The sequence below is a fragment of the Phaseolus vulgaris genome, chromosome 8 (assembly GCF_051622355.1).
Source record: "Phaseolus vulgaris cultivar YP4 chromosome 8, ASM5162235v1, whole genome shotgun sequence".
NCBI lineage: Eukaryota > Viridiplantae > Streptophyta > Magnoliopsida > Fabales > Fabaceae > Phaseolus > Phaseolus vulgaris.
In genome coordinates this window covers 56,600,690-56,723,899 of record NC_143505.1, presented here as the reverse complement: position 1 = coordinate 56,723,899, position 123,210 = coordinate 56,600,690, and the positions used below count along the sequence as shown (strand labels likewise).

The 123,210-nt window shown below is 30.9% G+C and overlaps 12 protein-coding genes across 22 annotated transcripts; 9 read left to right on the top strand and 3 right to left on the bottom strand.

Moving 5' to 3' along the window:
• Positions 1 to 12,407: 12,407 nt before the first annotated feature.
• On the top strand, positions 12,408 to 17,418 carry LOC137827134 (auxin transporter-like protein 1). The gene is made up of 9 exons (XM_068633353.1): positions 12,408 to 13,287; positions 13,453 to 13,658; positions 13,764 to 13,949; positions 14,044 to 14,156; positions 14,371 to 14,554; positions 14,657 to 14,754; positions 15,564 to 15,771; positions 16,004 to 16,261; positions 16,893 to 17,418. The coding sequence occupies exons 2-9, from the start codon at positions 13,488 to 13,490 to the stop codon at positions 17,112 to 17,114; spliced, it is 1,440 nt and encodes a 479-aa protein (XP_068489454.1). The 5' UTR covers positions 12,408 to 13,287; positions 13,453 to 13,487; the 3' UTR covers positions 17,115 to 17,418.
• A 13,505-nt stretch (positions 17,419 to 30,923) lies between these two features.
• Positions 30,924 to 33,010, top strand: LOC137824361 (uncharacterized). Its single transcript, XM_068629990.2, has 5 exons — positions 30,924 to 31,305; positions 31,486 to 31,587; positions 31,693 to 31,797; positions 31,905 to 32,052; positions 32,444 to 33,010. The coding sequence occupies exons 1-5, from the start codon at positions 31,276 to 31,278 to the stop codon at positions 32,818 to 32,820; spliced, it is 762 nt and encodes a 253-aa protein (XP_068486091.1). The 5' UTR covers positions 30,924 to 31,275; the 3' UTR covers positions 32,821 to 33,010.
• A 680-nt stretch (positions 33,011 to 33,690) lies between these two features.
• Positions 33,691 to 39,992, top strand: EGY2 (ethylene-dependent gravitropism-deficient and yellow-green-like 2). Of its 5 annotated transcripts, none has more exons than XR_016514487.1 (13): positions 33,691 to 34,021; positions 34,120 to 34,183; positions 35,133 to 35,264; positions 35,763 to 35,813; positions 36,256 to 36,306; positions 36,399 to 36,509; positions 36,593 to 36,667; positions 36,766 to 36,871; positions 36,963 to 37,056; positions 37,962 to 38,115; positions 38,869 to 39,076; positions 39,195 to 39,441; positions 39,595 to 39,992. XR_016514487.1 is itself a non-coding variant. In XM_068628511.2 (13 exons), exons 1-13 carry the CDS (start codon positions 33,858 to 33,860, stop codon positions 39,841 to 39,843), a joined length of 1,620 nt encoding a protein of 539 aa, XP_068484612.1. In that variant the 5' UTR covers positions 33,691 to 33,857; the 3' UTR covers positions 39,844 to 39,992. The 5 variants fall into 5 exon arrangements, 2 of the variants coding, with proteins under 2 accessions (XP_068484612.1, XP_090149501.1); XR_016514489.1 differs by having other exon boundaries at positions 36,963 to 37,230; positions 39,281 to 39,441; XM_068628511.2 differs by having other exon boundaries at positions 39,281 to 39,441.
• Positions 39,993 to 43,220: 3,228 nt separating this feature from the next.
• Positions 43,221 to 46,627, top strand: LOC137826143 (uncharacterized). Its single transcript, XM_068632009.2, has 2 exons — positions 43,221 to 45,932; positions 46,133 to 46,627. The coding sequence occupies exons 1-2, from the start codon at positions 43,244 to 43,246 to the stop codon at positions 46,486 to 46,488; spliced, it is 3,045 nt and encodes a 1,014-aa protein (XP_068488110.2). The 5' UTR covers positions 43,221 to 43,243; the 3' UTR covers positions 46,489 to 46,627.
• Positions 46,628 to 53,895: 7,268 nt separating this feature from the next.
• On the top strand, positions 53,896 to 57,556 carry LOC137826145 (uncharacterized). The gene is made up of 2 exons (XM_068632010.2): positions 53,896 to 56,616; positions 57,087 to 57,556. The coding sequence occupies exons 1-2, from the start codon at positions 53,928 to 53,930 to the stop codon at positions 57,425 to 57,427; spliced, it is 3,030 nt and encodes a 1,009-aa protein (XP_068488111.1). The 5' UTR covers positions 53,896 to 53,927; the 3' UTR covers positions 57,428 to 57,556.
• A 4,008-nt stretch (positions 57,557 to 61,564) lies between these two features.
• On the bottom strand, positions 61,565 to 67,032 carry LOC137826142 (uncharacterized). The gene is made up of 5 exons (XM_068632008.1): positions 66,241 to 67,032; positions 65,970 to 66,087; positions 64,625 to 64,739; positions 62,394 to 63,575; positions 61,565 to 62,118 (listed from the first exon to the last, which is right to left on the bottom strand). Exons 1-5 carry the CDS (start codon positions 66,446 to 66,448, stop codon positions 61,858 to 61,860), a joined length of 1,884 nt encoding a protein of 627 aa, XP_068488109.1. The 5' UTR covers positions 66,449 to 67,032; the 3' UTR covers positions 61,565 to 61,857.
• Positions 67,033 to 67,554: 522 nt separating this feature from the next.
• LOC137826141 (Yippee family putative zinc-binding protein) lies at positions 67,555 to 70,335 on the bottom strand. Of its 4 annotated transcripts, none has more exons than XM_068632004.1 (6): positions 70,202 to 70,335; positions 69,882 to 70,097; positions 68,699 to 68,742; positions 68,063 to 68,171; positions 67,925 to 67,980; positions 67,555 to 67,840 (listed from the first exon to the last, which is right to left on the bottom strand). In XM_068632004.1, the coding sequence occupies exons 2-6, from the start codon at positions 69,975 to 69,977 to the stop codon at positions 67,759 to 67,761; spliced, it is 387 nt and encodes a 128-aa protein (XP_068488105.1). In that variant the 5' UTR covers positions 69,978 to 70,097; positions 70,202 to 70,335; the 3' UTR covers positions 67,555 to 67,758. The 4 variants fall into 4 exon arrangements, with proteins under 4 accessions (XP_068488105.1, XP_068488107.1, XP_068488108.1 ...); XM_068632006.1 differs by having other exon boundaries at positions 69,882 to 70,036; XM_068632007.1 differs by having other exon boundaries at positions 69,882 to 70,000.
• Positions 70,336 to 85,119: 14,784 nt separating this feature from the next.
• CPD (Cytochrome P450 superfamily protein) lies at positions 85,120 to 89,894 on the top strand. Its single transcript, XM_068631705.2, has 8 exons — positions 85,120 to 85,952; positions 86,799 to 86,948; positions 87,043 to 87,288; positions 88,585 to 88,674; positions 88,793 to 88,871; positions 88,956 to 89,062; positions 89,158 to 89,288; positions 89,529 to 89,894. The coding sequence occupies exons 1-8, from the start codon at positions 85,374 to 85,376 to the stop codon at positions 89,641 to 89,643; spliced, it is 1,497 nt and encodes a 498-aa protein (XP_068487806.1). The 5' UTR covers positions 85,120 to 85,373; the 3' UTR covers positions 89,644 to 89,894.
• Positions 89,895 to 92,781: 2,887 nt separating this feature from the next.
• On the top strand, positions 92,782 to 96,534 carry LOC137824311 (large ribosomal subunit protein uL10). Of its 2 annotated transcripts, none has more exons than XM_068629890.1 (4): positions 92,782 to 93,032; positions 94,531 to 94,794; positions 94,918 to 94,986; positions 96,050 to 96,534. In XM_068629890.1, exons 2-4 carry the CDS (start codon positions 94,549 to 94,551, stop codon positions 96,299 to 96,301), a joined length of 567 nt encoding a protein of 188 aa, XP_068485991.1. In that variant the 5' UTR covers positions 92,782 to 93,032; positions 94,531 to 94,548; the 3' UTR covers positions 96,302 to 96,534. The 2 variants fall into 2 exon arrangements, with proteins under 2 accessions (XP_068485991.1, XP_068485992.1); XM_068629891.1 differs by having other exon boundaries at positions 92,811 to 93,032; positions 94,537 to 94,794.
• Positions 96,535 to 97,438: 904 nt separating this feature from the next.
• Positions 97,439 to 98,718, bottom strand: LOC137824310 (uncharacterized). The gene is made up of 2 exons (XM_068629889.2): positions 98,232 to 98,718; positions 97,439 to 97,974 (listed from the first exon to the last, which is right to left on the bottom strand). Exons 1-2 carry the CDS (start codon positions 98,491 to 98,493, stop codon positions 97,622 to 97,624), a joined length of 615 nt encoding a protein of 204 aa, XP_068485990.1. The 5' UTR covers positions 98,494 to 98,718; the 3' UTR covers positions 97,439 to 97,621.
• A 6,160-nt stretch (positions 98,719 to 104,878) lies between these two features.
• On the top strand, positions 104,879 to 109,521 carry LOC137826198 (phosphoinositide phospholipase C 6). Of its 2 annotated transcripts, none has more exons than XM_068632084.1 (9): positions 104,879 to 105,991; positions 106,265 to 106,461; positions 106,573 to 106,708; positions 106,792 to 107,043; positions 107,191 to 107,417; positions 107,680 to 107,797; positions 108,197 to 108,352; positions 108,436 to 108,522; positions 109,048 to 109,521. In XM_068632084.1, exons 1-9 carry the CDS (start codon positions 105,638 to 105,640, stop codon positions 109,336 to 109,338), a joined length of 1,818 nt encoding a protein of 605 aa, XP_068488185.1. In that variant the 5' UTR covers positions 104,879 to 105,637; the 3' UTR covers positions 109,339 to 109,521. The 2 variants fall into 2 exon arrangements, with proteins under 2 accessions (XP_068488185.1, XP_068488186.1); XM_068632085.1 differs by having other exon boundaries at positions 105,224 to 105,991; positions 107,194 to 107,417.
• A 4,768-nt stretch (positions 109,522 to 114,289) lies between these two features.
• Positions 114,290 to 119,746, top strand: LOC137826601 (phosphoinositide phospholipase C 6). Of its 2 annotated transcripts, none has more exons than XM_068632624.1 (9): positions 114,290 to 114,800; positions 116,958 to 117,105; positions 117,188 to 117,323; positions 117,424 to 117,651; positions 117,741 to 117,961; positions 118,060 to 118,177; positions 118,567 to 118,719; positions 118,793 to 118,879; positions 119,271 to 119,746. In XM_068632624.1, the coding sequence occupies exons 1-9, from the start codon at positions 114,398 to 114,400 to the stop codon at positions 119,562 to 119,564; spliced, it is 1,788 nt and encodes a 595-aa protein (XP_068488725.1). In that variant the 5' UTR covers positions 114,290 to 114,397; the 3' UTR covers positions 119,565 to 119,746. The 2 variants fall into 2 exon arrangements, with proteins under 2 accessions (XP_068488725.1, XP_068488724.1); XM_068632623.1 differs by having other exon boundaries at positions 116,909 to 117,105.
• Positions 119,747 to 123,210: the final 3,464 nt, after the last annotated feature.

The window sequence follows — 123,210 nt, the reverse complement described above, 5'->3', positions numbered from 1 at the left end:
GCAGCACATTATTTACTAATTTAGTTGAGGACAAGGACGCTACATGCTTTGCATAACTACCTATAATAGATTATGTGATCTCTGAATAGTCAACAGATGTGTGCTTTAGTGTATGGTCCAATTTCCAGGTGAAAAAAAAAGTGCAGTGTCTGGTCCAATTTCCGGGTGAAGAAAAAAAGGTGCAGTTAGGCCCTCCTTGATCATACACTCACAACAAAGGAGCTAACAATATTTCAAGGGGAGAGTTAGTTTTTGATTGATCTTCTTTGAAATCAAGAAAAACATTTAGTTAAGTTCCCTTCAATCCTTCTAAAACTGCTGTTAGTCTCAGTGTCAAATAAAGAACCCTAGAAACCACTTTTACTTTGGCAATTTGAACGGGGTTTCTGTTTTGAGTTATTCTGTCTGTCCATAATAACAAATAACTAGCTTCACATCAGAGTGATTATTGTAATTTTGATTTACCACTAGTACTTAAATTTCCGCTCACATCTTTTAAGCAAAGATAAATGTGAACTTTTTAGAATGATTTGATTTTTCACAACTCTTTATTGTCCCCTCAATCAATTCTGGCCTGAGTTGAGTGGCATGATGGCAACCAGCAGTGGCTAAAAATTCATGCCTTTGTTCCAATGATAGGATTAATATCTGGTGATGGGTGTCCATCAATTAGGCTTAGGAGTCTAACTCAGCGGAATCTTCCTTGAAAACCTAGAGAGCCATAGCCTTGGGCAGTGCTTGAAAGTGATGCTTGTTAGATCCCCCACTATAAAGCAGAGTAGAAGACACATGAGAAAATGAATTCAGAAGATAAAAGGCCAACCCCTCACATATTATTGTGGACAAAGTACCAAAAAGTTGCCATAATTCATATGAATTGCAGTGCAGGGGAAGCATGCATGGAGTAAAAGTGTGAAACAACTGATTGTGGTGGGATTTCAAGTGGGAAATTGACCCAGAACTTGCTGTGTTATGACTCTTTATTATTTGATGGAATTTGCCTACTTTGTGTTTCACATGCATGTCAAATTTGACGTAAACGTTCCTTGATTTTGGTGCTACCATACAATTATAATAATAATGCTGCACCAAGAAAAAAATGGCTTCATGATGTTCCCCTGTATAGCGATTAGAAAGACTAGCTTTTGTTTAATGGTTTAGACCTAATCACGTAACTAAAAAGTTACTCACTCTACTCTAGTAGTATCATGAATCATTATGACAATCATTTTCTTAAGAGACGTGAAACTCTACCTGAAGCAATTTTATTAACTTCCCTCATCGCCCGATCCGACCTGCATGATCCACATTTTAGTGTATCAGAAGTATTTGTTTATGTATTAAATCACAGTGTAAAGGATCTTCACAGTGTAAATGCATTTTAATTGAATCCTTAAAATTGATACAATCAATGAATTTGTTCTCTAACATGATGAAATCGATCGATTTGGTCATAAATTTCATAATGGTAAGCATTAAACTGACTGCTAATTATCAAAGTCAATTGTTAAATCAACTTATTATTGCCAAAGTGGTGAAAAACTAAGTTACTTCTCTATGACTTCATACAAAATTACTTTTTTTTAATGTGAAGGACTGATATGACACGGAGATACGTATAATCTTTAAAATGTAGGATATGGGAACACAAATTTATATATTATATAAATTGACAATAAAGGTTTATGTGTATAAGTATGTTACAAATTATTTTTTAACAGAAAGATGTTTTTCATTAATGATTCAAAAGGATTTACTTTTTATTTTTATAATTATAATAAAAATTTATACAATAAGTTTGAGTTTTTAGAAAATTAATGTATTTTTCCTTTTTAAAATTATGTTAGAACCGTATTAGAATTATCATAAATCCAACAAATATTTTTTGAATTAGACACTTCACGGATACGTGTTTTACAAGTGTCATACGAGTGTCGATGTCTGATACGAGTATCCGACACCGACACGCTTCTTACCGACACGCTTCATATTTAGCAACTCTAATAATTTGTACTGATGAAGGTTATAGTAGTTTGGTTTGGTACTGCTATTTTATGAAAGGAATAAAAAAACTATATAAAAAAAGACCAAGATTTCAAACATTTAAACAGTGACATTATTCTTATTCTCCTTCCAATAGTGTATTAGGTTATCTCCTTCACCGCTTCAGTTTGAATGCAGGTAATGCTAAGATTCTCCATCACATTGGCAACAAAATCTGCTCTCGGAATAATAATTCCTTAAACAAATCATCTATCCTTGAGATGGGGCAATAGTTTCAAAGCAACAAAAAAAAAAAGAAAAATTAACCAGAACCTCCTATATCTATCAGATTATGTGATACTAATTCTACAATTTTGATTCACAAATCTGCACAGTTAAACGTATGGTTGCAAATTGAGTTCCACTAACCCTACCTATAAAATTCTATTCCATTCTCAAGTTCAGTCCCATACATATAACTGTGTAGATATGCACACTCAAAAAGTGTTGCAACTGATACTTTTGTTTAATTGAATAGGACAATAGGTAAAAGTGACAATGGTAAAGGGTTTTGATCTTTATTCTTTACGCATTCATATACTATTTTAGCAAATTAATTTTCAGCACTATTTTGTGATATAAGTAAACTGTACTGTAAATAATATATACATTTCACTCTCAACATTCCCACTTTTCCTTTTGTGATATCAAATAAATATAAAATGGTTCTTACTATTTTGGATTGGTACTCTATCAACTCTTCTGCATTCAAGAAGATCTCTCTCTTCTCTCTCTGTCATATGCATCTTCCCTTTTTTTATGCATTAAACAGCTCCTAATAATCAAACCAATTATGGCAATGATGAATGGGCCCAAACCCCATAATCTTTGGGATCCCACATCGTAGGACCCATCGAATTCAAATCAGTAAAGCAGTGATTACACGACAGCCATGCTGCTGCAACAAAAATGATGCAGTCAATCCACATTAAACATTATTATGAAAGAGATTTCCACCCTCTCCCTTCCAAGAACAAAAAGGATTCAATGACATTAAAAATCTGCATACTCAGTACCATGTTCCTTTTTTATCAACAAAAATTCCAGACTCAAAATTTCTATAGAAATATATAAATTTATCTCACTTAAAAAAACAAAATGAAAGTTGTTTTTCATGAATCTGAACTGAACTGCATCCAGCAGAAGAGAAGAAGCAATAATATTGTTGGGCAAGCATTCTTAATGATGGGATTCAGCACTTAGAAGAATGTTAAGTGGCTTTGGATTTGGAATTGAGATACACAATATACAAAGTTCCATGCTTAGCATTTATAATTCTTGGTCCTACATTCATTATTATCCCACTACAAGTTTTCAAGTCTAACCATAAAAGGAATTTAACAGCATATTTAGACGAATTCAAAACGTATATATTCTATTCACCATGATTGTTTACATTACACAAAATATTAATAGAATGCATGATTGAGCCCTTAATTTAACTTAATTGTGGGGACTAAGACCATAAACCTAGGATCCTTGTTTCTGATCTTAATAAAGTCGATGCTGAAGACGGAAAGTGAGAGAAAATTGTGGTTTAGCCCCCCAAAAAGTAAAGGAAGCTTGCACGTATAATTGTTGTTTAAGGGATGAAATTCAAAAAGAGCCTTTCACTGAAAAAGCCAAATAAATCCAATATTTTCCTTTTGGTTGCTATTTCAATTAACATCATTTTCCCCCTTTGTGGGGTACCCTAAAAAATTCCTTCCAATCATAATTTTCCTGCTTGAACCCTCTAGTTAGGGGTGACTAACTAGTAACTAGTAACTAGTAAGTAGTAACTAGGCTATGCAAACACCCTAAGTATAAAAAATTGTGATATTGATTCTAACCATAGAATACTTGTCTCTTTGCATGGAGAGTGTGATAATGGACAAAAAGATAGAATTAAACAGAGAGTAAACTTGCGTGTTGATTTGAATCGACGCAATGTTTACCAAACATACATGTAGTTATAGTCTTTAGCTTGGAACTTTACGGAAAATAAAGATAAGGTTGAAGCTTCTTTTAATGCGTTCTTACCTAACATACTTTCATTATTGTCACTCCTAACTCATCTATTTTTGGAACCTTATACACTTCCTCATAATTTATCACGCGTCTCCTATACGGTTAACGTACGCTTTCTTAGTACGGTACTTTCCTATCTTCTAACTAACCAAACAACAGAATATGGTAAAAGATACAACACTTTCTTTTCAGCATTCCCTCTATGTGGAATGTTACAAACTTCTTTTATTATATCAAGTTTATTTAAATTTTTATTTGAGTTTATAAAAAGTGAACTTTGTAACTTAATAAAGTAAAACATATGATATTTACATTCACTTATATATTATAACTTTTTTATCTTTAATTAATATGAGATTACTATAAGAAAATAAAAACAAATTTTAGAGACAACAAATAATTAATTGTTACAGTGACTATTTTAGAGACTAAAAAAATTATTGATTTTTAAATTAATTTTTATTATTGATAAATAGTTTTTAAATTGGTATCTAATTAACCATCAATGTTTTAACTACCAATTATTTAGATTCTAAATTTGGTAGCAAAAACATTGGTAGCTAATTAGATATCAATTTAGAAACTATTATTACTAATAGAAACTAATTTAGAAACTAATAATTTTTTTAGTCTCTAAAATGTTCTCTAATTTAATCACTGTAGCAACTAATTATTTTTTTTCTCTAAAATTAGTTTCTAGTTAATGTTTTTCTTGTAGTGGATTACCAAAAGAGTTCCATTTTAGAACATTAAATATTAATGTGAGATTATGAGTCTAGCTCATTATGTGGCGAAATGGTCTTAATCTTTGCAAATCAATGATTACGAACTTATTAGTCTCATTGATTTATGTCTGAGTTAGAGGGTTGTGAGGTCATAGACTGAACCCATTTGTGTAGCGAAAACGTCCAATTTACTTTTCATAAAGAAGGAAGGACGTTAATCACAAAAATGAATTAGATATGTTGGATAGAGATTAATTATGGAATGGAACTGGAGACCGACCCTCGAGAAGATAGAACATTTTGACTGAAAACTACTATTTATGACTAAACTGAATGTTCTAGTTTAAGATACATCTTCCTTTATTAGAACAATTACATGTATTTAAACTATTTTATATATAATTTTTAATAAGATTAGATTCTTTAATAAAAAAAATGATATATTTCATACGGATAAGATTATGATAAAATATATATAAAAAAATGTTGATAGGTTAGTTATATTCCTTGATTTGAGGTGTTAGTAGCTAGAAAAGATGATAGTTACAGAGGATGCATATGGGTGTATAGGAAAAGGAGAAGGGAAGGGGAGGGATGAGTTAAGTGGGGAATTAGCTAATGATCTGAGATTCTGTTAAGTCCTCCACTGATATGAGATGGGATGGGATTTGATAGGGTGAACAGAAAATGGAAATGGAAGAGGATAATGCTAATAAATTTTGTTATAAAAAAGAACAAGTTAATTAGATTGGAGGAATGGAGGAAATTATGAGTGATGAGTAAGAGGAAAAGGGAGACAAGGAGCATATTATGGAAAAGTTACTAACCGAGTGAACCACTCACCATGGTCCCTCCAACCACTCACCATCTTAATTTACTTCATTCTTTCTTTTCTTTTCTCTTCATTTTTCTTTCTTCTTTCCTTTTTCTTCAATATTATCCTAAACTAATTCCTAACAAACTTAGATCTATTAATTAAGAATCAATTCTTCTTTTATGGTATACTCATTTAGAGTTTATATTAGTGATAGTTGTTAGATCTACTAAATTATCTGTTATCATGCCTGTTAATATACATGCCTACTTTTAAACACGAATTTATAATCTTATCGTAATATATATAAATAAATACATATTTTATTTATTAATGAAATTATATTTAAAAATTTAAATAAAAACATAAATATGCTTATGTTTTATATTGTCTTTTAAAATTCAAATATATATATATATATAATTTAAAACATTTTACAATTTATTCATTAAAATAACGAAATATATTCATTCTTTAATCCGTTTTTTATTATTTTTTAAATAATTTTCTTTATATTAAGCATCATTATGCAATTTAAGAACAGGTAGACTTACCTATCAAGTAACAACAATCATTTATTATCCTATAAAAAAATATTATTAAAGAAAAATACAAATAATTATTTAGTTATAATGTTTGATCTATATTTTATCTATAAACTATAAAACTTAACCGAGACTTAAACTTTGCTGTTATGATTATGTTCTTCAAATGATTATACGTAAACAAATGCATACCAAATCGTTCTCTCATTAATATGAAACGAGAGACTATATGAGTATATTAACAGTAAAAAAATTATTGCTTCAACGTTCATTTTAAAAACAAACAAAAAAAACACCCATTAATTTGAGTTTTTGTGAGAAAGTACATAATGTTAATGTGATTTAATTCTGTAATCAGAAATAAATCCTAATTCAACACCAAAAGATGAAAATAAGAAAAGAAAAAAAAAATAGAGTTGGGACAAGACCGTTTTGGTCTGTTTCACCATTAACCCACCAAAAAAGAGAACCAAGTAAGTTGATCTGTCAACTCGAAGTTAACTAAAAAATTATAACTCTCACTTTAAAAAGGTTTGGTAGCTTACGAAATGAACAGAAAATCCAAATATTTATTTCATAAAATTAATATAAATTGATAAATGTAAAATAATTGATTTTTTTTATATCGTAAATAGATATTTTATCTCTAAAAACAAAAAAATATAATATGTTTATAATTTCAGAATTCTTAATTAGAATATACTAAAACTATATGTAATATAAAAAATAGTTATTAATTCTATTTCTATCTTACAAATTTAAAATACCAAATACTTATAACTAATGGTAACGAGTGAAAAATAACACTAACAAAATACCAAATACTTTATGTAACAACAAAATTTAAAGCGAATAAAACAAGACAGGTTGCAATCACTTGAAATATATCCGAGCTAATTATCTTACTTTAAGTTTAAATGGTGTAAAATCACAAAAAGAAATATTAATAATTTTTTTATATCACGTGATTTTAATTTATTATAAGTTTAAAAAATTAAAAAAACATGTTTATTATTTATTTTGTAACCTTATTTTTTTATGAAATATTTGGTGTTTGAATTATCATAGGAAAATCCCTTAATTTTTTTGTCATAATTCATCCATATAACACTTAAGATATATAAAAATAACTCCGGCACAAGCACCTCAAATAAGTAACAAAATTCTTCTCAATCAACTTTCCATCACTTTGATACCAACATTTATATAATTCAAACTATCAGTAAATCTTGAATATTCTATCTATAAAACTTCGTAACTTTATGCTTATTCTATGAATGCACAAAATAACATTATCTTTTCAATAATTATTATCTTATACATAACATATTATTAATATTTATCTCACTTCTAAAACAACACATATGTTCTTAACACCTCACACTATACACTTTAAATGAATAAACATAACAATAATTATTGTCAAATTCCAACTAAATATTTATTCATCTCATGTACTAGCCCTTTTTCATAATTTTATTATCTTTTATTTTCTTATATATATATATATATAAACACATTTAATTGTGTAAATATTTTTTAGATATTTAATTAAATAATTAATGTTTAAATAAAAAAAATATTATCTTTGTATGTTAAATTATTTTTATATCATTAATAATTAGAACTTAATTTATAAATATTAATTATTTAAGTTACAATACTAATACTATTATATGTGTGTTAAATAATACACTACACAAAGTTAACTTTTAAATTTTGTTTATTTTTATTTTAAAAATTATATCCGGTTAATCTGTCCGTTCGTCAATCTATTCTATCTGTTTCAAGTTTGTTGGGTTGACGGATCGATTCTCTTTGTAACTCCTATTATGAATTGTTATTTGTTTTCATATGTTAATGATTGTGAGTTATACATTAATTTTATATTTTTTTAAAACATTTTAAAAATTATTTTAGAAAAAAATATTCTATTGTACTAAAACACAATCAATTATCTTGTGATACACCATATGTCATAACACAAAGTTAAAAAATAATTTATAAATATTAATTATTTAAGTTACAATACCAATACTATTATATATGTGTTAAATAATACGCTACACAAAGTTAACTTTTAAATTTTGTTTATTTTTATTTAAAAAATTATATCCGGTTAATCTGCCCGTTCGTCAATCTATTCTATCTGTTTCAAGTTTGTTGGGTTGACTGATCGATTCTCTTTGTAACTCCTATTATGAATTGTTATTTGTTTTCATATGTTAATGATTGTGAGTTATATATTAATTTTATATATTTTTAAAACATTTTAAAAATTATTTTAGAAAAAAATATTCTATTGTACTAAAACACAATCAATTATCTTGTGATACACCATATGTCATAACACAAAGTTAAAAAATAATTTATAAATATTAATTATTTAAGTTACAATACCAATACTATTATATATGTGTTAAATAATACGCTACACAAAGTTAACTTTTAAATTTTGTTTATTTTTATTTAAAAAATTATATCCGGTTAATCTGCCCGTTCGTCAATCTATTCTATCTGTTTCAAGTTTGTTGGGTTGACGGATCGATTCTCTTTGTAACTCCTATTATGAATTGTTATTTGTTTTCATATGTTAATGATTGTGAGTTATACATTAATTTTATATATTTTTAAAACATTTTAAAAATTATTTTAGAAAAAAATATTCTATTGTACTAAAACACAATCAATTATCTTGTGATACACCATATGTCATAACACAAAGTTAAAAAATAATTTATAAATATTAATTATTTATGTTACAATAACAATACTACTATATATGTGTTAAATAATACGCTACACAAAGTTAACTTTTAAATTTTGTTTATTTTTATTTAAAAAATTATATCCGGTCAATCTGCCCGTTCGTCAATCTATTCTATCTGTTTCAAGTTTGTTGGGTTGACGGATCGATTCTCTTTGTAACTCCTATTATGAATTGTTATTTGTTTTCATATGTTAATGATTGTGAGTTATACATTAATTTTATATTTTTTTAAAACATTTTAAAAATTATTTTAGAAAAAAATATTCTATTGTACTAAAACACAATCAATTATCATGTGATACACCATATGTCATAACACAAAGTTAAATAATAATTTATAAATATTAATTATTTTAGTTACAATACTAATACTATTATATATGTGTTAAATAATACGCTACACAAAGTTAACTTTTAAATTTTGTTTATTTTGATTTAAAAAATTATATTCGGTCAATCTCTCCGTTCGTCAATCTATTCTATCTGTTTCAACTTTGTTGGGTTGACGGATCGATTCTCTTTGTAACTCCTATTATGAATTGTTATTTGTTTTCATATGTTAATGATTGTGAGTTATACATTAATTTTATATTTTTTTAAAACATTTTAAAAATTATTTTAGAAAAAAATATTCTATTGTACTAAAACACAATCAATTATCTTGTGATACACCATATGTCATAACACAAAGTTAAAAAATAATTTATAAATATTAATTATTTAAGTTACAATACCAATACTATTATATATGTGTTAAATAATACGCTACACAAAGTTAACTTTTAAATTTTGTTTATTTTTATTTAAAAAATTATATCCGGTTAATCTGCCCGTTCGTCAATCTATTCTATCTGTTTCAAGTTTGTTGGGTTGACTGATCGATTCTCTTTGTAACTCCTATTATGAATTGTTATTTGTTTTCATATGTTAATGATTGTGAGTTATATATTAATTTTATATATTTTTAAAACATTTTAAAAATTATTTTAGAATAAAATATTCTATTGTACTAAAACACAATCAATTATCTTGTGATACACCATATGTCATAAGAGTACTAGAAAATTATTAGATAAAGATTAATTTTAGAAATAAAAAAGAATTAGTCACTATATTAACTAATTAGATATTATTTTAGATACTAAAATATTTATTTGTATCTAATATATTTTTTTATTAATAAATAGTTTATAAGTTGATATATAATTAATTATCAAAATTTTAGTTATCAACTTTAAAATTTATTAGTTATTAGTTAAAACTGAAATTTGATTGTTCATTGTGAAACAAGAAATTAAATAGAAAAATACTAAAAATTTATTGAAAAAAGAATAGAACATACATAGCATAAAAAAACAAAATTCCTTTAGGAACTTAAAGTAAAAATAATAAAAATAAAACATTACAAGAAAATCATGAAATAGAAATCAATCTTAAAAACAAAAAATAATTAGTTGCTATAGTGACTAAATTATAGAACATTTTAGGAACTAAATAAATTTTTAGTTTCTAAATTAGTTTCTATTATTGTTACATGGTTTCTAAATTGGTATATAATTAACAACAAAAGTTTTTGTTACCAAATTTATAATCTATATAATTAGTAGTTAAAACCTTTGTTACTAATTAGATATCAATCTATAAACTATCTAACAATAATATAAACTAATTTAGAAATCAATTTTTTTTAGTTTTTAAAATATTGTAATTAATTATTTTGGTATCTAAAAATTGGTTTTTATTTAATGTTTTTATTGTAGGGAAAACTTGTGTTGTAATCTTATGGTTGATTTTGAGTTCCTCAAGTAATAATGTCAGTAATTTTGACTTTGAAATTGATTCAAACTATAATTAATTACTTATACATTTAATAAATTAACATAATAAAGTCAAGAGACTAATTGTTTTTAAACGATAGATTAAAAAAAATGCTTGAAATTAGACTAGCTCAACAACAAAAGGAGAATAACAATTTAAAAACTAATCATAATGCTTTAACAATTATCTATAGAAGCTCCCTCTAATTGTGCATCTGACATCTTAATTTAATTCTCCGAATTATGAAATTTTCCATATATCAAAACAAAATTAAATTTACCCATTAAATTTAACATGTTGATGTTACTTAGATGATATGCCATCTTATTTACATTAATAAAGTTGTTAAATTATTAATGTTGATGGTATGGTAAGTTGTCATATAAATATATAGTGTAATCAGATATTAAAGTAAAAAAGAGTAATATATTTATAAAAAAGTAACATATACATTTTGCAACTAAAAACAAAAAAAGTAATATATTTGAAGAGGTCAAAATAAAAAAAGCATTTATAAAGATTAAAAGTAAAACAAAACACTTATAGATTAAGAAAGAAGTAACATATTTAAAGATTTGTTAAAAAGCCACATATTAAAAATAATATTAAATTATTTTTCTATAACGAATATCGAACAAACTAATGACAAATAATTTAAAATTATAATAGTGAGTCAAATTCACTATATCACTCTGTCTAACATAAATAAATACATAAATTAAGACAACTTATTTTTTTATTTAAAAAAGCACATATTAATATATACATTTAAATTAAATATTATTATATTGATATTGATGGATATAAAGTGGTGATGGTTCATATCACTTAATAAAATTATATATAATTCAAATCAAGACGATGCTAGATTAATTTATCTTATTTTGTTTAAAAGAAAAAACTGACCATTAATATATTGTACTAATTGAGTTATCTGAAGTTATAAAAAAAATGTGCTAAAAGCTTTAAAAACAGAAACAACAAATATTTTTATATTCATTCTGAACTAGTAAACATTTTTTTAATTAGGAACTCAGTTTGATTGTGTGGGTTGTCATCTTCATGAAAGTGTGGCACTTTGTTGAATAAATAAATAAATAATAAATAAAGCTTCTCTACACAGACATGGTATACTACATTCAGTAACACAAAGTGTTATATATGGTGTTTCAATTTTGAATTAATAATTACAAAATAAAACAGTTAATTAAATTAGTCGTGTTTACATGAGGACAATAATGAAAATGATATTCATTTAATATGTTCATTATGATAATATTAATTTTGCTTTTATTAAATACATTAATGAAAAACGAAGTTTTTCATCGTTACTATATATTGAGTATTTTGACCGTTAGTGTTTTATGATTAAGAGAAAAACGTATTAGTGTTTATAATTTTTTTAATTTTTAAGAAAGTAATCAATTATTTATCTTTTTAATCCATGGTTATTCATCTGTTTTATATCAGTACATTAATCTTTTTTACAGGGAATTATTTTATATTTTCTCTTCTCTAAAAAAAAGTATCATTTTAGTTTTTTGTAAATTATACAACGGCAAAAAAACAAAAATCTTAAACAGCCAACAACATTATTAACATGTTTTCTGAAAAACTATCGACATGATTCGTTTTAAAAATAGCCAAATAAATATATATATTTTTCTCAGGACAGTGTATTTGTTTTCATTTTCCGCAAACACATTTATTCAAATACACGAAAAATATGAAGTAAAAGAAAATGATTTGTAATTTTTGTTTTTACCATGAGAGACAGTGATCCTCGTACAGAAACATGAGGCACCAACCAATCTTAATAGAGTGGAGACAGAAAGATACAGAGAAGAGAGAGAGATGAAGTAGAGACTATAAGAGAAGCGAAACCAACGTCTATGTATGTGATTGTGAAGAATAAACGAAAGAGTTATCATAGCAGTTCTTCCTTTCCTTTCCCTTCCCATTGCTCTCTTTTCATTTTTTTATTGTTTCTTTTAATCGAGTTCCAAGCAAGCACGCCTCCATCTTCCAAGTTTACTCTCTCAGGTGTACTTCCTTTTTGTCAGATCTCGATCCTCCAAACTCAACCCTCTTCATCACCAACCACTCATTCTTCCTCACTTGTTTCTTACCATCCCAACACAACCTTTACCCTTCTTGTCTCCATTTCTTGCTTGCTGGGTTAGTAATAGTATCTTCTGCATTGAAAATTGCCACCTTCTGCCAATTCCTTGTTCAGAACCCGCATTTAAGAGGTTGACTGACTCACCACCTTAACGCCACCAGGTAGTGCACAAACCCATATTTAAGGCCTGCCACTCTTGTAATTGGAGCCTTTTGTACAGAGTTTAAAGAGTTCAAAAATCAAAATCCTCTCAAATTATCAGCAAAACACCAACACCAACCCAATCAACACCTGTTACCGTCTCCTCTTTTCAACTAAAAAAAGTAAACTTCCCTGCCACTCACACACACACACTCATCTATATTACCAAAAACCCTCTGTTTCCTCTGTTTCCGTGCTATAAGAGAATACTCTCACCTTTCAACATTGACCAATATTAGGTGAGTATTGTTCTTTTCTTTTTCTTTTTCTATATGGTTTAGTTTCTTTCTATGGAGCAAAATCTCACTTTGTTTTCCATTGTCAATTTGTCTGACTTTCTTCCCTGGGTTTGGTAAATGTCTAGCTAACTCAGTGTTTGATTCACTGTATGTGATTGTTTTCAGGACTTTCTTTGTATTATTATAATAATCTTGGAACAATGTTACCCCAGAAGCAAGGTGAAGAAACCATGATGTCAAGCCTCAATGAAACTGTTGAGCGTGAAGAGAGAGAGGATGAGAAGGTGGGTGGTTCACATTCCAGTCTGAGAAGCTTTCTGTGGCATGGTGGATCTGTTTATGATGCATGGTTCAGCTGTGCTTCAAATCAGGTAACATAAAATATGAGTCCAAAGAGTGTCACTCTCTCATCATTGAAACTTGGACTCCTGCAAGAGAATCTGGCTTGATTATGTTTTTGGTTTTGTGCTTTGCAGGTTGCGCAGGTTCTGCTAACACTGCCATACTCTTTCGCTCAGCTGGGAATGCTTTCTGGCATCATATTCCAAGTCTTCTACGGAATAATGGGAAGTTGGACTGCTTATTTGATTAGCATTCTGTACATCGAGTACAGGAGCAGAAAAGAGAAAGAGAATGTCAGCTTCAAAAACCATGTCATTCAGGTTAGACCAAAAACTAAAATGAAAACAAACAAAAAAACTCACTACTTTTTTTTTTACTGTGGAAAACTTTGGCCTAATTTCATTTTTTTTGCAGTGGTTTGAAGTGCTGGAAGGTTTACTAGGTCCATACTGGAAAGCCATTGGCTTGGCCTTTAATTGCACTTTTCTCCTCTTTGGATCTGTCATCCAGCTTATAGCTTGTGCAAGGTATGAATTTCCTTTAGTAAAAGTAAACCAAAAAAACGGCCACAATTGTGGTGACAGAAAACTCAAAAAGCTTTGAAGTTGTAGCCAAAATAACAATGGAACTGATTTTGAAAACCTTGGTTATGGTCTTGATTTGATTAGATAATTGAAACTTTTGTGATTTTTTAAGAGGGTGTTTTGTGATTTGGGGTATGGTATATGAATATGTATGCAGTAACATATACTACATAAATGACCACTTGGACAAGAGGACCTGGACTTACATATTCGGAGCATGCTGCGCGACAACAGTGTTTGTACCTTCATTTCACAACTACAGGATTTGGTCTTTCCTTGGTCTTGGCATGACCACGTACACAGCCTGGTACTTAACCATAGCAGCCATCGTTCATGGCCAGGTAGGCAATACCAAGTACAACGGTGTTGATTTCTTCAGTGGGGCCTCTCTTATTAGAAGTCGTTTGATCATAATAACGGTCTCTTCCTCTTTAATATTGCAGGTTGAAAATGTGACTCACACGGGCCCCAAAAAAATGGTTTTGTATTTCACGGGAGCCACCAACATTCTCTACACTTTCGGCGGGCACGCCGTCACAGTGTAAGACCCCATGTTTTTTAATATTTTGCTTGCTGAGTTAGACAAAACAATGATGGTAGTTTTCTTTATTGTCTTAAGACAATGAAACATCAAGGAGAGTAGAAGTTTATTGCACGACCACTTTCTTCAATTGCAGCTTTTGCCTCCATTCTAATGGGGCCTTAGAAAATAAGACAAAACAGTAAATCTGGCACTTTTGAGCAACCATTAAACTCGTGTCTTGGTCTCCACTTCCAACTCCCTCTCAACTTTATCCATTCAATTCATCTATCCATCCTTACATTTTGCCATTCCTACAACTCCAATACCCAAGTACAATGAATAACCCCAGTAGTGACATTTTACCAAATCACATGTACCATGTAGAAGGACTGGACAATTATTTTACCAGCATTCAAAATATGCAATACAATAATCATGTATGTTTTTGTGTTATTATGCATATTGAATTTTATTCTTTTTCCATCATTCAAGATGAATTTCGAACAATGGAGCCATGAAAACAAGTGATCAGTACGGAAATGCACAGTTCTTTATATGTTTTTTATTTAAATATGCTCTCATGTACAACTTGTTTCCTTTTCTAATATAATTTCAATATTTTTGGGGTAGAAAACAATTCTGGTAAGGCATTTGGACATATCCCAGGACTGACAAACCGAATTTGATTTTGGACTTGGAGCATATTTTTAGAAATGGAAGGAATTTATTTGATATTGAGATGAGAGGATCTGGGTGATTTGGTTGGATGGATTTAAGTTGGTGTTGTTGCATTATGCACTAACGTGTGGACCCTATGACTATTACAGGGAAATCATGCATGCAATGTGGAAACCTCAAAAGTTCAAATATATCTATCTTTATGCGACTCTTTTTGTATTCACACTCACCCTACCATCTGCCATTGCCGTTTACTGGGCCTTTGGTGACCAACTCCTGGACCACTCCAATGCCTTCTCTCTTCTCCCCCGCTCTGGTTGGCGTGACACAGGTGTCATCTTAATGCTGATTCACCAGGTCCATGCACAATTTTTCCCTTCCCTCAAAATATCCAATGTTTAATTTAAAGACTTATGTTATTCATGCAAAAATTTATGTAACAATATTGGTTGTGTCTACAAACAACTTTTTTTTTTATAAAATTAAGATAAAAATACTTGTTCAATGTAAACAGCAGGAGAGAGAGTGAACAGAAGTAAAAGAAGTTTTATAAACTGATGAGTGTTTATTTATTACATGTGGATGGCAGTTTATCACTTTTGGATTTGCTTGCACACCATTGTATTTTGTGTGGGAGAAAGTGATAGGAATGCATGACACAAAGAGCATATGTTTGAGGGCACTTGCAAGGTTGCCTGTGGTGATACCAATATGGTTTTTGGCTATTATTTTCCCTTTCTTTGGCCCTATTAACTCTGCTGTGGGAGCTCTTTTGGTTACCTTCACCGTCTATATCATCCCTGCTTCTGCCCATATGCTCACTTACAGGTCTGCTTCTGCAAGACAGGTAAATAGTTCAATCTATTCATCTCATCTTTGTTTTCTACCTAATCCCTGTCTCTTCAAACTGGTTTTACTCAGCATATATTAAATTTCTATAAGTACACTCTCTGCACAACTTATACCTAACCTTTGTACCTAACTTATATAACAGTACGAAATATTTAATTAGCCATTCTGTTTTTCTTCCATATTGAAAGGCTAAACCTTTTTAAAGAAAGCTTAAAACATTGTATAATATAGTGTTTGAAGAGGATATGATTTCAGCTCCATGATTGAACTTGGAAGAAGAGACTTCCCAAGTCACTGGAAGTATTAACTCCACTTATTCTATTAATTATTCGAATTGAAAATTTATTAGACACTATGGGCTTGGTTCCATTTCTTTGTCATTAAGTTATATGCTAGAGTCATACTATACTACCAGCTGATACTATGCTAACCATTGTCCACATTTCAGCAACTTATTACAGTCAACTAACAGTAAGACTACTTTTTTGTCTTATTATAATGCTAGGAAACTCATTGAGAGTAGATTAATCATGACAAACTTGTATAACTATTAGTTTCGGGAAATTATGTCTGTGAAATCAAACACCAAGATACCATTGAACAATCTATTTGTGCTATGTTTTCAGAATGCTGCTGAGAAATTGCCCTTCTTCGTCCCAAGCTGGACGTTAATGTATGTGATCAATGCATTTGTGGTGGTGTGGGTTCTAGTGGTGGGATTTGGATTTGGAGGGTGGGCTAGCATGACAAACTTCATCAAACAGGTTGACACATTTGGACTCTTCGCCAAGTGCTACCAGTGTCCCCCGCACAAAACAGCAGCTTCCAACCAAACACTGCATCACTGAAAACTATATATGTTCTTTTGCATGATACATAGAGGGACACATCAGCATCTTCCCCCTTGTGTATTTTCCCTATATCTTGGTTTAATCTCCATATATATTATGCTAATGCTGATGTTTCCCTTGTGTAGCAAGGCAACACTGTTATATTTCTTGGTTTTTGAATCATTTTGGTTAATCGTAATCATGAACTATATTTAGCTTATCTAGGTACTTCTGTTTGGAAATTGGATTATAGCAACCTCAACTAAGCTTGCATGTTTCCAACTATATCTTCGGTTTCCAATATAATAATTTTTTCCTCCCATTTTTTTCATGTATGTTTAATTAATGATGGTCTTGTTCGCTTAAAGCCGTTATCATTATGGTTTTTCTTGGGGAGTTAAGTTGAGTTCCATGCGTGTTTGACTAGTCAAATTTGGAATTTGACGAGCAGAAAAGAAGGGAATCGTGAGGTGTATGTATGACTTGGAAAGTTTTATATTTCTGGTGGGCAATAATTGAGGGTTTTATAAAGGCTTATTTGAGTTTGGTGTTTGTACCTTTCACCTTTAGCTATATTCCTCGCATCTCAGCCATTGCTCATCTCCACCCCTCAAGTTCAACATTTTTTTTTAAAGTCTCAAGAGTCTTGTTTAGAAATATAGAATCTTCAATTGAGGAGGAACAGTAAAATTCTCCTCCAATTCTGTGGCAATGACATGAATTTGTTTCCATTGTTTTCATATTATTGGATAGAACTATCAAATGTCCTCACACTCATCAAATGCTATATATAACACTGTGCAGTTAAAATAAAAGTATAAATTTCATATGAACTAAATAAAAATATACTTTAAAATAAATATCCCAAAGTTAGATTTTTTCAATATATAACATATAATTGGAGTTATAACTTTCGTGTACAATGCAAATTTGTTAGAAAAATAATATTTTGATACTTCTTAAAAAAATTACAATTCACTTTAATAATATAATAATATAAATATATATATAAATATATATAAATATATATATATATATATATTAAAATTTTAAATTAAAAAATAAAATAAATATTATTAAAATATTATTCTTTTGAATTATAAAATGAGTGACTTTTATTTGATGTATCACCACTCGAAACTTGTTTGATTGTAAAAGAAAATATCTCAACTTATCCATTTTCTGTAAACTTTCATTTAACAACTTCATATATTAATAAAAAATAAAATAAAATTATTTAATTAAAACATAAATTAAATTATTGAATAAAATATTAATAAAAGTGATGGTAAGATGAAAATATAAAGTTCTATATATGTATAATATCATGTCTTTTTTGTGAGAGTTTTGGAGAGTGTATTGGAGTGATGGGACAATGCAAAGAGTTATGTGAGTGTCTTGGAGTGGCTTAAACATGCAACTAAAAGTGCCCAAATCAATGTTTAAAACCTGATCCAAATAATCATTATAATAATTAAATAATACAGGAAATAGCTTAAAAAACACAGTTTTTGTAATATTAAAAACCAAAACCAAAATAACACAACGTATTTTAGTATTTTAGGTTATAATTTGTAAAAAAAGTTAAATTAGTATTGCATTAGATTATTTGTAATGATTGTGTTCAAACTGATTTAAACCAATTTTGTTTATTCTATTACTTACTAGTTTTTTCCATATTGATGATATAATTATACCAACATCTAAGTTTTTCTTTTTTAAAAAAAATTAAAAAAATTCAAATAAACTTAACTTTTTGTATGATTTAAAATTAGTTTATTGAAGTTGAAAATAAAATATTAGATAAGTTGTGAGAGAGCTTTTACAAGTTTACATATAAACTAATTTTATTTTATTAAAAAACTAACTTTAATTTTGTTTATAAGTTATTTTTTTGAAAAAATTAAGAAAAACTCATCCAATTATATTCTTGATTAATGATTTATTTGAACAGCAATCCAAAACAACCCAAAACGTAGGCAGCAGCACTTTCATGGGAGTCAATTTACTTAGATAATAATACTTATTTTCTGCACTTTTTTCATTATTTTGCCTTTTGTTTCGTTATTTGTTGTAAACAAAATATATATTCAATTAAGTTTTATGATAAAAAATAATTAAGATGAGAACGAAATCTAAAAGAAGCTATTTTTGAATAATTAATATTTTATAGTAATTGTTGTATGTGTTATCCTTATCAACGTATCTTCGTTTATAAAATAAAAATAACAATTTTCTGCATAAAAGAAAATTATACATATTACATTAGAATACATTTCATGCAAAGAGTGTGTTGGTGCTGTGGAAATATATGAAAATAGAAAGTATGATTTTTTGTGAAGTGTGATTTAAAATTAAACTAAAACGCAGCAAATCAATAATATAGTCAATAACTCCTAAAGCCAAAATGGAAAATTAAATAAATGTGAACAAGATGTGGGGAGAGACGAAAATGCACTATATATCATTGGACCCAATTTCAATTCAAAGGAGGAAAATGTTTTTAATGTATTATTTTTTATATTACAGATTTTTTTGGGCTTTTGATTTTTGTTTTCGGATTTTTATATCCAGAACACAAAAAAATCTTCTAGATATATTTTTTCGAAATGTATTATTTTCTATTTTGGATTTTTATTTTTGGAATAAAGATTATTTTTAGAATTTTTTAAATTATATTGGGTGCAGGTTAAAAATTGTTGGGTGTAGGAAGAATTTTTCAAACAAAAACTAAAGTAAAATAAATAAAGCCTAGACAGATGTGGGCTCACGAAGATTGGACCAAGTCTCACTAATGTATACTTGAAAGAAATATTATTAATAGTTATAAACAATCTATACATAATACAAATGGAGAGAACTCTCAGGATAAGTTTAAACACGTGTCCTCTCTAGAAAATTTTGAAAAAAAAACCAAAAAGATTTAATACCAAAAGTAGTAAAACTTCAACCAATCAACACAAGACACCTCCTGGGCAAACCAAAATGTGACACGTGCCACGTTTTAAAACTCACTTTCCCGTTTGGTTTCCCATTCTTCCTCATTTTGCTTTCTTTTTGTTCTCTTTCTTTAACACTCTTTTTCTCTTTCATCCTATTTTTCTCTAAAACCCTAAACTCCTCTTCATCTTTTGCCCCCTTCTCTCCTTTTTTTCTTTACTCTTTTCACCATTTCGGCAACTATAAAGTTGCTCTATTGGAAAGTAGTTTTGCCTAAAAACACCATTACCCATCTTCAGAAATGGCGCCTTCTTTTGAAATTTGAAATGGTAATGGCGATTTCTTTTTCACTATATATTGGGTTGTATCCAACGCTTTTTCTTTTCTGTTTCATTTTCTTCTCTTCATTCTCCATGGACCAGATAATGCTTTCTATATTTTTGTTCGTCTCATTATCACGTATATGTTCTGTTTTTAGGGTTTTGTGATTAAAAGATATTTCCTTTTTACGATTAATTTTTATTTTGCTGCAAATCCACCATATATTCATTCACCGATTGAAGGTTTTTTTTCCTTTTTTGCATTCTAGGATTTTCGATGGTTTAATCGTTAATGGCGTTGTTGTTTTTTCAGTATGTGGTTTTATGGTTGAAAACCTCAAGATTAACAAAGCACGTAAAAGGTAATGTTTTTGACCTCCTCTTTGGGTTTTTTGTTGCGTCCTCTTCTGATTCCATGGTTCATCAAAGGATATCTCCTTTTTACGGTTATTCAGTCACTGATTGAAGATTTGTCCTTTTTTCGATGTTAGGGTTTTCGAGGGTTTAATCTTAAAAGGTACTCAGTTTTTACCTCCTCTTTCAATGCTATTTTCATTTTTATTTTGTCCTCTTTCATATTGATGTTCATAAACATTTATTGGTAAACTCTAATATTTATGCCAAGACATTTTTTGTTTATTTGTTTCTAGGTTTCTCGGTTCAAAATTTCTACATTTGTTTCCTGCCATTCTGATTGCATTGTTAATTTAATTTATATTGATGTTCATTCTGATTTTCTTCTCTTTCATATTGATGTTGATATTGATTATGGTAAGAATGTTATATGCTTATGGGATGTGAATTTCTTTTTGCCTTCTCGATGCATTTAACTACTTTCACAGTCTTTGTTATCTGTTTCTTATTATTTTTTGAGTTTTGTTTATATGAAGGTTTCTTAGATAGGAGTTTTTCTTAGACATCTACAACATCGGCAGTTCTTCTTCTGTTTCACATTTCCCAGATATACACTGCCTTCAACATATTAATTTATTTTTTCAATGCTGTTTTTTAAAATATTTCTTGCAATAAGTAATCATTATGCGAACATTAAAGTAAAGAGATTCTGATAAATTTAATTTTTTTATATATTATTTAATACTAACACCGTTTGTATTCTTTCTTCTTTGTCAAGTAATCATTATCATATAGTATTATTATTATTAATTATATTCTGGATGCTTATCTTTTCTTTATAGTAATTTTTAATATATACTGTGCCCGTTTTGGTTTTCCCATATATTGTGACAGTACTGTGCTTTATACACTACTTTCAAGATCATAATATTTTCTTTCCAGATTTACTGCAGCAAGTAATCATGATATGTTATATTATATTATATATTGTAGCCTTTTTGTATTCTTTAAACCCTGATTAAAGCCATTCATTTATTATTCAGAGTCTTATTTTCTTTCCCACTTTCTTACTTTTGTTGTTCTATTATTCACTGCCATGGCGTCCACTGCTGAAGAAATTGTTAAACTTGACACACGAGGTCTTTTTTGTTCAATGAACATCCGCAGTGAAGTATGTATTTTTTGTCGGTATTTTCTTAACTTTTTACTTTTATACATTTTCTACAGTTGCTTAATTTATTTCTTTTTTTCAAAATTTCTAGCTTGGGTATGTTGATCGTGCATTTGCTATTGAGTTTCAAAAAGAACTTGGTGAAGAGTGGACCCTTGCAGATAGCGCAGGGAATGTACATATAGTATAATATAACCAAGATTTGTTATCGCCAGAAATCATGACAGGGTGGTGGACTTTGGTTGATTTTTATGGGTTTGAAGGGGATCACACTATCTTATTCCGTTATGTAGGCCAAAACGCTTTCCATATAACCGTTTATATGGAAGATGTCCCTGAAATTTATTTCAATAGTTATTTGGAAGAAGTTGAAGGGAGGAAACCGTTGACCATTGGTCCATTTCACCATTTTTCCATTAATTTGACTCTGGTAGACTTAAATGCAAGTTCTCTGGTGAGTTTATCATTGATTTTTTTTTTCAAATGACTGCTATATAGTATTCTTTTTGTTTACTTACTATTTTGATTTTATTGAAGGGTATACTTCCTGGATTTTCTGAATATCTTCGCCAAGGTAGATTCAAAACAATTACGCTGCATGGACTATTGAAGGATGTTGAATGCAAGGTTTTAAAAGGAAGGTTTCCTTATAGAACCATCAAAATTGGTAACGGCTGGAAGAATTTTTGTCGTCGTCATTCTTTTCGTTCAGGCCAGAAAATTATCTCTGAATGCGATAGCAGGAACCCATCTTCTCATATTAGGGTTTTGCTGTTGATGACAAGTTTTGAGGACAATTTTTTATGTTAACAAGTCTTTTAAGTTTTTTGTTATGCTTTTAGGCTAAACCTTTCCAGTCGTTGTTTTTAAACGAAGACAAATATTTAATTTTATTTGTTAGTTGTTAAGTATTTAATAATTATTACTTAATTTTTGTTAATTTACTTTATTTTTCGTTGTATTCGTTCACTACAGGATGCATGTCTTAGATTGTTCATTCATTATCCCAAATTAATTATTTAACAAAGTTGAAAATAACAATATTCCATTTTTTAAATTAATGAAAATATTAAACTTGAAAATGAATTCAAATACAAAAGATATTTTTGTACTTTATTTAAAAAAATACAAATTGAAAAATGTTGAAAAGCATGAAATATTAATTTATCAATTTTGAAAATCGCAATATTCCATTTTTTTAATATTTAAAATAATGAAAAATGGAGTATAATAATATAATATTAATAATATATGAATAATATCAAATAATATCAACATAAAGAATATTAAACTTAAAAATGAATTCAAATTGAAAATTGTTTAATAGTATTAAATAATTAAATAATTATTTAACAAAGTTAAAAATAGCAATATTCCATTTTTTAAATTAATGAAAATATTAAACTTGAAAATCAATTCAAATAAAAAAACTAATATAATAATATTAATAATATATGAATAATATCAAATAATATCAACATAAAGAATATTAAACTTGAAAATGAATTCAAATAGAAAATATTGTAAAATAAGACAAATTGAAAATTGTTTAATAGTATTAAATAATTATTTAACAAAGTTAAAAATATCAATATTCCATTTTAATAATTAATGAAAATATTAAACTTGAAAATGAATTCAAATACAAAAATTAATATAATAATATTAATAATATATGAATAATATCAACATAAAGAATATTAAACTTGAAAATGAATTCAAATAGAAAATATTGTAAAATAAGACAAATTGAATATTGTTTAATAGTATTAAATAATTAAATAATTATTTAACAAAGTTAAAAATAGGAATATTCCATTTTTTAAATTAATGAAAATATTAAACTTGAAAAAATGAATTCAAATACAAAAAACTAATATAATAATATTAATAATATATGAATAATATCAAATAATATTAACATAAAGAATATTAATTGTAATGCTATTTAAACAAATGAAGGATTAAGTCTATAAAGTTAATGTCAAATCAAATTTGTCTAAAAGTCTATCAACAATCAAGTTTGTCCATCAACAATCAAGTTTGAGGAGGGAGGGATTGTTTTTGCTGTTTCTTTCCATGGTTTTGAGTGTGGGGAGTGGATGAGGGAGAGGGTGTAGGGTTTTTTTTTCTTTCTTCTCAAAGGACCTATTTTTTTCATTTTTAAATTATTTTACACAGGTTCTATTATACTTTACACAGGTTCTATAATAAATTATTTTATAATAAATTCTTTAATAATATTTAAAAAATATTAATGAAATTTAAAGAATTGATTTTTATTGCAACTAATACAAGGATTTTCTTAAAAGATGCAATTACCTAAACTTACCGCCTCTCTTCCATTTTGTGTTATTTGTTCATTACATTTGCTCTGCCCCATCACATTTGCTCTGCCCCAGCCACCGCTACTTTGATAGGTTTTCCTTTTTTTTTCATGTTTGTGAATCTGAATCCACGGTATATGAACCCCAAGGTAAGATTTTTTCGTTCTTTTGTATGCATGGGAAATCAATACTGTATCATGAAATGAAATTGGTAAGAACTTCGTCCTTTCCTAAACCCCACGTTACCTTTTGTTGGAATTTTTACTCTGAATGTTTTGCTTAGCATAGTGATTTTTTCCCAAACTATGTTAAACCTTTTCATAAGGTTCCCTTTTTTTCCATGTTTGTGAAACTGATTGCACGTTATATGAACCCCCAGGTACGATTTTTTCGTTTTTTTGTTCGATTATGTATAGATTTATGACATTTTACCTTCTTCATGAAACTTACATTCTCAATCTTCGTAGTATCAATTTTGTAAGCTTTCAATCTGTGTTTTATAGATAGGTTTTCAAAGCAAGGGTTCCTTTTTTTTGTAAACCAGAAAAGGTCTTTTGCAAATATGCAAAGAAAAGCATGTGAAGTTTCTATTTTTGGAACATCTTTCTGTAAATGGACCAATTTTTGAACTTTGGTTTTCATCTGTTTTACATATTGCATGTACGTCAGTTTGTATAACGTCATTTTTTATAGATAGATGTCTGTGAAAGTCTCTTCGTAGCATTTTTCTCTTTCTAAAGTCAAACAACATTTTCATTAATGTTAATGCTTAAATTAGAATGATGTTCTTTTGAGTGGAAAAGCGATTTTGTTTCCAAGACCTAAAAGTTAAGAATTTTATCACAATGTTAACTTTATCGTATGTATTAGACCATTTTATGGTTTGATTATTTCAAAAATCTTTTCCTTTTCATGAAACATTGTATAAATCAATAATCATTCATTCTTTTTCTTACTATTCGTACTCATTTTGAAATCTATATTTTACTTATTTTTTACTTTTTCAAAATAATTAAGCACCAATCCTTCTGTATAAATAGATGCGTGGTATGTTATTTGAAATCTCATTTAGCACCAGCATTTGCAGTCTGCATTTTCCTTTTTCTTAAAAGGAATATCTTACAATGTCTTTGTTAAGACAAAATACAAATTCAATCAAAGATATCAATCCAAAGAATGAAAATTGGATTCTGATAGCAAAAGTGATTCGATTGTGGTTTGTGTCGGACTTCAAGAAAAGCAAGTTTCCATTCTCAATGGAAATGGTGATTCAAGATAAAGAGGTGATTTGTTTTATCATTTCCTTTCTTATTGGTTTGATCTAAATATTAATATCAATTATTCTAATCATGTTTAATCTTGATTCTTTTTTTCCAAGGTGATAGAATTCATGTTTCTGTTAGAAAAACACTAATTTATAAATTTCAAAATCATATTTTTGAGGATAAGGTTTATTCTTTCAATTTCTTTAGTGTGACAACTAATTCAGGATCTTATAGAACAACCCGTCACAAGTACAAGATTAATTTCCAGTTTGGAACGAAGGTAACCTGTGTAGGAAATGAACTGGTATCATGTGCAATACCTCAGTACACCCCAATGTCTGTGATAAGAGCCCCTGGTTTTGATACTGATTATTTAGTTGGTAAGTTTACTTATAATGGTTTTGGTTCAACATATTTGTTTCCATATGTGCTTACATAATTTTCTTCTTCCAGATGTTATTGGTTTACTGACTGGTGTAGGCACAGAGAAGGAGATTAATAGAACAGGCTCATCAACTAAGTTAAATGTGATTTCCATTGAAGCGGATGGGTAAGCTAAAATTTTGTAGTTCAACCATTCGAAAATTTGTTTTAAACAATTCAAATTTTTTTTACAACAGCTTGCACATGGAGTGTACATTATTTGGCAATTACGTTGATGAGCTGAACGCATTTTTGTCATCTGGAGAGTTGCAAAATGTGGTCATCAGTGTGCAGTTTGCTAAAGTCAAGATTTTCCAGGGTATGTTTACTCATGCAACTGTAACTTATTTTTTTATTATTCTACTTAAATTTATGTACTTATAACCTAATGTATTTTATTTTGATTGTAGACAAGGTTTGTCTACAAAACTGCTTGGATTGTACAAAATTAAAATATAACTTACAGTCTAAAGAAGCAAACGAACTTAAGAAAAGGTTACTTCAATACGTACTTTTGTCACTCATTACTTGAAAATTATGACACATTCTAACTACAAATTTAACATTTGTAGGATGATGGAAAATACAGATTCTCCTACTCAAGGACTCGGTCAGTTGTGTGATTCTGCAAAACAAAATGTTGATGATGAATTTATCCACTTCATTCCAAGAAAAACTATTCAAGGCCTGAAAGATTGCAAGGATGTATAATTATATTTTTTTAGCAAAATTTAATTAAATCAATTATGTATGCTTAACTGCATAACCTGTTCTTGTTTTCAGGAAAGCACTTTTGTTGTTTTAGCTACTATAAAACATATTGTAGCTAATGATGAATGGTGGTACACGGCTTGCTTATGCAATAAAGCCGTTTATCCGGATTCAAAGATTTTTTTTTGTGAAAAATGTAATAAACATGTTATGAAAGTGCAACCAAGGTATTCTTTGTAAACGCCATAATTTGCTTTTCATTACTTTCCAGATTAGTAAAATCTATTATATTATATTTCTTAACGTTTTTTTTATATTTTATATTTCAGGTATAAGCTGAAGGTGCGAGTAATGGATGAAACAAACTTCACCACTTTTGTTCTTTTTGACAGAGATGCAACCAACTACACTGATCAATAAATCTTGTGCGGAATTATTTGAAAGTAATGACAAGGTAATTTTCCAATAATGCTTATGTTATGTCTATTGATGAATATATGAAAATGTTATTGTATAAATTAATATAATAATATTTCTCTTCTTTTTAATTTCTGGAACTTTGACTCTGGTGTACTACCCAAAGAATTTGGTCTTTTGATAGACAAAGTTGTGTTGTTTAAAGTTGGTTGTGTTAAAGATCAATCTAACAGGTTTGATCAATCATTCCGTGTCAAAAAAATTTGAACTGATGACAATATTATCCAAATATTTTCTAATGGTGGTTCTGAAAGTGTGGTATGTATTTTTATTTTATTTTATATATTTTGTGTTGCATTTTATTTCTAAATTAATTATTTATATCTTTAACTTTAATTTTTATGTTGTAAAGGAACTTCAATCTCAGAAGAAAAGACTATGCAGTATTAAAGATGTCGAACAAGACGATTCCTTTGTAGAAGTTCCTCAAGTATTTTATATTTAAATAATTAGTTTAAAAATAGAAATCTTACTAATATTTGTACTTCATGTTGCAGGATTTGTTTAAAAAATTTGCCAATGAAGTTGTTGAATTGCATTATGAAACTGTTGACTTAGCGAGTGACAGTCAGTTAAGTGCTGAAGTCGTTCCTCCTGGACTTAAAAGAGATTTTGCTTCACCACCACACACAGTCGATGATGATGTTCCATTAAGGGTATTAAGGAAAAATATCAAGATCGAAAAGGAAGTTTTATGAATGATGATTTTTGATGTATTTCTATCACTGTTGGACATTTCTATGACTGTTTTTAATTTCTATTCAGAATATTTTATGATGTATCAGTACATTTTGAGTCTGTTTATTTAATATTGTTGATTTCATTATTCGACGTTATCCTTCTATTGCGTAATTACGTTACGTTATAGTTAAAAAATGTTAAACAATTTTTGTGTAATTACTATAATGGCTTATTTTTTGGAAGAATGTTGGGCACAAAACTTACAGGTTTGTGAATTATTTTATAAATTTATAATTATTCCAGATATTACTTATCAACTTCTATATCTGATATGTTCTTCTATTTTTTTTTTAAGCTTATTGCAATAATTTTTTGCTTTCAAAGGATGTATTATTACAGGTATGTATATTTTTTAACACCCTTTTATATATATATATATATATATATATATATATATATATATTTTAATAGTTTTATTGGGAGAAGTCATATCATTTTAGGTTTTTTAAACCATATAATATATTTCTCATTCTACTCACCTAAATTTGTTTAAACTAACTTATTTTTAATTAATAAGGTGCATTAAATAGCTGTAAGAATTGTGGTCTTTCATTATCCCTTATACACTCTTTACAATCTTTCTAGGTATTTCTCTTAGATATGGCAGCAATTTATTATTTCAATATAATATATAATATAATAATATATAATATATAATATATATAATATATAATATATGCAGGTAATCTTTTTATCTTCTATTCATGATTGAGTTTTTTTTTTTCCTTTCTAAATAATCAATTTTTTATTATTATTTAGTATTATTATTCATTATTAATTATTTATTCCTCTCTTTATTATTGAATATATTGTTTCAACTGAAACGTCATGTTGTTTGAGACAATAGATATAAAAGGGTCACGATTGGTTATAAATACGTAAGACACTTGGCTTTTGTTCACTCAGAATCCTACTCTTTTGTTCTTTCTACGTTCCTATCTTACTATTCCCTACTTCCTTCATTGTTCACTATCTATTATTCACTTCGATGGATTTTAGTGCTGAAAAAATTATGAAACTTGATACACGAAGTCTTTTTTCATCAATGTACATCCGCAGAAAAGTAAAAAATTTATTTCTTTTCTTCAATACCTACTTTTTTTATCAATGCATTTTATTGACTTTTATCAAATCTCCTCGCACTCATCAAATGTTATATATAACACTGTGCAGTTAAAATATAAATATAAATTTCATATAACTAAATAAAAATATACTTTAAAATAAATATCCCAAAGTTAGATTTTTTCAATATATTACATATAATTGGAGTTATAACTTTCGTGTACCACAATGCAAATTTGTTAGAAAAATAATATTTTGATACTTCTTAAAAAAAATTACAATTCACTTTAATAATATAATAATATATATATATTTATATATATTAAAATTTTAAATTAAAAAATAAAATAAATATTATTAAAATATTATTCTTTTGAATTATAAAATGAGTGATTTTTATTTGATGTATCACCACTCAAAACTTCCTCACGCGCGAGAGTTTTGGAGAGTGTATTGGAGTGATGGGACAATGCAAAGAGTTATGTGGGTGTCTTGGAGTGGCTTAAACATGCAACTAAAAGTGCCCAAATCAATATTTAAAACCTGATCCAAATAGTCATTATAATAATTAAATAATACAGGAAATAACATAAAAAAAACACGATTTTTGTAATATTAAAAACCAAAACCAAAATAACAAAACGTATTTTAGGTTAATTTAAAAAAAAGTTAAATTAGTATTGTGTTAGATGATTTGTAATGATTCTGTTCAAACTAATTTTTAACCAATTTTTTTTATTCTATTACTTACTAGTTTTTTTCATATTGATGATATAATTATACGAATATCTAAGTTTTTATTTAAAAAAAAAATAAAAAATTCAAATAAACTTAACTTTTTGTATGGTTTAAAATTAGTTTATTTAAGTTGAAAATAAAATATTAGATAAGTTGTGAGAGAGCTTTTACAAGTTTACATATAAACTAATTTTATTTTATACAAAAACTAAATTTGATTTTGTTTATAAGTTCCTTTTTTTGAAAAAATTAAGAAAAACTCATCAAATTATATTCTTAATTAATGATTTATTTGAACAGCAATCCAAAAAGTAGGCAGCACTTCCATGGGAGTCAATTTACTTAGATAACAATACTTTATTTCTGCACTTTTTTTTTCATTATTTTGCCTTTTGTTTTGTTATTTGTTGTAAACAAAATATATATTCAATTAAGTTTTATGATAAAAAATAATTAAGATGAGAACGAAATCTAAAAGAAACTATTTTTGAATAATTAATATTTTATAGTAATTGCTGTAAGTGTTATCCTTATCAACGTATCTTCGTTTATAAAATAAAAATAACAATTTTCTGCATAAAAGAAAATTATACATATTACATTAGAATACATTTCATGCAAAGAGTGTGTTGGTGCTGTGGAAATATATGAAAATAGAAAGTATGATTTTTCGTAAAGTGTGATTTAAAATTAAACTAAAATGCAACAAATCAATAATATAGTTAATAACTCCTAAAGCCAAAATGAAAAATTAAATAAATGTGAACAAGATGTGGGGAGAGAACTAAAACAAAAACTAAGTAGAATAAATAAAGCCCACACAGATGTGGGCTCACCAAGATTGGGCAAGTCTTGCTAATGTATACCTGAAAGAAATATTATTAATTGTTATAAACAATATAATATATAAAAGATTTATTAATTGAAATTTTAGCATTTATATATCATGATAATATTTCATAACCATTTGTTTATCAAAATATATTTATTTATTTTTCAAATTAATTATTTTTTTAGTTAAATTTAATTGAGTGCTAATGGATTGGTTGTCAAACTCTCTCAATAATATAACGTAAGTTTGGTTCAGGCAAAGGAACAGAAGAGAAAATTATGAGGAAAAAGGTTTTAGAAACACTACACTTAACATAACAAAATAAAATAATAACAAATAATTAATAATATAACTTTAAATTACATATTATAAAAATATTTTTTATTTTACACTTTCCATTTTTAATTTATTTTTCATTCTTTTTTTTTTCTATTAAATCAACTTCTTCTACCACTCATATTCTGTCTTATTTTTTTCTCTCCCTCTTTCAATCCTCTGTTTATTTTCTCACAACCAATCGAAGTAAAAATGTAGTAAATGAAAGATGTTGGTTTGTTCACCTTTCTGAGTACTGTGCATATATAAGCTGTAATATTACAGTCTCATGAAACCTTTTGTTATGTAGAAGTGTGTCTCGTTGGTGGGTCGGGAGCAAGAAGAAAGTGAAGTTCGCAGAGAATACCGAACCAGTTACACATTTCAAATTCTAAGTGTTTTTCGCTTCCATTTTATCCACCGTGTTCCTTTCCCCACCAACTCAACCTCAAGGAAAGAAAGGGCTTTTTTTTTTTCCTGCGCTGAAAGGAGGCTTGGAAATGGCGTCAAGAGCACGACAACCCAGAAAGGTCCTTCATTTCATGCTTTCTAGTTCATTTTCCCCTATGTCTCATCCTCCTTATTTTTTTTCCTAATATTTCTGTATTTCTTTCGTGATATGTTTATCAAGTTTTGTTTTTTTCTTTTTCTATTGTTTAAATGTGTTTGCCAGTGTTCCCTCTCTTAATGGTATTTTCTTTTGTCTGCAGAGGATGACGGGTTTCACGCGCAAGGATGCTGCCCTGGACGCAATGCGCCAATTTGGATTTGGGATAAAACTAGTTCGAGAAACGGTTGACGAGCTTCTCGATGTTGGTTTTCTCTTCTCTTAAGATTCAAAGGAAAAAAGTGCTAAATGCTTCGTTTTTATAGTTATGGTTTTCTTTTAAGCTGTGGGGTTGGATGGGTTTCTTCAGGTGTATGGTGGACCTCAAGGATGGCCCTTTATTGAAGAGACCTCTTACAAGCTCTTAATCGAGACCTTGCTTAGCAAACAAGAAGATTCTGCAGGAAAAGATAAGGTAAGAAATTTAGCATCTACTGAATGTACAGTTAAATGAATTTTGCGAAAAATTTCTCGTCAATGTTACTTATTTTTTTAGTGAAAGTGATTGTACTTTATTTGTAGGATGGTGTTAATAATGTGACACCATCTGCTGGGATTTCTGATATTGGCTCTTCTGGTTCTGGAATGGTGTCTGAGGACACTGTAATGCATACTAGAGATGGTTTGGACTTATCTACTCAAGCCAGATATCAAGGCAATGCATTACCTGGTAATTTTATTACATCCTCTCAATTACACCCATTTGAAATATGTTAGCATAACTCTTCACTGCCATCAACAGTTTTAGCTTCCTGAACTTTCAATTCCTACATCAGGTTGGTAATTGGTATTATGGTATATCCCTTTGGATGACATCCATAAGTATTTTTCTTCACTAGACTTATTATCTGGTATTTATAATTTATTAAACTGAACTAAATGAGATACAAGTTGAAGTTTCTTCTGTAATTCAAAACAAAAGTTCTAAATTCAAACACAGAACAGTTTTGCTGCTTAACTGCATCACATTTGAAAAAAATGTCTAATTTCCGAGTAAGGGTAAAGAAAAACTTACTCTGACTTTTCTTCTGGTTATGCTAAATCTGCCAATTTGTCTCTAGATGTTGGGGATGTGGCCTTGCAAGCTGCTGGAGAAGGACCTGAACAAGGCATGAACGAGTCAAAAAATGAGCAAAAGCCTGCATATAATGGCAAAAGAATCAATGATAGCACCATTGTCAACAAAGTTAAGAGCACTTCTGACAAGGCTCCTATGATTCAATCTTCAAAAGCATTTAATCATCTTCCAAGTCACAGGCGTGAAGGTTACTATGGATGGATTGGTAATGGTAGTGACGAGGATAAGGAATATGTCCAGTTTCCAATTCCACAATTATCTGAACAAATTGAAAAGATGATTGGGCAGTATGAAGCTCCTGAAAGTAGCAGTAGTAGAAGGCGCCAGAGTAGATGGGATGAAAAGCCAGAATGCATGTAAATGAATCTCTTGGCCATTGTAAGTAAGCTAGGGTCATAAGTATCAACTTGTATTATTCATGAGACATTGAAGATGTCTCAATTGATTTATTTTTGTTACATTGTCTAATATTAACTTCAGTTCCTAAACAAAAGTGCAACTAAATAGTTCTCTCACTAATAGTTAAAATTTTCCGTGTTCTGTTCTGGGCAAATGAAGTTGAAATCTAAACTATGCAGTAGGACTTTAATCTAAATTATATTAAGAAAAATTCAACACAGTAGTCAATACATAGATGATTTTTAAGTATATTGACAAAAGTTTAATTTCTATGTTTTGTCAAAAGATGTAAAAGCAACTTTAGTGATCTATATGTTTTTATCGTTTAGTTTTATGATTATCTTCTAAAAAAACAATTATATTAATCTTAACAAGTTTTGAAGTTTTAAGGAAGATTACAATATTAAATATCTTGATTTATAAATAATAAATTATCATTCAAATCTCCAGAACAATATAGTTATTGTTAAATTTATACAAAATTTATTAGTTTTTTTTCCTATTTATATGAAATGAAAGTATATCAATTTGTTGAGATAGTATTTTTGTTGTGCTTCCCTGTTTTTTTTTTTTTTTATCGTAGTTGTTGTTCTTTTTAATAAAACATGGCTATTACAATAATTATATATATCTTTAGGATTGTATACGATAATAGGACAAAAAATTCTCAGGACAAACGCGTGCCCTGTCTATATTCCACATTGTAAATTCAAATAAAAAATAAATTGAATAAGAAAAACAAAAGGATTCTATCTAGTCGTTTAATCCGCTTAGGTGTCAAACGCTGATTGGCTTTCGGAACTTCGCCCGCTTCGTATTTGTCCCAGAAACTGCAGAAAATATCATGGCGCAGGTATTTAAGAAAAAATATAGCGGATAATTGGTTCCTCTTTGTTGCCACTGCTTCATCTTCTCCACCGATTTCTTCAATCTTCATTCGTTTCAATGGCGCTAGGGTTTCATCTCAATTAGAGGCACTGCTCGCTCCAAACGGAACCATGAGTCTCTCGCTAGCAGCTCCTTCAGCTTTTCGCGGGAATCTCCTCCTTCCTCTGTCGCGCTGTACCTCTTGCTTCGAATTTGATCTCCGTTTTCACCACTCCCGCGGCTTTCCTCATTCGCGTCGTCGGTTTACTTCGTTCAAGTTGTTTCGGAACCCGAGGTAGGTACGAGTTTTTTTTCTTTGTTGCGGGAATCGTTCCGTTTTCCGATTGTTACTGACTTGGCTTCAAATGCTGTTGCGGTTTTCAACTGGAATAGATCCAGCCGGAGGAGAGGGATAGCTTGTAGTGTTACTGAGCCACAGAACGGCAACGACGAGAAGGTTCTTTCCGTGTGCTACCTGTTTCTGCTTTTTTTAACTCCTTTTGTTGCTGAATTTATCTTCAGGAATCAGCATGTTCGTTTTAGCTCACATTAAGCTTCAGAAATTGAAGTGTGATATCATGAAGACTTTTGACTTGAATTCAATTTAACTTTCCATTATTGATATTTCTTGCATGGTTCTCTTTTTGGGGTCTGCTAAGGAATGATAATAAGACAATGCTTAAGTAGTATTTAATACTTTTAATATAGTGTCTGTGTTTTGTATATAATAAATATTTTTCGTTAAATATTTTATTTTAAATTTATTAGTCAATGTGCTGATGACACTCGTGAACATTTACTTGTCTTTATCAACTTAGCCAAAGGCTATAGGCTTACCGCATTTCAGCACAATTTGATGAGAGTCGGAACTCCCTAATGATATGTGATTGTGAAGGAGAAGTATGAGGATGAGTTATACTGCCCTTACGTTCCATTAATGGTCTATAATTTCAATTTATGAAAATACCAAGAGACGGATAAAATTGAAATACAGAATGAATAACTTTTGGTCCAAGAGCCAAGGAACTAGGTTTTCTTCAGCTATGGTAATCTGTTGAGTCTCGTAAATGAAAAAAAAAAATGTGTAAGGGATCTTTGCTTTACTTTAATGGGTCACATGGATAGATTCAGACAAAAATTTAATTCAAATGAACAAATTTCTTTCCTTAAGAACAACTCATGTTGAAATAGAGATAAAGGGGGTCAAAAAGGCAAAAATTGTCAATTGCAATATGGACCTTTCAGCAAATTTAAATTCAACATAATTTAATGGGTTATGTTTTTGTTATTTGGATAAAAATAAATATGATTTTTTTCCTTATATTGTTTGCACTTAAACACAATGTAGACATTTCTTTCCTCTTCATACTTTTACCTTGACAATATGCAATTTTTAATTGACCTAGGAGAACGAAGCATATAAAAATGGAGAAACACTACCTTCGGAAGATTCCTCTGAGCAAAGTATCTCTCCACCTGTAGATGGAGAACAACTAAATGAATTTAGTGATGCAAATAAGGATCAGAATGATGTGCAGGTGATGTTTAGCTTAGTTAACTTCCATTATAAGTTTGATCAGATACAGATATGTTGCCAAAGTTCGTTCAGTATACTCACACACGCACACCCTTTTCGTTGTTCATTATCTTCTTGTTGAAGACTGCTATAAAGGCTGTTACTCACGAACATAATGTTCTGAAGAATTTGTCGTACGCAATTGATTTCGTTTCTTATTTACTTACAATGTGTACTTTTTTTTAAAGCTATGATAAAATGTTTTTGATAAGTCGGCGTCTCTGCAATTTGTCAGAACTAAATCCTTAAAATGGGACCTAGTTTTTTACAGTCTGATTGTATCAATTTTGTATGCTGCTATAATCTCCTTAATAAATATTATAACTATTCCTTCATGGACTCAATTTTAGTTTGAGTACACAAAATGAGAAAAGATGAAAAAAAAAATTGTCATTTGAAGTTAGGAACATTATATGATAGTTTTCTTATCTCTCATTCTCTGGGCTTATGGTTAAAACAGAATGTGGATAGCGATGAAGTTGCCAGTGGATCACCTCTGCCAGGTGTGAAGGTGATTACTTTGTATTAAGTATTTCCTCCTTCAGAAGAGGCATTCTCCTTTTTTAATTTTTCCTTGTTTCTGTTCTTTATGTTTTCTAACAGCCTCAGCCTCTGAAGAATTTGTCGTACGCAATTGATTTCGTTTCTTATTTACTTATAATGTGTACGTTTTTTTAAAGCTATGATAAAATGTTTTTGATAAGTCGGCGTCTCTGCAATTTGTCAGAACTAAATCCTTAAAATGGGACCTAGTTTTTTACAGTCTGATTGTATCAATTTTGTATGCTGCTATAATCTCCTTAATAAATATTATAACTATTCCTTCATGGACTCAATTTTAGTTTGAGTACACAAAATGAGAAAAGATGAAAAAAAAAAATTGTCATTTGAAGTTAGGAACATTATATGATAGTTTTCTTATCTCTCATTCTCTGGGCTTATGGTTAAAACAGAATGTGGATAGCGATGAAGTTGCCAGTGGATCACCTCTGCCAGGTGTGAAGGTGATTACTTTGTATTAAGTATTTCCTCCTTCAGAAGAGGCATTCTCCTTTTTCAATTTTTCCTTGTTTCTGTTCTTTATGTTTTCTAACAGCCTCAGAAACTGGATGAAGCAATACAAATTCCCAAGGAAGCAATCGAAATTCTTAGGAACCAAGTTTTTGGCTTCGATACTTTTTTTGTAACAAGCCAAGATCCTTACGAGGTGTGAGCCTATCTTTCCTATATATGTATTTTTCCGTTTGTGAAGAGGTCTTGTATGAAGATTGGGTCCTTCTTTTCTGCCAGGGTGGAGTGTTGTTCAAAGGAAACTTGCGAGGGCAAGCTGCTAAAAGTTATGATAAAATCTCTAAGAGATTGAAAGTATGTAATATTTTCTGTTTCTTTGCTTAAGTGGTTTTGTGAGCGATTCCAGTTTAAATCAGTGTCTGAACTATATTTATGCATGATTATTATTGTAGGATAAATTTGGAGATGAGTACAAGCTTTTCCTTTTAGTAAATCCAGAGGATGATAAGCCAGTGGCTGTTGTAGTTCCAAGAACAACCTTACAACCAGAGACAACTGGTACTTGTCTTAGCTCTTGCAACATTGTGGATCAAAAATTCTTTTTTGTAAAGCTCATGATTTGTACTTCTGGTGTTACTTATAATGGCAGCTGTACCTGAGTGGTTTGCTGCTGGAGCTTTTGGACTGGTTACGGTTTTTACCTTACTTATTCGCAATGTTCCTGCTTTGCAATCCGATTTATTGTGAGCTGTTTCCTTATGCCTTAAATTGTCACTTCATACGCTGTTATCTCTTAGGCAAGAGTGTAGTGTCACACCGAACTGTTTCATGTGCTTTGTTTGCTATACTGATACAGTTCTGTATACTCCTTCGCTTGAGTAATAAGTTCAGGGAAGTATCACAAATACATTGTTTAGGTAAACAAATTTTTATCTTCCAGGCTGTATGATTCTTAAATAGGATGGTCTCATAAAATAAATTAATTATTGATGAATTGTTGTCTGCCTTTCATAGGAATAAATCTTTATTTCTTGTTGTCATTTCCCTGATTGATTGATTGTTTCATATTATAGATGCTTCAATTTCGTATGCACATATAACCATAAAGTGAATTTTAGATGTCATTTGGTTTAATAGAAGTTTTTTTTTCCTACTTTTAATTACAAAAAAAAAGTGGCATTTCCCACATCGTTTCTCGTTTTAAAATACTTTAACTAGTGATGAATTATTGTCCAGCTTTCATAGGAATAATTCATTAGTCTTGTTGTCATTATCCTGTTTGACTAGTTGTGTCATATCATAGATGCTTCAATTTGGTATGCATTTATAATTATTAAATGAAATTTAGAAATAGCTTGGTTTAGTTAAGGTGAAAATAAGTTTAATTTCTTGTAATTAAAAGTGAAAATATAAAAAAGGAAAACAGAAGTTTTTTTCGAACCAAATGGCAGTGTAAGTATTGTCCATATATTATAGGTTCTAATTACTGCAAAAGTTTAGATTGGTGTGCACAGGCTTAGCACTTGATTTCCATTTAAAGATTTATATTCTTAAATGTCTATGAATAACTATTCTACATATAAGAAATTTTTTGTTAGTTTACTTCACATTTTGATGTTTCACCAAATTACTAATTTTAATGTTCCAGATCCGCTTTTGACAATCTGAACTTGTTAAAGGATGGCCTATCTGGAGCCCTTGTTACCGCACTTATTCTGGGGGTACATGAACTTGGTCACTTTTTAGCTGCCAAAGACTGTGGAGTTAAACTTGGGGTCCCGTATTTTGTTCCTAGCTGGCAGGTTATAAGATAAAATTCTTTATCTTCTATCATTTTTTTGGTAAAAAGATATTTCTTCAATTTAATGACAATAATCGAGGGTATCATGTTTTTCATCTGGTATGTATTAGTAAGACCTTTTGGTACATTTTACAAAGTAGGAAAATAATCACTGACAGACGCAAAGTTGACTATGCTCATGGCAAACTTCCTCCCTTGATTAGAACCTCAGCTGTGATGCCACTATTGGTAATCACAACCGGAAAATAATCTCTTCTAGAAGAAGCACACCTTCTCATGCAATTTTTTTGAAAACAATTACAAATCCTTTTGTGAATTTCAAACCCTCTCATGATACATAACCATCCAAGTCCCCCATACACCTAAGAAATTTATTGAGTTGTGATGACAACTCTCAAATCAACTCTGTATTTTATTAGCAGTTTCTTATTTTTTCCTTCTTCATGTTATTCATGTAGGACTTTGATAAATACCTACTAACATTATCGGTGTCTGAAAATGGCGGCATTCATCTTAATTCTCCTAGATTGGTTAATATTGTGGAACTTTGGGGATGGAGTTATGTCTTTTCTTTGTATGTTTATTGCTAACTAATCTAATATGGTATAATTTGGTGTCAATATTCAAAACGGACAATTTGCTGATATGTACAATTAGATATTGGCAAATGGCCAAATTTTCTCTCGTTGATATGTAGAGTTTCTAGCATCTTAACAAAAGAAACAGAAATTCTGATGCGTAATTTGGTCGGCAGATAGGCTCCTTTGGTGCCATTACGAGGATAAGAAACATAGTACCCAATCGCGAAGATCTGCTCAAGGTTGCAGCTGCTGGACCAATAGCTGGCTATTGCTTGGGTCTTTTGCTTCTTCTTCTAGGTTTTGTCTTGCCTCCCAGTGATGGTATTGGTGTTGTTGTTGATGCTTCTGTGTTTCACGAGTCGTTTCTTGCCGGCGGTATTGGTAAGCTACTCACTCTAGTAAGCATAAAGAAATTTAGATAGAACTGTGTCTGCATTCCTTTTTGGGTTTATCAAAATAATTTCAAAGGAGCATTTATTTGCTATTGTTACTACTACAGAAGAGCAACAAATTAAATCCCGTGGCTGCCCGATGTACTTGATACTTTTATCAAGATGTGATAACAAAGTTTATTTACTTTTCTAGCAAAGCTGCTTCTTGGTAACGTTCTCAAGGAAGGAACTGCAATTTCTATCAACCCTCTTGTGATTTGGGCCTGGGCAGGACTCCTTATCAATGCCATCAACAGCATTCCTGCCGGAGAGCTTGATGGAGGGCGAATTTCTTTTGCCCTATGGGGAAGAAAGGTACAAGATTCAGTAATATTTTTGAACAAGGAAAACTCTTACAAGCAAAGCTTGATTTGTCAGTATCATGATAATATTTGACTAGTTTACATCACATAATTGCTTCCTTTGTTTCCTTTACATGAAGATACTGACTTTCAGTCTATTCCATAGGCTTCATTACGCATCACAGGAGTTTCAATTGCGTTGCTGGGACTCTCGTCACTGCTTAATGATGTTGCTTTCTACTGGGTAGTTCTCATATTCTTCTTGCAAAGAGGTCCAATTGCTCCACTCTCTGAGGAAATAACTGATCCTGGTGAGAAATATGTTGCCATTGGAATAATAGTTTTGCTATTAGGCTTGTTGGTATGCCTCCCATACCCTTTCCCATTTACCGACGAAACCCTCACAAGTTTCTAGACATAATGGCCTCATAAACTCTGGCAGTGTCGCTTTAAACTGCTAGAAAATTTTAAAACTGAGTAGAAGGTAGGATTTTTGGTGAATTATACTTTCAACGTTGGCTCATGCCGGGTGAATAATCAAACGTCAATTTTTTAGGCTGCAAACATCCTAGTTTAGTTATTCATGATTCATTAACAATGAACATTTTTTTTTAATTTTAAATTCCAGTTTCTCACAGCGTACAATGGATGGAAAATGGAAAAAATACTTTAAATTTTGAAAGCAAGATATTTATCATGTTATTTTTAAAGTTCAAGGATTACCCGCGTTTTACATTTTGTTTGGCAAAAGTTATATAAGTTAGTTTAAGGTTGAAAAGGTTAACTCTGTTTCGGATGTAGTTTTCTAGTTGAAAAAGGGAAAGTGGTTAAAAATGAGGTATTACATTTATCTATTTAAATAATAGATAAATGTTTTTATAAATCTTAATTTATTTTTTAGATAAAAACATTCTTGAGCAATTACAAGCTTAGTTTTTAAATTAATCTTAAAGTTTTATAATTTTTATTTATACTTAAAATTGTTGTAATTATTTTTTTGGTTTCATTTTTTTTATATTTCTCAATCTTATATTTTAAAGTATTTCAATTAAATTTAAAACGAAAATAACATGATAGACATTATAGATAAGCACAGTAATTTAAATACGTATTGCTTAAATGGTACTCTGACTGTATATTAATATCATAAATGTAGTGTTAAATAATAAATAAATACGTAAACAATGAATAGTTAAAATAAACTGTATAATACAAAAAATATGTAGACCAGATAACAAAAGCTAAACTTGAATAATAGAATTCCTCCTTGGGTAAAAATAGTAAAAATAATAAATATTTTAAGGATAGAAAATGATAATTCTGAAACTATAAGTTAAAATGTTATTTAAAGTAGCATCTTACAAAATACTACATAAAATGACAGTTATTTTTCTTCTAAAATAACACTCATAATTTCTTCTAAAATATATTTTACTCTAAAATTTAAGAAAAAATCATTTTTTATCAACTCTTATTGATATATCAGCTAATTACGTTTTGTTTATTAAAAGAAAGTTGGTATACTGTGTAATAATTTTATTAAACCTCTATTTTATCTTTAAAAAATTAAAATAATATGAAATAGGACGAATATTACGTTGTTGAAAACTAGGGCACGTATAAAGGGCACACGTGTAACTAAAGTAAATAAATTAAATATGAATTAAAATGTAAAGTTGTAAACTAAAATCGTAAAAGTTATCTCACTGGATTGATTGATCTTGAACCTAAAACTCTAATTATTTAAGGATATATGTTCCTCTACAAACAATAAACTTGCAAAATTATATTGATTGTACAACAAAATTAAACTTACAATTTAAAGTTAACTTAATAGTTAACTTTATCAAATATTTCTAAATCAATAATTTAATAAAATAACTATAAGTAAAAATCAGATTTTAGTTATTTACCTTTTAACAACTCCGTAATTACTTTTTGTGAAACATACCTTCAAAAGTTTCAAAATTTTGTTTAGTTTGCAAATAATTTTTTATTTAAGTCATAAAAAATTACAAAGCTTGTTCCATTTTATTTTTTTACTTTAAAATATTTGTATAAGAGATAGGTAAAAACATATTTTAATTGTTTTATGTATTATTATTTTTAGTTTAATTTAGATACACGGTTAATATATCAACAAAAATAACTATCTTAAACTTGAAATTCAAAATAATTATTATAAATTAAATATCTTATATTTTCTTGACATATTTTAAGTCTAAACATTGATATTGTAGATAGAGATAAAATGAAGGGTTTTATATTAGTTCTACTATACTTTTTTTAATCGTCACAGCATCTTTTTATGATTAAAAAATTTCATATGCAAAATAATAATTTCATATTATATAAATTTTTTATTCTACTCTATTATAATGATAAAATTAAAATTTGAAAAGAGTTCAATATCTCATACACAATAATTAAATATAATCACGAATAAGGTTGAACTTGTGAAAGAAGTTTGGGTGGACTTGTGTGCGTAAGCAGCAGACAGAAATTAAAGTTTGGGTGGACTTGTCTCAGTCACCTTTCGGAGAAAAACTGTGAAACTTTCCATACAATTAGCTTTTAATTGCCACCAACCAATGTTTTATAATGTCAAATTTGCCACTTCATTCCTATCTTTTAAAACAGTAATAAAATTAGCTTTTAATTCCATTTTCTTCATTATTTAATAATGCCTTTTTTTAAAAAAAAAACAGATTTTTTATTTAGTTTATATTCGTAATTTTTATTTTATTTTTCATTTTAATATCTAAAATTAAAAAATACAATTTTAATAAATTTTCCAGTCTTAAATATATATATATATATATATAATTAGTTAAATTATTCCTTTATAGAATAAATTGTATAAATGCGATAGGTCTAAGCTTTAATTAGATCAAAATAAATCTAAACAAAATTGGTAATTGAAATAAACATCAAAATTTAAAAACTTAGTAGTAAAAAACCAAAATTACTTATTAAAATAAAAATAAAATTAATATTTAACCATTTAAACATACAAATTACTCACCCAAATATATTTTGGGAATGGGGGCAAATAAGAAATCGGGACTTTAATCATTTCAACTCTAGTTCTTTTACCACTTCTTGAAACAAAACCAACGTGTATTTTTTTCATTTTGATTTGTTTTTTTAGGACGAAATATAAACCTAGTTATAGAATAAATTCATTGATATTATACATCCTCTCACATACATCAAAAAATTGAATCGTAATGTTTTTTTTTTTCATTATGAACACTATCTAAGCTTCATCGAACGCTATATATACATTTTTATTTTTGAAAGTTGTTTAAAATAATAATAATAATATTTTTTATGTATGTATATTCTGTTTTGCAGTTTTTGTGTATAGACAACTGTACATATATTAGTGGATTCTCATATCAAATTATGTTAGGCCAGGTGTCCTTTTTTTTGTTGTACAATTTTTATTCCAAACATTCTTCTATTTCTTCATACATTTCTCTCTACTTTTAAAGAAACATAATTTTGATGAAATCATATTGCTAATTAGAAGTTTCATTTAATTATTTTTCAATAAGCATAACGATCTCTAATTAGCTCACATCAATTTAATTTACTTGATAAACAAAGTCTGATATGTTTCATTTTAAAAACAAAATGAAATTATGAAAAATTAATAAATATATTTTTTTAAATAATCAAGTCAATGCAGTGGAGAAAAGTTTAGTCAACAATTAAGTTATGTAATAAATGACTTAAGGTCTATGCAAAAAATAAAATAAAAAAGTCTATAAAAGATACACATTTCATGTTTGCACACTCCATGCAAGACAATGGCTCTAACTGTAATAATGATTCTTCTGAGTGTTGTTTCACAAACCTTGGTGAACATGGCACCAGCTACGGTTGCTCTTGTTTTGAGTTCAGAGAATGATAAGGTGGCTTTACTTGCTTTGAAGAAGAAGCTTACCAATGGAGTGCCTAATTCTCTTCCATCATGGAATCACTCTTTGCATTTCTGTGAGTGGCAGGGTGTTACATGCGGACATCGCCACATGAGAGTCTCTGTCTTGCACTTGGAAAATCAGAACTGGAATGGTACTCTTGGACCATCCTTGGGAAATCTAACCTTCCTCAGAGGCCTCATTCTTTCCAAGATCAACTTGCATGGTGAAATTCCAACACAAATTGGTCGACTAAAGAGGTTGCAGGTTCTTGACTTGAGCCACAACAATCTAAATGGTCAGATTCCTATACACCTTACCAACTGCTCTAAACTTGAGGTGATTAACTTGTTGTACAACAAACTCTCTGGAAAAGTTCCCTCCTGGTTTGGACTTGGATCCATGACACGGCTTAATATGTTGCTTCTTGGTGCCAATGATCTAGTTGGTACTATTCCACCTTCCTTGGGGAATCTTTCATCCCTCCAAAATATCACGCTTGCAAGAAATCATTTGGTGGGAAGTATACCACATGTGTTGGGTCGGTTATCAAATTTGAAAGAGCTGTATCTTGGTTTAAATTATTTGTCAGGAGTAGTGCCTGATTCTCTTTATAATCTTTCCAATATTCAAGTCCTTGTTCTCGGGGAAAACCAGTTATCTGGTACTTTTCCATCAAAAATGCAACTTGCTTTTCCAAACCTTCGAGCATTCTTCGTTGCAGTGAACCAGTTCAGTGGAACTTTCCCGTCTTCAATATCCAACATCACCGGATTGCAAGCGTTTGATATTTCCTCAAATAGTTTTAGTGGGCCAATTCCTTCCACTTTTGGAAGCCTAAATAAACTTCAGTTGGTGGACATTAGTCGCAATAGTTTTGGAAGTGGCAGAGCTCGTGATTTGGATTTCCTTTCCTCTTTAACCAATTGTACTCAATTGAAGATACTTCTTTTGGATTGGAATGAATTTGGTGGTGTGTTGCCAGATCTCATCGGCAATTTTTCTACCCACCTCACTTCGCTTAGTATGGGGTTGAATCAAATATCTGGAATGATACCTGAAGGAATTGGACAGCTAATCGGTTTAACTGACTTCATCATGGAAGATAATTATCTAGAGGGAACTATTCCAGATTCAATTGGAAGGCTTAAAAATCTAGTAAGATTGGTTCTGCAAGAAAACAAATTTTCTGGTAATATTCCTACTGCCATTGGTAATCTTACTATGTTGTCTGAACTTTATCTGCACACAAATAGATTTGTTGGAGGCATTCCCTTAAGCCTCAAATACTGCACTCGAATGCAGTCATTTGGTGTTTCCACCAACAACTTGAGTGGGAATATCCCTAATCAAACATTTGGCAACCTAGAAGACTTGATAAATCTTGACTTATCCAACAACTCTTTCACTGGTTCCATTCCTTTAGAGTTTGGAAACTTGAAGCACCTTTCCCTATTACATCTATACGAAAACAAGTTGTCTGGTGAAATTCCCCAAGAACTTGGAGCTTGTTCCGCATTAACACAACTCGTGCTGAGATCAAACTTCTTTCGGGGAACCATACCTTCGTTTTTGGGCTCTTTAGGATCCCTGGAAATGCTAGACCTTTCTAACAACAGCTTCTCTGGCACAATCCCTGGTGAACTACAAAAGTTGAGTTATTTGAATACTCTGAACTTGTCTTTTAACCATCTTTATGGTGAGGTTCCTACAGGAGGTGTCTTTAATAATGTTACAGCAATTTCACTCATTGGAAATAAGGATCTCTGTGGGGGAATACCTCAACTGAAGCTTCCTGCATGCTCTAAGTTGCCCTCCGAGAAACACAAGTGGTCTTTTAGAAAGAAACTCATCCTCATCATTGCAATTGCCGTTGTTGTTGGTTTGGTTACTTTGACACTGTTTATCAGCTTCTATTTGTTCAGGAAAAGGACCAAAACTTCATTGACTTTATGGTCTCCGAAAAATAGGTACGTGAAGGTTTCTTATGGAGAGCTGCATAAAGCAACCAACGGATTTTCTTCATCCAATTTGGTAGGGTCCGGAAGCTTTGGTTCTGTATATTGTGGATCTCTTCTCCCTTACAAAAGACCCATTGCTGTCAAGGTATTGAATCTTGAAACAGGTGGGGCATCAAAGAGTTTCGTAGCTGAGTGCAAGGTTCTAGGAAGGATCATGCATCGGAACCTTCTCAACATCTTGACATGTTGTTCAAGTATTGATTATAATGGTAAAGATTTCAAGGCTATAGTTTTTGACTTCATGCCCAATGGCAGTCTAGAAAGTTTGCTGCACAACAACGAAGATCTCGAGTCTAGAAATTTCAGTCTCAACCTTGAACTTATGCTAAACATTGCTCTTGATGTTGCTAATGCATTGGATTATCTTCATCATGGATCTGAGCAAGCTGTAGTTCACTGTGATATTAAGCCAAGCAACGTTCTTCTTGATGATGACATTGTTGCTCACTTGGGAGATTTTGGGTTAGCAAGGCTCCTTCATGTGACCACGGGACATTCCAACAGAGATCAGGTTAGTTCCTCTGCAATTAGAGGAACCATTGGATATGTTCCACCAGGTAAAGTGTTTCTCTATCCTTTAAAATGTTACCTATCTTTTTGAATTACCTAGTGCCAACATCAACATAAATTATCTTATTGACTTTGTGTTTTGTTAAAGATAAATTATTTTCATTTGGGTATAGTTTATTACTGATTACTCTCTAATTTTGTTATATGTATTTAATTTGTTGCAATAAAAAAATGGTTGTGGAAACAGAGTACGGAACAGGGTGCAAAGTATCAGCAAAAGGAGATATCTACAGCTACGGAATTGTTGTGCTGGAGATGCTGACCAGAAGGAAACCTACTGATGCCATGTTTGGTGAAGCTCTAAGCCTACACAAATTCTGCCAAATGGCAATTCCAGAAGGAATCAGTGAGATAGTAGATCCACGTTTGCTTGTGCCAACTAATGAAGAAGGAAGAAGGGTGATGGAAAGCAAAATTAGGGAGTGTTTGGTGGGCTTTGCTAGGATTGGAGTTTTATGTTCTGCAGAATTACCTGATGAGCGAATGGACATAAAAGATGTGGTACTGGAGTTGCACACAATCAAACAGACACTGTGTCACTAAATCGGTAGTTACAATAGTTTAATTCTTAAATCCATCTCTAATGTGTTTTCTTTCACATGTTAATGTCCTTTCAACTCCTTCAATTCCTACTTAGTGCTGTAATTTGTTGCTCAATAATAAAATAAGGATTTGAAAACAAGGTAATTTTCAAAATTCGACCCGCTTAAAAACGGACTGAATATATATATTATATAATTATGAATTATATAAATCGACAATAAATATGTATGTGCATAAATATGTTTCAAATTTTTCTAAGAGCAGAATATGTTTTTCATGACTGGTTCAAAAGACTTTGTTCTTTATTTTTATAATCATAATAAAAATTTATATAATAAATTTGAGTTTTTTTAAAAAATATTGTATTTATCCTTTTTAAAATTGTTTTAGAAACGTGTTAGAATGGTCAGAAATCCAACAAATATTTTTTGAATTGAACACTTCACCAATAAAGTGTCGTACGAGTGTTGACACCAATACGTATGTCCGATATGGATACGCTATTTAAGAGAAGTGTATGAGTTCACCATATGAGTTTCATTTTCTTATCATAATTGTTTCAATTTTATATTACTAAAAAACATAATTTATTTAGTATTTTATTTTAAAATTTATATAATTATAATTTATTCATTGTGATTCCACATAATTTTTTTAATTTTTAATTTTTATTAATATATGTTTTCTTTATTTTAATTTTTAAATAGATATTTAATGAATATTTGAACAAATGAGAATAAGATATAAATTTCATCCTTCCAAGTACCGAAAATAAAAATAAATATAAAATTTATATTGGAAATAAAAGTAAGTATAATAAAATGTGCAAATTGTTTTATCTAATTGAAAGTGGAATAATATAATTATGTGAATATGAATGTAACTGGGTTAAGTAAGGAATACATAAGTAAATAGGGGACTCTTTTATGAATTAGGTTCATTTTTACATGATAATTAGTTACTAAAATTTAGGTGATTAATTTAGATATATATTTAAAAATTATTTTATAAATTTTTATTAATAATAGAAATAATTTTAAATATAAATAATTTTTTAATTTCTAAATTAGTTTTAGTTAATATAATAATTAATTATATTTTTTTTTAAAATTTAATTATTATTTAATAATTTTTTTTTAGTAGATTGAATATATGATGTAAATCTTGACCTATTTTTGAATAAGGTTTTATTTGATAAGACCAAATAGAGTATAAGAAAATGTTATTTTTTGAAGGACCATGACAAAAGATATAATGACGACCTTGCATTTAATGCAAGTGGGTGAAGTATATAGTATTTTATAAGAGAATGTAAATTTTCTCTAAGAATTCAAAATAAATTCTCTTGTGACATTGATAGAAAATATCCATCAAAGAAAGAAAAATATAAACTAATTGACTTAAATTATTTATGATGTATAAATAAACCAAATCAACACATTTAAGAAATATCGATTAATGTGAAACATAGAAGTGTTGGAAGTTAATTTTTCACGTTTGAACAAAATAATTGTTGTCAAAGATGAAGTATTGAAAGATGAATTTATAAACGTGTGATTAAATCAATTATAAGAAGAGGTTATTTACTGAAGGTTCAAGAAATTAATTGGAATGTCAATATAATTATATAAGAAAAATTAAGTGTTGAGAGAGGAGTGTTTGATAATTCAAAGAGAAAATTGCTTGTTTATTTTTTTTTATAAAAATATAAATTTTGATATAAAATCCAATCTAAATATTTAGATTTGAATTTTCAAATTGATTTTTATATAAAATATGGATTTAGATTATGAATTTTATTTGGATTTGGATATATATATTACCAGCCTTAATTAGTGGTCACCACTTTTATGGATTTCTTTCACAAGTTTTTTTATCCTTAATAATTCATCTTTATAGTCATTTATAACTTTAAGAATCATATTTAATTTTTGTAGTACGGATCTCGTTTCTTTCATCTTAAGAATCATATTTAGTTCTTTTAGTATTGATCTTGTTTCTTTCCATTTTTTCATGTTGATTTTTTTATTTATATTTCATTGTTTTAATTCTCAATTCTACTGTTTAATATTTAAATTCCTTTTACTGAACCTTATTTTACAATATTTAATAATTTTTTTTTGGTTTTTCATTTTCAAAACTGTAGTTTATTAGTTTAGTTTCTCTATTTTTTTTAATTGTGGTCTTTTTAATATAATATAATTAGTAAATTATTTTATGCATTTAAAGAATCAAATATTTGTATAAAAAATTAAAAGAATGTTTCTATACGAGTCTAGCACTATAAATGTTTTTGTCTTTGATATATGACTTTAAATTAATGCATTTAAATTGAAAATCATATTTGATCACTAAACCCTAACCTAAATAAAAGCCCCTAGAAATAATTTTATTTGTTTATTATACATCAATTATAAATATTTTCATTGAAAATAAAATGGTATATTAAAAATATTAATTATCGTAAACCTTAATTAACATAAACATATAGATTTAAATTTGACATTCCTAGAGCATTTTAACACCCCATTCCCCACGCAAAGGTGAAGAGTCTTAGTTGGTCCTTCCAATAAGGCAGAGCAATGGCAATATGAATGAGAAAGATTGATGCAATAGTTGTTAGAATAAATGCATGTTACATTAACAGCAGAAAATGCATCAAACAAATTTTGGTGTTAACTCATTAAGACGCAATCCACTTAGAACTTTTGAGTTTTCAATTATGCCTTTTCACACAACTAAAGTCAAAGTAAACTTGCCACATTTACTATTAAGTCATTGTGCAGTGGAGAAAAATTGAGTGAATAGGTGAGTCTACACGTTCAAGTTATGCAGTGACTGATGTGAACAGTGCGTTTGGAAACCGCGTTCATCTTTTGGAATATGCAGAAGCAATAGGGCCCTAGTAGCTTTCATCTATCATCTTACCATTACAAGTGCTTCAACATTCAATATCCACAATGGATTTCTTGTATTTTTTTAATTTAAAAATTGATTTGAGGAAGAAAAAAAAAGTTAGATTTGAAGGAGATTAAGAGTGAGATTATTTGGATTAACGGAAAAAGAATTAAATGCGAATGAAAATGAAGAAAAAATATATGAAAATTATTGAGTGTTGCGATAAGTATAATTAATAGTCTTTTTAATTGATAAAATTATAATTTTCTTTTTGTTAATAAAATATAATTTACTTATTCGTACATACGACTAGTATGTGATTAAAATATAGATCCTGTTATGTTTCAGAATTTAGTTTAAAAAACACAAATTATTTGACATTATGAATATATACAAAATTGTTAAGAATTGATTTTAAAATAAATAAATAATATTAGAATATTTATAATTGTAAAATATTTAAACGAAATATGTAAATGCAAAGAAACCTTAAAAAAAAAACTATGATCTAAGTATCAAAGTCTAATTAATATTGAACATAACATTGTAGCATACTATGATGAAACAAAAATAATTATATGATCGTAATTATCATTCGAGAGAATAATCAAATTTTTATTGTAATTGGTCAATTCTTTGATCAACTCTCTCAAAATATTTTTTCGCGTTAATGTCCAAAGTATTTAATGGTTGTTGCAACTTCTCAATACTATCCCAAATTTGTGAAAGCATTTGAGTATAATGGGGAATTGGGTTTCAAGGTGCAATGTCTGCAACATGATTGTCGAGTATTGGTTGGTTTTGCTCATCTTCTTCATCATCCTAGTTCACCCTACCATGTTGCTAAACACCGTTTACTTGAAAGATATTCAACTTGTCCAAGGTTTTTTTGTCCAAAATAGTGTGACTAGCCTAGCTTCACCTATACATCGATGGATAAGTTCACACCGTTGTGAGTCATGATTCGTGTAATAAAAATGTCATATGGAGAAACATGTTGTTGTCCCAATATTTGATCATGTGTTGCATAATAAGTGAATCCTGATAACACTCATAAGACACTTAAATCATTATAAAATAACAATATGAAATACGCATGACCATTATAAATACTAGCGGGAACACAGGCACTCACGTGCCTGTGTATCCGTATTTTTTATTTTTATATAATTATGTTTAATAGTAAAATTGAATAAATAATATTATTAAATTCAGAGCAAACATCATTCACCTTTTTCACCCTCTCTTTCAACATTACTGTTCCATTTAACTAAAAGTTTGGTCTTCTCATCTTCTTCATTATTTCCAATGGACAAATGCACACTCATCACCATGTGATTGTAAAATAATAATCCCAAAACACAAACGTCATCATCTAGAGTAAAGTGTCACCATTAATTGGTTTATGATTTTTCCACATTCCCATGAGTCTTTGTAACATGGATAGGAAAAGTTGACTCTGGGGAGATAAGAGAGTGAATACCAAAATCGCCCAAAATTTAAATTCAAAACTACCCTTTTTGTGTCTGCCGCGGTCATATGCTTCACCACCCTCATTCTTGATGATATTACATAAGAGGTTGACTTTTAATGTAACAAAACAAAATTATACATGTACCATCAATTTTCAATTTCAGTGGGATGAATGACTTACCTTCTTCTGCATTTAGATGCTTCCGTGTCGTGCAATTTGATAGTTTGAGTTCTTTGGCATTTTTATGAGGGATAGGTTGGAAACATGAAATGATGGGATGAGGGTTGTTATGAACATGAGGGTAGAAAGGTTTGTAAATCTCTTCCAATTCATTAAGCACCGTTTTGGTTTATGAGAATTTCCAAAAATCACAAAGTAGGTCATCTTGTTCAGCACAAAAACCTTGAGAAAGAATGAGATTCGGGTTGTCCATAGTGGTGGCTAGGGCAATGGTGCATCCCACAATAGCTTGCAAATCCCAAGCCATAACGCGTGAAAGTTCTTCAAACTGCAAATCGCATATAATAAAATTAAAAGAGATTAAGGAAGAAAAGAGATACAAAGAATAGAGAGAAAATAAGAGAGAGAAAATGTAATGAGATCAAAAGATTAATTTGAGAGAGTTATAAATGTTCACGAAACAAAAAAATGGAGAATCTTGTTAATGGAATGGTTTTGGTAATTATTATAAGAAACACAAAACAATAATTATATACATACTTACGAATTTGCAAGAGTCAACTGTGTAGAAGCCATTGAAAAACACTACTTACTGGTTGATTTGATTTCGTGGTTCTTGAAACAAAATTACGACTAATATTTTGAATAAGAAAATAGAAAACGAAAAAGATATTTGATGGGTTTATAAAGCCTTCAGTTTATATTTAAATTTTAAAATTTGAAAATTTAAAAAAATTTAAAATTCAAAATTTCGATCGAAATTTGAAAATTCTGAAATATGAAAATTTCGAAATTTTAAAATTTAAAGATTTTTTGGGTTTAAAAAATTTAAAATTTTTGAAAATTTAAGAATTTTTAAAATTTAAATTTTAAATTTTTTGAAGTGTTTTACTTTAGGGTTTGAAATTTTGAAAAATAGAAATTTTTTGAAATTTAAAAATTTCGCAAATTTAAAATTTAAAAATTTTGAAAATTTAAAATTTTGAAAAGTTTCAAATTTAAAAAGTTTGAAAAAATTTGAAACCTGAAGGATTTTATAGTGGCAACAGTTTCTAAATGGAATCATTGTAATTGAAAATCAACTACCATTATGAATCCACTCTCCCACAATTCTACACTGGTGGCCCATCGAACAACTCTCTCCTTGCCTATGTCTGCGGTCAGTCAATCAAAATCGCCGACTTCGTTATTACGGTCATCCGTTCCACACTCGACGTTGAGTCGGAATCCATTACCGCCATGGCACTCAACCTGACAATTGCACTTTCCCTTTCAATGTTTTATGTATTAGCACAATAAGAATAATATTATTATCAATAAATAAAAAATAAAAGTAAATTCATACATTGCAATTTCATCTTCTATTTGCAATTTCATCTTCTATTTTATAATTGAAAGACAACACTTACTGGGTTCCTGGGTTCATGGTCGTGGAAAGTAAGAATGACTTCTCATATTTTGAATATGAATTTGAATATAAAAACGAAAAGATCCTTTGATGAGAGAAAATAATGGGAGAAAATGATGGGAGAAAAAGATATATTTAATTTTGATTTTTAAAAATAATGTTATCTCTTCTGTTATATATTTTTGTTATACATTTAAAACTGTTAAAAAAATGAAATAATATATTTTTAAATTTTTAAAATAATGAAATAAAATATAAATCTAAGAATAAAATTGAAATAATATTATATGGCAGTTAGAAGAGGAATCCCCTTTATATATAGGTATAGATATAGATAATAAATATAGACAAAAAAATATTGTATGAATCATGATCCTGAGTGAGAAATAAGAAATATTATATTAAAAGAAACAATTTGAAAAAGAAATGGACAAATTGAATACATTATGATTCCAATATTCCAAGACCGAAACATTTGGTATTTACTATGAGATTAGGTAAAATTGTTCATATCTCCACAAGGTAATTCCTCCACATTACACTCTCCTCGTCCTTAAAGAAAAATAACCACTTTTAAAACACACCACAACTGCAACAAAGATCCTTCCATTGTAGGACATAATGCAAACATCAACAAAAATCTAATTCTCGAGTTCACACCTAACAAAGTTGCTTCCGTGAAATTAACCCCAATCTTGTCTTATTTGACGCCCATAGAAGTGGGAAATCTCTGCTGGCAAATGACCTTTGGTCGCTAGTGATGAACTTGAGGCGGATCCCGTGATTATTAAGGTATTGATAGAATGCAATACGAACAAGAATGTTAGAGAAGCCAATTATACAATTGTGAAAAAAAATTTGGATTCAAGAAACCTTATTTGGTTCAATCGCAGGGATGATCTTGCTTATGGGACCATTGTGGTTTGATTGAATTGCTCCCAATGATCAAGGAAAACATTGAACATGTTTAAACAAAGTGATTAGGATTGTCTTCTAAATTTCAAAATTTGAAATTTTAAAGTTTTAATTTATTAATTAATTTATTACTATATTTTTAATTTAGTTAAACAATTTTTTTTATAAATGTGATTGCAATTATTAATTAAATGGAAAGTGGTGTAAAAAAATAAGACTGGCTTTCAAATTTTTTTAATCCAAATATTAATATTAAAAGACATAATTAATAATAAATATAATGAATAGATATTATAAACAATATATTATATTAAAAAGAATAATTTCTATGATAATAAGTAGATATTAAATTAAAAAGAACAACTTAAAATTGAGTAGTGTAATTTGGAATCTTAATATTCCTATACCAGAACAGAAATTTAGAATCTCAATATTATCAGATCAGAACAAAAATAAAACACTTTCGAAACTAAAATCCTGAGTGTGCAAAGAAAGGGAAATTCATTGTTTTAAAAGGAAGCTAATTAAAGAACTCTGAGACCACTTCCTACTTTATGCAAAACAATGGCTATAATTCTATTCGTGTTTCTTCTCGGTGTTGTTTCTCAAAACTTAGTGTACATGATGCCAGGTACAATTGCTCTCGCTCTCAGTTCAGAGAGTGACAAGCTGGCTTTACTTGCTTTGAAGCATAAGCTTACCAATGGAGTGCCTAATGCTCTTTCATCATGGAACAGCTCTTTGCATTTCTGTCAGTGGCAGGGTGTCACATGCAGTCACCGCCACATGAGAGTCTCTGTCTTGCACTTGGAAAATCAGAACTGGGGTGGCACTCTTGGACCACCTTTGGCCAATTTAACCTTCCTCAGAGGCCTCATTCTTTCCAATATCAACTTGCATGGTGAAATTCCCACACAAATTGGTCGACTAAAGAGGTTGCAGGTTCTTGACTTGAGCCACAACAATCTAAATGGTCAGATTCCTATACACCTTACCAACTGCTCTAAACTTGAGGTGATTAACTTGTTGTACAACAAACTCTCGGGAAAAGTTCCCTCCTGGTTTGGACTTGGATCCATGACACGGCTTAATAAGTTGCTTCTCGGTGCCAATGATCTAGTTGGTACTATTCCACCTTCCTTGGGGAATCTTTCATCCCTCCAAAATATCACACTTGCAAGAAATCATTTGGTGGGAAGTATACCACATGTTTTGGGTCGGTTGTCAAATTTGAAAGAGCTGTATCTTGGTTTAAATTATTTGTCAGGAGTAGTGCCTGATTCTCTTTATAATCTTTCCAATATTCAAGTTCTTGTTCTCGGGGTAAACCAGTTATCTGGTAATTTTCCATCAAAAATGCAACTTGCTTTTCCAAACCTTCGAGCATTCTTCGTTGGAGGGAACCAGTTCAATGGAACTTTCCCGTCTTCAATATCCAACATCACCGGATTGCAAGCGTTTGACATCTCCTCAAATGGTTTTAGTGGGCCAATTCCTTCCACTTTGGGAAGATTAAACAAACTTAAGAAGTTTAGCATTTCAGATAATAGTTTTGGAAGTGGAAGAGCTCAAGATCTAGATTTCCTTTCCTCTTTAACCAATTGTACTCAATTGAGAATACTTCTTTTGGATTGGAATGAATTTGGTGGTGTGTTGCCAGATCTCATCGGCAATTTTTCTACCCACCTCACTTGGCTTAGTATGGGGTTGAATCAAATATCTGGAATGATACCTGAAGGAATTGGGCAGCTAATCGGTTTAACTGACTTCATCATGGAAGATAATTATCTAGAGGGAATTATTCCAGATTCAATTGGAAGGCTTAAAAATCTAGTAAGATTGGTCCTGCAAGAAAACAAATTGTCTGGTAATAGTCCTACTGCCATTGGCAATCTTACTATGTTGTCTGAACTTTATCTGCACACAAATAGATTTGTTGGAGGGATTCCCTTAAGCCTCAAATACTGCATTCGAATGCAGTCGTTTGGTGTTTCCACCAACAACTTGAGTGGGAATATCCCTAATCAAACATTTGGCAACCTAGAAGACTTGATAAATCTTGACTTATCCAACAACTCTTTCACTGGTTCCATTCCTTTAGAGTTTGGAAACTTGAAGCACCTTTCCATATTACATCTATACGAAAACAAGTTGTCTGGTGAAATTCCCCAAGAACTTGGAGCTTGTTCCGCATTAACAGAACTCGAGCTGGAGTCAAACTTCTTTCGGGGAACCATACCTTCGTTCTTGGGCTCTTTAGGATCCCTGGAAATCCTAGACCTTTCTAACAACAGCTTCTCAGGCACAATCCCTGGTGAACTACAAAATTTGAGTTATTTGAATACTCTGAAGTTGTCTTTTAACCATCTTTATGGTGAGGTTCCTACAGGAGGTGTCTTTAATAATGTTACAGCAATTTCACTCATTGGAAATAAGGATCTCTGTGGGGGGATACCTCAACTGAATCTCCCTGCATGCTCTAGGGTTCCCTCAAAGAAACACAGGTGGTCTTTTCGAAAGAAACTCATCCTCATCATTGTAATTGGAGTTGGAGGGGTTTTGATCAGTTCCATAATATCTATCAGCATCTACTATTTCAGGAAAAAGCCCAAATCATTTTGTTCGTCACGGTCTCTGCAAAATTTGTATTTGAAGGTTTCTTATGGAGAGCTTCATGAAGCAACCAATGGATTTTCTTCATCCAATTTAGTAGGCGCTGGAAGCTTTGGTTGTGTGTACCGAGGATCTCTTCTCCATTTTGAAAAACCTGTTGCTGTAAAGGTGTTGAATCTTGAAGCTTTGGGGGCGTCAAAGAGTTTCACATCTGAATGCAAGGCTCTAGAAAAGATGAAGCACCAGAATGTACTTAAGATCCTGACTTATTTTTCAGGTATTGATTATAATGGAGATGATTTCAAGGCTATAGTTTTTGAGTTGATGCTTAACGGGAGTCTAGAAAGTTTGCTGCACAGCGACGAAGAGCTCAAGTCAAGAAATCTCAATCCCAACCTTCAACTTTGGCTAAATATTGCTCTTGATGTTGCTAATGCATTGGATTATCTTCACCATGGTTCCGAGAAAACAGTAGTTCACTGTGATATTAAACCAAGCAACGTTCTTCTTGATGATGAGGTTGTTGCCCACTTAGGAGATTTTGGGTTAGCAAGGCTCCTTACTGTGGTCACGGGACATGCAAGTAGAGATCAGATGAGTTCGTTAGCAATCAAAGGAACCATTGGATATGTTCCCCCAGGTAAAGTGTTTTCTATCCTTCAAAATGTTTTACCTATATTTTTCAGTATTCCTTGTCGCAATAACAGCATAAGATATCTGGGTATGATCATTTGGTGATAGCTTATTACTTATTACAATGATGAGTAGTTGATGTTGATGAGACTCTCAGGCAGACACGGAGGAAACAAGATCATTAAGGGAAAATTGTATAATAAAACCATTGTTTAATCTCATCTACTTTCAATCTCATTGTTCTCAAACTTCAGTGTTCTCATTAAAACTCATTCTAATAAAACCATACTGTTACTTACTGCAAAGATTACACACTAATAGCTAATAGAAATCCTATTAATATGACTTTTAAACAATTTTATAGCAGTCAATAATTTTACCGACAATATATGATCATACTCACATTTTGAAACCGCTTATTTTGTACTTGATATATCCTTCATTTGTATCTACATTGTTGTTGTTGCAATGGAACAGAGTACGGGGCAGGTGGTCGAGTATCAGCACAAGGAGATATTTACAGCTATGGAATTCTCGTGTTGGAGATGCTGACGGGAAAGAAACCAACGAATGACATGTTTGGTGAGAGTCTAAGCCTACACAAATTCTGTGAGATGGCAATTCCTGAAGGAATCCTTGAGATAGTAGATTCACGTTTGCTTGTGCCATATGGGGTCATGGAAACCAACATCACAGAGTGTTTGGCTTCCTTTGCTAGGATTGGAGTTGCATGTTCTGCAGAATTGCCCATTCAGAGGTTGGGCATAAAAGATGTGATAATGGAGTTGAATGCAATCAAACAAAAGTTGTCTTACTAGGAATCTAAAAATTTAACTGGGTTTGTCAGTAAACTAGATAAGTCTCACATTCATCTTTCACATGTTACTGTTCCATCCTCTATATAATAATCTCTTGTGCTATAAATGGGAATGACTTGAATTTGTTCTAACCGAGGCTAAACTATAACGAGCTAATTAAAAGAATATTTGTTTAGCAAACTTGATTACACCCACGAAAATCAACGACTCTGTTCAGATAACTATTGCTGAAAGTCACAAGCAACATCGAAAAGATTGGTTTAATCCACAAAAACCCAGTTTGATAGCAATTCAAGAACATAAACAGAGTTTAAAGTGAAATAACCTTTTCTACATTTTGTCACATCACACTGATAAACTGCTGTTTTTTTAAAGTGTAGTTGTTAAAGTAATATTATTTAATAGATTATCTTCTTTATATGTAAAAAAAATCTCTATAGTTATAAATTATTATAAATATCAGTAGTAGAATATTTACGAATAAGTTTCAGATGCACTACACAATTACTAATACTAATATAGTATTCAGAGTAACTAACATGTTTTCTAGTAAAGATGCATAATTATAATTGTACCATTTAGGAATACTAGTACTTTCTTGTCACTATCTAAACAAACGACTAATTAGAAAATAATTACCTCTTATCTATAAATGTCACACTCAATTTTTAGTTAATGTAATTTTTTATTTTAATTATTGTAAATAACAGGATGACATAGCATATTATTATGCGAGTATCACTTGTATACGATAGTTTTACTCAAAGAAGCATGAGATCATGTCATTACCATTAACTAAAAAAGTGAAGTTAATAATAGGAGAGAAAAAAAACTAAAAAACAATCAAAATCAGAAAAAGAAACTGCTTAAAAACCAAAACTTAAACACTTATATTTTCTATTTTGCATGGACTAAAAAAATATTTAAGCAACAGCACTAATAATAATAAAAAAAGGATGTGATTATTTTAATGGAGAATGTTAAAGGAAGCAAGTTAAAAATAAACTAAAAACCTTCTATACTTTGAGTTTTAACACGTAACGAGGACTCACTTTCTTTTTCTCTATGGTTTTTAACGCAGTGACTTCAAACAGTATTACTTGAAGAAGTTATGATTAATGGCAGGTTTTCTTACCCTCATAGGTATGCAGAGAATAATTTATGAAAGAAAGCATGCAAAGAATAAAGAATAAGAAGGAACTATATATTGCTTGAATTGTTTAGGAAGAAGTACTCTGCATCTCTTTTATCGAAGTGCAAAGCAAGAAAGAAAGACAGAAAGAAACTAGTCTGCATGGAAAATCATTTTTTTGAGAAGATTACGCTTCTTCTTTAGTCTGGCTTTAATCTCCATTATCCTCTTTTCAAATTCCGATACAGTTCGAAGATCATCGTAATCCCGGGGCTTCTTTCTCTCTTTCATGCACCGAAACATCTAAACAAAAATATATAAAAAGATTGATTCTTTCCATTAACTAGAAAAGATGGCAGACATTAATATTGTTGTTGATGATGATGATGATACGAAATCGAAGAAGAAAACTTACGCAATAAGAAAAATATGATCCAGGTGGAAATTGAAGATAGTGCTTTGTGGAAGTGGAAGCTTGGTTCTCTGAAGCGTAGAGATCCCAACTCCAAGGAGTAAGAAAGGAGGTATCTTCCTGAAGAAACGACGTTAGATTCGAATAACATATATTTTCCTCCATTTCCTTTTCCTTCATAGAAGAATATTGCTCTTCCATTTTCGGGAGTTTCGCTTTCTTGCTCCTTACCGCTATACTTCACTTCTTACTTATATGGGACTCTTTTATATATTAGTTAGGTTTAATCTTACGATCCTGATACTTAACACTCCATACAGAAGAAAACACTTTTAACAAATAAATTAATTAATATTTTAACTATTTTCATTTTAATTTTAATTTTTAATTCAAAATATTATAATATTATTATAAAGGGTTTGTTGACAAAACTTTTTCCTTAATCTTATACTTTTTCATCTTTTGTTATGCGTGTTTGGAAACACATGGAACAAAAAATAAGTCTTATAAGTAAACAAGCCAACACTTGGAGGGTCAATAATAAAAAAATGTTTTTAATAAATATTAAATTTCATATAAAATTGTTCCTACGGGCTGAGTGGGATTCTTCAGCATTGTAGGTCTTTTAGTAATTGGCCCGGTATGTCTTATGAGAATATGTGTATTAAAATTATTTGAGAATATTTTAAAATATATTTATATAAAATATGAAATAAATAATTTTAAAGATGTAAATTATAGCTATTAATATATTAGTTTTACCTTTCACAAAGAATCATCTTGAACTCATAATTGGAATATACATAAACTTGATTTTTTTTATGAAAATGTTTCCATTGGTTGTGTGTAAAAAATTTAATAAATAGGAATATTGAACAATCTTTTATGACTGTAGTAGTAAAGTATGTTTCATTAGTATGAAATCATAAACAATTTTTAAGCTAATTTATAATTAAATCAAACTAAAAAAAACACAAAGTCATTTGAATGAAAATGCAATCCTTTTGTTCTGGCCGGTTGACCGGAATCGTCTTTGCGCGTGGCTTGTCCTCGCGAGCTAGAGCACCTTCGTCTTGCTCCGTCTGTGAGTACCTGAAAGAAGTGAACAAAGGAGCGCCCTCGCGGTCGTTTGCACTCCGACGATCAAGTTAGCTAGCGAGAAACATCAAAAAAACTACATTGAATCACTGAAACTATTTAACTACAACTGTGTTGCCCTAATTGCCTTGTGCGTGCGCCGCAAAGACAACTAGGGTCTTTCTCTGTGTATCTCTGTGTCTATTAGGTTAAAAAATCGGTCCCTTTTCAAATGCCCCAAGGTCCCCTTTTATACACCTCTAATCTTTAAAGCGCGTTAAAGCGCACTGAAAGCGTATAAAAACATTCCTTGGAACATTCGAATCTTAACTGAATTAATGCGTACCTTGGCAAACTTTCACTGAAACCTTTAATGAGCACGTGTGTCTTGCCACGTGTCCCTTTGACTTGATCGTTTATTTTGTGTAGAGGGTCTCACAGCACCGTCACCCAACTTAGGGTTATTCTATCGTATGAGCCCTCTTTCCTGTGAAGTGCTTCTGGCTCGTGGGTTGATGTTCTGGGTGCCAACTCATGTGCCCCAATCACTGGTTACTTGCCCTGGGGTATATCTACCTGTCTCTCGTACCATGCACGTGGTTCTCCCTGGTTATGGCCCTCTCACGGGTCGTATCTGTTCCGGGGTCTCCCAACAGTGGCGTGGGTACTTCATGAGTTAGGATATCCCCTTCTGGTGCTAGACTTGCGGCCTTGAAGCCGTCTTTCTCTTCTCCTTACTACTGTTCTGGGCTGTCGAGGCCCGAAGCCTCTCCGGCGACGCCTCTCTCCCTCGGGCGATGCTTCTCTTTGGACGACACCTCACTTTGGGCGACACCTCACTTGGGCAACGCCTCCTATTGGCGATGACTCGAGCGGTCGACCTGCTGACTTCTCTTCTTTGGGCTCCTCGAGGGGCCCCCATTATGCGTTGACTCTGACCTTCGATCAACACCCGATGACGAGACGGTACACCTTTATAGTATTTAAAAGTGCAACAATAAGTTATAAAAGAAAAATACTACTAAAACGAAAAACTAGTGATATTTAATTATTCTGTCAAAAAAAAAGGTATACATTTCTACAATGAGGACTACAAATGGAAAGTAAAATACTTTTTTTTTAAAAAAAATAATTATATTTAAATAAAAGTATGATTTTTTTTAAATACTTTAGATAAAAAAATAAGTAATTCTTAAATACTATCATTATTCTGTATATTTATTTAATATTATTTAATAAAAACAATAACCCTAATATATATATATGTGTGTGTGTGTTGGGGGCAAATGCCACGATGTTATTTTATTTTCAAATAAAATGTATTAATGTATTAAATTAAAAGTTTTATTATGTGAGTCAATTAAGAAGTTTCTATAAAATTTTAAAACTACGTAATATTCATTAAATAAAATCATATTTTCGTATAATATACTCTGTTTTAAATGGTTGTGGATAAAAAAAAAAGACGTTTCAACCAGAGATGTCACCCAGAAATTTTAAAAAATGCTAAAAAAAGTGCCAAATCATACGCTGCTAGCATTTCTCAAAAAATACAATGGCACATACCATTTCTACAGTTTTCGCGTGATATAACACCACTTGAAAAAAAATGAGTATTACAATATCAGCATATAGGTGATCTATCTAAATTACAAATAGCTTCCCTTAATGTTTATATCACTTCCGGTAACTTTACATGAATTGAAGCATGGTTAGCTCCATATAAAAATCCAATATGGCTGAAACTCAGGATAAGAATGGTGGAACAATTAAACAGTAGGGAAGAGGATTCCTGAAAGTGAGAGCCGTTTACCTACCCCGCACACTGGCAGGAGATTGACCACTTCTCTCACTGCCAATATCATCGTCTATTTCACTATTATATAAACAAACACCATTTGGGTTTACACTCACTTCAGAACTAGCATTACTGCTAGTGGCATGAGGAGAACCCGAGATACTAACAGTTCGGCTACGCGGAGGCCCAGACCTCACACTATACATTGAAGATGCTGGAATGTTCGTCATCAATGATGACCGTAAATTGCCTGGAACCCTTCGCCTTATATCCTGTTCAAAGAGAAAGGAAATTATTAGCAAGAGAAAATACAATTTCATCAGTTCCGATTAATTTGATTTTAATAGTAGGTATGAAATGAGATCAACGCCCTAAATGACAAACTCTCAAATATCTAAATAACGTCAAGACATAATGCATCCACAAAGGGAAAAGGCCAACACAGCATTTAAAAGTTTCTCTAGATCCAGTGTTTCAGATGCAGGCGCGTTGCAAATTTATTCTCGACTGATAGAACAAATGCAGAAAATGTGAAGAAGATGCATACCATATGCCTAATTGCCATATCCAAGGATTTCTTCGAGAGTGATCTTCCAAAACCAGAGGTATCTGGAGAAGAAGATGACTTGCCAGAAAGATTATGGGAAGAGTTCTTGTCATCCAGCCTTGGTGGTGCCAATTTTCGCATATTTATTACCCTCTCAACCATTTTTGTGCCCATTACAACAGGACTGACATTGTCATTTGCTCTGGAGTACCCACGATTAACTGCTGGCATAGAGCTTCCAGTTGGATGAGAAATGCCGTTGGATGAACGTCCTCTTGAAGGAGAGTTTGATTGCCGCCTTGGTCTACCAATAGAAGCAGGCTCAACAGAAGAGGATCGTGCACCGGGTGCTCCAGGCCTACCCCTAGTTGTTGACAGCGGCCTTTCTGGAAGCGTTGTCCTCAAATTGGGTGGCGCATCAAGTGAAAAGCCAGGCATCTCAGATGGCTTCCATGGTCTTGGGCTTGGCTTCACATTTGGTGAAGTGCCAGGCGATGTTATTGGCTGCCTTGACATCACAGGAGCTGACTTGGAGATTGAAGAAGTCTTAACTGACAGAGAAGATACAGTAGATACATTAGATGGTGTTGTAGGCCGCCTAGTTGGGGTTGATGCCCTTGAAGTAGGCCTCGATGCAGATAAGGTAGTTCTGGTTGTAGGTGTTGAAGATCTTGTAGTAGATCTTGAAGGTGTAGTAGATCTTGACAAAGGTGTAGAGGATCTAGATGGAATTGTGGTTTTAGCTGCAGGTACTGTAGTAGTTCTAGCAACAGAAACTGCAGCCTTAGTAGCAGAAACCATGGGCTTGGCTGAGGAAACTGAGGTCTTGGTAGTTGCTACCATAGCCCTAGTTGATGGTATGGTTGTCCGAGAAGTCGGTGTTGAAGGTCTAGATGATTTTGAAACTGTGGTCAATGTAGGTCGTCCAGTAGGAGTTGCAGATCTAGATCCCAGATTCCCTGAGGATGAGGACCTCCTAGTTCCCCCAACTGAAGAAGTCAACCCCGGGGAAGAGGCTGGTAGTTTAGATACTAAGTTGCTTCTTCCAGCTAGTTCTGAAAGATTCCCCGCTGATGAGGGCCTTCTGATTCCACCACCTGAAGAGGTCAACCCAGGGGCGGAGGCGGGTTGTTTAGATACTAAGTTGCTCCTTCCAGTATGTTCTGACGGAGGATTTGCTAACTACAATCACAAGGAAACAAATACAAGAAAAATTATTTTCAGACCATTACCATGAAAGAAAAACAACAAAATCATACTATTATGAACCATATGTTAAAGCACAAATCATGGATTACTTTGGACTTTGGAACTAACAAATAAATGCAGAGTATTACATTTCTATGATTTTGCCAATGTAAAAAAGTATTATCAATTTACTCAGTGAAACCGACAAAGCTGTTTTTATGAAAGAAATTTATGTAGAGAGAAAAGGGGTAAGGAATCCTCCTAAACAAAGTAACAAAACAGAAAAACAAACAATGAAAAAGACAAAATCTAAGTAATAGATCTTCACTCCTCAACATTAACATATCTAATAGTGAAACCCCTTCAAAAAGGACCTGTGTTTCCTACCAAATGGACCGTGAAGCTTGGACACCTCTTGTTTGAAGTGTTACAATGTAGTCCACATTGCAAATTGCCACAAAATTTAGCCTCTTTACTTCTACCTAAATCATTAAAGTAATTAATCAATGTGGTCTAGGAACCTAGAACTAGGACACACCCAATATTCACCAAAAATGCCAAATATGGAATGCCATGAAGAAACTCCAAAAGGACAATGGAAAAAAGCAAGAGAGGATACTGAAAGCAACAATCATGTAATTAACAAATAAATTAACCAAAACATGTCATGGAAAGTTGGAAAACATCCAAAATAATGACATGCGGTTTGTAGTCCAGGTATGTCATTGCTACAGGGGACGGTGTATGAAAATTAGCTACTTATAATCAGGCACCAATAACTGAAATTATGCAATAACTCACAAAACATACTTAACCCATTCCTAAAACCATTTATTTCTGCTTAAGTTCATCTGGCATGATGAATAATAATGATATTGTTAACAAACGAACTTTCATCAAAACCAGGAGTTTACAAGGAAATGTACAATTTCATTGATGAATTACCATAAACCCTAAAACCAGATGTAAAAGACAAAATCTTCAAATTACCATAAAAAGATAAATTATTGACATGATCCAAAAAATCAAATAAAATTGCTTACTCTAGCTTTTAATGATGTGGGGCGTAAAGTTGGAGCCCCAAGCTGACTCATAACAGTTTTTGTTGATTCCATCTCCAAAGAAGGAAAAAGGGGAGTCCCAGGTGGGGTTAGAAGCCTGAAAAGGAAAAAAAATGCTAAGCCCCAATCTAAGCATTAATGTAAAGCTAAGTCTGGATTAGTGCATGTTAATTTATTTATTATTAGTTCATGCTTCAAACACACAAAGCATCGATGCAAGAACCTAGTTAAAGTCAGAAAACACCCAGAGCATCGATGCAAGACCCTAGTTACAGTCAGAAATCTCAGATTTGGATAAGGTTAATAACAAAAATAGCAACAGTGATACAGTCCTACTAATAATTTATGATTGAAAAAATTATTAGTATAAAGAAATATCAAAGAAAGGAACTACAAAGACAATATTTGGCAATATCAAAGAAATATTGCCAAATTAATTACAAGGCATTGTGAAGTTGTGCTTATTGCGAATGCAGATGAACCTGTGATTTCTAACAATTTGGCTTGTTTAAGCCTGGAAATAAGAGAAACTGGCCATCAGTTTTACAATAAATTAATTCGTTGTTATCTTCTAGACTTCAGTTATGGAAAATAGAACATGACACTTTATAAACCTAGTCAGTATCATAATGATGATATTAAAACAAGGGAAAAGCTATAAAGTGAGCATGTTTATTATACGAGGTCATGAAAAAATGTCAAAGACTCTGGTCACAGATGCCAAATTATCAAGAGTTAACGTTGTTTTTTATGCTCTCATAAAATTTTGCCAAGGGTATATATAGATTTTTGGTAAAGGAGCGGGTGAATTAACAAAGGCTTGTGAGAAAACACAATCAAGTAAGGGCATTCGTATTTACCATAATAAAAAGTGATTATGTTTATGTAATATGAGATGGAGCCTAGGCCACCATAAAAAAAGCAATTATAATCTCATCTGACTAACTAAACTCATTCTAGACAGTTTTCCCCACATTTTGGTTTTTTCCCACACAAATTTAACTCAATTGATCATTTCATATTAGTAATTGCAAAGGATAGTTATTGCTTCAAAGTTGAAGTGATATTCATTACAATTGCTTCCTCTGTGGGATTTGGATTGTAGAGCATATCAATTGCTCCATAATCAGAGCTGATATCATGTACGAAGAGTGGTTAACTTGTTAGTTTCACAAGAATATCCAGAAACTACATCTACAAGTTTTATCAAACAAAAAGAAGGAAGAAAAAAAAAACTACTCAAATGACATAGTTGCACTGAATAATTACAGTAAACACACAAAAGTTAAGCATTAAAAAGACGGTTAGAAAGATAAACAGGATATACCAGTCATAATCATTCTTATCATTCTCCGAATTGAGAAAATCATCAGCACCAGTCTTCCGCACCAGCGCCGCCATGGAAGACGGAACGTTAAACAAGGGAGAATTGCCTAGATTTGAGCCTGAAACACGAAACACATAGCGAGTGACAAAGGGAAACACAACATGTCACACCGTGCAAACGACACAACCGTCCGGCAGTTGTTGGCGCTAAAATTAACAAAACGACATCACAAAAAAAAAACAAGAAGTGTCGTCGTCGACGGTGTGCATACCCAACGCGGCTGCACCGTCAAAATCCTCTGCGGCGCGAAGCACGAGATCGCCACGCTCCTTCTCGCGGTTCCTCATTTCCAGGAACAACGCGAGTTCGTCGTCCCTGTCCTTGGCGCGCACAGAGGACCTGAGAGCCCCCAATTGCTGTTGCCTCTGCTTGAAGGCGTCTTGCATTTTGGATTCCGGCGCTATGAAGCTCCGATTCATCTCAGAAATGGCAACGACAATTAGGGATCGATGAAGCGAAGAAGAGAAAGAAGAGGGAAAGAGAAGAAGAAAAGCCCGAAACAAGAGAAGAACCTAACTGAGTTCCCTCGTTCACCTCAACAACCGCGCACCAACCGAATGCATCCTCGTGAACCAAAAATAGAAATTAAATCAATACTTAAAAAAGGTAAATTGAATAAAACGGGCTTTGGTTGGAAATAGTTGCGGAAATAACAAAGTGGAGCGCATTGGGATTCCAGAAACTTCGAATGAGAGTGATAGTGAAGAGAAGGGAGTGGCATTGAGATGTAATAAAAGGCAAGTTTGAAGATGGAGGGAGAGAAGAATAGATGCTGTGAAGCTGCTGCTGCTGCTACTGCTGTTCTTCTTTCTTTTTAATTTCTATCACTTAAAGCCTACGTTACACGGTTGATGGATTGGATGAGTTGGGTGAGTGATCACCGTTATGCCCTCTTTCTTTATTATTATAATATCTTCCTTTTTCAAGCTTTTGCCAACGTGACTTCGCAACTATGCACTCATCATTCATGTAACCTCTTTTCTCGGGGGACAAAATTTTAGTTACTAATTAACTAAATCATTTGCAGTTTCCAAAATAAGTTTCTTCTTACCATGTAAATTTAAGGCCTACGTTACATATAAGACGCCTATTCAACTCTGACACCCAAAAATCTTTTAGCATTTACTTCCTTCTCGTTAACGTCTTCAGTAGGTAACTTTTTTTCTGTTAAAGCAATAAAAGAAAAAACGCACAAAGGTAAAGTCTACCAAGAGAAAAAGAGAGCACCTAATTTAATAAATGTTATGAGAAATTTAGGCGCTTAGTTAGTTTGATGCTTTCCGTTGGTATCAATTACCCTTTGTTCTTGTTTCATTAAGCATTTCTATAAAAGCTTCTCTCATAAACACTGGCTGAAATTTATTTTAATAAATAACAAGATCAAATTTAGTAAAAGAACTTGTCATCGATCACATTCATAAGTTTAACTAAACACATTCCACTTTTAATTTGAGTATTTGCATGATTAGGAAAGAAAAAACTTCCAAATACCCCGAAAGATGGTAATAGCGAATGGAGATGAATATACAACAAGAAAAACATATGATTGATTAGAACTTAGAAGTTATAACATTAGTTTTTTTACATCATAATTAACAATCAAATGTATTTAAATTGTCTTATGGGCAAAATGCAGATTTTGCAAAACTGCCCAAATAAAATCCACATTCGTTGAACAACAGGGGATGAGGATTAAAGAATGTACAATTCAATTGTCAATGGCAGATGACTAAGCGTCATCTGCTTCACTTCCACCATGTGCTTCATGGCCAACCCAATAATTGCAGTTATCAGGACCTGACACCTTGTACCTGGCCAGAAGTAAAAACATGTTAAATCCACCATCTTCACGTATTAAGAGTGTTTTCTCAGTTCTCGAACAACACTTCTCTTACCGTTCAAGTACAGATTTTCCTTCCTTGTACTTCTGGCTTTCTTCATGAGCAGTCTCCTGAAAGAAACCAATGGTAACTACTAAATTCTACGTATAAATTGAAAAAATCGTACTCGTGAAGCACTGTTATAAATCGTACATATTTCCAACCCACAATTGATCCACACCCCACACAGAAAATGTCAGCCACAGTATGCATCCCAGTGAGCATCTGCCTGTCCTCGTTTTCTCCAGCAGAAACATTTACGCTGTAAAAGAAAAAAATATATTAACTGCATCCATGACCAGAACCAACTATAAAACATAACGTGGCTAGATCTTTAGACATTCAGAGGCAAGAAGCCATGAATAACAAATACATCTCTTCTGCATAATACTTTGGCTCCAAGCTACAAAATCACCTAAATGTCAGTTGACGAGAGTGGCAGGAATTATGAATTGTTCTTGCTATGTAGCTGTGATACACATATGATTTCTATTGCCAAGTCATAAGACAAGCATGACTGGATTCATGATGGGCATGCAAAAAACAAGGACTACAATAGCAATGTGTAATGTATATACTCAGACAAGTTCTAGGACAAACAATATGTCATTAAATTTCTCTTAATTTTTTGGTCTTGTTTTTAGACAATTTAAGTAGCATACAACTATATTTCATAGTTTTATCACTAATTGTCCAAATACATTCATACAAATACCAAAAGAGAACGTTTATCTTAGTTATTTTTACCAATCGCATAATGATAAGGTTCCAAGATCAAGGATGACTTACACCTTACTGAAGAGATAAGCTTTCCCATGTCTGCTGTGGAAAGACTGAATAAAACACCACAAGAAAAAATAGTAGTCAGAATATGTATTTTATGGAAGACCAATAAAGAATACCCAGGTGTGAATAAAGAAAAGTTGGCCAAAGCTCGAAGGCTACATTGAAGAAGGAAAATGAACACAATGGCATAACTACTTAACACAACAATTTTTCTGCAACAGAGATAATCGAGTGGGTTCAAATTCTATGTAAGAGGATGGGAGCACTTCTGCAAGTCAAGGGCCAGGGAGACCCAAAAATTCTGCCACTTATACTTTATTTGCACATCTTATATTCACAAAAGTATGAAGAATCAAAATCCGAATAGCTTGGCCAGCCATTTATTTAGAGAACACCTTCCTTGGTTTCTCCTCTGGGAACACCGACAACCAGACAATTATCTACTTTCACCCTCTCCTTTTAAGCAAAGTCAGTATCTATTATCCAAGAATACGCAGCAACGAGTTCATTATTCAGAGTTAAACCAGCAAAGAAATGTTACCTCCACAAGCACTCGTGTCCATTAACTGTTACAATTTATAAACAAAAATACAAACACAATAAATTGCACAACAAGTATCTTCATGAATTACAGGATCTTAGATAAAGTTCATTTGCAAAAAGAATTGGTAAACAGTGATGCAATCCAGTCCAGGATTAAACTGTTAATCGCTTGATCGCGGGGACAGTGATACCACAACAATAACCAACCCTCCTAAAAGCTTTAACTAATAGCCATTAGGTGAAGGCTCATAAGTGGTTTTACATCTATGCCATAGCCTTGGCACATGATGTTGCCACCACGCAATTGGGAAAAAGAATTAAAAAAATCTTAATTTGAGCCAAGGGAATACAATACAAGTAAACAATAACTAAAAGATGGATATCAAATCAATCACTAAAATTAACAATTTGCACTCTCGAAATTGTATGGACAGACTATTAGAGGAAAAGAACAAGAAATGCTTGACAGGAAGATAAAGTGACTATTCAAACCTACATTAGTGCACGAACTCATCATCCAACTGATAAAATTAACAAGGATGAGATAAAAAAAAACAAAAACCCAGAACGAAGTTAGAAAATCACAAAAAAAAAAGTGAGTCATGAAAGTAGGTGAAAGAAAGAAAACAAATAAAAGGACAACCTTGGAAACGATGTCTTCATAGAGAGCAAGATGGGTACGGCAGTGTTTGCAGCTATAGACCTTCCCCTCGAGATGGACCACAAACAACCTCCCCATAGCTCAATTCGGAAAATTCTAGGCTGAAGATCAACGGGGATTTTCAGATGAAGGGTAAACTAAAGACAGGACTCAGTCAAAACGAAATCACGCAAAGGTCAAATTGAAGCGGCGATGAATCTAGACATAGCGTCAATCGAGGAAGGAGAGAAGAAGAAGAAGAAGATTATGATCGTAATGAAGAAGAAGAAGAAGGAAAAGGAGAAGGAATCGTTGAAAATTACCTGAGAAGAGAAGAGAAGAGAAGAGAAGGAGAGGAGTTGCAAGAAATGTGGAGAGAGAAACAATCAATCATCGCTTTTTTCTGAGAAAAGAGAACCCGACAAGACGTGTCTTCTTCCCGTGTAATTATTTATTTAATGTTGTATTACGCTTTTCTGCTTTTTATTTCATTTTTTGCTTAATACAATAATGAAATACTAATTAAAAGGGGAAATATTGTTCAAAGAGTAATATTTAATGTTAATTATTATGTTTATGGTCATTTCCAATGAAAAAATGTTTATAGTTTTCTTCGAATGTTATTGTAATGGAAGTGATTCAATTGGAAATAATCTTAAATGTTTTTAAAATAATCGCGATGAAATCAATGATCTTGTTAGAATATGCTTTAAATTGTGAAGTATAAAAAATATTGTTAGTATATTTTAAATCATTCTAATAATAATAGATTTTATTGTATCTTCAATTTTAATGCAAGGTTGCTTTGCTTGCTTGACTTAACTACTTGCAAGACAATTCTGTTCCAAGTTCTTTTCACTTTGATGAAATGTCACGGGATTATATTAAAACTTTAGATAGTAACTTAAGAGTCTATGACTTATTTTAAACTTTTTTTAACAGAGTTTAACTTTCTTTACTGAATAAAATAAAATAATTTTAAGACTGTTCCTCAATAGTTGTACCAACAATTAAAATATTTCTATGCTATACGGTCAATGGGTAGAGGACTCGTCCATATAGTTGATTAAGGTTTCCACGCATGGTTAAACACATTTTGGTCCTTTAAAGTATAGATTTAATAGTTATATTCACATTAATTAAATATAAAATTTCATAGATTTATCTTATTCTATAAATAGGTTTACCGAAATCAAGTCAAAGTATCTATTGGATAACATTTAATATCTTCAATTATTGAATATCGAAAAACTAATATACAATAAGCAAAAATAATCAATCATTTCATTTATACAAAAATTTGAGTTCGACTATCACTTATACAAAAACAAAAATTGCCTGTGGGATTACAAAAGGATTTTTTATACATAGGAGAAGGCTTGAGATTAGCCACAAAAATGGGGAAGTCGATCACATGAATTTTGGGTTCTTCATTCGGTCATTTACTGACCTTTTATCGGAGTTGTTTAAGCACCAACTTGAAATCTTAAGCATGTTGAGCCATTATGCCGGAAAAGCATAAAAAAAATTAGTGAAGTTAAAGTTGACACCAACCAAAGTAACAAGTATACATACTGGTGAGATCCACCCAACGATGAGGAGACATGTATATGGTGACAATCTTTCGGTCAACTTCCTCAACAATTTGATCTAAAACCCTAAAAACCTCAAGGTCATCGACACTTATGGATGATATACGCCAACTTTGATACCAGACAAGATCCCAAGTCCAATAAAAAGAAAACTTAGGCTCTCCATTGTCAAAGAAAAACCTATGACCCATTAGCTTAATAAATTTTTTGAAAAATCAAGCCTTAAAATTCTTGTACAAAGAGATAAAAGGAGCAAAAAGACATGACCCCGACTGACCGATTAGGTGATGTATATATTTTTTGCAGTTGAATGAGATGTGATTATGATCTGAATGATGTAAGGTGGTTACCAAGATGTAACTTAATCCAACCTAATATGTTATTAGTGTGAGTATTGTGTCATGAAATATGTTAATAAGATATTCAAGTTTTATTGGTAGTCTAAATCACAGGTAGTGAAAAAAACTTATGAAGGTTCATGTCATTTATTCAAGATGGATGGAAGGAATAATCAACTGATATTTTGTAGATCACTAAAAGAAAATCATGAAATAGAAACTAATTTTTAGAAACAAAAAATAATTAGTTGCTATAGTGACTAAATTAGAGACCATTTTAAAGACTAAAAAAATTTTGGTTTCTAAATTAGTTTCTATTATTGTTAAATGGTTTCTAAATTTGTGTCTAATTAGCAATCAAGGTTTTTGCTACCAATTATTTAGATTCTAAATTTGGTAGCAAAAACCTTGGTTGCTAATTAGACAAAAAAAATTAGTCTCTAAAATGGTCTCTAATTTAGTCACTATAACGACTAATTATTTTTTTTATCTAAAAATTAGTTTCTATTTCATGATTTTCTTGTAGTGGATGGACAAAAAGTTATTTTATCATAGTGTACTAATATATGGTATAGTTGTAGTTGAAAAATTAATTTATTTTCACATGGACAATTTTATGACTAAGATTTATGTGAATATAATAGGTGTCAATTTTCTCTTCAAATTTAATAAGATTTTCCGAAAATTTGTTTAACTATATAACTGTTTGTGCCATTTTTTTTTATACCCATGCTAGGTAATGAAAGTGTATGATATAGTTTCTTGAGTCAAACATTTGTTTCTTCACATCATTTTTCAATTTTATTGAAAGTGTGATATGTATTCCTTACTTGTGTTGTTAGATTACCTTATTCATTTGGATGTATTATGTAATTGTTATGACCTATATTACTTTTAGAACATACGACAATGCAATGTGCGGCAAACTAATAGTCAATAGCAAGAGTAAAATTATGTCGTTAATATTTGTTTTGAAAATAAATTTTAATTTTACTAACATCTTTAGTTGATATTAATATGCAGAATTAGATTACATGTACATCTACTTATTTCATGCTATTTAATTTCATTTCTATAATGATAGAGAAGTTCTTATTATAATAAGGGTTAAAACATTAATTTTATAATTTTTTATTTAAATTTTAATGAATATAACATTTTCAACTAAAATAAGTAAGACGAGGATTCTTTTCTTTAAAATATAAAATAAATTATTAAAAACATAGGAGAATAAATTATTTATTTAAAAACTAAAGAAAAATGTCAGCGTTGTTTGTGAATATATATTTTAAAATTAAATAATATATTATTGTTATTTAGTATAGAGAGTGTTATTTTCCTTATTTCAATTTTTGTATCAAAACAATCAACTATTATATTCGGCTAGAGTGTATGTGTGTTTTTCTTGAACCTGGTGCTTCGAATAATATGGCTGTGGCCCTTTAAGCGCATTGGGCCTAAGCTATATGCATGGCCCAATTTATACACGGGCCACTTTTATTATAGACAAACTTTAATTTATTTTCATTGTCAACATAAAGTATATTTAAATAAATACTTATATATAACTATTTAATTAGATTTATTTTATTCTCACATAATGAATAAATAAAATAATAATTTAAAATGATTAATATACTATCCATACCAAAAATCTATAACTTGAAATTACTTGAATAAACTAAATTGTTATCGGAGAAATCACCTATTATTTGATAACAATTTTATTGAATATTATTTTGTAAGTCCAAAATTTATAATTCAAAGAGTACTCACTTAATTATTATTCACTGATTTCATGTAGAAAGAAAAATGTAGAAAAGTGAAGTAAAAGAAAGTTCTTAGAAGTTTTGTGAAAGATACATGGAAGTAATAAAAAGCAATGGTGTGAAAGAAAGAGAAAGAGAAAGATGAAGATGAAGGTATGATGGGACGTGACGCAGCCCTTCCTTTTGTCACATGCAGTAGAGGTAGTATATGAACTGTTATGGCCCAGTAACATGTGTGCGATTTGGATGATGGGATATCATAAAAACTTCATCTGGGTCCAATTATTAAAGGTAAACCACTTTCCAAACCCATCATTACATTACTTTTTTTCTCAATAGACCTCCATAATAACCTACTAGCCTGTAAAGACTGTAACAACATTTCGCTGTTATCAAGTGTTTGATGTGAGAACTCAGAGAAAAACACCCATTATTAACACATGTTCATGTCGGACTATGTACCTTCAAATTCAAAAATGGAAAAAGCTTCGCATAAGACCTACACATTACCCGTCTTAACACCTTCTCTTAAGTAATGAATACACCATCATGGTCTAAGAATTTGTGTCTGTTAATCATGATTTTGTATTCTTAATTCTCATTTATTTAGCCTTGTTGCAAACCACATAGTTATCAACATTTGTAACAGATTCCCATGTCTATTTCAAATTGTTACCAGTTTTCTGTCATTAATGTTAATTTTTTTGTGCAATTCAATGTCGGGGTTTGATTGTTGTGATACTCTTCGCATAAATGGTAGTTAGAATGAAAAACAATATCTATCTGCTAAGGAGAGGTTTTTTTTTTACTTCGGGTAGGTTGTTAAGATTTTATTGTAATTTTTTTAATCTTTGTGCCACTTCTTCGGTTCTCAGTCTCGAATGAATGTCAAATGGAAAAGGTATCTGCAGAAGACAATCTGACGCTTAAGTCAGTAAAGAGGGTGTTCGACACTCGGATGTGTACAGTAACAATGACGTACCTTTTTTCTTGGAATGTGCGTTATTTATATTATTCTAATGAGCTTACCTTGTTGGGTCTGATTAGTGGAAATGATATTACATAATTCTTAATGGTAATTTGGCTTCACTGACCTTGGTTTGAATGTTAATGGTTAAATGTGTCGGTCGGCCATACTATCTATGGGATCTCAGTCATCTCAATCAGGAAGACCGGATCTTCGGTCTCATCCTATACCAACACACCATCTTTAAAATCGAAAATCTTGTGATTCCAAATTCATTGAAGATTTTTAAAAGGAATCGTCTTTAATTTTGATCTCTTGCACCAATTCTCGTAAAAGGAAAGAGATGGCGACCATGGATGATTCTTTATGAAACTAGCTAAAGCTTTAGCCTACCCATTTGTTTTTTGTTTTTGTTCCTTTAAACATGTGAGGATATCTAATAAAAGTGGAACCACGTTAAACTCTTTTTTTCCTTTTCAACTTTCGGTCACTTTCCATCAAGAGTTTGGAAAAGGAAAAATAGAGATTTCACTTCATTGATTCGACATAAGAAATGGTAAATAGCCGAGAGAATATGCTAGGAAGTGGAAGAACATTTGGTAAAATTGTAATGATATGTATAAGCTATATTTGCTAGAGAGAAAAGAAAGACCAAGAAAAAAATAATAGAAAAGAAAAAATTTAAAAGAGATAAATAAAACATGAAAAGAAATGTACATTATTTTATTTGAAAAATAAAGTATGAATTCATTTTATAAGATTGTTTAATTTATTACTAGTGTTTTTATAATAACTATTCTTTATTTTGTTATTGTAATAAAAAATAAACAATACAAACTTTTATAATTTATTATTAACACAATTTAATTGGAATTTTTTGATAAAAATGTATTCTATTATTAAGGTCTCAAAAAGATAACCTTCAAAATTATGGATGACAAAGTCGTTTTGACTTGATTGTTTTATTAAATTTATATTTATGTTATTTAGTTTATTTATATAATTACGCATTGATTTTTTTTATTAAATTTATAATTATGTATTTAATTTATCTTTAACAAGGTATCGATCATCTTTACTAAATTTACATTTATGTCATTTAATTTATTCCTAATTATATGTTAATCATCTTTACTAAAATTATAATTGTCATCTTATCTCCAACAATGCACCAATCTTCTTTATTAAATTTATAAATTTGTTATTTAATTAATATCTAGTTACATATTCGTCCTCTCTTTTTATTCAAATTTATGTGATTTAGTTTATCTTTAGTTACATATTGATCATCCTTATTAATTTATATTTTTGTTATTTTATTTACTTATGATATATTGCTCCATGTCTAAGTATTTATTTAAAGTTATTGCTTTGATTATTATATTATTTTAAACATCAACCTTTTATAATTCAAGGAAATATATATATATAAGTAAAAATAAATAATTTTAATGAATTTGGTTGGATAAAAGAAAGTTCCCTAAATACCTTCCACTGATGCATAAAAGCTTAAAAACGATGACTATTTTTACTGTAAAACGACGACCTTCTAGCCACCTTCGATGTACGTGTAGTCTTATGTCCAATAGAGAAGAAGACGGACTATTTAACCGCCTTCTTAGATTGAGACAAAAAGGGCGACTATGGTAAAAGTCGTCCTTATAAATTGTACGCATTCAAACAAAGAGGACGACTATTGTAAAAACCGTCATTTTACACCTCCCTTATGTAAAAGCATTTTGAAGCATATAAGAAGGCGCCTATTTACCATAGTCGTCCTTATAAAGCTTTGCACTGCATCTAAGAGGGTGACTATGGTAAATAGCCGCCCTTGTAGCTAGTAATTTTTTTTTAGTACATTCTGTTTAATGCTAATTCCCATATAAATTGACTTGTTCAATTATAACCCAGCCAAGACAAATACATGAATTCAAATAATCAAATAATATATACTGATAAAAATGTATTACAAACACTAACAACATATTTCTTTACCTATATTCCTAACTATCTATCTAATTCCTACATTATTAATTAGCTATCCTAGAGTTATAAAAATTTAGGAAATATGTGACCCAAGCATGTCTCACATATTCTATGGAGGTCAAAGGCATTGCTTGCTCATCCATAAAAAATTGCATTACAAAATAAGGTTCACATAAATTAGTGTTAAGATAAATATATGTTAAAGAATTATAAAAATAATTTACCATCATGTTACTTGTTCCCAATCACTTTTAAGGTCTAGTCTTACAATGATAACCATCTATTGCACAACATAATAGTCACACTCATAGTTTCTTAGTTGTCTATTATACTATAATTCAATAGAAATTAAAAGTTAATATTGATGAACAATAAAAAGGGAAAGACAAAAATTACAAACCTTTAGTTTGATTCACTCCATATTCTGATAATTTAAATTGGATCGACCTTTTCAGATGTTATTGTTATTCTTTTTGTGTATTTCTTAGATATGTACTTGAGTTATGAGTAAAAGAGAATTTTTGTTCCAAAAATATTTTCTAAGATATTGATTTATGAACAACTTAATTATAATATATATATATATATATTTATATAATTTTCTATTATGATATAAAATTATTATTATTGCATAAAACTTATATATTTATAAAAAGTAAAAAAAAAATATAAAAAATAAAATAAAAATATATATATATATATATATGAATGAATGAGATTACGCTATACTTAATAATTTTCTCAAAAAAATTAAATAGACAACAAAATTATTCTCAAATTTTAATTAAATAACTATTCTCAAATTTTAATTAAATAACAATTACTTATAATAATTGAGGTGTTACAAGTCTCATGAAGAAAAAATGAAAAACAAAATCAACAACAACAAAAAATCTCACAAACTTCATTTTAAAATTTTAAAGTTAAAAATTTAATAATATTTTATATAGATTTATCATGATGTCGAATTTTTTAGTGAATATCCTCAAACGACCAAACATTAACTTCTTTGTAATTTAAAGTTGGAAGTACAATAATTATTAGTATGTAATATTTAATTTATAACTAATAATAAAAATAAATTAGCGTGAGCATTTGTTAGAATATAATTATAATTACGACATAGAAAGTTTAAAAACTATTTGAAAGCTTTTTTAAAAAAAAATATAAAGTTTAAACAACGTATTATTAAAATATACTAAGATTTGTAGACTCACTTGTATGTTATCGTGCATTTATAATACTCTAACCACTCCACTAACATGTTTATAGACACATTTTGCCTTCTTAGCCTGAGAAAATTGAGAAATTAAATTATACTAGTGGATAGAATAATCAAAACAGCTATAGAAGAGCAGATGAAATATGTTTTGGAGATCTTGTAATAAATACAAATAAATTAAGGATAGAATAATAATCTGTAATTAAATTATATTTAAAAAATTAAAAATGAGTCTACGTCTTATAATAAATAAAAATAAAAAAGTCAAATGTTATATATTTATTTCTTATAAAATTATCATTTTAAAGTTTTGGATTAAAGGTGTTCTGGTTACGAAGATGAGACCTAAAGAACTATTAACTAACTTTGTCTCCTTCCTTCCATTGGGCAGGTGACTAGAGCTTTGTTGTGATTCTACTCGTATCGATATTACTCCTTGATCGTTCAGCCTCAGGTGAATGCCGAATGGAGGTACCTGCAAAAGACACTCCGACGCTCAAGTCAGTAAAGAGGGGATTCGACACTCGGAGGTGTACAGTGATAATGACGTACCTTGTTATTGGAATGTGCGCTATTTATATTATTTTAATGACCTTACCTTATTGGGTCAAATTAATAGATTGAATCACACTTAAAAGCGTATTGTCTAATTCTTAATGGTAGTTTAACTTTACTAACCTTGATTTGAATGTTAATGATTTAAGTGTGGATCGGCTTGGACGTCGATAGAGAGTTCTCAGCTTAATCAAGGGAGACCGAACGAACTAAAAGGTGTTATGAATTTTGATTGATGTCTCAATTGTGAGAGAAATCAATTCTTTGTATGAAAGTAAAGTAGGATGAAGGATTGAAAAAAGTGATGATATAGAAAAATAAAAATAATTGAATAATTAATACACAGTGATTGAAGCAGCATTCCCAATTTTGCAGATTCCTATATTCCGGGAGTGAGAGAAGATATCGTATCAACTAAAAAAATTCTGTCTCTAAACCACAAGCCTACCTACGCTGCTACACATAATGTGCCAAATTACATTTATTATTTAGGGAAAAAGAAGAGAAATAAAATATTTGGTTGAAACAAAAGAGAAATCAAGAGATAAAAAAATTTACTCTTTCCAGCAAATGTGCTTCATGTTTTTCCATCTTTTTATATTTGTCTTAGTGTTGAATAGTGATATTTTATTTTATACATGCAAGCTTGATTAAAAACCGATCTTATTTTTATGTTTAAAACTTGATATAAAAGTTACAATCGAAGGTTTTGAATCCAACTTTTGAAATTTTTTATAATCGCTCAGCTGATGAAATTTCTATATGAATTGGAGTTAAATCAATAATGTTTTGAAATAAATTAAATATAATTAATTTCACAAAATATATTGATTTTGGATGTTGATAGCTCACCTTTCTTTTGCAAATTATTAACACATAACATAATAATTTTTAAATATTTTGGTTATTTAAACTACTAGATAGAAGAAGGTTTGATATTTTGAGATATAAGAAGAATATAAGTGGGTAGATTAGTTGGTGATGAAAAAAATTGTGTGATTTATACTAATCACTTTAAAAGCTCATAACACAACACTGTATATAAGTCTTTGAAACAAAAATATTCTAAACAACTTTGTATTTTTTTTTTCTTTTTGTAAACTTCTTAAAAAAACTCTTAAATAAATGCAACTATATGTGTGCCGACATAGAAAGCGTTTTTATTAATTTATTTACAGGTCACCACTACAAATAGCAAATAATTGAATTCAGGCCAGAATTTTACTATTCTGTGTGATTTTATCAGGGACATAGTTGTCATTATCCTATTTCTGTTCTTGTATCGTCAAGAGTACCAAACGAAACGTTAGTGTCATGAAATCAAGTATCAATTAGGACAAGTCAACAACATTATCTGAAACATTGGATGAAAAAGTGTTTACAAAAGTTTAAATTAGACATTATAGAATGTTTATGATAGGTGCATTAAACCGTTTGTCAAGCTAGGTAGATGGATATATATAACGAAAATAATATATATATATATATATATATAATGAATATACTAGATAGAAAATAAAATTACTCATCATTATTTTCTAAAATCTTAGAAAATAATTTAACCACGATAATGAAGACTACTATTAATATGTGTAACAAATTCTAGAAATTATTATTATTACAAAAGTATATATGTATATGTAATATAATAATATTCTATCTTCTAACTAACTTATTTTTGGATTCAAAACCATCTCTTCCACCCATCAAAATATATACGTGTAATATAAAGTTAAACAATTAATAAATATAGGATAAATTAATGATTCATTTTGTAGTGAGTCACTTTGCTGCTACCCCTTATCAACTTGACTACCTATCCACATGGTAGGATTAACACTACTTCAATTTGTTCAATTTCACTATAGCCTCAAGGTATGTCTCAAATATACTTTTATCGACTCCTCACAACCTAGTACCTTAATCTACATGATCGGATTACTAGCGAAACTTGAGATATCATTGAATTCGTTCTAGCATAGCTCACCATACTAAATACAAGTTGTACCTCCCCGGGTACCAAGCAATTCATCGCACATCTTAGTAAATTAAGGGCACCAACTTTTGATTCTACTCAACCTCACACACAATCAACAGATTATGGGTACCAATCCTCGACTCTACTTGACCACACATCATACCTCAAAGTACAAACGTATAACTATATAATACTATTCTAATTTTTCCTTGGTAAGTCCAAAAACAACCAACAATTTTGATTGAATTTTGCTTGAGTGATAATCTGGTTACTTGAGTGAAAATTGGTCTGAATTGATTCTATTTCTACTGGTTATTTTCCTTGAGGAAAAATGTCATTTTCACTTGAGTTAATTTTTTTTGCAATATTTTTTGCTTAAGTGAAAAATTTCTCGCTTGAGCGAAAATTACACTGTCTTAAGTTACACCACTACAAGAAATTTGGTCATTACTTGTTGATAATTACATACGGATATAAATTCGTATGTAATACATGAAATACATACGAACTTACATACAAAATTATATTCGTATGTAAATTTCTATTACATACGGATTTTGTACCGGTACTGGGCGAGGCCGGGACCCACCTGCCTGCCCGACGCCCAGTCAAACCTGACCGTGAGACTGAGAAGTCAAGATCTTTGTATACTTGGCCGACAGACGAGTGGCCGAGACCTTTGCATACTTGGCCGACAGACGAGTGGCCGAGACCTTTGCCTACTTGGCCGACAGACGAGTGGCTGAGACCTTTGCATACTTGGCCGACAAACGAGTGGCCGAGACCTTTGCATACTTGGCCGACAGACGAGTGGCCAAGACCTTCGGAGACTTAACTGAGACTGTCGAAGACCACATTTATTTGGCCGATGGCCTACCCTCACCGTGAGAATTTGGCCGATGGCCGAACCCTATTACAATTAACGCTCAAACAGAGATCAGTAAAGCTAATCCATCATCAAGAATTAGGTAATGCAACCCTAAGCGGTATCCACCTCGATAAACGGGCCCAACAAGGTAGGCCCATTAGAATAATATAAATAGCACGCATTCCAAGGAGTAAGGTATGTCATTATTACTGTTCACCTACCTGAGAGCTAACCACCCGCTTTGCTGACTTGAGCGTCGGAGTGCCTTCGCAGGTACCCCCACCATCCGGTGTTCCCCGACGACCGAGTCCCGAGCGCCGAAGGATAAGCAGGAGGACGAGAAGAATCCCAGGTCATCACCCAGTCACCTGCCTGACCGAAGGAAGACGAAGAAGACTTCAATAGTTCCCTAGGTCCCATCTCCCTAGCAGGAACAGATTTTTTCGTATATAACAATATATAACTTTTGTAAAAAAATTCCGTATCAAAAATCTGTATGCAAGGGTAGCATGCTTAGGTGGGAAATTTTTTGAGATAAATATGTATGTAACGATAAGTGAATCTATTTGTAAAGAACTACATGTATTACATAGAGATTTTGTAAAGTTTTAAAAAAATAAAAATTTGAAATGGTAATGTGTGGTTTTGTATATGCGCCAAAATTCTCAGTGCATTCCCTCCTCTGTGAACCCGAAAAAATTCTTCCCTAAACTAAGTTTCCCCAAAATTCTCAGATTAAGAAACAATTGTTGATTACAAGCTGTAGGTGGAAAGTAGAAGGGACGAGTGTACGGGGTTGGACGCGTCGATCATCAAGACGATTGTGTTTATTGCTACCTACAAGAAACACAAGCATCTTCTAATAAGAAAGTTGATTCAGAAAAAATTGTTGAACTTAGACAACGACTATCAACAAGTGAGGAGCAAATTTGACACATGAATTCTCAGTTTCAATCATTTCAAGATTTTATGATTCAATACCTACCACATGAAGTAGTAGCGGGTGCACAACATATTTTTCAGCAGTCAAATACCCCACAACCAAATACTCAACAAAATCATATGCAAGGTAATGATGTAGTGCAACATGACAGTAATCATGATGGGCAACAAAATTCACCTGCTCAAGATTATAATAATTATTAGCTTCTTAAAAACTTTGTAATGACTTGAATTTCCTTTTATTAGATTTTTTGTTTGTTTGAATGAAATACATTTGGAAATTTTGAATATTTGGAAATAGTATTGTATTCTATCATGCTTTTCAATTTATGGGTAGGTTTAAATGTTAATGAATATTTGTCTTTGAATGAATTCTATTGAAAATTTGAATGACTTTCGGTATATGCAGGAGGTGTGGAACTCATTTCCAGTGCTTTCAAATATATATAAAAAATGAATTATAGTTACATACAAATATATTTGTATGTAAATTTGCACACAGTTACATATGAATCCCAAATTCGTATGTAACAGTTACCTACGACAATTTTATATACGGATTCTTATCTGTATGTAACTATGTTTTACATACGAATTTATTGTCTTACATATGAATTGTGTTGTATGTAATACCAAATTTTCTTGTAATGCATTATGATCGTCACACTTTCGCTTAAGCAAAAATTGCACCGCTTGGAACATTTCAACATCATCACACTTTTACTTAAGCAAAAATAGGTTAAAGATAAACCTTCTCATGGAGAAAACCTCCATTTTCACCTTAACACACAAGTTTCTCACATAAAAAAAAAAACAACTTATGTGTATTATTATAATATGAGCTCGAATTAAAGAAAAATATATTGAAAAAAAAGCATCATTAAATAGCTGCTGGAAAAGAAAAAAAAAAAACAAACTTAGTTAGAGAAGATCAGTAAAAATATGCACATTTCTAACAAAACATTTTTTTTTCAACTAGTTGCATCCAATCAAGTTATACGCTATACAATAGTAAAATTATTGATAATTACTAAAACTGATTAATAAATCACCAATATTAGTACCCCCGAAGACTTAACGAATATGATATTTTCATCATTTTAATCTCTCAGGTTAGACTAATGTAAATGAACTCCTTTTTTTATTCTGTTTGATCAGACCAGTGAAACCTTTACTCGAGCATATATGAAATATAGGATTAATGATATTTTTTAATTTTTTTCCAGTTCCCTTTTTCGTCTAAATAGTCATTTTGTTGACTCTAGCAATATTAAATTGCTGTATAATGACTTTGAGATCTTTTTAGGAAACATTCTAAATATGAAACACATGTATGTTTGGTTTTCTTAAGACATGTACTAATCTAACACAGTTAGTGATTACTCGACAAAAACGATAAACGTTTTAAAAATGAAAAATAAAATCAAACTAGCATCTCATAAGTTTCCAGCAAAACTACGTATCTTTTAAAAAAATTAAAATAAATAGAATTGGTGTTTAGTAATTGTAATATATGTTTATTAAAGGAAAAATTAGCAAAAATAATATTAATATGTAATTAAAGAAACCTTTTGCTGCTTAAATCTTTAATGATTTTCTAAAGGCTAATTATATATTAAGGTTAATTTTTTTCCTAATAAATACATATACTAATTATTATTAAAGGCAAAAAATGTGTTCAAATTACCTTAATCAAGGGAATTCAAACAAAATTGAAAAACAATACATTTTTTTGCGTTAAGACTTTATCATTTTTATTATTGTACTAGACACATATCAATAGTTGTTGTATCTCAACCAATTATTTACTCAAAAAATTATATAAAAGACAAATTTTATACAATTCACACAAATTGTAAAAGTAAAAAGGAAAAAGGATCTAGCTAATACGTTAATTCAGCATGTTAGATAAGCATAGACGTCACATACTATGGTGATTATGTGTTAGATGTAGGGCATCGAATTTTTTGCCATTTTTAGTTGTTTATATTGTGGGGCAAAACCATACACATGCACATCACTTGAAACCATGGAAGGAGTAGAAAAGTCACTACGTGGGTGCATACTTTTCCCTCTTTCTGTAGTATGCTACTGGTTTATAGCATCATAAACAAAAGATGCTACACTCCTCTTTAGGCCTTCCATAGTTTGGGAGCACGTGTGAAGCTTGCACTTTGCAGCTTGCATCATAGTCTCCAAGAAAATGCCCATAAATTTTGACTCTCACCATATACATCATAGATCTAACGTGTTGCAAAGTGGTGAGCTATTAAAAAATGTTGCTTTTTTCTACAAAATATTGCACAATATTCTCTAAGTAACCGTGTCATTCCCTTTGATTGCCAACTTGACTTCATGTATGTTTTAAAAAACAACTTCAAAGTATTCTCCAAATCTTCGAAGTGGAATGCACACCAATCCATTCCTTTTCTGATTCAAACATATTTAATTAGGATAAATAGAGTTCAATGTGATGTTTTTATTTTCTTGAATTTGAGATATTATAAAATTACAATTCTACTGGTACGACCGGATGATCCAGTGAGTCGGTAAGCACTCGAATCATCTAACCACTTGATCACGATAAAGAGATCACGTGTCGACCGATCCATGATGACGAGTCATGGATTGACCAAGTCAGCAGAGTTAATCTATAATTAAGAGTTGTTTAGCACAATCCTAAATATGAATCAACCTCCTAATCTGACCCACCAACGAAGGTCATTAAATTAATATAAATAACACAGATTTCAAGAACCAAGTATGTCATTATCTACGATACTCTGACAACCGAGTGCCGACACCCTGATTGACTTAATCATCGGAATACCTTCTGCAGGTACCATCCTAACTTGTGAGACCAGACGACAAAAAAAAAGACAAAACACGTAACTATAAAAAGAAACAAAATAATCGTTTTCTAGGTCTCACGACACAACAAGACAATAAAAAGATATGATACACTAGAAAATATTTTTAATATGGCTAATTTTTGGTGAAGAAAGAAAGAAAGGTTAGGGAAAGTACCCACCCAAAGCAAAGTCTTATCCTGACAGAAAATGAGTAGAAAATTAGAAGAGGAAAGAAGAAAGTTGCTGAGATACCAAAAGATCACTCATTTCAGATTCTCATATCACATATTACATAGACACCCCCGTGTGCTCCCTCTTCTCCCTCCATCAATTTCTTTCTTCAAACCTTCACCACTCGCAATATAATACTCCTACACTCACCATACACCATACCATCTCTCTCTTTCTCTCTCTCTCTCTGTGTATATGTGTGTGTATATATATATATACACACAGTACCATCACTCTCATATTATTACTCCAATGGCATCTTTCATCACACTACTCATCCTTCTCTTCATCTCCGCCCTCTTCCTCTTCCTCCACCGTCGATCCCGCTACCGCCGCCTCCGCCTCCGCCTCCCTCCGGGAACCCTCGGTCTCCCCTTCGCCGGTGAGACCCTGCAGCTCATATCAGCCTACAAGACCGACAACCCTGAACCATTCATCGACCACCGTGTCCACCGCTACGGTCCAATCTTCACCACCCACGTCTTCGGCGAACCCACCGTCTTCTCCGCAGACCCGGAGACCAACCGCTTCATTCTGCTCAACGAAGGGAAACTCTTCGAATGTAGCTACCCCGGTTCCATATCCAACCTCCTCGGAAAACACTCTCTCCTTCTCATGAAGGGCTCTCTCCACAAGAGAATGCACTCCCTCACCATGAGTTTCGCCAACTCTTCCATCATCAAGGATCATTTGCTCGTTGACATAGACCGCCTCATCCGGCTCAATCTCGATTCCTGGTCCGACCGGGTTTTTCTCATGGAAGAAGCCAAAAAGGTTAGCTTGTTATCGCTGTTTTCATTTTTTTCTCAGTGACTTCAATCAACTGGTACGAGATTGTTTCGGTTCAAACAGTAGAGTTTGAGCTGGGAAAATGTTATCGATTGTAAGAGTTTTATAGTTCAAATAAGAATTCTATTTGTTTCCAAATGCTGATATCGATACGACGGTGTCGATAACTAAAATATTTTCACATGTAAGAGGAAATGAATTAGATTTAGCTTTCCCAAAACCGAGTAACCGAGTCAAGCAGGCTGCGAATCGTTGGAGTGGAGCTCACTTGCCACCATCATATGATCGTGAATGATATCGGGGAAGTGGTGGACCAGGTGTTTGCACCGCATAATGTTTATCTGGATTTTCTTTGTTTTGTTTATTCAGTTCAAAGTTCATCAGGGGCGTTGTTGTCTGTCTACTTTTCCCTTTTGGTTCTAACTTGTATTTTATTCCATTGTTTATTTTTTTGGTTGATTGGTTCTGAAAAGTTTGATTAGTTAATAGTTCGTGGGTGGATGTTTAGCATGTGAGTGTGATTTACGTGATGGAAATGGAACTGGAGTTGGTGACTCAGATTCCATGGTTTGGTATAATGTGTCCTATTCCGTGCGTACAAGGCCCCACTTTAACTACAATGGGTTTACGGATGCAGAAGAATATTAATCATTCCCTGTATAAACTATAGGTTAGCATGCACATGTATGATTTTGTTGTTCATGTGACATGTTATTATTGAATATTATATTTAATGGTTTTATTATGTATGGGGGCACATGTATGTGGATAATTATTTTTAAAAATATTAAAAAATAAATAAATTGATTAGCTGTGTTGGATTACTTGCAGATAACGTTTGAGTTGACAGTGAAGCAGTTGATGAGCTTTGATCCAGGTGAATGGAGTGAGACTCTAAGGAAAGAGTATGTTCTTGTGATCGAAGGATTTTTCACTCTACCATTGCCTCTCTTTTCAACCACCTACCGCAGAGCCATCAAGGTGCATGCTCTTTAATTTGTCTCATATATTTAAATAAGATAAGATATAGTAATAAATTATAAAGATTTTTCTGATGAAATGTATAACGGTGTAGGCTAGGACGAAGGTGGCAGAGGCATTAACGTTGATAGTGAGGGAGAGAAGAAAAGAAAGCGTAAAGGAGGAGAAAAAAAATGACATGCTAGGGGCATTGTTGGCCTCCGGCAACCACTTCTCCGACGAGGAAATAGTGGATTTTATGTTGGCTTTGCTCGTCGCCGGTTATGAAACCACCTCCACCATAATGACTCTTGCCGTCAAGTTCCTCACGGAGACTCCTCTAGCACTGGCACAACTCAAGGTACGTCAGACATAAACATCAACTATTAACCATTTTTTTTATGCGTCTTACATATATATATATATATATTTCGATATTTCTAAAGGATTTGTAAAAATATGCATAGCTAGGGTGGTGGTGGACCATATATAGATGTAGCTCCTTCCTTAGGATTACCCCACCATCGTGTGCATGTCCATGTCCATGACCACCCTTCATGTGGTGTGGTCTGCTTTCAAATCTCATTTTCGTTATCTCTACACTCACCATTTCCCCACTCTAGATTGACCTATATTTTTGCCTGCATTTACATTTATTTATTTATTTATTTATGAATGTATAGTTAAAGTGAAAAGAAATAATTAATTTAATGTCTTGATACGTAAATAGCTAATCAAACTTACTATTTATTTTTTCGATTCGAAAAAAGTTGTAGAGAGAGGTTTGTTTTGACGGTGAGTGGGCAAAAAAAAGATTTGATGGGTGGTTTTGTTGTTTTGTGCACGTCTAATAGTTTTCGGTTGAAATCGAAACTTGCTTGTGGTCAAAGGTTGTCCAACGCGGTTAATACAGTTGAAACTTGTAACTCATGCATTGGCTTCCATGGAACAATCATCAACCAAGTTGGTGGGTAGGTGTGTTTCATAATTTCACCATTAATCAAAATTTCAAACTAATCACATATGTAGTAATCTTTTTAAACTCAAACACAAAAAATGATTCGTAAACTTTCTCTTCACTCAAAGTTTATATATATGAGTAAGTAGAACATCTTTAAATTGTTATTGTCGATATGGTGACAACATTAAAAAAAATGTTCGGACAAAATTATTAGACCCGAACTGCACGCTTCGTAGTTTTGCTGCCAATTGTCAATTTGTGATCAAAACTTCAGAGAAAAATAATCTCACCAGTGATAACACTTTTCATTTTGACCAGACTGTCACCTAAGGGGCATATGCGCCATTACATGTGCTTGGTATGTCGAAAACTGGTTCTATTTTGTTGCAGAGTTATGTCTCTGGTCCCCTCCCATGCCACGATAAATTAAATCGCGTTATGCTGATTTCGAGGATAATGATGATCATATGGTCCATATTAAGTGAAAGATGATGATTATCACTGATTTGGTCCCACTGTTACCGCACCATAACTTTCTTTTGGTTCTGCACAACTTCAATTAATAGCACAAAACTAAAGTACGATGATGTGACTAATTATTTAACTTATTGTTGCATTGCGTCTTCAATTATTATGAAGTACAAGTAGAACTAAACTAGAGAGTTTGATGGGGGAGTTTTTGTGTCGTTTTGGCAGGAAGAGCATGATCAAATCAGAGCCAAGAAGAGTCATCCAGAAGAACCGCTGGAGTGGACAGATTACAAGTCAATGGCATTTACTCAATGCGTAAGAATATATGAACTCTAATTCAGCTGCATAAAAAACCAATTACAGATACAAAAGCCACCAACAGGTTCTATCAAGTTTTTCATTATTATTATCATTGACCCTGTGCACAATATAGGTTGTGAATGAGACTTTGAGGGTGGCAAACATAATTGGTGGGATATTTAGAAGAGCAATGACAGACATAAACATAAAAGGTATCAACTACTGACTACAAATTACCAATTATATATATAGGCAAATTAGATCTCACTTTTATTCTTCCCTTGTAATAAAAATAGGTTACACTATTCCAAAGGGATGGAGAGTCTTTGCTTCATTTCGTGCTGTACATCTAAACCCTGATCATTACAAAGATGCTCGCACCTTCAATCCATGGAGATGGCAGGTCTCTCTCTCTCTCTCTCTCATAATTCATTGCTCTATGTTGAATCACCCTTAGATTTGTATCTATCAGTTGCTTACTTATGTGTAAAAATGCAGAGTAACTCAGAAGCAACTAGCCCTGGGAATGTATACACCCCCTTTGGAGGAGGGCCACGTCTTTGCCCTGGTTATGAGCTTGCCCGAGTGGTGCTCTCTGTCTTCCTTCACCGCATTGTCACCCGTTATAGGTACTACACCAAACCAAAGTATCACTGTTAGTAGACTTTAAAGTGGTTTTTTGTACTGTTACACTGTCACCTATTACAATGTCAAATGTCCTTTTTTTATGCTTGTAAACCAAGATAAAGAGAAGATTTTAATGTCCAAACCAGACATTGTTTTTGGGTTTTTTTTTTTCTTACTTTAAACATCTCCCCACTTGAGAGTTAGGCAAGTCTATGAATAATGTTATTTCCCTTTTATGGCAGTTGGTTTCCTGCAGAAGAAGACAAGTTGGTGTTTTTCCCAACCACTAGGACGCAGAAGAGGTATCCTATCATAGTGAAGCGTAGAGAGGAGTTCAGACCAAGTAAATCGCCATGAGGGCAAGCATCAAACAAAGAAGGGCAAAGAAGAAAAAGAAGAAGAAGCTGAGATTGTAGATTAGTTTAATGTCCCTGTATTAAGTAATAATGTTATATCCACTAGTTACCAGTTTATATATAAATTGTTTTAGGGGTTATAGGAAGGAAGGAATGTCTTTGTAGACCTTAGGGAGGGATGGGAAATGAGGATGTGTAAGATCAAAACCCTCATCACCCTAATATAACAGATCACCTAAATCCACCTCTGTATATGATCGATCTTAAATCTTCATTAATTCCTACAAAAAAAAAATCCTTTTACTTATAGCATAGTAAATTGCTATTAAAAAGAAAATCATGCAGTAAGTGTCCTTTTATGTTGATATTCAAGTAAGTGTTCTTAGTTCTGCATTAAAAATATATGTGAAAGTGCCAAAATTTTAAATGAATGTAAGGGGACTAAAAGATAAAATATGGCAAATAAAATATTGGCGGGAAACATAAGCTTAATAACATATGATGGAATTAAGATGTAATTAACAGTGAATGCAAATAGGCCATGAGAGTCAAACTTTTCTGCTACTATTGCTGTACTCTAAATTCTTATAGGCGCATAACAGAACTTTATCTTGTTAATTTCAAAGTTATATCGAGTGAGACAGCCATAAAATCACTTAATTTTTCTGAATAATCGTCTACAACATTAGTGAGGTTTAAATACTAAAAGGATAAATCTATAGACTATAACAATCAAGGAGCGTAAATGAAAGTTTTTAACACGTGTCACTACCACAAAATTTTGGACACAAAATTCTCACAATTTTTTTACCTAAATAGACACAACAACACGTGGTTTCTCTTTCTCAAAACGTTAAACACTTTCTTTCTTTTTATCAATGTGTGCAATTTTACCATCTGCAACATACATTTATTGTGATTTTAAAGTTTGAAATTTGAAATTTCTTGTTTTGAACCAAATTTTCAATCATATTTCAGTGTATATTTCTTTACTTACTCATATATCTATGTTCATTTGTTTTACAGGAGTTGTCATATGATTTTGCAAAATAAGCTTCCAGAAGTTGGCATCATATTACTTTGTTTGTCCCTGTTTTTGTTTCGCAAACAGATTCTCTAAATATATTTTGCTTTGTAATTTGTGAACACTAATCCATAGTGCAAATTACTTTCTTAAACGGGTTTAAAGCAAAGGAATTTACAACACTACAAATCCATGTCTTCTTTTTTCAGCATCTATCACCATAAAGATATGAACATACTGCAATGTGAAATACAAAAATTTTCAAATTTTTGTTAATACTGTATTGTTGTAATTTTTGCATCTCCAAATTTTTGGTAATGACTATATTGTTGTAATTTTTACATCCCAATATATCATCAATTAGATTGTTCATCATATATCACCATGTATAATAACTTCATTGAAGTAAGTTTTTAAGGTTTGGAAGGAAAATCTTCTCACTAACACTACAATGTGTACCCTTTTACCACTTTTAATTTATTATGGTATATACTACTATATTTTACTCAATAATATTAAAGGCAAGTGAATTATATAGTTTTTCGTTTATTCCTCTTTCACTCATTTTTGTTTAAAGGGATTAGACCATTTTTCATTCATCCCAATATATCATCAATTAAATTGTTTATCATATATTTATCATATATCATAGTGTATAATGACTTCATTGTTGTAAGTTTTTTCAGATTTGGAAGGAAAACCTTCTCACTAACACTACAACGTCTACCGTATCACTACTTTCAACTCATTATGGTATATATAACTGTACTTTACTGATAAAAAGAAGATTAAAGACAAGTGAATCACATTTAAAGAGATTAGACAATCATTCACTCATTCTTGTTCAAAGAGATTAGACAAGCTTTCACTTATTCTTATTTAAAGGGATTAATATACAAGTGTATTTTACTCATAAAAAGAATATTAAAAATATTCAGAAAATTGTTTAAAGGGATTAAACTATCTTTCACTCATCTAACTGTATCATTAGGTAAACCGTTTATCACATCTCACCGTGTATAATCCATTCATTGTTGCACTTTTTTTTAATAATTGGAACGAAAAGTTTGTGGGCGTGCAAGAAGAAAAACGTATAGGTGCAGGAAGAAGAAGCCTCATTCCAACCCTACAATATTTTAGACCCGATTAAGGAATTATAACAGGAAATTACTTCGTGCACCCAATGCCTTATAACCTGCACCAATACCTTAAGTGAAATGAAAAAAATGCATTTTTTTAGTTTTATATAAGAGAAGGATCCAAATCAAAATACATTATAAATTTGATATTGTGGAATATATTTCCAAATTTGGACTTTTGGATCACTTCTCTCAATTTTAGAATTCTTTTTTAGAATATGTTTCCAGAATCTTTCTTCTATAATCTTTTTTTTAAGTAAGTTTTCAGAATCTCTTTTCCAAAATACATTTCTGAATTTTGTTTTTTGAAATGCAATTTTTTAAAATGATATTTTGGTTTTCCAGTTCAATTTCGAAATTTTATTTCTAAAATACAAAAATATATTCCAGATTTTCTTTTCCAAAACACAAAAAGTTATGATGAATTTCCTTTTTTGAAATATATTTTTTTAATTTTAGAATTTCAATTTCAAATTAAAAGAAAAATTTGGAAATTCAAAAGTTGATTAGGTGTGATAAAAAATCATTGTGTGAATCGATTGCCATTGTACCAATAGTTAACTTTCAAATGTTGTTTTTCTTCTAAAATTATAGTATTTGTACAAGTTATTCACTGTGAAAGGAATGACAAATATCTTCCATAATTTTATAGTACACATCGCGAGTGTCGGTTTACATCATATATAAAATTATATTAAAAGAATTTTTGCAATGACAATTTGATAATACATGAGAATAGGAAAATATTAACTTCATTGTAGATGGATCTTTCATCTATTATGTATATTAGCAATTTTCAGTTTGACACTCTTTATTTTACATAAACAATTTAAGAATTTGTTATAATAATTTAATAACATAAATGTTTGAGCTAAGAAATTTTGTAAATATTACATTACCATACTAGTATAATTAAATTATCAATTCAAAAAATAAAATTCAAAATATTATTAATACAAAAAATTATCATAATATTATTACTCTTCGGATTGGGCCAACCCAAGAAAAAAAACCATCTGAAAAAAAAAGGCAATGCCCGGAGAGAACCCTAGCAAAGCAATTGCATTGTGCGGAACGATACAACCGCCGTAGAGTTGTCGCGCGGCCTGTGTCGTCGCGTGGAGATAGCCTCCCATTGACGTGCTGGTGCTGGCTCCGCCGCTGAATCTTCGTTGCCACCTCAACTTCCCTCTTCTGCCGCGGTTGCTGGACTTCGCTCTTCAACAGGTTTGTCGCCACTGTTGATTTAGCTGCGACGACTACGGGTGGCCGAAAATACTGAATCGAAATAAACTTTCAAACCAACATACACATAATTTGGCCTTATTTTCCTATCAAACCAGTGCACCGGTTTTTGTTGTCTATGCAAAACCTGTCTAATTAATTAAAAGTTTCAAACACACCATATTTTGTATTTGGATCAAACTCTTTTATCACAATTTAGTGGGTTTGGCTTTGCTGAAACTACAGATAAGTAAGTAAATTGTTCCTGCATTTATCACTAATTTTTGGAAGGGTTCTTTGTTAAGCTTAGGATTGTGTGTCTGTTATTTGATCCGAGTTCCATTATCACTGCGAATTCCAATCTATGTCTTAAAATCAATCGGTCCTTCCAATTGTTCAATGTGTTTGAAGTGTGTACTTTGCTCAACAATTATTCACACCCAGATAAAAAAAATGGGGTAGAACCGGAAAAGATAACTGCCATCGATCTATTGGTATTTTATACTTCAAATTGAATTAGAAATTCCTCAATTGAGATTAAGAGTTTATTAAATTGCTTCAATTTTATGGGATGATTTTAGCTCCTCTATTTGATTGTGAGTGGAGTTTAGAATTTTCTAGCCTTCTGCGAAGGGAAATGGGTTAATCCTGTTGTAAGTTTGTCTATTTTTTGACAATGGAAGCATCACATTGCTTTACTCTCCGCAACAAAGAGTATTATCTACCGAATCAGGTTCTGGAATACCATGCTGCACTTCAATTTAATGGTTATAATTACTTTTCCATGAGCGCTCATGATTGCGATAGATTACCAGATATGAGGCAATATTAAGATTGGTATTTGGTTATATAACACACTTACTTAGTGTTGCTAGCTGCTTTCTCGCTTATGGTTAATGATTCATTTTTTCTCCAAAAATTATCAGCTACATCAACGACCATTGCCTTTTTGAGGTAATTAAGATAAGTCAATGGAGGGAACTACTGGTTTCATAGTAGCTGATGCATGATTTCATACTATGGTCCTGGCTGTTATAGAACACACTTTAGAATGAATTTGATCTTTATTCTTACTTGCCAGACATAGTTTTTCAGTGATTTGTAAACCATCAAGTAGGCTTTGTAGAATTTGGATTCTCTACTGTTTTTTTTTTGTACTCTCTACTGTGCTTCCAAGTTACACTGATTTTGATATTTTAAGAAGGCACAGTAGAGGGACAATACAGAAAAACCAGTACAGAATCTGGACTCGGGTTTTGTATGTCTCATCATATCTTCCATTTACTGTACTTCTTTAGTCATGTTTTCTATTTAGAAGAATGCTAGCAATTCCCAACAGTGATTTTTTACGAGTACAATTTTATTATGATATAAAATCTTTACACTGCCAACCTATTAATAATCACCCTAACTATGATTTTTAAACGTAAATACCTTGTTGTCCTTAGCTAAATAGTGACGCTACTGATAACCAACCCTTATGTAATGAAATTTTTTGTAGCTATAGTGATCAACAACAATGGCGGGGAAATTGGCAAAGGCAGCTTATGATGCAAAGATGTTGAAGCTTCTGAGAGAGTACAGTCAGGTGCTGGTGATTTCATCGGACAATGTGGGTTCAAACCAGCTTCAGGGCATACGGAGGGGACTCCATGCTGATTCCGTTGTGGTGATGGGAAAGAACTCCCTGATGAAACGCTCTATCATCTTGGATGCTCAGAAGACTGGCAACAAGGCCTTCCTTAACCTTGTTCCCCTTCTTGTGGTAACTTTTACTTCCTTGTTTTGGCGTCTTGAACCAGAAAATATTTTTGATAATAGTAAAAGTGAAGCAATTCCATTAAGTTTTTAAGACAGTTTTAATGATTAAGTTTGTTTCTTTAATCAGGGAAATGTGGCATTAATTTTCACCAAAGGTGACATAAGGGAGGTCAGCGAACAGATTGCCAAGTACAAGGTCAAGTAACATGTTTTGTTTATTTTATGTTCAATAATATTCTAAATTACTGCTATGTAAGTGTGAGGTATCTCTTTGTGCAATACGCTGAGAAGGAATGTTTGTTATAGTAGTTTAATCCTTCTTTTGCAATTTTTCCACAATATCTATGTTTAAGTAATGGCAAAAAATTTACCACACAGCTGATAGTTAAGCTTATGTAAATAACTTACACATACATATTAAAAGAGAAAAAAATGTGTGTTAAGTGTAACTACTACTACGTATATACATCTCTTGGGAGTTACCCTTTAGTCTTGTATTGCAGTCCATGCAGGAAAATAGCTGTGGAAAAACAAAAACTGAGACCCCTATCCTTATATGGCACACTTGCAATTCTTTTTGCCACTTTCCTGAGTTGATTGTCTAAGTGAGATTATAAATCACAATTTAGGTTATTTGCTTAGGAGAGAAGCCATGTTATTATAGCTTAGTTTTGTATGTTGCTAAGTTCACATACTAGAATTCTGCTAGCTGGTCCACCATAAAGAGTCCTTCATACATTGCATCACCGATGGTGTATATATAAAACTGTTCGTTCTTGAATGTATACACATAAGTTTTTAGTTTTCTTCAGTCACGTTCAATTTCTCGTTATATGGGAAACCGAGGGTGAAACGGCTAAAAAAGCATTGATCTTCTGTTATTGTTTGTTGATTCTACAGTATATTCTACTCTTTAAGATTTAGCTACATCGTTTGCTAACCACTTCTATTGTTTTCAAGTTGGATGAGTTTGCTTCAAGTTGCAGTAAATAAACTTTTTACTAAGATGCCCAAAATTTTGATGTGAGTATGCCATGCTTTGCATTAGGACTAAACATTACGGTAAATAATCTTTTATTTGGTACGTAGTAGCATGATGGAGATCTCAGGAATTTTCTCTCTTTGTTTCGACCAACCTTCTGACACAATCACATTAATATTAGTCATGTATACATTTGGAAGATTTGCTTCTTTATCAAGGAACCTATTAGAAGGCTTCCTTATCAAAAGCCTTATGTTTTCACTATCTATTTCTGCAGGTTGTTCAACCTATTCTAATGTGCCCCAAGTATATGTCGCATGACACATACCACAATTGTTCCTATATGCAATCTGGGCAGTTACCTTTGGGCCTCACATGTTGTAATCAGCAGCAGTCTTCGCAGGTATCTGAGCCTTTTCTTGTAAGCTCAAAATTCCAGCCACACCAACATTGTTTCATGATGAGATCAAGGCAGTTCTTGATGACCAGTATATGGTCTCCTCTTCTTCTTTTGGCTGGCAACTTGTGACATGGACGAAGTATTCTGATTTGGATCCCATGGTTTGCATTACTCCCTTTTTTGTGTGCTCTGTTGAGCTTTCAAACTATATAATTGTATTCTCCCATTTCAAGGGATGATGGAAAATGAAATGATTTTGACCAGGTTTCAATTTGATAACTGGGATTTCTGGGTCGAGGATTTTTAGTTTACCCAGGAATTTTATCTTCTTTTTGAATAAGAATATGACAACATTTTTGTTATCTTCATGTTAATTAATTTATCTCATAATTACAGCTTTTTGTGATGGTCTATAAGCCTCACTATTTTCACAATTTCAGAACCTTTAACTTGATTATGATGCTGATTTCTCAGTGCGATTTCATCCTTGAAGGCATTAATAAAAATGTAATTATTTTTTTTGTATATTTTTTAAATTTAGTATATCATTCCACTAATTCACAGTCGATTGAAAAAAAAAATAATCATAAATTAAGCTGATCCTTTTTAATTTAATTAGTGTTGAACTAGTCCGTGTAACCAAAATTCATTTACTTTAACATCTCTAACTGTTACGGGTGTGTTTACAAAATGAGATACGTTCACTTTATATATCTATTTACTATTATAATTAAGACTTAGATTTCGATTTCGATTGAATTTGGATTTTGGATTAGATTTATAAAAATCTATTTAACTAATTTTACAGAATATTGAAAACTTGTTTACTTTTTAGATTATTAATTAAATTTTCCATTTTAGAAATATTGAATATTTCAACAAATTTTATTGTAAAATTTATTTGTAGAAAATGTATAATAATTTAAAACTGATTTTTGAAAAAAATATGAATTTTAAAACAATATCTAACTATATTTTTACGAATAAATTTAAATTTAATTTTAATCTATTATTTAAATCTAAAATTTAGATAAATTTGAATTGGATTCCATGCATGTCCACCCCTAATATTTTTATTGATATAGGTGACCTCTAAAAAAATTTGTAAACATATATAAAGAAACAATGAATACATATAAAGAAGGATGGTGATTTTGACCTACCATCACCCATGTACCATTAAAACAAGAAAAAAAAATGTTCATTAAATTTGAGAAAGAAGACTAGAGAGTTGAGATATGAAATGATAGTGATTGAGAATATCCATAAGATATGTAAATGTATTTAATTAAAATAGATTGAAGAGTAAATAATCACATAACATTTTCATGGATCAAAATTAAACTCCACCTTTTAAAAAAATAACTGAACTCAATTAATTAATTAAGAAAGGGAAAATCATTTTGAAATTTTCATCAATAAAATAATGTGATGTACAAAGGAGGTCAGTCATTTACAAGAAAACAAACAAATATCATTTTCTTCTTTTTCTGTTTTATCTTGTAATGAAATAAAGTAAGAAGAACAAGCTCTTACACCTTCAATGTCAATTTTGTAAACCAGAAGCTTCCTTCTTTCTCTGCAACTTGTTCTGTAGGCAACAACGACATGTCCCACAGCCAAAGAACACGACCACACGAAGAGAGTTATTTGGGATCCTCTTTCTTGAACAATTGTGTCGTAGCTTAACACGTAAATAACCTTCAAGCAAACAAATATCAGAGACATCACTGAGCATAACATGGTCACTCCCAGATAAGGCCCACGTGAAAGCTTTGGCCCGTCACAAAAACTATAAACACCTGCACAAAACCCACCAATCCCAAACAGAGGAATCAATCAGAATATTGCCTTTGGCTACAAAATTAAACAGCTTTGGTATCTTTCTCTGATTATAATAAGAAACTTTATCTAAAAAAGGTTCTTTTACATTAAACCATAATGAAAGAAAAATTCAATTTTTAATTAGAAAATAATTCTAAAACCACTTTAAAAAAGTTTGATGAAGCTTAAAATTCAAAAGGGTGTTTAGAAATGGAAGATTTGAGTATGTACTTACATAAAATGAGAAGTGATCGTGCAATAGATAGAAGGGGTATGTCAATGAGAGAGTATCCAAAATGGTAGTTCTGAAAATGGGAGAAGAGAGAAGAAGAAGGGGAAAAAGCTGAGAATAGAGCTGATGGAACAAGTGCATCGGCAATGGCCAGAAGAACTGGGGCATAGAAAATAAGAAGTGAGAAAACCATTGTGATGAAGAAGAACACAATCTTCACACCCCTCAACACCCTTTTGGATTTCTCTTCCTTTGAAAAACCCATGTTCTTGATAACTTAACTTTCTTTCTGATTCCAACACTTTCTTCTGTGCTTCAAAACTATTGTGTTTATTTTTTACGAAGGGTAGAAGCACGAAGCAGATAGGAAGTAGTTCACAAGAAAAATGAAGGAAAAGCCTTAAAAGAGAGACACAATTAGAATGATGAGAACTTTAAACGCACAAAGTTAAAGTATCTATCGTTTTCTCTCCCTAACGCGGCAAGCATCACACCCAAACTATTTCCTTCGTTTCAATGCCTTTTATATGGGACGTTGAGAGGGTGATTCTCTATGAGCCATGAATCGCGTGGAAAACAATTAGGACAATTCATGATATATAAAGTTGGTTTTATGAGGTTGAATTAAGTTTAAAGTTCACTTTATAATATGACATCAGAGTCATTTCAAGTTTATCATAGCGAATGTTTGATGGGATTATCAGGCCACTCGTTATCGGACCGTTATCGGACCATCCATAATAAGTTATCTCACTTACAAAATATCACTCTCGTGTGAGAAGGTGTATTGAAGATCTCACGTCAACTAAATATGAGAACAATTCATGGTATATAAGTGGTGCAAACCTTACACATGAACAAGTTTTATGAAGTAAAATTAGATTTAAATTCACATTCTAATAGTGTTTCACAAATGTCCTTATGTGTTCATCTAAGAAAAAAATTTATTAATTATGAGCCTTCCACCATGATTGAACGCATGTAATCGCAGCTTTGGTTTTTTCTTCAACACAGTTTAAACATTTTTTATAGGTTTTTCAATAAGTATTTATAAAATTAAAACAAACAAAAAACTAAAATTAGTTTATTGTATATTAATTATGTTGCAATCTTCATTCTTTTAAAATTTAGCATGCTCTTAAAATGATAAGCATGTTAACACTAGAGTATATATACTCAAGCCAAATATACCACTTGCTTCTTAATAGGTTGTTGAATTGCTTTCATTTTGGTAAAAGTAAATTTATATTTATGTAAAGGATCGAATTAACTTTTGTAAAGTATAAGGAGATTAGTTTAGAAAATAAAATATACTTACAATGGTTAGTTAGGAAACCAATAATTAGAAATATATAAATTAATTATAATTTCAATTATTGTTTTTTTAATGAATATTTATCATTATCAAATAGTTTTTTTTTTTAAAAAAAAAAACAGTTGAAAAGCTATGAAAGAAACATACGTTTTTTAAATGTAGGTTGAATATTTGTTAACACTTTGTCCTATAAAAATTGTTAACAAGAAATAAGTCCCTTTAAAATATATATATATATATATATCATTTTCCATTTCTAAATAAAAGACTAAGTTATTTTGGATTTTTTTTCTACTACTCATGTTCTTCTTTCACATCTTTCTCAATTCTCACTATCTATTTTTATTTTTATTTTTTATGGAGCAGTTTTAAAAACTGAAAGAAAAACAAAAAAAGTTAAGACTTTCAGAAATTTCCAACTCCTCTTCCATTTTTTAATGAAAATATATAATGCAAAGTATGATATATATAAAACAAAATACACTAGACCCTACGAATTTGTTCAAATCATATTTTTCAAATTTCATCAGTAATCAGAACTCCATATTTTATTTTATTTTCAAAACTAAATTCCTTACACTATAAAATTGTTGATTCAAACAAGTATTGTATTATTTTGAAAATATGTGAATTAGTTTCTAGAAAATGAAAGAATAAGATAAACATAGTCATATTATACTAAATGCGTGTTGACCAAAGGCCAAAGATTGGTAAGAAGTAAATATAATATATTAAGGATATCGAAATTCAAAACTTGTATTGTATGGCACTGGATGATTGTGAGAGAGAAGGAACCATCTATTTGCTAAGACTTTTCCTTCCACACCAAATGTTCACCTAGTCAAATGATCCAATAATTTTATTAATTAAAATATGCATGCATTTTGTAAGAAAAATTAGTTAATTAAGGAAGATTTAATTGTTATTTGTATCCTTCTAATAATTCTAATTTTAAGTTTTATTCATTGATTTTGTTCTAATCAATTTGAGATCAGTCGACATTTGGATGAGTTTTTGGTGGTCTCCCTTTAAGCACTTTTTGAGAATGAGGGAACTTTTTCTGTGATGACACTCTGATGTAGTAAGAACATAAATATAATGAGTATAATATAAAATTTCCTCTGTTGTTTATTTGATTAGACTAGTGATCTTTTATGTAGAACGTAATCTGATATATAAATTGAATTGTAATATCTTTATCTTTAGTTATGATTATGTTATAATAAGTCAAATAAATAATCAACTATTGGCTAGACGAATAAATAAAAAATTTATTATATAAAAGAATGTATGATTTTAGTCTATGAGTTAAGTTTTGTACACTAGTCTTAATTAATTGATTATGTAATGGTGTTTCTTTCACACAGTAGTTAGGTGTGAAGGTGGAAAACATTTATTTCACAACATAAATATTAGTTTTAGACCTTCACCAGTTTTAAACTGTACAAAGAAAGAAAGTTTGAAAGTTTGTAATATCAATCTTCACCACACTAATAATGAAGTCTAGTTGTTTTCTATATTAATCTAAAATGCATACTTACATATACACATATATCATGAAGTTATTTTAACAATTTATATAAAATCATACTATCTAATATAGAAACATTGGAATAGACTGAATTTTATTATTAGTGTTGTTGATGAAGACCATGATTAATGTAATTGGATTCAATAGTTTAAAAAAAATTGTTTGTGTTTTTGTTTTTATTTAAACTGGATGCTTAGGCTATTTTATTTTATTCTGTATAAGTTTAGTCTAGTTTTCCTATTTTTTTAATTTTACATTATTTTTCATGTAATAATAACCTTTCTAAAAATATTTTTCAAAAAAACTATTTTAAATTTTTTTATCATACAACACCAATCATATAATGTATATCTAAAGGGACAGAAAAATAATTATATATTTTTGCTTCCTTTCGATCCACCGCCGAGTCAATCCCAATGAACAGCGATTCCTCCCGCCGCTGCCCCGCTACCGAACACGACGGCGTGGACGCCGACCCGTTGGTGTGGGCAGCGGTCGACGAGAGCCTCCGCGAGGTGCAGTCGATGTTGGACCGCAACCGCCGCCTGATCGAGGAGGTGAACGAGAATCAACAGTCGAGGCTCCGCCACAACATGGTCAAGAACGTGTCTCTCATTCAGGAGCTCAACGGCAACATCGCCAAGGTCCTCTCTCTCTACTCCGATCTCAACTCCAATTTCTCCGCCTCCTTCCAGAATCACCACCACCACTCCGCCGCCAACGTCGCGCGTGACAAATCGTGACACAACACGCGACTTCACTCGCTCCGTGATTCGATTCAGATTCGAATTTCGATCTACTCTGCTCTGTGTCCGTTCTTGTAATTTTCTACTGTGCAATTTTTGTTCCCTTTTTAGGAGTATAATTGAGCTATAATATCAGAGAATAACATTATATGGATTTATTAATTTTTGTAATGAATTGTCACATGAACTGAATCATGAACACCTAGTTTAATAAAGTGCATGAGTTCACCTGGTCCACTTTCCTTAAACTAATAAGTTCTCATCACCAAATCTAGCTCCAAAGACTCATACTTTACCCCTTACATCCACTTTGGGATATAAAGTTATAAAGTTAATCTAACTTATATTGAAAAAGGAGAGTTAAACTTTCACCATAACTACGTCTATTATGGAATGGTACTACATAAGGAAGGGAACACAAATTGCTATTCTGCAAGATCACAGTGTTCCTATGCTTTCTGCACAAAAAAGAGATTTTGAGGTGAAAAATAAACGAAAGAACAAATGGTACACTCCAAATATGGAAAATTTATTAGGTATTGTAAAATTACCAGCTCTTTATGATCTCAATAAACGTTTATATTAACAAGAAAGAATTTATTATACTTGATTGTATGCCATGTTAGAATTAACATAGATAATAATGTTTTGGGACTAAATGATTTTTCACAAATATAAAGTGTCCAGATAGAAGGAAAAAAGAGAAAGAAATTGATGAAAGAATGAGAAAAGAGTGAACATAGAAATATGAAGCTGCAAATAAATCCCTTGGACAATTTGCAATTGTTAAATGAACAGTTCCAGAGAGAAATTCAATTTTTCTGTGGCATATCTGCAGTTTTTATAACTGTAGCCCCATGAAGAGATCGATGAACGAAACACGATACAACAACTTGTGATGTTTTGATTGGTCTACATGGGAAGCATGATAATCGTAATTATTAACACTATTAACTAAGCACTGATAAAGTGAAAGTTAAACCCTGCTCTGCATTCTGTACATGAAGTGGATTGTGCTAAGCATATGCAATTAAGATGGCAATTCAATTACATACGCAAGTTCTTTGTAGTGCGTATAGAATTTTAGAGATATATGTTACAAATTTGTGGTGGATAATTCATTCATGCATTAAATGGTCATTATACATTTTAAGTAGCCAACATGGCATCTTTGAAGCCCTGTGGCATGTTAAAGAACGCCCTAGTTTCAACACAAAAATTGTCTCAGCAGAATGACATAAATCCGAAATCCCTCAGTTAAAACTGCGAAGCTATCACTATATTTATTCGATTTCATCAATTACCTTTTTTTTCACCATCATTGCCTTTCACATCACAGAAAAAGAAACGAATAAGGTCGTATAATTGTCTTTTAGAATTAGTTTTTTGACTTAGGACTAATAGTACCAGATTAACTTTTTCTACAGAGAATTTTTCAACATAAAACATTCCAATGTAAGACTTTACTTCAAAGAAATCAAGCATATGCCTCTTGATCCAATGGCTATCGCAACGTACTAAAACAGGTTACTATCAATGCATAAAATTAAAAACCATCTGAAATTCCTTCAAACACTTGATATGAAATTCCATTCCAAATCAACGTCCATATTGAGGACTATGATTTAGCAGCAGCAAATCAAATTGTGGAAGAAATGGTTTTTTTTTGTTTTTAATCAGCAGTGGATGAAATGGTAATCACCTAATCAAGCCAAGTTCAGGATTCAGTGATTTGATGAATAATGAAAGCAAATCTGAAATTTCTCCATCTACCTCTATCTTAAATACACTAAACACTCCCTCCAAAATCCTCTCCCTGTGGTTTTTCCTGAAAGGGTTCAGGAGGGGAAGAAGAAGAAGAGAATTGACACTGTAAAACATCAATCTAACAAAGTTTAGAATCATTGACATGAATCCTTAAGCATAATGCAAGTTGTCCGGTTGTTATTAACTTGTTCCAAGTGGACTCACCTCACTGACAACTTGAGCAGAAAGAATGTTACTATCACCAGTATCATTAATGGTTCTTTGCCCACCTTTTAGAAGGGGATTGTAATCATGGTTTAATAATACTTAACTTTGGTTTGTAAATAATTGTAAAATATAGGTACATAGTATTAATTTTACGTATATTATCTATACCTAATTCATGTCTTTTGTTTTTGTTTGGTTATACATATAGCACAGGAAGCAGTGTCTTTAATGTTGTCAGTTGTCAGTTGTCAGTCACCTATATATATATATATAAAAATATATATTTCAAATACTGTTCTTTTATTTTAACAATTTCTTTTATTTCTTTATGGAACAAAGGTGTAGTCCTTTTTTAGTGTTAGATTTTATTTATTTAATTCTATTTTTCTGTGATATTTGAAATTTTCTTTTTTTCAATTGGATATAAGTGGAGATCTGTGTGGATCTCCCGTTCTTACTTAGTTTTATAAACTTTAAAAGTTGTTGATGGTTTGAAAGGGGATTTTTTTATCAAATTTGATTTTATCCAAGTTGGAGTTATCCACACAGAAGTTTTGTGCATAGATTATGGAGTATGCAGATTAATTAATATAAATTGTGTAAGTTAAAAAATTTATGATTAGTGAGGTCATACCAATTAATCTGATTAAGTGATGCAAGGAAATTAAGTGTAGGAGATGAAGACAAAATAAAATAACATAAAGTCATCCATTATCACGTTAAAGATGAGAATCCAAAAAAGGCAGTGGAATGTGAATAATGTTAGTGGAGTCCGACTATAGCGTATAAACTACAAAATATTTATTCATATCAATGCCAAAGTTGCTAAACTATTGGCACAAAATACAGAACAAAATACTGAAAAGCCTCATTAGGAAGATGCTCAGCACAAAACCTCAGTTAATTCTAAAATATAAAAACTGATAATGAAAACAAAGCAAAGAGATAAAGAGAAAAGTCATCTAAACTTTAAACAAAAATGAATACACTGCAACAATTGAATACATTTGTACGATGATATATGCCCATGTGGTCGTGTGTACAAATATATATGTATATATATTGCCTGAAAAGAGAAACATGTGCCTAATTTTTGAAACCTTCTTGACTGAACCTCCGAGTCTCTTTCTTTTCTCAAGTCAATGTAGTCTTCTTGTTTTCTGCATAATATATTGTTAATTCAATGTGAAAACTAGTCATAGAACCAGATGCTACACGCACTACGCGTGCTTTCTGTATGTGACTCTTAATAAAGTGGAAAAAATTAAGTAGAGTCGTTAAATTTTATAGAATATGTGAAAAAAAACATTGATTGATGTAAATCTAGCAGACAGTTAAATTCTAAATCAGTTTGATTTGGCCTATGCTGACGTGAGTTTCTATTGGTCAATAAAAGAAATCTAATAATGCATAACTATTTCATGCGGAATATATGTGTCCTGAGTTTGGCTGAACACAGAACAAAGCAACTTAGATTGTCACTTTGCAATTTGTGGTCTTACGAATTTGAAATGCTTTACTAAATGACCCTTTTGGAACCACTGATTGTGGGATGAACATGTGGTTTCGTGTTCACGTTTTAACTATTTAGCTATGTTAAATATTTGGAGGAACAGTTTTTCCAAAGGAAAAACAATGGTCTTACACTCTTAAACAGTATGAGCATTTATATTCTATCAGGTACGTACTTTGAAGGCAGAAAATGAGCCGTTAGCGGAGAAGGAGAGAGGATTGCTTTTTTCTCTGAGTCTGACTCTGAGTCCACAAATTATAAATGCATGCTTTTGTTCCATAATCTCCTAGTCTGAAACGCTTTAGAGGAACACACTGAGAGGCACGAAGAATGGGAAACAACATGGCAACCCACAACGAATACAAAAGTTTATTGTTCTTTATCAGAAAGTTCAAGGTCATCGAGCCAGATCCACCTCAAGACCTTGAGGAGGCGTTTTCAAAGTTCACAGGAGGAGAGTCCCACATGTCCGTGGAGCAGCTCCACCGTTTCATGGTGGAGCACCAGGGTGAAGAGCACTACACCTTGTCGGATTCGGAAAAAGTTTTTGAGAAGGTTTTGCAGGAGAGAAAGACGTGTCAAGAAACTGTTCAGGCTGATCACAACCGAGAACATGAGATCACCCTGGATGAACTCTTCCGATTTTTGCTTCATAATGATTTCAATGCTCCCTTGAAAGCCCAGGTGAGCTCTTCCATGCATGTTTGGTCATCATGGGGAAGAGAAGTTTTTGGGTACTTGAATTATATTTCAAACCCAATCTTATACCCAAAGGACTTATTTTAACTTATTCATTAGTTAATGTAAGTTTACTGAAGAAACTTATTTCATTTCTATATTAGTCTTTAATTTATGTAGCTTCACCATCAAGAGCTTCATCTTTGCTTCCTGCTCTTCTTTCTTGTGTTTTGGTTTTAGCCTTATTTTGCTAAAATCATACACTTGATGTGATTCCAGGTACATCATGATATGGGTGCTCCATTGTCACATTACTTCATATATACAGGCCATAACTCCTATTTGACAGGGAATCAGCTCAGCAGTGACTGCAGTGAAGAGCCAATCATAAAGGCTTTGAAACGAGGCGTGCGTGTTATCGAACTTGATTTATGGCCAACTTGCTATAAGGATGATATTAAAGTAGATCATGGATGGTACATGAAGTTAATTATCAATAGGGACCCCTAAAAAAGTTTACTTTCTTGACTGATGTAGGACAGAGCATACTTATTTGATTTTTTCTTTATTCAATGGAATCAATGCAGGACTTTTACCAGTCCTGCCTCAGTGGAGAAATGTCTAGAGTGCATAAATGAATATGGTTTTGTTGCATCTCAGTACCCAGTGATCATAACCATAGAAGACCATCTTACAACAGATCTTCGAGCTAAATTTACAGAAGTAAGCATCCAATTTCATTTATGAATGTTGATACTATTCTGTTTTACTTTTTCCTTTTGTTATCATGCTTCCATGGCTTGCAGATGGTAACTCGAATATTTGGGGAAGTGCTTTATTACCCTGGGGAAGAATGCTTAATAGAATTCCCTTCACCAGAATCACTGAAAAATCGAGTCATTATATCCACCAAACCCCCAAGAGAACGTTTTGAGTCCAACCAAATCAAGGACAATAGCATCAGTCCTTTACTGAATGAAAGTGAATCACCTGAAGAGGAATCATTCGGAGATGCATCTCCAAACTCCAGTAGGAACGAAGTAGAGACTGAGGACACAGTGAGACTAAGATATTTGTTAAATTGTTAAATTTTGTAATGTTACTTTGAATGTTATTGGAGATAATTTCTAATTATTTACAAGTGCAAAATCTTCTACAGTGTATCAAATTTAAGCTCTAAAATTATTGAGCTTTTCTGTGTGTAGCAGAATGGCAGTGATCGTGATGAGGGAAGCATAAGTGCAAGCGAATATGACCAGAAACCATATCTGGAGTGTTCACCTGATTACAAACGCATAATTACTATCCATAATAGGAAACTGAAGGGTTGCCTGAAGGAGAAATTGAGAACTGAAGGTGAAGTTAGACGCCTAAGTTGGAGTGAGAATACTCTTGAAAAGGCTTCAGAATCGCATGGAGCAGATATTCTTAGGTACTTGTCATTCTAACAGAAAAAAGTAATCCAAACCGACTTTAACTTGTGTATAAGCTATTTATTATCTTGCAGAGAAATTTATTTTCTCTTTTAAGCATTTACTGTGAAAATTATCCAAACATGCCCGTAATTTATAGTTTCAGCTACAAGGATGACTTTCATTATACATCTTTTCTTGTTATTTTCTTCAACAGTTAACACTTATAGTAGGCTAGGTAGTTATCTGTGACTTGTCTGATTCAAGCTCTTACTTTTCCAGGTTCACACAGAAAAATATCCTCAGGGTTTACCCGAGTGCAATGCGTGTCAAATCCACAAATTTCAAGCCACATATTGGGTGGATGTATGGGGCTCAGATGGTTGCATTCAATATGCAGGTTAGGGAACTATGACCAAGGCTAACTTTTTCAAATAAATAAAGGTTTTTGGATTTTGGAATTTTTAGAGTGTTGCTTCTTGTGTTTTCATGGAGTAGTAGTGGGTAACCTAGTGAAACCTGAATCACATCTTTCAGCTGTTTTCTGTTGTGCACCAATCCAATATGCACTTTGAAAATTGAATGGGTTTATAAGTAAATATATGTCTAATACAACTGTATCAAAATTCAAATGAATCACATCTTGAATCCTTCTCCTAGAAATAGATGATACTTTGTGCAATTAGAAGTATTGTGCCTTGAACATTTTTTCGAAGACATGTACATTAAGTTCATTTGCTTGTTGCCTTTGCCAAGAATTCTAACCTTCTACAGTTCTACCATTTTTCCTCCCCAATAGGGCCATGGCAAATCGCTGTGGTTGATGCAGGGAATGTTCAGGGCAAATGGAGGATGTGGTTATGTAAAGAAACCTCAAATTCTAATGCAGAAGCATCAATGTGGCAATGAGTTTGATCCTGCAAGGATACAGTCAGTGAAGAAGAAGACATTAAAGGTAACCATTCATCATTCAATTATGCAATGCACATTCTTTTGTTAGGTGATATTTATATGCTATGTTGTCATGTCCAATAACAGGTTAAAGTATACATGGGACATGGATGGAGCTCAGATTTCACCCCTACATACTTTGATAAGTTCTCTCCGCCAGACTTCTTCACTAAGGTCAGTTGAAGGTCTAATGTGTTTCCCTTAGAACTTGATGTTGGATGCTTCATCGTTGATCATGAATGTTGTAAACTCAATGTTGGATCCTCTTAATAAGTTCTCTCAATGTTCTTCTTTGTCTCTCCTTTTGACAGAATTAAAAACCATGCAATTAACTTTCCTTGTTAGTGCCTCCAATGACCTTGTTTGTTTGTGTAACTAATCTCTTATATTTTCCTCAATTAGTAGCACATGTACATCAGTATCTTTTACTATATAATCATTTCTTTATTCTGGCTTTTCTTACGTGGTTATACATTCATCTCAACATTTTCATTTTCACTGCTCTCTCTTTTCTCTGATTATCCTTTTAATGTCCAACATTCACTACCAGAAAAGCCTAAAGATGCACATACTCTTATGTTCTGAACTTTTGATTCGATCCTATTTACTCCTCTCAACCAGAAACTTTGAGAGGCTATTTTCACCAGATAAAAGGAAGAAACAAAAAATTGTGTGTATCTTATTGTTGTTGTATGACAGATCCGTGTTATTGGAATGCCTGGTGATGTTGCAAAGAAGAAAACAAAGGTCATGATGGACAACTGGTTTCCTGTTTGGAATGAAGAATTTGAATTCTCTTTAAGTGTTCCAGAGCTTGCACTGCTGCTGATACAAGTAAAGGACAAAGATCAGGGAAGGGATGACTTTGCTGGGCAGACATGTTTACCAGTGTCAGAGTTAAAACATGGATTTCGCTCTGTGCCTTTATACAACAGAAAGGGAGAGAAATTTAAATCTGTAAAGCTCTTGATGCGATTTCAGTTTGAATGAATTGTACAAAATAGAGATCACTCATCTTGGATATACCCTTCACCTCTAACATTGCATGCTTTCAACACATAATTGCTTCTCATGATTAATCACTGAACAGTTGAACAGTTTATACTGCATATTTGCATATTTTGGACTTCCTCAAAGCAAAGCAAAAAGCAAACTAAGGTTATTTCACCAAAATGGTGCAATTTGCTTTCAGTATCATTGGAATGGGAAAAAAAATATCACTATGGATAAGTTGTGCTAGAAGGAAAATAAAAAGGTCTTGTCATGATAGAACGATTTGAATATAAAATAAAATTGGAGAAAATCATATTTGGACATGGAGGGTGCTAAATTTAAGTTGTACGAATTCAATACAAAACAAAAACAAATAAACTCGTCCGTAGTATAATGACTTCATTTGTATTTCTCTTACACTGGATTAGTCGTTTTCCATACAAACCAGCTACAACTACAACTAAATTTGTATCTGACTTCATTTATACGCTGGAGTGATGTCACACCGACAAGAAATGATGTCACACCGACAAGAAATGATGTCACACATATACAAATATTAGTATGATACTCGTAAGATACATTAATTTTCTAAAGACATAATTTTAAAAATAAAAAATACATTAATTTTTTAAAAATTTAAATTTATTGTATAAAATTTTATTATGATTATAAAAATAAAAAACAAATATTTTGAACCAGTCATAAAAAGTATTTTTCTGTAAAAAAAAACTGAAACATACTTAATAACATAAATATTTATTATTAATTTATATAATTTATAATTATATGATATATAGATCTATTTTTTTTATCTTATATTTTAAAAATTATACACATATTTTTATATTGGTGTCTGTCTTATATGAGTATTCGTGTGCTACATAGTTTAATAATAGCTTAGTAGAGTGGTAATAATTTATTTTAGTGGTTTCATTATTTTCCTATTATTATTTCCATTATTACACTTGTTTTGATGAGAGTTTCAATGAAAGAAGAAGAGTACCATAAAAAGGATGGAAAACAAGGGTGGGTAATTCGGCTCCACTTTTCCTATTTTTCTTTATTGTTTTCCTAAATGATTAATGCTTGCAGACACTGCTTTTGAATTTTTGTTGGCTTTAATAAGATTCTGTCCACTTGTAGTTTTTTTTTTCAAATTACATAGTTATTTTAGTGGTCAGAAAACAAAGTCACAGACAACAATGAAGTTAATAGATGTGATACAATTTTAATATAAAAAAAACCAAAATTATTACATTTATATTCCGTTTCAATTATTTTTTGACATTCATATAATTTCAATTATATATCAATTAAAATATTCTTTTCATATTAAAGTCATTTTAATTTGATATAATTTATTTATTTTTCTTCTACTCACAATAAAATCATGCATAGCGATTTACTCAAAATAAAATCTTACATAAATATAACGATTTACTCAACATAAAACGATGTTGGTTTACACAACTTATTCATATTTATAATTTATTATTTTGACTATTCTAATAATATTGAGAGGGAATTGCATGATTTTTGTAAAAAACCCAAACCACCTCCTTTACTTCACACTAATATTTTTACCCTTTTTAGTGGTTTAAGTAGGGCTACCGAAAAAGAATATATATCTTCTATAAGGAATTCCTTATAGAAGATTAAAGAGAATTACGAAAATACATTGCAATAAAAAATTATTTAAGACATTAAGGAAAAATCAATGTAAAAGAAAAATCAATGCTTTTTTTATATGCAGTTAATATTTATTTTAATATACGACAAATATCTTATTAGGTTATTTAAATTTATATATAATTCTATTATTTTGAAACAAATAAATCTAATTATCAATGATTATTTATTTTCAAACAAACAAATATATCCATTTTCTAACCATATATTTAAAACAAAAATTATGAAGGGAAAAAAACCTTCCACCAAATATTGTGTTGGACCAAAAAATTGGTCAAATGCGTAATGGGTAATCATCTTCCTCATCCTTGGGAATGTGTTTTTTCATATGATCTCTTTCTAGGAAGCGAAATTGTACTTGGAAAATAATAGCGAAAGCAATTAAATAAGCTTTTTCTTATAAAAATGGAGAAACACAACCATAATAATACCTAAATATAAAAATTTTTTAAAAAATAGAAAAGGAACTGACTGGTCATTAATTATATTATATTAATAAGATGTATAGGATTTTATGACATAGTAATATAGTTATATATTTTAATCTTCTATGAAAATTATATTTTCTATTAAAGATTTTTTTTAAAAAAAAAGGTGAACGAAGGGGCATGAATAGCATTTCAAAATCAAATGTTTGGAATTACTTTTACTATTGCAACTGTTACAGTTCACACCACTTTTTTATTAAGGTGTTGTTTGGATTTGGTGACTTGAACCACCAAATTTATAATTTATAAGAAAATGCTTTAGTGTATTTATGAGAATTATAATTATTTCATCGTTTAACTTACTCTTTAATGCTTTGTTTGGATGAGATAGTGGAAATGAGGAGTGAATTTGAGATGATTTGAAGAGAAAGTGTAAAGAAAGTTAAGGTATTTGAATTAATTAAGGTAAATAAAGTGGAAAGTGTAACGAAAATTTGTGAAAGTTTGTGAGTGATGTGATAGGTATAATTGAAATTATATTTTTTTAAATCGATAAGAATGTAAGTTTACAAATTTATCTTTATATCTAAAATTTGTTAAAAAATTAATTTTATTTATTTATTTATAAATTATAATTATTTTAATTAAAATATTATTTAAATATTTATAATTATAAATATTTGATAAAAAATTATTTTTACATTAAATATATTATTATTTTTATCTTTATTTTTTGTAATTAATATAATTATTATATAAATTTATTTCTATATTATTAAAAAGTATTTATTATTATTATTATTATTATTTATATTTATAATTTATTATATATAATATGATTAATTATGTTATTTTATAATAATTATTTTTTATAATTTTATATTTAAATTATAAATAATAATAATAATAATTTAAATGTAAAATGAAAAGAATAAGGATAAGAAAATAAATTGTAATTAATTAATTAAATAAATATATATTTATTTAGTAAATTGTGACTTTCTTCGCAATCTAGCAAAGAAAGTTTTGATTGAAAAAAAAAATCAATTTTCGTGTGTTTTTGTTGTATGTGTATTGATTTTCACAATTTCTTCTTTCCATTCTGAAACAAACAGGACGTAAATGTCATGAAAGTAAAAAAAATATATTTTATTTTTAATTTCAAGTTTTTTAGTGGTTTAATAATTCTTAAGACGTTTTTTTAAATAGTAACTATTTTTATACGAAGAAAAAAAATAGAGTATAATATAAACTTTTAATTAGTAAAATTATTTTTATATTATTTATTTATTTATACTCGTACAAATAAGCTTAGAGAGATCATTATGTTTATTCAGGCCAATCAAACCACAAATAATTTTTATTCTATTTTCTTTTTTTCATTTATTTCTTTCATTTTCTTGTTTTTTACTCTTAATCTAAATAAATTATTAATATATAAATTTATTTTTAAATATTCATTTTATTCTCTTAAAAAAAATCCATATATATAAATACACATATAGTTACGATAAGAACGAGTTAAAAAGTGTATAGGTTTGATTAACTCATATCATTCTCAAAATAAAAATTCATCCACATTCTTATCTCGATATTATGAATTTTTTTGTCTCATTCTCGTTGTTACAAATATCATTTAAATATTTTTTTATAAAAAATATAAAAATCACACCAAATGACATGATATTATCATGTATTCAATGTCAAAAGAATATACATTTTCTTTTCTCAAATGTTAAATATCAAGAAAAAAATATAATTGTATAATTCTCAAATGAGAGTATCAAATAATAATTGGATAAAGGTCAAATAATTATAAATGGAAGTAAAAATAATCAAATGTATAACCTATTAATAAGTTACAAAACTAAGTACCAAACAAAAGTTAATATAAGTTTTTATGTTGCCTAATAAATTAAAGGTGTTTTAATAATTTAAAACAAGGACAAAGATGAGAATGGTGATATGTATTGGGATGTGTATGAGGATGGGACAAATATGTACGTACACATTCTCATCTCCATATGAGGTATCAGTCATATCCAAACTCATACTCGTATTCAGATAATGTCCACAAAACGAGTTATTTGTCATCCATACACACACAAAATTTATTTGAGTGGTATAAGATGATTTTAACAAATAAAAATCTATATTTTAAATGTTTAATACAATTATTTACTTACAAGTTAAATTTAAAACATTTAGTTTAGTGAAAAGTTATTAAAATAGTTTGTATCAATTGATATATAAATTAATATGTTATTTTAATTTCAATCTTGATTATGTAATTTTGTTGATTTGAGAATTAATGATTTGATATTTAGAGATAACTAAATAAATCATAACAAATGCATTGTTATTTCTTTAAACTTGAATGTTAGGTTTTAAGTTGACATTTTAAATGTTTGATTTTGAAATAATGTTAATTTTTTAGTTGAATTTAGGTTGTTATGTTCTACTAGAGTAATATCAACTATTGCATGAAATTTATGTTTTGTATGTGTTAATTAGTACACTTTAAACTTATTTGACTGTTTAGAATATGTAAAATTGGATGATTGAATGGTTAAATAATTCTCCTAGATTCTTAGACTTTCTGGTTTTCTTTTTCACAATTTCAGCAATGATTAGTTTAATTTTGCTAAAGAAACAAAACTTAAAAGCAAATTTAACATTCATTCAACGAAATTAATAGTTGCTTAGGAATTTAGTAGTGGCAAGTTAAATAATACGAAACAACATAATTTTTGTAAGTATTTATTTAATTAGTTTAAATATTAATTAATGAATTAAGAATTGAGTTTTAATTAATGAATTAAAAAAGTGTGGCTAAAGTGTAAACAGTGGATCCCTGTTAAATCGCATGCCATTTATGGGACTTCTCTCTGTCTCTCAAAATCCCCAACTCCAAACTTTCATCCATTAATCCATTAATGTTTCATACCCATCGCTTTTTCATCTTCTTCTTCCTTCTCTCCGTCAAATCATTCACTGAATGTAACAATGGCCTCCGTCACCTACAGCTACAAAATGTTCAAGTACTTCAACCGGACCTATGCCATCTCCGAGCAGGCCCCTCCCCCGGACGTCAAGGACGCATTCTCCCTCTTCGCCGACGGCGCCGACTCCATGTCCGCCGACCAGCTCCTCCACTTTCTGCACGATCACCAACTCGAATCGGACTACACAGAAGAGGATTCCAACCGCATCGTGGAAACCGTCCTGCAATCGCGCGCACAAAACACCGAATGCGACTCCGAGAACACCGGTCTCACGCTCGACGAGTTCTTCCGCTTCTTGTTCCTCGTCGATTTCAACGATGCTCTCAAATCCCAGGTCCCTCTCTCAAACACGTGCAACTATAACAAAAACGTTTCTCTTACCTTCTTTCTTTACCTTTTCATATTATCATTTTGTCACGTTGTTTGTTAGCTTATTGTTAATGTTCTGTTGAGATTTTCATGAACAGGGTTTGATTAAAATAGTTAGATTTAATTAATATTTTAATGCCCGTGACTTTCTCAACTCTCACATCAATTAGAACGTGAGGAAACTAATATTAAAAAAAAAAACTAACAAGAAAGGCTAGAACATGAAAAGAGATTGCTTGTATTAGGAGGAAGGGATTAGTTAAACCAAATCATTAACCAATGTAATCTAAAAATGCTTTAACAGGGATTTATTTTATTTTTAAGTTAAATTTATCCAATTGGTGCAATTTTTCTTCAATTGCATCTTTCAAAAAAATTTGAACATGTCTCAGGGTTTCTATGTGTTTTAGATCACACATAATTTTAATTAACATAATATAGCTCTATTTTTATCACAATTTCAGTTCAATGGTTATTGAAGTTAAACTCCTACAAGAATGAAATTACTTATAATTTTTTAGTGTTCTTAAACCATTAAAAATCTCTGCTTTTCATTTTAACTAAGCTAGTTTAAGTAGTTAGACAAGGTTAAGTGAGGAAAGAGTGATAAGAAAATAGATATGAAAGATTATATCTAAAACATTCTTTACATATACTTAAAAGGTTGATAACATATTGATTTTTTTTTTTTAAAGTTACACATTTGAATAAAATTGAAGAAAAGTTTCACCTATTAGAATAAATTTACCGATTTCAGAACAGGTATATGAAATAGAACTATCGATTCGGAAGATACATACTTTCGAAATTATTTTTGAGAGAAAAATACACAGAAAAAAACATATTTCTATTATCTCTGTTCAAGGGATTAGAGTTAGGAAAAAGCTTTTAAAAGGATAGTGATTATCACGAGGATATTTGTATATTCTGTTGGATTATTGAATGTTATACTAATTTACATTTGTAATTATTTAACTTCTTTTTACTGGACAAAGATGAGAAAGAAAAGGACAAATGGAAAAGTTAATACAACATACAAAAAATGGGAGAGCCGTTTTAATAACTTTTTAAAACACATAGAATTTAGCTTTCAAACCATTCCTTTGAGTTATATCACAATAAGGGTTGGCCTGTAGTATCCATTCTGTAAAAAGTAGGTTGGGTAATTTTATGTAAGATTTGTGGATTAATTTTGTCAACTCACTTTGTATAATGTTTGGCCTATTATCTTGTGGATTTGACTGTTTAAGCAAAAAAATTTAAAAAAATAAAATATAAATATTGTATTAATGATTTATTTTAATGTTTTATATAGTTGTATCTTATGAATTTATAATTGATAATAAAATTTATTTTTTATAAAAAAAATTATATCTAAATTACTATAAAATTATAATAATTAATTCTCAGAGTATCTTGACCTCAAAAACATTTTTATTATTATTTCAAATCAATAGCATTAAAATATAGTAATTTTTTTATTATTAATTACATGAATAAACCCGTCCCATCATTAACCCTCCACACTTTTTTTAAGCACATTTATTTTATGCGTTTTGAGTCCACATAGACCAACCCAAGTGATTGCACCCGCATTAGCCTGCTTAAGTTGCCATCCGTATTTTTAGTCTTTTTATTTCAAAGGGACACACAGGTTGGAATAGGTGTGAAGTGTTACATCACATTATTTAACCTAGCAAAGACTAACTTATTATACACAACACTTTAAAAAAACTTGTCTTGAATACTTAATTTAGTCAATTAAAGTGTAATTTTGTTTCACTGTAGTCATAATATTTAAATAATTAAAATAAATACTCTACAAATAACTTTTATCTTCTGTAGTTCTTTTCTTATTTCATGTACATATTATTATTAAATTTGATATCTTCATTTTGTTATTAAAATACAATTTAACTTATAAGGATAAAAATCATCTATCCTATCCTCATGTATTAAAGCCAATTTATAATGACACTAGAAAAACGAGTATATACCTATTCTGTAGTGTTGTTATTTGAATGTAAGTTTTTTTTATATCTTCTTGACTATATGAATGATATGTCATGCCAGGTACATCATGATATGAATGCTCCGTTGTCACATTATTTCATATATACAGGGCACAATTCCTATCTGACTGGGAATCAGCTGAGCAGCGATTGCAGTGATGTGCCAATCATAAAGGCTTTGCAAAAAGGTGTGCGAGTAATTGAACTAGATTTATGGCCAAATTCAACTAAAGATGATATCGACGTAGTTCATGGAAGGTGCTGATCTTTTATACATTTCAGACATTCATGGTGCAATTTATATAATCATCTGCTTTCAACATTTTCTGAAATATTTCAGGACACTTACTGCTCCTGTCTCACTTATCCAATGTTTGAAGTCCATAAAAGAGTATGCTTTTGTTAAATCTGAGTACCCACTAATTATAACTTTAGAGGACCACCTTACACCATTTCTTCAAGCTAAAGTTGCAGAGGTAAGGTCTATTGTTAACCCCTTCCCAACACACAGAAAGAATCTTACTTCCAAGTTCCTATTTGTGTAGGCATTGAACGCAAATTTAATCTTATTTGCAGATGGTAGCTCAAGTATTTGGAGATCTGCTATATTATCCTGAGACGGATCTTCTCACAGAATTTCCCACACCAGAGTCGGTGAAAGGTCGAATTCTTATATCAACCAAACCACCAAAAGAATATCTTGAATCCAAGCCATTCAAGGATAGTGACAGTGAGAGGGAATCAATTGATGAAGGAACATCATCGCCAGGCATTATCACTGAATTGGAAGTTGCTGATGAAAAGGTGAGCATAAAGACGGATTAGTTTCTTGTTGGATTTACATTTATAAGCTCTGCATGCTCATGTCATCTTTTCCCCCCCTAACCGGATAGTCCGATGGAAATGATCTTGATGAGGAAAGCTTGAATGCCCGTGATAAAAAACCAGACCAACAGAGTATATCAGAGTACAAACGTTTAATTACAATCCATGCTGGGAAGCCAAAGGGTAATGTAAAGGACCACTTAAATGTTGTTGGGGGTGTAAAGCGCTTGAGCTTGAGCGAGCAGGAACTTGAAAGGGCTTCTATCGCTCATGGATCAGATATTGTTAGGTATCCTACGTAGTACATAGTACTGCTAACTGCAAATACATACTACTCTTTATAGTTGAAAGCTTGTTAAATAAGGTGGTTGCATTTTATGCTTCAAGGTATACACAGAAGAATATTATCAGGGTGTATCCAAAGGGAACACGTGTTACCTCCTCAAATTACAGGCCACATATAGGATGGATCTACGGAGCTCAGATGGTGGCATTTAACATGCAGGTGAGGGATTTATGACCAAGGTCGTTTCAAATAAAAGGCTTATCCCCTAGTCTTTATGCACTCTACAGCATATGGTCCATGTGCAAATTGTTGTTATACAGTTTATCTATTTGAATACTTGGATGTTTAGGAAACTGGTGAATCTTGGCTGCATCTTCGGGCCAATTTCTGTTGTGGAGCAAGGTTGATGCATATTGATTTATATTTTTTACATTTAATTCGTTGCTGTACAGTGTACACTATTTCAATGCTATATAGATTTTGTGAAAATTTTCTTAGTAAGGTATTTTGTTAATAGTGATATGCCAGTAACTAGTATGATCTAATTTTTATTTTGTTTTTATGCATCCTTTGATGCTAACATTTTAGCATGTCATTTTCTATATCAGGGGCACGGAAAATCACTCTGGTATATGCAGGGGATGTTTAGAGCGAATGGCGGGTGTGGTTATGTGAAAAAACCTTCATTTCTGATAGAACAAGGCCCAGATGATGAGGTTTTTGATCCTAAAAAACCAATGCCAGTGAAAAAGACATTGATGGTAAGATACTATTTGAAAAGGAAACCAATTGATTTTGTGACATACTTTAAACTTCTCCCCTGTCAACCTATAGGTAAAAGTGTTTTTGGGAAACGGGTGGAGCACAGATTTCAGTAAAACACACTTCGATACATTCTCTCCGCCAGACTTTTACACAAAGGTGAGTTCGATAAGTTTGCTAGTATTGCAGATTAGGATTAGTAATCAGTCAGTAGATGGACATGTGTGATGAGATGGTTTTTGCGATTAAACTTGAAAAATTGGTCGTAGTCATCGTGTTTCGATATTGATTGATACCCTTCCAACTAGTGACTGGGATGAACTTTGTTAATATAATTGTTATAAACCCTTCAACTTTTATAGTATCTCTATACAAGTGCATTTCACCATATGCATGGGTTTATATACCTTGAAGAGAAGACTGTACAGTTTCAAGATTGTGTAAAAATGATCATTAGAAACCCCTTTTTGTCTGTAATGAAGTTGTCAATGGCAAAAATGACAGAAACAAAAATATGTTATACTTATTATTTAATTACTCTATGTACCAGGTTTGCATTGTTGGAATACCCGCTGATCGAGTGAATAGGAAGACCAAGATAATTTATGATGATTGGTTTCCCGTTTGGGATGAAGAGTTTGAATTTCCTTTGTGTGTTCCAGAACTAGCTTTGCTCTGGATAGAGGTTCGAGAGTATGATAAGCATGAAAAGGATGACTTTGGCGGGCAAGCATGTTTCCCAGTCCCTGAGCTAAGATCTGGTTTCCGGGTAGTCCCACTATTTGATGAGAAGGGCGAGCAATTGAAAACTGTAAAGCTTTTAATGCGGTTTCAGTTCAAATGAACTACAAGATTAGCCAATTACTTAGTAGGCATGTAACATGGTTTCATATTCCTAGGTGGTTTTTCTTTTTATTAGTGACTAGGTTTCATCGAGAAAGATTGTTGTAACTATAGATTATCTTCATCTCTAACTGTTTTAAACAATATTATGAGCTTAAGAGGTCATCTAACTTATTTTCTTCACCTTCAGCACAACATAAACATATTAGCACCTTAGTTTTTACATCATGTGGTGAGAGTCATGTAAGTTTTAAGGTGTATGCTGATTGAACCCGAGACCAGAAAGACATAATATAGATATGAGAATTTGATGTCATACCCTCACAATGATGTTGATAAATAAATCAGTTGACAGATGTTTGTCAACACAGTCACACAAGGTGGCATATGCCACCTTTCTACTGACACAGTCAAGTATATGCAATATGACGAGGGAGATTGTGGATGGTGAATCTCTCTCCATGTTAGTGGACATGTCTCATCACAATTCATCCATTCATTCAGCCTGCAACTCTTTTGGAGGAGACCCTTGCTTTGCCCTTTGTATTTGGATATTCTAGTAGATTCATATATCGTTACATACGAATCCGAAAATAAACAAGACATTGTTTGATTTGAATTTTGAAACTCTATCACGTTTTTTACTTATAAGATATTTCGGTGACTTAAAAGATCAAGTTAAGAAAGAAAAAGTATATAAATTATTCTTAATCTCAATTTCTAAAAGCAAGAAGTATATAAATTGTTCTTAATCTCAATTCCTAAATTATGTAAGATTATTGGACATACCAAAACATAATTTAATAATATATATATATAAACACAACGTAACTATAACTTCTATAAAAAAATTATACAAAAAATATATTTATCAAAAATAAGAAAATATAACATGTGACAATTGTTTATCACAAATGCATGATTCTCTGTATGCATGCTAGGTATGTAAACTTGTATAGGTCTCAATTATTCAAGCTTTTCCATGCTTCAAAAGTAGGATCATTATGTTGCGAAACAATAATACTCCCATCAATGAGTTTTAGCTTGTTTTTTAATAAGAGAGCATGTCTCATATTTCTGATCCAAGAGTAATAGTTGGTCTCATTAAGAGGTGTAAATCACACCTAGATTCTCTCTAGGATGGAAATAATAAAGATTGAAATGGTTCAAACAGTGATTCAGGATTATGTTTTAGTGATTGATGACTCCATGAATGAAGGAAGAAAGAAAAAAACAATATATATAAGAAAAACATGAAGAAACAAGAATGGTACACGAAAGGAAAAAAAAAAGACAAAAGCTTAAAAAGCTTAAAAAGAGTAGACTTTAACTTAATCTAATACCATATTAAATATTCTACCCATATGTAACAAATGTACCATAACAAAGAAAATCCAAAAAAAACACAAAACAAGAAACAGAAAAAAATAAAGATAAAATTATCTTAATTTCTCGCAAAAAATATATATATAACAATATATATGCAATATATCGGTAAATCATAACATATTAAAAAAAATACTAATAAACAATATATCTTAACATATTATTTCATCTTTGATTTTATTTCATTGGTTTTTGTCTCGGTCTGTTATTTTTTTTTTATTAAATTTTTTATTGAATCATTTATATATATATATAGGAACAAATTATTATATGAAAATAATTTTTCATTATAACTTTCGTACATCAAAATGATCCATTATGAATAAGAATAATTCTTATTAAATCACGATGAATATAATAGGAAGTCTAAATCAATCTATATGGGAAAAAATAGTATTTTCATTATTCAGAAACAATAATAATTTTATGATTTTCTTCAAATTAATCTACCCGTTACAAATGAGATGTTATCAAGTCTAGTTCTCGTTAAAGAAGTTTCATAAATAAATAGGATTTGAAATCCAATATTAAATATGGATTAACATAACATTCACTTCTTGTTTTCTTATATATATAGTTATGTGCATATCTCATAATTGTCAAAATATCTTTCTTAACCATCAAAACACTTTGAAACTATCAAAAGAGTATAACCTAAATGTCTTCTATCAAATAGAAATAAACAATAGAATAAAATAGAACTAAACAATAGAATAAAATACACATTGTACTTGTATATAAAATATCGTAATCTCATACAATGCATGATTAAACATTTATTATACTCGGGAATTTGATCTATCGAAGCAAACAAAACAAGAAGCCATATTTGTTGTTCTCATGGATCCAAATAATGCTTAAACATTCTAGAAGATATGGGAACTACATAGTATTCTCATGTTATATTTCGGACCCAACAAAGCTAAACAAGTTCCTATTCTTTCAACAAACATCAACAGAAATTATTATGACATGTAATTAATTTGCTTGGAAGACAAGGTAATTTACCCAATAAATTTACCACGAAGATAAAATTAATGAAGCATGGGTTACAAATGAAATGGGAAGTAGCAAAGTTGAAAAAGTTATTGTCATGCAATGAGATTTTAAGAAGTGTAATCTTGTATAATTAATTAACAAAAGAGATGATTAAACGTTAACTATTCCACTAAAAACACTAACTAAAGTAGGAAGATACATGACAAAAGGTTCGTTACATTACAGCTTTCAAAATTATTAAAGCGTGGGTCAACATTTGGAACAATTGCATGATGTGGGACCAAAACAAAATTAACACTATTTCTGAATTCTGAGTACCATTTAAAAATATCCATTCAAAACATGTGAATATATACTACACCAACATTTTTTTTTTGTCTACTTTATGGTGCAAATGGATAGATAATGTTGGCACGTTCACAATTATTTAAAGACAGAGGAATGGTTTGGGTTTACATGAAATTGAAAGGATGATTGGTGTTGATGAATGATTATTATTGAGAGAAAAATTATGTGAAAACACTTTAAATTAAAATAAAAATTACTAAGAAATCTTAAAAATAATGTGTGACACTAATTAAAACTCATGAATAAAAATTATCTCATCATCTTAGATAATTTTTTTTAATATTTTTAAATAAAAATTTTCATATTAGATATGATTATGGAATTTATAGTTAACATCTTCGATGCAATACCAAAATAACATACTTAAAAAAATCAACATTTCCTATATGCTAAAAAAAATATTTATCCATGTTTATTTTTACAAAAAAAATATTTAATTTTCTAAAATAGTATGTTACTGATAAAATTTAGTTTTTATGTTGATGACGTTTTTTTTGTCAGATTGAGTTTATTTCGGAAATGCTGATGTTGTTGGTTTAGTTCTATCTTCAGAATAAATTTTTTGTACAATCTGTCCATGTTTTTTGCAAGATTCTGATATTTTTACTTATAATGTGTCTTGTGTAAATTTATTTCCACTTTACTTGTATACATAATTTTGTTGAAATACTATGTACAGATAAAAATAAGCATGTCAAAAGTAGGGTTTTTTTTATTCAAATGGTATAATTCTATTTATTATTTTTTAGAAACAAATATTTTAAAATTAGATAAATAATTACAAGTTCAATAAAATTTAATATAGTTGAAGTCATTATCATCAAATACGGCTTACGACTTAAGTTTAATTGAAGTTATTATCACCAATAATGACTTCAGTTTAACTGTTTTAAATTAAAATTATATATGATATA

Coding starts and splice junctions, on each gene's coding strand:
- LOC137826601 (XM_068632624.1), top strand. CDS start 114,398: ATGTTTCATACCCATCGCTTTTTCATCTTCTTCTTCCTTCTCTCCGTC. Junction 117,652..117,740: donor TGGAAGTTGCTGATGAAAAG/GTGAGCATAAAG, acceptor CTAACCGGATAG/TCCGATGGAAATGATCTTGA. Junction 118,880..119,270: donor CGCCAGACTTTTACACAAAG/GTGAGTTCGATA, acceptor TCTATGTACCAG/GTTTGCATTGTTGGAATACC.
- LOC137826145 (XM_068632010.2), top strand. CDS start 53,928: ATGGCTATAATTCTATTCGTGTTTCTTCTCGGTGTTGTTTCTCAAAAC. Junction 56,617..57,086: donor CATTGGATATGTTCCCCCAG/GTAAAGTGTTTT, acceptor GCAATGGAACAG/AGTACGGGGCAGGTGGTCGA.
- EGY2 (XM_068628511.2), top strand. CDS start 33,858: ATGAGTCTCTCGCTAGCAGCTCCTTCAGCTTTTCGCGGGAATCTCCTC. Junction 35,814..36,255: donor CACCTCTGCCAGGTGTGAAG/GTGATTACTTTG, acceptor TGGTTAAAACAG/AATGTGGATAGCGATGAAGT. Junction 39,077..39,280: donor GTTTCTTGCCGGCGGTATTG/GTAAGCTACTCA, acceptor TTACTTTTCTAG/CAAAGCTGCTTCTTGGTAAC.
- LOC137824310 (XM_068629889.2), bottom strand. CDS start 98,493: ATGGGTTTTTCAAAGGAAGAGAAATCCAAAAGGGTGTTGAGGGGTGTG. Junction 97,975..98,231: donor ACGATCACTTCTCATTTTAT/GTAAGTACATAC, acceptor GGTTTTGTGCAG/GTGTTTATAGTTTTTGTGAC.
- LOC137824311 (XM_068629890.1), top strand. CDS start 94,549: ATGGCGGGGAAATTGGCAAAGGCAGCTTATGATGCAAAGATGTTGAAG. Junction 94,795..94,917: donor ACCTTGTTCCCCTTCTTGTG/GTAACTTTTACT, acceptor TTCTTTAATCAG/GGAAATGTGGCATTAATTTT. Junction 94,987..96,049: donor AACAGATTGCCAAGTACAAG/GTCAAGTAACAT, acceptor CTATTTCTGCAG/GTTGTTCAACCTATTCTAAT.
- CPD (XM_068631705.2), top strand. CDS start 85,374: ATGTGTGTGTATATATATATATACACACAGTACCATCACTCTCATATT. Junction 86,949..87,042: donor CCTACCGCAGAGCCATCAAG/GTGCATGCTCTT, acceptor ATAACGGTGTAG/GCTAGGACGAAGGTGGCAGA. Junction 88,872..88,955: donor GACAGACATAAACATAAAAG/GTATCAACTACT, acceptor TAATAAAAATAG/GTTACACTATTCCAAAGGGA.
- LOC137827134 (XM_068633353.1), top strand. CDS start 13,488: ATGTTACCCCAGAAGCAAGGTGAAGAAACCATGATGTCAAGCCTCAAT. Junction 13,659..13,763: donor TCAGCTGTGCTTCAAATCAG/GTAACATAAAAT, acceptor TGTGCTTTGCAG/GTTGCGCAGGTTCTGCTAAC. Junction 14,157..14,370: donor CAGCTTATAGCTTGTGCAAG/GTATGAATTTCC, acceptor ATATGTATGCAG/TAACATATACTACATAAATG.
- LOC137824361 (XM_068629990.2), top strand. CDS start 31,276: ATGGCGTCAAGAGCACGACAACCCAGAAAG. Junction 31,798..31,904: donor ATTCTGCAGGAAAAGATAAG/GTAAGAAATTTA, acceptor CTTTATTTGTAG/GATGGTGTTAATAATGTGAC. Junction 32,053..32,443: donor TCAAGGCAATGCATTACCTG/GTAATTTTATTA, acceptor ATTTGTCTCTAG/ATGTTGGGGATGTGGCCTTG.
- LOC137826142 (XM_068632008.1), bottom strand. CDS start 66,448: ATGAATCGGAGCTTCATAGCGCCGGAATCCAAAATGCAAGACGCCTTC. Junction 64,740..65,969: donor GATAAGAATGATTATGACTG/GTATATCCTGTT, acceptor TTTCCTTTTCAG/GCTTCTAACCCCACCTGGGA. Junction 63,576..64,624: donor CCACATCATTAAAAGCTAGA/GTAAGCAATTTT, acceptor TTGTGATTGTAG/TTAGCAAATCCTCCGTCAGA.
- LOC137826143 (XM_068632009.2), top strand. CDS start 43,244: ATGGCTCTAACTGTAATAATGATTCTTCTGAGTGTTGTTTCACAAACC. Junction 45,933..46,132: donor CATTGGATATGTTCCACCAG/GTAAAGTGTTTC, acceptor TTGTGGAAACAG/AGTACGGAACAGGGTGCAAA.
- LOC137826198 (XM_068632084.1), top strand. CDS start 105,638: ATGGGAAACAACATGGCAACCCACAACGAATACAAAAGTTTATTGTTC. Junction 106,462..106,572: donor ATTAAAGTAGATCATGGATG/GTACATGAAGTT, acceptor GAATCAATGCAG/GACTTTTACCAGTCCTGCCT. Junction 107,044..107,190: donor AAGTAGAGACTGAGGACACA/GTGAGACTAAGA, acceptor TTCTGTGTGTAG/CAGAATGGCAGTGATCGTGA.
- LOC137826141 (XM_068632004.1), bottom strand. CDS start 69,977: ATGGGGAGGTTGTTTGTGGTCCATCTCGAGGGGAAGGTCTATAGCTGC. Junction 68,743..69,881: donor ATGAAGACATCGTTTCCAAG/GTTGTCCTTTTA, acceptor TGTTTTATTCAG/TCTTTCCACAGCAGACATGG. Junction 67,841..67,924: donor GGAAAATCTGTACTTGAACG/GTAAGAGAAGTG, acceptor ACTTCTGGCCAG/GTACAAGGTGTCAGGTCCTG.